Source organism: Mastigoproctus giganteus, chromosome 2 (genome assembly GCF_048544385.1).
Source record: "Mastigoproctus giganteus isolate SK-2022 chromosome 2, ASM4854438v1, whole genome shotgun sequence".
Classification (NCBI taxonomy): Eukaryota; Metazoa; Arthropoda; class Arachnida; order Uropygi; family Thelyphonidae; genus Mastigoproctus; species Mastigoproctus giganteus.
This window is the reverse complement of record NC_143576.1, coordinates 254,492,632-254,636,810: the sequence shown is the minus strand read 5'-3', so window position 1 is coordinate 254,636,810 and position 144,179 is coordinate 254,492,632. Positions and strand designations below refer to the sequence as shown.

The window sequence follows — 144,179 nt, the reverse complement described above, 5'->3', positions numbered from 1 at the left end:
TGTCAGGGGCCGATCAACAGCAACTGTATTGTTGCATGATCCTTCCCTGACTTTGGGGAATCATGAGCAACTGCAGTACTGCACCGTGGTAAATCCGGCCTCTGCGATTAAATGGTTCGGAGGTGAACATAATCAAAAATGTGAACATACAGTATCTCTTCTCACTTTTCTCCTGTATTAATAAATAATTAATCAATCCATTTCAAAGTTGGTAATCTGGGTTTTTTAATGTAATTTTTTTTATTATTATTTTATCTCGTGGTCTTTTATATCTGATATTACAGAGTCACTTCTCTCGCGAGGATATTGCGTGACATTTAAGTTGTGAGATATCGTATTAAAAATGGTAATCAAAGGCTGTACAGGTTCATTAAAACAAAAGCATGCTTCCAGGAGATGCTTGCTGACTATTAAAATATTGACTGGGTAAAGGCCGAAACAAGTGGTATAAATAATCGTGTCATTTGATCATAAGAAACCCATATGATCAAAATAATGTGGATTTTTATTTTGTTTTTTTACTGCTACATGATTATTAAAACTTAATGATTCTCCAGAAGATTGTTTTAGAAAATCCTGGAACTTCCACTGAACAAGACGTTATTTATGTACAGTATCCTGTGAGGTAACCGCCACAGTCTAATGATATTCATCAGCTAAAATGTTATTATTATATCAGGGCCATTCATAATTTCTTATATATACCCGTTTATATGATATGTTTGTAAATTGCGTGTGTTCCCTGGTCGATTTGCCTGTTTTGCTGGACGAAAAAACCCCAGTTTCTGGGGGAAACCTTGCTGTCTACTGAGACCGACTAACTCAGCCACAGAGTGAAAAAAGCCCATTAAAGTTCCTTGCCTCATCGAAGGGATTCGAACCCGGGCCTTTTCCACCGGTGTGGGGAGGACGATGACGATACCACTGTGCTATCCACGCAGACCATCCATCAATACAGTATCAGATAATAAGATTTTATACTGTATTAGCCTGAAAAGGATTAAGTCTTTAAGACATCAATACTACAGTGTCATGAGAAACACCAGCGAGGGTAGGCGACTGCTCTTCAGATTCTTAATATGCTCCATTCAGTTTGAATCTGCTACCCACTTTCTTACGCAGCATACAAAATTTCAATCTCTTCTACTAAACACAACTGGTAAGTGCAGTAAAGTAAATGTTACAACTTTTAATGTTTTTTTTTTTTTATTATTTTGTAGAACTTTCATAGAACTTTTTTATAACATTCTGACAACTTCGAACTATATGAGTTTTTTCTTTTTTTTAAAGTTTAATAGACAATTGAATTTAGTGAACAGGCCTTATCACATATTAGTATTAATAGTAGCATATGATGAAAGAAAGCAATCTTATACAGTATCAGCAAAAAAAAAAAACTATAAATCTCCTCTAACATTTCATAATCATTATTTAAGTTTATTCAAATAAATCGCCTCAACAACATCAAATGGAAATTTCTTCCAACAATCAACTACTCTTGGCTGAAAGCAAATTTTCATACGTCTATCCTGCAACCATCCTTTTTTCAATTTAAATCTGTCCCCTCGTGTGTATAGTCCGAGAAACAGTAAAGGATGCCATCAGCATTTAGTTTCCCCAATCCATTTAAAGCCTTAAAACCTTTAATCAGGTTTCTTGGCAGATGCCTAATTTCCAAGAGCTGCAATTTGCAGAACTTAAGCCTTTCTTGATAAGAACACCCCTTTGTTCAGCTCACCAATCTCGTTGCCCTTCTCTGTACTCGTTCCAGCATCTCCACATCTTTCCTAAAATGAGGCCTTCAGACCTGTATGCAGTACTCAAAATGTGGCTTGACCATTTTGGAGAATCATTAAGTTTTAATAATCATCTAGCAGTTAAAAAACAAAATAAAAATCCACATTATTTTGATCATATGGGTTTCTTATGATCAAATTGCTTTATACAATGGTATAATCACCTTTTTATCCGTGCTAGCCAAATTACTGTTCATCATTGACAAAATCCCATGTGCTGTCCTGGCAGCCTGTCTGCATTGCTCAGAGAACTTCATATCTGACTACACAATTACAGCCCAGATCTTTTTCGTTCTGAACTACCTGCAGTGTGGTATCACATAATAGTAAGTTATTCTACGATTACTGTCATCTTATATGCATGCCTTGCATTTGTCAATGTTAAAATTCGATAGCCAATTCTCAGCCCATTTGCCTAATACACTGGTGTGCAAAACTTAAGGACCAAAACTATTTCTAAAGGTTACAAACACAAAATCTTTACTTAAGGTACTCTTTACTGATGAGAGTAGATTCAGTCTCAGCAGCAATTCTGAACGTCAGATAATCTGGCGAGAAGTTGGCACACGGTATCACCCCGCAAACATCACTGAAAGGGATCGATATGGCGGTCGAGGTGTTCTCGTCTGGGGAGGCATTATCTTGGATGGACATACACAGCTCCAGATACTGGAAGGCGGTACTGTAACCGGTGCACGCTCCTGTACTGAGGTAATCCTTCCACGTGTGCGTCTGTTCCGAGGTGCCATTGGCCCTGAGTTCGTGTTTATGGATGATAACGCCACACCCCATCGCACTGCAGCTGTTGATATATGCTTTTAGAAAGTGAGGACATTGTTCGTATGGATTGGCCTGCCCGTTCCATTGATCTAAATCCTATCGAACACATATGGAATGCTCTGGAGAGATGCCTAGCGGCACGTCCACAGCCACCAAAAAATGTTCACCAGCTGAATATGGCGCTGACAGAGGGATGGACGATGTTACCGCAAGGCAAGAACTTATCAACAACGTTGCTCTAAGTATGGACAGGCGGTGCAAAGCCTGCATCAACATTAGGGAGTGGCCTTATCTCCCACTGAGGACCCCCCCCTCTGACTTTTGTTCCATCTTTGGCAATGATGCAATGATGCATCTGTATCGTGGCAGCCAGTGCTATGTTGCCATTTTTGAAAAAAGTCCCTCTGTGCCATTTTGTTTCCATTGTGTCGGTGTTGTTTCCTTCATCATTTCTGTACTTCACGAGGTTCCTTTGGTATGCTTTTCCCATATCCAGGTCACTCCCATGAGAAGCTACAGGTGAAAACCTGACTGGTCCTTAAATTTTTCACACCGGTATATTTCTAGATCTTGTTGTAGCATACCTTGGTTATTGTCATTAACCACCCTACCAACATTTGTACCATCTGAAAACCTAGTTATTAAGCTTGATATGCCTTCATCGATATCATTCATAAATTTTGAAAATAGTTAAGTGCTCAGCACTGAACTTCGAATGACTCCACTAATAAGATATAAAAAAAAACCAAAAAAACCTATCATATTAGGGGTACTCGACAACGACCTTGTCCACCAAAATGTATTATTTCCATAAATTGTGTATACACTCTGGTCCGGTTGCCTGTTTTGCTAAACGAAAAACTCGAGGCTAAATTTTACCGCCTGCGTGTTAATCACGCAGTCCCCCTAATTTTAACGGTCCTGAAAAGGAGGCTGTGCCATAGACTGGGCGACCTATCTGCTAATCCGAATTAGCAGATAGCATGGCTACACAAACAGACCTCACTGACTTGGAAATGGGGTACCATCGTTGGAGCTGCTTTGGCAAGGTCATCATTGAAAAAGATGGAAGAACTCACTAATAGCGGTTAACAATTTACACTCGGCAAAGGGAAGTCCGATGATTAGCCGGATTTCAAAGCGCAACAGACGAGCAACAGCGGCTCATCAAGTGTATGAATGTGCTGAATCCAATAATGGTGGTGGTGGTTGACCTATCTGCATGAAAACATTCAGAAGAAAACATGTGCTGTTATCTGGATGCCATAGTCAGATTACTGTGAACAAAGGGCTCGTGATACCGGCCAATGCCCTTCTGCATAGGTCATGGACAACCGAACAATGGGGAAATGCGATATGGTCTCAGGTGTCCTCTTTCACCCTTTTGTTGTTGCAGCCGAACGAATTGTACCTTCCATAGTGTTTTCATCCAACAGAATTAAAATTTCTACTTTTTATTAAACATTATTTAATCATAAAATATTGGAAAATTATATTCGTGATTACTACCAGTGCAATAATAAAATCTAATTTATTAAACAAAGTATTGTCATTGTAATAAATACGCCGGGTACAGGATTACAACCATTAGGTAAAATTATAAAAATTACAAAAAAAAAAGTTTCTAACTAGTCTCAAGCACCTGTTTCTCGATCATTTAAATTTATCATTAATTAAATTTCTTTAAAAGAAAATCCATGTTGATTATTTCTTGTTTGTTCTTTATCAAATATTAAATTAGCTATTCGTTAAAGATACACTAACAATCTTTGCGGACCCTTTTTTTAGTTAAAATTGAAAACGTGAATTCTCACATAGTAATACTGAAGTCAGTAGACCAACAATACGAAATTGGGCCTGCTGGAACGCTATTTATTTTTGATGTAATTTTCGTTTTTTCTTTTGCCCCACCCTCCCCTCCAAGCCTTGGTGCATCTACACCATAGGTATGTCAATAGTGCCGAGACGACACAGCGTGACACATTAAACCAACGTGTCACCTTCGTCTGTGGCTGCCCAACTTGAAATATTCTAGAGGCCCGATATCTCAAAGAATCATCTAAAGAACGATGACTTGCCATCCTGAGTACTGGAGATGTGGCTATCCCACAGAGCAAGCCAAAACACGGGAATGAAGTGATGTGGTCGCAACCCGTGATTTTATAGGATGAATAATTTGCGTAATGTGCAGCTCTGTAAGGCGATAGATGGATTTCTGTTGGATACTCGGAATCTGTATGCCAGGATGCATATTATATCAAATATTCGCTTTCGGCGACATTGTTCACAATAAAATATTCATGAAAACATTTTGTTCTGTTCATTTTGATGAGTAGTGTAAACCCCCACTTACTTCTAATATATTCCCTGCATACAAGTATGTGCATTTTGATATTCCATGTCAGAAACTTTCTAATTTCCGAAATCGAAAATCACTTTCGATTTTTTTTTGCTCAATAGCCTTCGATCTCCTTCTGCCAAATTCGTTTGTTGCCTTTATCTTTCGCTCATACCTACAAATGACTGGGAACTTTGACTTTCTCCAATAAAATATCTTGTGGGTAATACAGTGGTTATATTTGTCATCCTTCCCACACTGGGGAAGAAAGCCCAGGTTGAAATTTTGTTAATGATGTGTTTTTCTTCTTCAAATTTGGGGTTTTCATCCAGGAAACAGGCCACAGAACACACGAAATTTTCCACATAATGTATATGGATAGATGAGGTTGTCCTCGGGTAATCGTAATATGAGTTTTTTTTTTTTTTTCATCCAGTCAAAAATGCCAATTTTCTACAGTCCAACATTCTGAAATTATTGATAATAGGTTATCATCATGCAGGATAAAAATCCCACGATTCTCCAGGAAGAATGCCAAACTACAGTCTGAGACCAGCCAATAAACAGCTAAGGTATAAAAATAGCCCATAACGGGAAGCGAACTCGAACACCTTACACCGAACTCGAACACCAGGGTCCTGAGCTGGATTATTGCCATAATCCAGCTCAGGACCCTGGGGTTGCCTGACTCTGGCAAACCCAGGGTCCTGAGCTGGATATCATCATTCTTCTCTTTCTTGGTGATCCCTTTTTACTTCTGACTCTCTCTCTCTCTCTCGGGGTAACCCGGGAATTTTTTTTTGGCTGGTGCAGTATGAGCCTCAGGTTTCCTTGCATCATATGGCTAATAATAATAACCGCTGTGCTAATCGGGAAGGCATTTAAGATGAGCTCACATTGTTTTTTCATGTCGAATCCAGGCTTAGTTTTGAAGGATATAGGTGCGTCACCTAATGGTGACGGATATACATGTACATCCTTTCACGGATATACATCCATGCATGTGTTATCAGCCTCACTTCCTTGCAGATCATCCGACCTTATTATTTAGATATAGTTTTTAGTATTTAGCTAATTTAATCATTCCAATAATTAGTGGGGTTTAGTAGGTTGTAGTAGGGTTTTAGGAGCATCAGCGACTAAGGCCATATTGGTCCTTGTATACTGTCTGTAAATTGCATGTGTTCTGTGATCGATTTTCTGTTTGCTGGACGAATATATATTTTTTTCCGAGTTTCCAAGAGTGAAAAAAAACCATGTTACCCTTGCCTGAGACTGACCAACTCAGCCACGATGTGAAAAAGGCCCATAAAAATTCATGTCATCGACGGGATACGAACTCAAGTCTTTTTCTACAATTAGTGGAATGCTCACGAGAGCATTCCAATAATTGCGGAATTCTGCAATATGTATGTCACTCATCAACAGACAGAACATGTTTCTTCTTCAATATTTATACTCAGGTCTTAGTGCACAGCAACGTCTAAGCAATTGCAGAAAATAAAGTTGTTTTTTTCCGATTACAGGATTCCAACATTATTAAAGCAAATAGAATTTATTTTCTAATAGTGCTTACTTATTGATTAACAGCGAAGTTAAAAGTGGTATTATTTAGCCACTAGTAATAGTTTGGCATCTAATAAATTGATAATAATATTCTTTCTTTCATATTTGTTGCATCAAGTTGGTTAGTCTGCGCATGTAGCACAGTGGTATCGTCACTGTCCTCTCCACACAGGGTGTAAAAGGCTCGGGTTCGAATCCCATCGATGTCTCGAGGAACTTTAATGAGAATTTTTCACTCTGTCGCTAAATATTTGGATGGTCTAATATAATAGTTTGGTTGAATCAAGTTGTATCGACTAGAGAACACTCGCAATTTACAGATACTATACATGGGCAGTTGAACGTAACTTTCTAGGTGACCCTAATATAATAGTTTAGTAGTTTAGTTTAGAATCAAGTTGTATAGTCGGTCTCATGCGTAGACTGTAATGTTTTTATCTCCCGGAAATTCGGGTTTTCCGTCCAGAAAAGGAAGCAAATTGAAAACACGCAATTTATGTGGACATAATACATACGGGCTTGTTAGTTTGGACATTGGTGGCCCTAATAAGACAGACAGGCAGGCAGGCAGGCAAACAGACAGATTAAATCAAGATATACGAGGTGTGAAGTGCTATATTTTAAAATTACGACCAACCGTTTGGTAAGATGCTTTTTCGAAAGCACAAATATCTGTGTTGCAGTGAGGAAACAAGTACTCCACCCCCCTTCTCTACTTTATTCTGCCCTCGTTGATAGCACAGTTGGTAGAATCGCCCTCCTCCCCATACCTGGTGGAAAAGACATGAATTCGAGTCTTGTCGATGGCGTGAGGAATTTTTATGGGCTTTTTTCACAACGTGGCTGAGTAAGTTAGTCCCAGGCGAGGGTAGCATAGTTCCTTCTTCCGGAAATTCTGGTTTTTCATCCAGCAAAGAGAAAATAGACTCCAGAACACATGCAATTTACAGACAGTATAATCGAACAATATGGCCTTAGATCATTGTAATCATATGTCCAATATGATTACAATTCCTTTATTTCCTAATGTTTGCTTTATTTACTTTATTTTTAAAGATCGTTTTGTAGTTGTTAGAATTTTTTAGGTCCATCATGTAATTTATATGCATATAATATGTCTGTAAATTACATATGTTCTGTGGTCGATTTGCCTTTTTGTTGACGAAACACCCGAGTTTCCGGGAGAAAAAACCATGCTGCCCTCACCTGAGACCGACTAACTAAACAACGTTGTGAAAAAAAGCTTACAAAAATTCTTCGCATCATTGATGGAATTCGAACTCGGGCCTTTTCCACTCAGTGCGGGGAGGATAGTGATTATACCAACTGTGCTATCCAAGAGGGTTCCAAAGATGGACATGAAGCACAAATGAAGGGATTTAACGATATTAGCATTAGCATTAGTAGAGGCATACGATGCAAGAAAGCAAGCTTATGCAGCATCAGCCAAAAAAAAAAAAAAAAAAACTCCAATTCCCTCCATTCGTTCCAAATGCCAGTCCATCTCAGCTTTAAATTTATTTAGGCTATCATCTTGCACTACAAAATATTGAGATCTGTTCCACCAATCAGCTACCCGCTGGCTAAAGGCAAATTTCCGCACATCTATTCTACAATTGTCTTTCCTCAATTTGAATCTGTGTCCCCTCAGGTTTTTAATCTGAGCAAGAGGAAGAATCCCATCAGCATTCATTTTGCTCAACCCATTCAAGGCCTCAATCAGATCACCTCGCATGTGCCTACTCTCCAGGCGCTGCATTTTGTAGAATTTAAGCCTTTCTTGGTAAGAGCACCCCTTTTGTTCCCCTCACCAATCTTGTTGCCCTTCTTTGTACTTGTTCTAGCAACTCTACATCCTTCCTATATCTTGGATATTCAATGAAAATTGCATTTTTAAAGAAAAAAGAATCCAAACATGCTTCCCTCAATGACTAGCCTCGAGGTTTTAAGCCAAATGTTGCCCTGCCACATCACTTCACCTCACCTCCCTTTATTCTAGCTTCAAAATTTGTAAATGCTCATAAAATTTCGTTTTAGGTAGGTTTAATTAAAATTTGTCACATCCAGTACTTTGTTACCAAATGTTCTGCAGTGATTCAGAAAGAACCACTGATTTGCATTTTACATGACGAAATACACCAGTTAGTTTAACTATTATGAGTATCTGAATATAAATTCTTGTTTGTACTCCTACACGGCTACAAGTTCAGAGGAGTTATAATAAATCAGGAATACAATCGTTAATCGTATTTAGCTGTCACGCGCTTGAACCTCTGTCTACTGCGTCCTCGCTCCTGACCATCGGCTGAAGTTCAAGTTAAACGCCTTTTTGTATTTAAATACATTCTCGTTAATTTTGTGTAGCACCTGTAAGTGTTGCCCTTAAAAATAAATCATTAGATTTTACGAATTCTAAAAAAGAAAGGAATATGTTTTTAGACAAAACCTAAGCTATTCTAAAATGGCTTATAGTGCCAAGTTGTATTAAGGAACTCGTTGCTGTGATTAGATCCTTTCAAGGAAGAACTAGACAATTTCTTGGAGGAGATGGACAGAGGAGGTGTGTATTTTTATTATTATTATTTTTTTTTTTTGGCTGATTCTCTTTAAGCTTGCTTTCTTGCATCATTTGACACTACTAATTAGCATTAGTAAAGGCATATGATGCAAGAAAGCAAGCTTATATATCATTAGCCAAAAAAAAAAAAAATAAAATAAAATAAAAAATAACCCTTCTCATTTCACCCATCTACTCGCCTCAATTGTCTGTCTAGTTCTGCTTTGAATCCATTTAAGCTATCAACTTCTACAACGACAAATGGAAGTTTGTTCCAGCAATCGACCACCCGCTGGCTAAAGGCAAACTTCCGCACATCTATCCTACAACTGTCTTTCCTCAATTTGAATTTATGCTCTCTCAGGCGATTATTCTTAGCAAGAGGAAGAATCCCATCAGCATTGAGCATGCTCAAACCATTCAAGGCTTTATATACCTCGATCAGATCACCTCGTAGGTGCCTAGTCTCTAGACATAATCTGCAAAACTTAAGCCTTTCTTCGTAAGACCAACACTTTGTTCCATTCTCTAATCTTGTTGCCCTTCTCTGTACTCGTTCCAGCAGCTCTACATCCTTCTTAAAAGAGGCCTCCAGACCTGTATACAGTACTCAAAGTGTGGCCTGACCATTGCCTTATACAAGGAGATAATCGCCTCCTTATCCCTGCTAGAAAAATTCTTGTATATCATTGACAAGACACTCATGAGCTACTCTTGCAGATCGTCTGCACTGCTCAGAAAACTCCATATCTGCCTGCGCAATTACCCCCAAGTCCTTTTCATTCTCTACCACTTGCACTGTAGTACGACACAGTTGATACGTTATTCTGGGGTTACTTCTTCCCATATGCAGTACTTTACATTTGTCAATGTTAAACTTCACTTGCCACCTCTCAGCTCATCTGCTCAACTTTTCTAGACCCTGTTGCAGCAGCGTACTATCATTAGTGTTATTAACAACCCTGCCGACCTTCGTATCGTCTGCAAACTTGGACATTAAGCTTGATATACCATCATCAATATCATTAATGAATACAGAAAACAACAATGGACTCAACACTGAGCCCTGGGAGACTCCACTAATAACGTGCTACTCAATGGACGCTGCACGAAGAACAGCGTCCATTAATTAGCACTATCTGTCTTCTCCCACTCAACCATCCCTTTATCCATAGCAGCAATTTGCCTCCAACGCCACACTGTTCCAATTTGTGCAGCAGTCTTTCATGTGCAACAGTATCAAAAGCCTTTCTAAGATCCAAATATATGTGATATCAAAATTATTCTTTGCATCCAGTTCCTTTGTGACCATATCATAGTATCCAATCAAATTGGTCAGACAAGACAAAAGGGATCGCATTATTAAAAAATACAGTATATGTAATATATTTCCCTGTGATTTGTGAAAAAAAGTATTGTAATTTAGAGAAAGGGGATAGGAGCCATTCATAAGGAAAGATTAAAGAGGTACTTAGTGCCGGACCTGATGTAGGAAGAAACAAAAAATAACTCCTTTGCACTGTTCATTGTAAACTACAGAACATTTTCATTAACAATGAATCACATGAGACGAGGCTAGACAAACTTATAGAGAATGCGTTGGTGTCAAAGAGAATTTAGTTAGAGAAGAAATAAATAATTAATGTCAGTTATCGTAAATTAGTTTGAGATTAATTGACTACGTGTATGTTCAAACTTTAACTTTTAAATTTTAATATTGAGATGATTTGGTATTAGCAACAGCTGTCTAATACCTGGTAAATTTTAAGATAAATCCAGGATTACTTATAAGCTAAGGGAAGCGGTGTTAAAAGTGGTTCAGGTTGACTTTGGGGGACCAGATATGCAATTTACAGTGCAATGTAAACAGTCGTCTAGGAAGGCGCATAGTATTCAGATATGATATATAGAACCTTTGCAAGTAGCGAAGAGGGATATCATTGCCCTTTTATGTATGAACATGGTCCTTTCAGGTCTGGTTCACATCGCGTTCAGGTCTGGCGATCATACTTGAAGAAAGACATATAGCTTATAGAATGAGTTTTAAGAAGAGCATCCAAACTGGTGAAGGGGGTACTAAGAAGGGCATCCAGACTGGTGAAGGGGTAACTAAGAACGGCTTAGAAAGTGTAGAATGCAAAGTTTGGTAACGGCTAATTTAACCAAGTTGTCAGGCGCGAGGGTGCATAAATATACGCGTGCTTTGAGTAAGTGTGGTTCAAGTTCGCGTGACTACCAAATACGGTGCTGTTTCTTGTATTCTGTGTCTTGCGAATTCTGCCTTTACACTGCATTCAGGGTGCAAAACAAATTGTTGTCAATAGCGTCTAGAAGAAGTGCTTCTGCTTATTAATTAAAAAAAAACTATATATATATATACTAAATAGATTAGAGGAGATCATTCCTGGGAATGTTAGATAACATACATACATATTTATATCAGAAAGAAGGTACAAAGTTGACTAGCCACAAACAGAATAGGATCTTAAAAATTGGCGGATTGCCAACCATGATTAACTTAGTTCTGTTATAGGAGATGAATGCACGTAGATAGCATTGACAAGTACGAGTAACAGGAGTTAAGACAGTGCATTAAAAAACAAAGAAAAAAGAGCAAAAGTTGTCGAAACTTTATGACATTCCACTCGCAAGCTAGTACCTAAAATAAACTTTTATTTTATATATGTTATAATTTTATTTAATTTAAAATAGTAGTGTATAAAGATGTACAAAATTAAATGGCCATTTAATAATAGAAGTGCCATCACGAACCAGACATCATAGGGATACGATTGACGAAAGACCGGACAGAGATGAGTGTGAATTGAATAAATTTGTAAGACTAGCTCTGTGGAAATAATAACAGGAAAGGGCAGGTCGAAATAACGGAGGATAGATTGGGTTTATCAGTTTAGCAGCTTTATTAGGGCAAAGGGGTGTGTCAGGGAGGGTGCATAGAACAGTACATAACGAAATTACAATCGATGAAAGAAAAAGAATGATTGAGTCAAGATGAGACTCTAACAGTAACGGAATTTAAATTGGAAAATTGTTTCAGTAAAATACCAAAACAAGAACATGTGCAGACAGTAGGGAAACAGTTACAGAATTTTTCAAAATATTGACATTATTCAAATTGGCTATTGAATCAGAAAAAATTCAATGAAGACGCCTTTGATAAAATGTGACCATTTGCAAAGTGGTTAAGAAAGAGAGAAAGAGAAAGGAAGTGTTGAGGACAAAGCCACATTCTCTGAAGCTCCAAATAAGTTGAACAGAAAGAAATGGTATAGCAAAGAGGGGGCAAAAAGAGAATGATACACTGGCTTTAGCAGTAAAGGAGAAAGAGAAACGAATATAACACTACAGAAAAAGAAAATTATAAGATATACAAAGACTCAAAAAAACAGAGACCCTTGTTTTGTGTACGTCCGTATAATGTTCATGTAAGCTTTTGCAAATCTGTTGTAAAGTTTTATATAGGACCAGTGATAAAGGAACCAGAGTGTTCCAAAATGTTTCCAATTTATATAAACTGTTAAGGCAATTTTTATAAGTGATGCTATCACAACACAGTGTAGCACGGGTACTTTGCATAAGGCGTAGTTGTTGGATGTCACATCAGCAGTTGAATCTCGCAAAGTCAACAGTAGCCGATATAATGAAAAGATGGAAGAATAACTACGCAAACTGCAGCGGGGAGAGCGACTTTTGTTGCTGTGTTATTGAATTTGTCTTGCAAATGGTATTATTTCTTTTCTTTTCTTTGTTTTTTTTTTTTTTTTTTATGAAAACCCAAACACGAGAGGTATTAGAACCTATAGTACTTAGGACCGTGCATGGGTTGGAAGTTGAGAAGGCGAAAGAAGATATTTGTTGTCATTAGATTTGAACTCCTGTAACCTAATTTTCAGGAAATGCGTATGAAGGAAGGTTGTTCCAGAAAACGGCAGTTGAATGAATAAACGAGGAAGATGAAAAGTTGGTTCTGTGAGTTTGAAGTTGGACAGTAAATGGATGTTGGCTGGTGGCGGCTCGTGTTCGGACTGTTTTGAAAGAGAAAGCGGAATTATAGAAGCCAATCCAGAAGAAAGTGCCCATGGAAGTATCTGTAGAAGAGGCATGCAGCAGAAACAGAACGTCTATGAGAAAGCGAGTGGGGAGACTCTGTTAGAGATGAGTTATTAATTAACCTAACTGCTCTCTTCTGAATGGAATCTAGAAGCCTGAGAGAGGTTTTGGGGGCAAGGCCCCAGATGTGGGAACAATATTCCATGGTATGGTGGATTTGCGATTTGTACAGAGTAAACAGCTGCTTGGAAGAAAAGTAACTCCGAGAGTGAAAGAGACCAAGTTTTTTAGATGCAGAGGAAGCAATACTTGTAATGTGCTTGTGCCAAGAGAGATTAGAAGTCAGGGTAATCCCCAAAAGAGATATATCATCCTGCTTAGAAATTGAAGTGTCACTGAAGATAAGTATAGGAGCAGAAGAATAATTTTTGCGAGATATAAGACACAACTGAGTTTTAGAAGGATTGAAATCAACTACATTGTCTTTTCCCCACTGGAGAATTACCTGGTGATCGACATTTAAGGAATTGGTTGCAAATATTCGAAAAGTTGAAGCTCATTGAGCAGGGCGAAGTTTCTCAAACTGGAAAGTGGAATGGAATGTGCTATCATCAGCAAAACTATGGATACGATTTCCGGTCAATGGAAGACGGTCATTAATAAGCAACAGTAAAAGATTGGGGGAAAGAACAGAACCTTGGGAGACACCAACATTAGTGGAAAAGTTAGAAGACAGAGGGTGACCTATCATCACCCTCACTGAGGGTGATGGTAGATGGCTCTTTGACAGAAAACTGGATGAAACTGTTCAAACAGAAAACTGGATAACCAATTACAAAAAACACTTGGCAAACAATAAGATGGAAGTTTGTTTAGAAGACCTTTCTGCCAAACACGATCGAAAGCATTTGAGATGTCAAGAGCAACTGCTTGAGTTTCACCAAACTTTTCCATTGAATTTGTCCATAAATGGATTACATAAGCCAGAATATCACCAGTGGATCGACACTGCCGGAATTCATATTGGCGATCGTTGATCATAAGGAAGGTTTCTAGATAGTTTAAAAGTTGGCGGTTAATTGATTTCTCAATTACTTTAGAAAGAGTAGAAGTAATTGCAACGGGACGATAATTGGATGGGAGAGATTTGTCACCCTTTTTAAGATATGAGCAAATTTCAATGAGCAAAATTTCAAATTTCAATGAGCAAAATTTCAAATTTCAATGTGAGCAAACTGGCTGGATATGAACAAATTTCCAAGCAGAAGGAAAAACACCTTTGGAATAAAAAAGTGAAAAAAGGTGGCAAAGAACAGGAGTAAGTTTTGGGAGCACAGATTTTGAGAACAAGCAAAGGAATGCCATGAGGACCTGGAGCTTTCTTACCATCAAGATTCGTCCAAATCCTTACGACATCCTTTTGGTGGAAACCCACAGGAGGCATTGAATGGAGCGTGTTAGGTGGAAGGCGTTTTACCAAGATCATTAATACATGAGTTGGAAGAAAAATGGGATGCTAGCAGGTCAGCTTTATACTTGGTTGAAGTGACAAGAGAACCATCTGGTTTTGACATAGGTGGGAGCAGAGACGAGCAAAAGTTGGGGCCAATAGCTTTGGCAAGAGACCAGAATGCTCAGCTACCATTAGGGCAAGAAGCAAGTGTTCTACTCAGCCTGTTCAAAATCTAGTTTGGACTGATTAATAACTGCTTTACAATTGTTGCGAGCTTTGGTGTAGGCAGAAAATGAAACTGAAGAAATGGAAACAAGCCAATTACAATATTCAACGTTCTTCTCTTGAACAGCCTTAGCACATTTATTGACCAAGGTTTAGATAAAGGACGTGATTTTAAAGTGGACTGTGGAACAAAGGAGTCCATTCGTACAAAAATAATTTCACTGACACGATCTGCGCAAACATTGGCATCAGAAGTTCTGACACAGTAATCCGACCAGGAAAAGAAGAAAAGAAATCTCGCAGGTTATCCCATTTTGCATTCTTGTAATTCCAAACAACACGAAGTTGGGAATAACCATGAGATAAAGGCTCCATTGGAGAAGAGACAATCACCAAGTTGTGATCTGAGGTGCCTAAAGGCCCTCTCACTTCGACCGTGTACTTAGAAGGGTTGTTTGTGAGAAAAAGATCAAGATCAAGCGTGTTGGCTGTATTGTTAGGATTGTACGGTATTTTTGCAGGTAAATGAACAATCTGTTTAAGATCATTAGTAATTGCAAAAGCCTCGGCATCTCGACCAGCTGTGTCGGTGTGACTAGACAACGGAAACCAGCTTGAGTTGTGAACATTAAAGTCACCAAGGAAAATTACCTCACTGTTAGGAAAGTTGGACTGGAGAAAGTCATGTTACAAAGACAGGAAGTAAAAGAGCTCCAAGTGATTAGTGGAGTTGGGAGAACGGTACAGAAAACAGATGAATTTGACAGAATGAGGTAGAGATATTTTAAGCCAGAGAAGATTGAAAAATGAGATTACAAATTACCAAGTCTCTAACAGGGAATATCGGGACCGACGTATGCACAAGCACCACCTTTGAGGTGAAAGGAATCTTACAACGAATAATTTTGGCAACTGAGATGAGCAGTGGTTGAATCAACCGATAACTGGGATTCTGTCAGAAACAGTACATGGGGGTTGGCAGACTGCAAGTGGAAATGGACATCATTAAGATTAGAACTGACACAAAAATGAAATTTTTGGACATGGCGTACACGTGGTAAGAATATATCCAGATTCTTCACATAACATGCCCTCAGAAATGCCCCACGCATACACACTACTCGGACTCTCTCAAGTGTCACTATCTGGCAGCGTAGACGTAGCAAGACTGTACACGAGCTGATCCGGTCTCCAAAAGAGCTATCAATAGCATTAGCATTAATAGAGGCACATGACGCAAGGAAGCATGCTGATACAGCATCAGCAAAAAAAAAAAAAAAAAAAAAAAACCCTTCCCATTTTACTGATCCATTCATTCCAAATATTTGTCTAGTTCTACCTTGAATTTATTTAAGCTATCAACTTCCACAATAACAGATGGAATTTTGTTCCAGCAATCAACTACCCGCTGGCTAAAAGCAAACTTCCGCACTTCTACTCTACAACTGTCTTTCCTCTGTTGAATCTATGCTCCCTCAGGTTTGTAAGCTGAGCAAGAGGAAGAATCCAATCAGCATTGAGCCTGCTGAATCCATTCAAGGCCTTATACACCTCAATCACATCGCCTCGCAAGTTCCTAGTATCCAGAAGGTGCAATTTGCAGAACTGAAACCTTTCTTCATAAGAGCACCCCTTTGTTCCCTTCACCAGTCATGTTGCCATTCTCTGTACTCGTTCTAGCAACTCTACATCCTTCTTAAAATGAAGCTTCCACACCTGTACGCAGTACTCAAGTGTGGTCTGACCATTGCCTTATATAAGGGAATAATCACCCCTTTATCTCTGCTCGTAAAATACCTGTATATCATTGACAAGACCCCATGACCTACTCTGGCAACTTCTCTGCATTGCTCATAAAATTTCATATCTGACTGCACAATTACCCCCAGCTCTCATTCATTCTCCACTACCCTGAGTGTAATGCCACAAAGCTGGTACATTTTTCTGGGGTTACAGCTACCCACATGCAGTACTTTGCATTTGTCGATGTTAAACTTCAGTTGCCACTTCTCAGCCCATCTTCCCAACTTTTGCAGCAGCAGTAAACGGTCATTACTGTTATTAACAACCCTGCCAACCTTTGTATCATCTGCAAATTTTGAGATTAAGCTTGGTATACCTTCCTCAATATCATTTAAAAATATAGAAAACAACAATGGGCCTAACAAAGAACCCTGAGGGACACCACTAATAACATTAGTTCACGTAGAGCAGTACATATTGATTACCACGCTTCGTCTTCTCCCAGTCAACCATCCTCTTATCCATTTTAGTAACTTGCTCTTAATGCCATACTGCTCCAATTTGTACAGTAGTCTTCCATGTGCAGCAGTATCAAATGCTTTCCTGAAATTCAAGTATATGATATCAAAATTATTTTTTGCCTCCAGTTGCTTTGTGACCACATCATATTATCCAATTAAAGTGGTCAAACAAGACTTCTCCTTGACAAACCCATGCTGTGTCTCAGTTATTGCTGCAGTCTTGTCTAGATGATCCTGCAATGCTTCTTTAACTAGTCACTCCATTATTTTCCCTGGAACAGAAGTCAAACTAAGTGGTCTGTAATTACAGACCAGTGTCTTGTGAATTGGAGATACATTTGCACAGCTCCAGTCCGTGGGAACTTCCCCCGAGTCCATGGATGCTCTCATAATTATGGCTAAGGGTTTGCTTACTTCCTTTGCCAACTACTTTAATATAACTGGATAGATCCCTTTGCCCCAAGTGCCTTTCTTATGTTTAACTTCAATAATTTCTCCTCCACTTTGCTCTCAGGTATTACAAAATCATTTAACCCTCTTTTAGAGTTTGATAAACATCTGGCACTCTCCTCCTTGAATAACTCTTCATGTGTGAATGCAGATGTAAAATACACATTTGGTTCGGCAGCTATCTGAGAATGATCATCTACAGTCAAACCGTTGATATCAAGTGCACCAATCTGATTCCTCCCCTTCCTTTTAGAGTTTATATAAGTAAAAAGTCTTTGCTGTTTTCCTTTGCATACTTTTAAAATATTTTTCATAACTTTGATTAGAGACTAGCTTTTATCTACCATAGGCTTCTGTGTCGCTTGACAATTTATGTGCATCCCATGCATTTTTCTCCTCTGCCAAGAGTCTCATTAGTTCATCTGACATCCATTTGGGCCTAAACCTAGAACAGTATTTCTTAGTTGAAACAAAAAGCCTAGTAGCTGCCAAAATTACTTCGTTGAATGCGTCCCATTTAGAATTTGCTGTTGGTAACATCATCAGTTGGTCCCACTTTATAGAACCTAAAAATCTCTGAGACCACTGTAGTAGCCTTAACGAAAGCAAAAACCTTCCCCTTTACCTTTGATGGTAGTTACGTCTTTAATTAGCTCCCACATCAGTACACTGTGATCACTGCCACCTAGTGGTTCCTTTATCTGTAAATTCTTGATGCATGAATAATCATGAATTCGCTTTGGTAACGTCTATGTAACAGCTATTTTATTACTAACGGAAACTAAAAATAACAACATTTTTGGATGTTTTCTCTTGTGTCTCTAAACAAAAGTCTTTAAAATAGGTTCGGTCCCATGTACTAATAGCGGCCGGCCTGCGAACACCGTTTTAGAGCTGTACCTTCGAAATGTAAGGAAGTTTTTATCTCGCCATGGTGGTCATCATAACCTCAAAAGACATCAGTCATACTTCATGATGGAAGAGTTGACCGAAACTTAGCTCTGGAGACTAAACATGGGTTCCACCACTTCAAGCATCCAATAAGTAAAGTGGTGGCATTGCACCATTTTATGAGAGTCGTCTACCTCCTAGTATTGCTTGGTAACACAGAGGGGCGGCATTCCTCCGTGTGGTATGGGCGGCACACTTCAACCCTTGCTTACATTGGTTCACACCAGGGTGGTCATCCATAGTTTGCTTGCGCATAGGGGTTATACTCAGGATTACTAACAGTCCCACTATCGTGAAGGTTCAAGCAGAGGATTTGGCTGTCAGATACCGTCCGAACTTCCCCGAAATTGGGTCCTCTTGATTTGAGCGTAAAACCGAATATCAGTTCCATCAGCGTTTTAGACTCCCAGGTAGCAAGCACAGCTTGTCTGTGCTTGAGAGAATGTCTGCAACAACCTCAAGAACTATTTCTTGAGATGATTCGTAATTTTTGAGTGATATAATTTCAAGTGGTATAAAAATACATTTTTTTCCCGAATTATTATGTATTAAGATGACGAACCACATATCGACCTCCTTTCAGTTATGTAACATAGTTTTGATACAATGGTGACCTCAAACAGCCCAAATCTGACACCGCAGGAGGGCGAACAGTTGGTTTGGCATGGTTGTAAAGGGTAGATAAAAATTTTAGAAAATATACAAATTATTATTATTATTAGCTAAATGGTGCAAGGAAATCTGAGGCTTATGCTGTACCAGCAAAAAAAAAAAAAAAAAAAAAAAGAAGAAAGAAAAGAAGCATTTAATTAAGCAGAAATTACCGAAAATTCTGCTTGAAATGTGATTTTGATGATAGACGTGATCGAAAATGAAACAATAATTTGTTACAAAAAATCATAATTGCATTTTATTATTATTATTACTTTTCGATTCGTAGAGTTGTAATAAGAATTAGGAGGGAATGCTGTTTCAGGGTAGGGCCTGTGCCCGTGCTATCGCTCGAGATGGGTTGGGTGTAATTCCAGGGGCAATGAACGACATTGTATGACGTCACTTCACTTTTGCAACGTCTGTGTAACAGCTATTTTATTACTAACGCAATCTAAAATAACAACTTTTATGGATGTTTTCTCTTTTAATCTAAACAAAAGTCTTTAAATATTCTGTAAGTTCTTTCACGAAAAGTAACAAAATTCTTTCGATTTTTGTTATATTTTTTAAATCTTACGAACTTCAGACGAACTTCAGAGCAAAGGAACTTAAAATCAACTGGCTGTAAATTAGAAAATGCATTAACATCTGAGTACCAATGGTGAAAATTCCACAAAATACTCTGATAATGACCTTTTAAATCAAGAATTTTTGTTTTCATTTAGTTTTGTTAAGGGTATTACATTGAAAGTCATAAAAATTATTTTAAAAAAATGCAATTAATGGCTAACCATTAATTGCATTTTTGAATAAATAAATATTACTAAATAATTACGTAAATGAAAAATTAATATACAGATGCTACGAAGATGAGCGACAAATTCTGATAATTAAATACTCAAGTTCAGAAAATTGGGCACAACTTCTAGAAGAATAATTACCAGACACTTACACATATCAAATGAATAAGCTTAAGTTTACAGATAGTTTTATTTAATTTTTTTAATCATAACAATCAGAAAGAGATCGAGATAATGGGAATAGAAGAATATACTTAGACGTAGTTTATAGATGGGACCAAGGTCTCTGAGGCACCAGAACGGTGCAGTTATTATTGATTAGGTTAAATATGTGTATTAAGCGCCAAAGCAATTAAGTCAATAAGATTTCAGTATCTAATTGCTGTTTTTCTTCGGTCGGTTTGCTATACGTTTCCGGAAGGAAAAAAACCCTCGACTGATACCTACTAATTCACCAGGAGGTAGATAACTCTCACAACCAGTAAAATACCAGCTCTTTGTTTGTTTGTTTGTTAGAGGCTTGAAGTGGCAAAACCCATGTTTAGTCACCAGAGCATAGCTCCAGCACCCCCCCCCCCCAATTCCATAATGCACAGTGGTATCGTTACCGTCCCTCACACACACACCGGGTGGAAAAGGTCCTGGTTCGAATCCCATTAATGACGCAAGGAACTTTAATAGGCTTTTCACTCCGTGGCTGAGTTAGTCGGTCTCAGACGTAGATAGCAAGGCTTTTTCGTCCAGCAAAATAGGCAAATCGAACAGAGGAGACACGTGATTACAGACACAATATACATGGGTAGTTGAACTAACATTATGGGTGACCCCAATAGATAGGTTTTTTTTTTTTTTTATGCTGTATAAGCTTGCTTTCTTGCATCATATGCTTCTACTAATGCTAATGTCCAAAATTTTCATAAAACGCTACTGAATACAACTTGAACTTTTACTACTGAATACATCATGAACGGTCAAACTAACACAACAAACTTATTAGCATTAGCATTAGAAGAGGCATATGATGCAAGAAAAAAAAACTTCCCATTTCACCCGTCCATTCTCTCCAAAAGTTTATCCAGTTCTTCCTTAAATTTATTTAAACTATTAATTTCCACAAAAAACACATGGAAGTTTCCTCCAGCAATCAACCACCCGCTGGCTAAAGGGAAATTTCCGCACATCTGTTCTACAACTGTCTTTCCTCAGTTTCAGCTTATGTCCCTTTAGGTGCATAATATTTGTAAAGAAAAAGAATCACAAACAGCACTGAGCTTGCTCAAACCATTCAAGGCTTATACACCTCAACCACCTCACAGGTGCCTGGTCTCCAGGCGTTGCAACTTGCAAAACTTAAGTCTTTCTTGGAAAGAGCAACCATTTGTTCCCCATCACCAATCTCGTTGCTCCCCTCAGTACTCGTTCCAGCAGCTCTACATTCTTCCTAAAATGAGGCCTCCAGGCCTGTATCCAGTACTCAAGGTGTGGCCTGACCATTCCCTCATACATAGGGATAATCACGTCGCTATTCCTGCTAGCAAAATTCCTGTATGTCATTGATAAGAGACATTGGGCTGCTCTGGCAGCCTGTCTGCACTGGTTAGAAAACTTCATGTCTGACGGCACAATTACCCCAGGTCTTTTTCACTTTCCACTACCCTGAGTGTAGTACCGCACAGCTGGTACGTTACTATGGGGGTTACTACTACCATTTGCAGTACTTTACATTTGTCAATGTTAAATTTCAGTTTCCACCTCTCAGCCCATATGCCCAGCTTTTCAAAATCCTGTTGCAGCAGCATACTGTCGTTACTGTCATTAACAACCTTGCCAACCTTTGTATGATCTGCAAATTTGGACATTAAGCCTGTTACACATTGATCAATATCATATTTGCGAAAAGATCTAAATCTCCCAAACACTTCCTCGTTCATAGCACAAATATCTGGTTTCAGTTCCAATCTCAATGATTTTCATTACCCCTACAGTCCGGCAAGCCCCAATTACTTTTTCTTACAGAATCACAATTATCGATTATTTCAACAACCGCTAATCTCAGTTGTCCTAATTATTCGCTGTACGATTCTTTTTGCTTCAAAAGAGGTACTTGTGGATGTGTTTGCTCTGATATTCCCTGACAGAGACTTAGTAATTTGGAATCTCCGCTTTACGATCTTCTCTGGCTTAAAATTTTTCTCACCTATTTCATCAAATTCGTCTGTTACTCTATAGAACCCTCAATTGCACTAATCGCTTGAAACCCTTTGAAACTTGACTTTCCCCAGTTCAACTTTCTTAACAGTGAGATAATTATCATTCGCAGTAGTAATTATCATTCGCAGGCTTATGATGCAAGAAAGCAAATTTTTTTAGCATCACCCGAAAGAAAAAAAATCTTCCCATTTCACCCACAATTCATTGCAAATGTTTGTTCAGTTCTTCCATGAATTTATTTAAGTTGTCGACCTCCATTATGACAGATGAAGGAAAATTACCGCACATCTACTGTACAACGAATGTATCTTTCCTCAATTTCAATTTATACCCCCTCGGGTGAGTAATCTGAGCAAGAGGAAGAATCCCATCAGCTTTCCCTTCTCTCTAGTCGTTGCAGCAGCTCTACATCTTGCCTAAACTGACGCCTCCAGACCTGTATACAGTACTCAAGGTGTGGTCTGACCATTGCCATATACAAGGGGATAATAATAGTAGTAGTAGTAGTAGTAGTAGTAGTGGCATGTGATGCAAGAAAGCAAGTGTATGAGCTTATGTAGCATCAGCCAAAAAAAAAAAAAAAAAACATCAGACCATTCCATCCAAATGCCTCCAGTTCCTCCTTAAATTTATTTAACCTATCAACTTCCACAACAAAGGAAGTTTGTTCCAGCAATTAACCGCCCGCTGGCTAAAGGCAAATTTCCGCACATCTATTCTTCATCTGTCTTTTCTTAATTTGAATATATGCCCCCTTAGTTCGTAATCCGAACAAGTGGAAGGATCCTATCAGAATTCAGCGTGTTCAACCCACTCAAGGCCTTATACACCTCAATCAGATCACCGCGCAGGTGCCTAGTCTCCAACCACTGCAATTTTCAGAACTTAAGCCTCTCTTGGTAAAAGGATCCCTTCATTCCCTCACCAATCTTGTTGCCCTTCTCTGTACACGCTCAAACAAATCTACATCCTTCCTAAAATGAGGCCTCCAGACATTTAAGCAAGTCTCAAGGCGTGGCCTGACCATTGCCTTATACAGAGGAACAATCACCTCCTTTTCCCTGCTAGCAAAATTCCTATATATCATTGACAAAACCCCATGACCTGCCCTGTTACCCTGTCTGCATTGCTCAGAAAACTTCATATCTGACTGCACAATTACTCCCAGGTCTTGTTCGTTTTCTACCACCTTAAGTGTAGTACCACACAGTTGGTACGTTTCTCTGGGGTTACTTCTACCCATATGCAGTATTTTGCATTTATCAAGGTTAAACTTCAGTTGCCACTTCTTAGCCCATCTGCCCAAATTTTCTAGATCCTGTTGCAGTAGCACACTGCCATTAACAACCCTGCCAACCTTTGTATCATCTGTAAACTTCGACATCGAAGTTTATCGACACTAAGCCTGTCGATAAACTTCGAAGGTATATCAGGTTTAGTATATCGACACTAAGCCTGATATACCTTCATCAATATCATTGATAAATATACAAAACAACAGTGGACCCAACACCGAATTATGTGGGACTTCACTAATAACATTAGTCCAAAAGAACAGCACCCATTGATTACCACCCTCTGTCTTCTACCACTCAACCATCTTTTATACATTGTAGCAACTTACCCTTAATACCATTCTGCTCCAATTTGTACAGTAGTCTTCCATGTGCAACAGTATCAAAAGCTTTCCTGAAATCCAAATATATGATATCAAAATTATTTTTTTGCATCGAGTTTCTTTGTAACCACATCATAATATCCTATCAAATTTGTCAGACAAGACTTTCCCTTAACAAACCCATGCTGTGTCTGAATTATTGCTGCAGTCTTGTCTAGATGATCCTGCAATGCATCTTTAACCAGTGACTCCATTATTTTACCTGGAATAGAAGTTAAACTAACTGGTCTGTAATTACTCGTGCCACCCTCCTTAATTACCTCCTTATCCGTGGTAGCAAAATTCTGAATATCATTCTTCATATCTGATTGCACTACTACCACAAAGTCTTTCATTCTCGACTGCACTGAGTGCAGTACCACACAGTTGGGACGTTACTCTGGGATTACTACTATCCATATGTAGTACTTTACATTTGTCAATGTTAAATTTCAGTTGCCACCTCTCAGGCGATCAGCCTAACTTTTCTAGATCCTGTTGCAGTAGTGTACTGTGTCCTGTCAGTAACAACTATGTCAACTTTGTATTATCTTCAAATTTGGACATTAACCCTGATTTACCTTCGTTAATATCATTGATAAATATAGAAAACAACAATGGGCTCAACAGCGAACCATGGGGGACTCTACTAATAACATTAGTCCACACAGAGCAGTATCCATTGATTACCACTCTCTGTCTTCACCCACTCTCCCTTTATCCACAGCAGTAAATTGTCCTTAATGACATACTGCTCCAATATGAACAGTAGTCATCCATGTGCAACAGTGTCGAAAGCTTTCCTAATATCCAAGTATATGATATCAAAATTATCTTTTGCAGCCAGTTCCTTTGTCACCACATCATATCATCCAATCAAACTGGTCAAACAAAACATCCCCTTAGCAAACCTATGCTGGGTCTGAGCTATAATTGCAGTTTTGTCTAGATGATCCTGCATTGCTTCTTTGACCAGTGATTCCAATATTTTCTCCCAAACAGAAGTTAAGCGACCTGTTCCGTAATTACTCCTGTAACCCTTAGACCCCCCCCACCTTGTGAATTGGGGATATATTTGCACATCTCCAGTCCCTGGGGATTTCCCCTGAGTGCTTAGACACATAATTATGTCTAAGGGTTTGCTTGCTTACTTTGCTGCCTCCTTTAATATAACTGGACAGATCCCATCCACCCCAGGCGCCTTTCTAATGTTTAACTTCAACAATTTCTCCTCCACTTGCTCTCTGTTATTACACAATCATTAAGCACCCTTTTACAGTTTGATAAAATTCTCGCATTTTCCTCCCTTAGTAACTCCTCATGAATGTAGATGCAAATACTCATTTAGTTTTTCAGTAATTTGAGCAGGATCATCAACAGTCAAACCATTGATATCAAGTTGACCACTGATTCATCGCTTTCCTTCTAGAGTTTGCATAAGTAAAGACATCTTTGCTGTTCCGCTTTGCATCCAAAAACACTCAGGAAAGTGGAGAGTGAAAAAGACCTGGGGTAATTGTGCAGTCAAATATAAAGTTCGCTGAGCAGTGCAGACGGGTTGCCAATGCAGGTCAGGGAGTCTTGTCAATGATATATAGGAATTTTGTTAGCAGGGACAGAGAGGTGATTTCCCGTTATACAAGGCAATGGTCAGGCCACACCTAGAGTACTGTGTACAGGTCTGGAGGCCTCATTTTAGGAAGGATGTAGTGTTGCTAGAACGAGTACAAAGAAGGGAAACAAGATTGGTGAGGAGAATAAGGGGTTCTCTTATCAAGAAAGGCTTAAGTTCTGAAAATTGCAGCGCCTGGAGAGTAGGCACCTACGAGGTGATCTGATTGAGGTATATAAGGCCTTGAATGGGTTGAGCAAGCTGAATGCTGATGGGATTCTTCCTCTAATAAATTTAAGGCTGAGCTCGACAGGTATTTGGAAGAAAGGAGGGGTGAAATGGGAGGGTTTTTTATGGTTGATTCTGCATTAGCTTGCTTTCTTGCATCTTATGCCTCTACTAATGCTAATGCTAAAACTATTCCCTTTACCCCTGATGGCAGTTACATCTTTGAGTAAATCCCACATCAGCACATTGTGATCACTGCCGCCTAGTGGTTCCTTTATCTGCAAATTCTTAATGCACGAGTTTTTCTAGGAATTTTTCTAGGAGATAGTAATTTTCACGAATCAAGCTGACTTCAGTTTTATACTCATACGGACTCAGCTGTTCGAGATGCTGAGGCTGTTGCAATTATTAATAAACTCACATTCAAATCGATTACCGATTTACCTACCAGAATAGCAGACCATACAACCAACAATTCTACCTGTTGTTGTTGTCGAAAAAAAATATTTCTTACGGTCACCGGCAAAGCTATTTCATCTACTGTGTATTGCAAAATGGGATAACCTGTAAATTGCATGTGTTCTCTGGTCGATTTGCCTACTTTGCTGGACGAAAATTCCAGAGTTCGGGGGGAAAAAATCTTGCTGTCCTCAGATCGATTAACTCAGACACGGAGTGAAATAAACACATTAAAGTTCCTTGTGTCATCGACGGGATTCGAACCAGGGCCTTTACCACTCGTTGTGCGGAGGACGGTGATGATTCTACTCTGCTACCTGTGCAGACCTGTTGTTGTGGAAGAGATAGTCTGGATATCATCATTCTTCTCTTCTTGGTGATTCCCTTCTCTCTCTCTCCCTCTCTCTCTCGGGGTAATTCATAATTTTTTTTTTTTTTTTGACTGGTGTAGCATAAGCCTCAGACTTCCTTGCACCATATGGTTAATAATAATAATAATAATAATAATAAGAAGAAGAAGAAGAATAATAAATTCAAGGAAGAACTAGAAAAATTACTGGAATGGATGGACAGGTAACATGGGTAGTTTTTTTTGTCTCTGGCTGACGTTCAATAAGCTTGCTTTCTTGCATCATTTGTCCCTATTAACACTAATACTAATACTAATACTGTTGATCTTATTTCGTCTTTCAGCTCTTCCACTCACAGTTGAGGTGAGTGGTCCTCTAAGTACAGTGATCAGAACTCCGAAATGGTCTTTTGTATAATGGTATCTTTTTCTAGGAGCCATTTGCAGTTTTTCTCTGTTGTTTTGCCTTACAAGACTGCAAAATGGGATAACCTATGAGATTTCTAATCTTCTTTTCCTTGGTTTGGATAACTGTTTTAAATGTTCTGATTTCAATCTCAGATTGCGTCTGTGAATTTATCTTGGTCATCATTATTCGGGTCGATCTCGTAATCTCTTCCAGCTGAGTGTTAATCTAATCTGTGACCTGGAAAGTGTACGCTAGTACCGGAACTGTGTAAGTGTTCATGGCTCTCACCATGTTTCCACCATTCAGTTTTGATTTTAGCAGGCTCTTCAGTCTCCGATGTTATTTCTCCGGCAGGCTAGCTTTGATCTCCTTGTGTTCTAACTGTTGAGCCTGCGTCATTCAAAGATATTTGTAGGTCTCTCTCTCTCTCTCTCTCTCTCTCTCTCTCTCTCTCTCTCTCTCTCTCTCTCTCTCTCTCTGTCATGGCTTTAATCTCTTTACCAACCTTCAGCTGGTTGTTTCGGCCGAATGGATTTCCGTGATGCAATCCATGGATCTTCTACTTGCCTAGGACAAATTGCATCCTGATTCCAGTGCTGAACCTTCAGTGATCCCGAGTAGGTGTTGGAATTGATTTTCGGATGCGGCATAGGGTTTGACATTATCTATGTGCATCAGGTTCTTCCTCCTTTATTTTAGGGTATATCCATACTTGTTGTTATTGAGCATGGTGGACAGTGGGTTAAGCTAGACAGCACCATAGTGAGTTCAAGGTATCACACTGGAAGATTCCTCTTCCGATGCGGATAGATCTGGTCAGGATGTTCTCGACCTTGATGGTGGTCCTTTATTTTGCCATGGTTGCTTTGAGGAAGTGTGTCAGTTTTGGGTTGATCTTGTAGAACTTCAGCGTCTCTATCAGTCAGCTATGAGGCAAGAAGTCTAAGGCATTGCGGCTGTCGATGTAGGCGTGTACAGGTTGCGGCACTATCCAGGGGAAACGGCCGTTATGGTTACCTATGCTGCTCCACAAGTTACTCCAGAAATCCTCGAGTGCCTTCAGGTTGGGAGGGTGAGGGTATGTTGCTTTCCTTCTCCTCTTGTCCGATTTTCTTGTAGAAGGGCCCTCGTGGGTAGCACAGTTGGAGGGATCATCGTTCTCCCCCACACCAGGTGGAAAAGACCTTAGTTTCAATCACGTCGATGGCAGGTGGAAGTTTTATGGACTTTGTTCACAATGTGGCTGAGTTAATCGGTCTCAGGTCTCAGTATGCGGGTAGTATGATTTTTTCTCTCGGAAACTCTGGTTTTTCATCCAGTAAACAGAAAATCGACCTCAGAACACACGCAATTTACAGACAATATGCACGGAACATGGCCTTAGTCGCCGATGCTTCTAAAACCCAACAACAACAACCAACAGAAGGCGCTCTGGTTTTCATCAAATATCCTGTTGTCTGTTTTCTTCTGGGAAAGCCTCTTGTTGAGTGCCAGGAATTTCTGATTGAGGATATCAAGGTATTTTTCAATCCTCTGATTATAGGTGTCATGTTTTCTCTGGGTGTTGTCTTTCTTCAGGATGGCCTGCACTTTTCTGATCAGCTTCTTACTTCTGTTACCCCTTTGGTACTTGATCAGTTGGCCTATCTTTCCTCCTTCCTCTTCTATCTTATGCTGTTGCCTTCTTTCTAAGACTGGTGGTTCCTTGTCTTTGGGTTTTGTGTTATGTTGTTTTCTGGTTTCTCTTCCGGTCATCCTAGTGGATGCTACAGTGGCACACTAAATGGCTGTGTGGATGGTGTTTAGTGTTACTTCGTTGTTGTTAAGGTAATCCAGTATTATTTGATATGGTGTTGGTCTTTGTCGGGTCCATTCCCTTGAATTTTGCTACGTCTTTCTTCCACTTTCATCTATTGTGGATATCGCGATCTTGTCTGTTTCCACTTCGGCTGCTCCGGGTGTAATTCTTATACTTGCTGTTCCTCTTCCAGTTCTGGTTCCGTTGTGTCTGAATTCGTTGTTATTTTTAGTTTGTCGCTCACAACCTGCTTAAATTTTTCCAAGATTGCTGGAGCTACCAGGTTGTTCTCAACGATGGTCCGTCTCTGGTCTGCTATTTAGTGATGTGAACAGTCGGAAATTGCTTAAAACCTAAGGACTGACACTATTTTTTTTCTAAAGGTTACCACAATCTTTACTTCCATTTCTGCCTCTAGCTTCGTTATTTCTAGTACACTGGTGTGCAAAACTTAAGGACTAACACTATTTCTAAAGGTTACCGCAAAATCTTTACTTAAGGTACTCTTTACTGACGAGAGTAGATTCAGTCTCAGCAGCAATTCTGAACGTCAGATAATCTGGCGAGAAGTTGGCACACGGTATCACCCCGCAAACATCACTGAAAGGGATCGGTATGGCGGTCGAGGTGTTCTCGTCTGGGGAGGCGTTATCTTGGATCGACATACACAACTCCAGATACTAGAAGGCGGTACTGTAACCGGTGCACGCTCCAGTACTGAGGTAATCCTTCCACGTGTGCGTCTGTTCCGAGGTGCCATTGGCCCTGAGTTCGTGTTTATGGATGATAACGCCACACCCCATCGCACTGCAGTTGTTGATATATGCTTTTGAGGGGAAGTGAGAACATTATTCGCATGGACTGGCCTGCCCGTTCCATTGATCTAAATCCCATCGAACACATCACATATGAAACGCTCTGGGGAGACGCCTAGTGGCACGTCCACAGCCACCAGAAAATGTTCACCAGCTGAAGATGGCGCTGACAGAGGAATGGACGATGTTACCGCAAGAACTTATCAACAACATTGATGGACAGGCGGTGCAACGCATGCATCGACATTAGGGGTGGGCATATTTCCTACTAAGGACCACCTCTTCCCTTTGTTTCATCTTTGGCAGTGATGCATCTATATCATGGCAGCCCAGTGATATGTTGCCATTTTTGAATAAAGTCCCTCTGTACCGTTTTGTTTCTGTTGTTGTGTCGGTGTTGTTTCCTTCATCATTTCTGTACCTCACGAGATTCATTTGATATGCTTTTCCCATATCCAGGCCACTCATATGAGAAGTTACAGGTGCAAACTTGACTGGTCCTTAAATTTTGCATACCAGAGTATGTTCGCATGATGGATATATTCATTTAGATGCCACACTTCATGTGTTTGCTTCTTCCTTCCTGGGTGATCACTAGCGCAGTTGCACAGGAAGCACTTCCAGCTAGTTCAGCTGGGTGGTCTTACCCTTCAGTTGTGGTAGACTTACGGGAGACTGCGCCACTCACTCCAGTGTTGTCTGCAGGAGACTGTCTCTGACTTTTGGAACCGATCCCTCTGTGTAAGGCCTGAATGCAAGTGACTTTTATTCTGCACCACACTCGATGCAGTATGTTGAATATTTCTACGTCTCATCTTCATCTAGCTATGGAGGTGGATTTGTTTTTGCTTTGGCATTTGCATCCAGTGGTGGGTGGTTGTTTATGGCTCGCATCTGGTAAGTATGGGCTTGCACACCCAGAGTCCTGTGCTGGATATCATCATTCTTCTCTTTCTTGGTGGTTCCTTTCTACTTCTCTCTCTCTCTCTCTCTGACTTTTGGAACTGGTCCCTCTGTGTAAAGTCTGAACGCAAGTGACTTTAATCCTGTACCACACTCGATGCAGTAGGTAGGTTGAAATTTCTCTCTCTCTCTTTCAGGGTAACTCAGAATTTATTTTTGGCTGGTGCAGCATAAGCCTCAGGCTTCCTTGCGTGATATAGATAATAATAATAACTAAATAACTAATAACTAATATTCAAGTGGTATAAGAGTGGTCATTACTAAAAGTATAGTTCTATGGAAAATCCAAGTTTTTTTTTTTTTTTATCACAATGGAGAGTTAAAGTCATTTAACTCCTACCTGGGATCACCCCTGTCCGCGTTGACAGTAACGGAATTAAATCCAGTTTTTTTTTTTTTTTTTTTTTAAATCGTATTAATGTTGTGGTTATTTTACTTACCGGTATTTCATCTTTATTTTTTAATTTTTTTTTTTTTTGTTTTTAGTCGTTTACTTTTTATTTATGATTATAGTTGTAGTTATTTTACTTATCTTCTCTCACATTTAGGTATCGCTTCTATTTCTTGTTACAGTTTTTGTCACGCCAATGCTTTGTACCACTTCCTTGTTCCATTTTTTGCAGGTGGTTAACAAGCATGGCATTGGTTTTGCTTTTAACATCTTTTTTGTTTTAAAGCTCCATGATTTTTACAGGAGCACTGTTTTAATCCCCCCCCCCGCTTCAGAAACTGTTGGGAACCTTCGCTGCATAAAAATAAAGAAATCAGTCTACAAAACCATCATAAGAAATGATAATTAATTGTATATTTTTAAATTCATTTATATTAAATGAATACTGTATGTATATTACTGTATGTGAATATATAGCATGCACACATTTGTAAATCTTCTACAAGTTACTCATTCAATGAAGAAGCCCAGTAATTGAATAGTAAGAGTTGCAGTCCCAGGTAGGGGCTAAAGATCATTGGGAAGGCTGCTATAGCTGCCAGTGATCAAAATGATGTGGACGATTTTTATTACTACACAGAGCCGGAACTAGGCAATCTTACGCCTGGGGCAAAAGTGTTTTAAGTACGCCCTAGGCTGCTTTAATGCATGTGCACACCGGTGGACGCCAGGGGCCTCGGCCTACTTGGGGCCTCACTTGTTGATCTTAAATAATTTTTTAAAAGACCCTCTGTTCCATATGTTACGTTGCGGTCGAAAGCACCGCAAACACGGAACATAATGATATACGAATAATCTTTTTGGCTCTCTTTAAATAAACTCATATGCAACGGGAAAACACCTTCAATGTATTTCCAAATATTGAAATTGCAATGAGAATTTTTTTGAGCATGATGGTGACAAACGCGGCGCCTCCATAGCCAGGTGGGCAGAAGCAGCAATGCATAGCACAAGCTTCTTGATTAGACCGGGGTTCGAGCCCGTGTCCACCAAATACGGAGGTTGCGGAAAGGTCAGGGAATGTCCACCGCATATCCCCTGAGCAATATGGCCTTAGTTGCTAATGCTCCTAAAAACCAAATAACAACAAGTGACAAACGCAGGCGGTTAACGTTCATTTTCAAAGTTAAAGTTAATAAAGAATGAATATAGAAATAACATGAACCAGTCGCGTTTAAATCATTTAAGTTTAATGGCAATAGAGAATGAGCTTTTACAAAACATTGATATCATCATTCTTCTCTTCCTTGGTGATTCCCTTCTACCTCTCTCTCTCTCTCTTTCTTTCAGGGTAACCTAGACATTTTTTTTTTTGGCTGGTGCAGCATAAGCCTCAGGCTTCCTTGCACAATATAGCTAATAATAATAATAATAATTTGGAAATTCGCTGGGAGGCCCGAGAGTTCTTAAAACGGCCCTGAGTACGCCTCCATTATATGCAGGTAGTCAATCTTTCCGTAACGTAGCTAGGATAGTTGGCGCCTGGGAGGAAACATGTCTTCCTGGCGCCCCTGATTGTGATAGATGATTTCTTCAGTTTGCGCCCCTGAAGCTCGGCGCTCTGGGAAAATTCCTCTGCAATCGTTATGAATTTATAAAAATTACTATTGCAACGGTCTACGATTTACATTATATTGAAGGCCGCCGTAGCCTAGTGGTCCATCGCGTGGGTGCATAAGTACACGTGCCTTGAGTGACCGGGGTTTAAGCCTGTGACTGCTAAATACGGTGCTGTTTCTCGTATTCTGTCTATCTTGTGAACTCCTCTGACCGTTTGGTCGTCCCGGAGTATAAACAGATAATTTATTTTTATTTTATTTATTAATAAAATAATCTAATGTAATTTAAATAAAATAATATAAATAATAATATAATTTAAATAAAATAATATAATATAAAATTAAATAATAATATAATAATTTAAATAACAAAACAAAAATATCAAAGAAAAAGAAACTTACAAATATTCGTTTATATCTAGAGAGAATTTAATTCTATATAAACTGCAAAGAAAATACATATAACTACAAAGTGATTATAAATCCCGAATTTATAATATTTTTCACTCACAAAAATTTCTAAAATCATGTACAAAGATAATTCAGTATTTTTAATATTTTTTTTTAATTTTAAACAAAGAACACAAGTTGACCAATACCTATTATCCGTGTCGTGAATACGCCTTAATCTTTTGACTGACTATAGAAAACAGTTGACAGCATGACTTCTAGGTATAAAATAAAAAAAAAATTTCTGTTTATACTCCGGGGCGACCAAACGTGCAGAGGAGTTCATAAATATGACAGAACAGCCCCGTATTTAGCAGCCACAGACGTGAACTCGGGTCACTCAAGGCACGTGTACTTATGGCCAAGTAGCTTGACCACTCGGCTACAGAGACCTTATATATGTGGGATAGGTGGCTGCATACGTTTTACGTTCCACTTACATTGTGAAACCATAATCCCTGTGACCCTTAATTTGCGCTTTCTAATTGCCTAAAGGCCAAAGGCGAAACAAAGCATACAAAGTTGTGTCTGTAATCCTTCATAATTTTTCATAAACGTTATGGAAATTTTCTTCATTCTGCAGAAACTTTTAAATGTAATTACCAAAAGGAATTAAAAAAAATCGCTATAAAGAAGTTCGTTAAACACGGGTCCGACTGTAATTTAATCAAAAATGAAGCAATTTTAAAATACATAACTGGTCGAATACGCTCTTAAAATGCTGCACCTGGGTTTGACCTCCCTCTCGCCCCACCCTAGCCCGGTTCTGTTGTTACATGGTGATTAAAGCTTAATGATTTTCCGAACGCTGCTTTGCTCTCCCCTTAGAAAATCCACCAGTGAATAGCATGGTTTCCTCTGCAATGTAAAGAAATGGTCACAGAAATAACAAATATTCTACATTGTAATAAAGAATATTTTATTTTGTTTACTTATTTATTGTTTGATGAAATCATGTATGCAGTGTTTCCACGAATTCCAGTCCATTATCTTTTTTAATGAAATCTGTCTTCCGACGAAATGATATCGGAAGTCAATGTGCGATAACATCAGTTGTTTTTCGTTTTTTTTTTGCCATCCTTTGTGACATAAATTCATAGAAATTGCGGTTGGTTTCACCACAGAGTTACGACATATAGGATAACTTCGGTGTCTCAGGTGCGTTTAGTCGGAAGGGTTCTCGTACATTACGCGAAGACAGCGAGGCGAGTATACATTATTGTTTTTGGCATCCTCGCTTCCTACCACGTGCTGAATACCCGCTTGTGCGGGTGAGACGAATACTGCCATAGTTATGGAAAAGATTTCAGTAGTATATGTTTTTACTTTATTTTTGATTGTCCAGACTAGTCAAGAAGATGATAAAGTTAAGCATCAGCTACTAAATTTGGGAGTTGAAAGCGGACCGCACACTACTAAATGCGATGACTATGGTTATTTTAAGGTAATGGTCGAAGATCCCTGTGACGATCTTAATATTCAGGTAAGGTTCGTAGAAATACAGAGAGTTTCTGTTAATTGTGTACTTTATCGCGTGTTATACATGATTTTTTGTGGAGGGAAGAGTTTCTTTCTTTGTGCAAAAAGAATCGTGTGAAACTGAAGTACGGACGAAAGAACGTGATCTTCAGGATTCCATGATGCTGTAAGAGCGTTTGCCTTTGAAATACGCAGCTTCCGATAAACGATTAAGACGTTGCCTTTTAAGAGTTGGCTATGACTATACAGCAGTTTAATTTAAAGAAAAAATTGTGCGTCAAGGTCTCGACAACTCACCGCTCTTTTCAGTAAGTTTCTTTTCGCGCTTATCAATATCTGTAGTTTCGGTTTTTTGAAATTGTTTGTTCCTTATCGCAGCAGTTATTCATGTAGTAAGATTTACTACTCTGTGGATAAAGACTAACCAAATATTTTCATCCAATAGTGTTGCATTGTATTTAGCGTATAGATGCTTTATACGGTTTTCATATAGATGCCCATCTGTTTATCCACACCCTTTTGCTTAGCTTCAGTATTTCAACAGAACTGATATGCCGTATGCATATTATTATTTTTATTTTCAGTATTTCTATTTTATTTCATTACCGCCAATAAATGAATGATTGAGATATTTCTATATTATAAAGTTATATTTTTATAATTTCTGTAGTATCAAGTTATGTATTTCTGGCGTAGTTTACAACTTATAAAAGGTAATATTTGGATAAGTACTGTACACCGAAATTCGATATGTGGCTGTTTATATTTATGACAATGTAGATGATTTAATAATTAGTTTATAATAATTATTCTGCCTTGTGGACCCACCTTCCATGGTTGTATCTATGTAGGATTCAGATTGTAGTGTTCAGTCTGAAACATATGCACTTTATGGTATGGCTTAATGCATTGCTTTGAAAAGATGGCCGTGGTGTTTTCCATGTCTTATATAGTGTATATATATTTTTTTCTAATAGTGAATTTTAATTTTTTTAAAAACGAAATTATAAGAGCATGCTTTTCTTCCCATTATTGCCAAATGAAAAATCTATATAGTACACCTACTTTGTCCTAAATTCTTTTCATAGTGATGAATCAACTTTTTCCTCCCGTACTTTTTCTGATTAGATAAATTGGTTATTTATAGTTCTTTATCTGCAGTTTAGATGATGGTTGCTCCAGAGAACTTTTCAGACTTGATTTGCAGTTAGAATTATCATTGGTATGCCCAAACTTCAAGACATGTTTATAAAGTTTTAAAGGAGAGATGTTCCAGTGGAAAGATAACTGTATAAAAGAATTATTTATATTTTATGAATAGGAAGTGCTGTAAAGGCATGAGACACTTTTTCACAAATACTTATAAACAGTCAATTTTTTTTCTGTTAAAACAATTTTTTTTTATTGAAATAATGAAAAAAGTCTATTGAGAAAAGGATGTAAATATTAGTAGTATTAGGTATTAGTAGTGACAAATGATGCAAGGAATCAAGCTTATACAGCGTCACAAGCAGGGCTGCCACAAGCAAAATATTTTTTTGCCCATAGTGAGAGAGCAAAAAACAAACATAGTTGACTTGGGTAGGATGCAGTAATATCTTAGCTTGCACAGCATTTTGTTATTTTGACAGTGTAATTACATTTATAGTGGTAGTCACTTCGCAGTATTATACAAGTTAAGAAATGATTGCTTCATATCAAAGCTAAATCTAATTGTTATTTTTTGGTCTCATGATGTAAAAAAAAAAAAATGGCGCCCTTTTCAATTTGGCACCCCAGGCAACCCCTTCCTGTCTGTGCATAACGGCAGCCCTGATTGCAAGCCAAAAAAAAAAAAACTCAAAACAAAACTATCCACTTCCACAGCATCAGATGGCAGTTTGTGCCAACAATCAATTATTTGGTTGGCCGAAAGCAAGTTTTTGTTCAACTATTATGCCGAAAGCAAGTTTTTGTGCAACTATTATGCCAAAAGCAAATTTTTGTGCAACTATTCTGCAACCATACTTTTTCAATTTAAATTTATGTCCCTTTATGTGTATAGTCCAAACAAGATTAGCAATACCATCAGCATTTAGTGTACTCAATCCACTTAAAACCTTAAACACTTCAGTCATGGACCCCTAACCAGGTGCTGAGTTTTCAGATGTTGAAGTCTTTCTTGGTAAGGGCACCCTTTTGTGACATTGAATTATCTTGTTTCTCTTTGCACCCATCCAGCAGATCCATATCCCATCCTAAAACGAGGGTTCCAATCCTGTATGGGACATTATAACCTTTGATGTTTTTGCTCCATAAAAACCAAAAATCATCATCGTCATCAGACCTGTATGGAAATAGCCTAACAGTTGCCTTATTACAACAGGATAATTATTTCCTTGTCCCTGTTGGCAAAGTATCATTGACAAAACCCATGAGCTACCCTGGCAGCCTGTCTACACCACTCAGGGAACTTCATATCTGACTGCATAATTACCCCCAGGTCTTTTTCATTTTCCACTATGCTGAGTGTAGTACCACACAATTGAGATAATGTCATCCATATGCAGTGTTTTGCATTTGAAAATGTTAAACTTCAACTGCCATTTCTCAACCTGTTTGTCTAATTTTTCTAGATCTTGTTGCAGTAGTATACTCAGATTCCAGTCATTAACCACCCTGCATTCATATCATTTGCAAACTTAGACATTAAGCTTGATGTACATAATAAATGTTGAAAACAATAAGGAGCCTTGCCAATAACACCAGGAAGTGTAGTGCTCATTTTAACCACCTTCTGTCTTCTGCTACTTAATCATCTCTGTATTCACAGCAGTAAGTTTCCTCTGAAGCCACACTGCTCCAATTTGTACAGTAGGCAGAATAGTATCAACAGCTTTACTGAAATCTTGGAATTGGGTATCAAGATTTTGTTTTGTATCCAGTTCCTTTTGTAAGTGTATAATAGTAGCTAATTAGATTGGTCAGGCAAGATCTTTGCTTAACCAGTCAGTGCTGTGATTGCAGTGTAACTGCATTGCTGTTGAGATTATCCTGCATTATTTTTTTTAACCATTGACGCCATTACTTTCCTGGAACAGAAATAAAACTAAGATTAAAGAGGCCTCCAACTCCGGGGATCCATGTATAAAATACATTGCTCACCTCTGGAGGAGCAGAATTAAGAAAAAAAGAAAATTGCAAACAAGAATTCTTGTTTGCAATTTTCTTTTTTCTTAATTCCATTCCTCCAGAGGTGAGCAATATATTTTATACTTTATAGAGGTCAGACTTTTAGGTCTTTTATTACTCTAAATAAAAGACTTTCTTTTTTTTTTTCTCTTTGTCCCTCCTTTGTGAATAGAAAAGACATGCACATCTCCAATTTATAGGGACCTACCCTGAATCCAAGGATGCTCTCAATAATGAATATATATATATCTGCAGATAAAGGAACCAGTAGGTGGCAGCATCAGTGTATTTAAGTGGGATTTAGTCAAAGAGGTAACTACCATCAGGAGTAAAGGGAAGGGTTTTTGCTTTCGTAAAGGCGACTACGGTGGTCTGAGACAGTATTTAAATTCTATATGGTGGGACCACCTGATGATGTTACCAACAGCAAATTTAAAATGGGAAGCATTCAAAGAATTTATCTTGGAAGCTACTAGGCTTTACATACTAACTAAGAAATATTGCTCAATGGATGTCAGATGAACTAATGAGACATATGGCAGAGAAGAAAAATGCATGGGATACATATAAATTAATGGGTGACATGGAAGCCTATGATAGATATAAGCTGGTCTGTAACCAAGCCATAAAGGAGATTAGGCAGGCAAAAGCAGAATATGAGAAATCTTTGGCAAAGGATGCAAAGAAAAACAGCAGAGTTCTTTACCTATGTAAACTCTAGAAGAAAAGGGATGAATCAGATTGTTCCACTGGATATTGATGGTTCAACTGTTGATGATCCTGCTCAGGTGGCTAACAAACTAAATGAGTATTTTGCTTCTACATTCACATGAGGAGTTATTCAGGGAGGGGAATGCCAGAGGTGAATTAAATTCTGCAAGTGAGCTAGATGATTTTTTAATAACTGAGAGGAAAGTGGTTGAAGACATTGTTGAAGATAAACATAAAAAAGGCACCTGGGGTGGATGGGATATATCCAGTTATATTAAAGGAGGCAGCAAAGGAAGTAAGTAAACCCTTAGCCATATTGATGAGAGCTCCCTTGGACTCAGGGGAGGTACCCATGGACTGGAGATGTGCAAATGTGACCCCAATTCACAAAGGAGGATCAAAGGGCGACACAAGTAATTATAGACCTGTTAGTTTAACTTCTGTTCCAGGAAAATTAATGGAGGCACTGGTTAAAGAAGCACTGCAGGATCATCTAGACAAGACTTCAGTTATAGCTCGGACACAGCATGGTTTTGTTAAGGGAAAGTCTTGCCTGACCAATTTGATTGAATACTATGATGTGGACACAAAGGAACTGGATGCAGGGAACAACTTTGATATCATATATTTGGATCTTAGAAAGGCTTTTGATACTGTTGCACATGGCAGACTGCTGCACAAATTGGAGCAGTGTGGCATTGGAGGCAAATTGCTGCTGTGGATAAAGGGATGGTTGAGTTGGAGAAGAACAGAATCAATGGACACTTCTCATCTTGGACTAATGTTATTAGTGGAGTCCCTCAGGGTTCCGCGTTGGGTCCATTGTTGTTTTCTGTATTTATAAATGATATTGATGATGATGGTATATCAAGCTTAATGTCCAAGTATGCAGATGATACGAAGGTTGGCAGGGTTGTTAAGGACACTAATGACAGTACACTGCTGCAACAGCATTAGCATTAGCATTAGTAGAGGCATTTGATGCAAGAAAGCAAGCTTATGCAGCATCAGCCAAAAAAAAAAAAAAAAAAACCCACTTCCACTTCACCCCTCTGTTCGTTCAAAATACCTGTCCAGCTGAGCCTTAAACTTATTTAGGCTATCAACCTCCACCACAAGGGATGGGAGTCTGTTCCACCAACCAACCACCCGCTGGCTAGAGGCAAATTTCCTTAATTTCCAAGGTGTGGCCTTTCCTTAAAGGCAAATTTAAAAGGCAAACAGTATCTAGAAAAGTTGAGCAGATGGGCTGAGAGGTGCCAAATGAAGTTTAACATGACAAATGTAAAGTACTACATATGGGAAGCAGTAACCCCAGAGTAATGTATCAAGTCTGCGGTACTACACTGACAGTGGTAGAGAATGAAAAGGACTTGGGGGTAATTGTGTAGGCAGATATGAAGTTTTCTGAGCAGTGCAGACTGTCTGCAAGAGTAGCTCATGGTGTCTTGTCAATGATATACAGGAATTTTTCTAGCGGGAATATGGAGGTGATTATCCCCTTGTATAAGGCAATGGTCAGGCCACACCTTGAGTACTGCATAGAGGTCTGGAGGCCTCATTTTAAAAAGGATATAGAACTGTTGGAAAGAGTACAGAGAAGGGCAATAAGATCAGTGAATGGAACGAAGGGTTGCTCTTACGAAGAAAGGCTTAAGTTTTGCAGAGTACAGTGTCTGGAGACTAGGCACCTGCGAGGTGATCTGATTGAGGTGTATAAAACCTTGAATGGTTTGAGCATGCTCAATGCTGATGGGATTCTTGCTCTTGCTCAGAATAATCACTTGAGAGGGCATAAATTCAAATTGAGGAAGGAGGAAGTTGTAGGATAGATGTTTGGAAGTTTGCCTTTAGCCAGTGGATAGTTGGTTGGTGGAATAAAGTTCCATCTTTTGTTGTGGAAGTTAATAGCCTAAATAAATTTAAGGCCTGAGCTGGACAGGTATTTGGAACGAATGGAAGGGTAAAATGGGAGTGGTTTTTTATTATTAGCTATATGGTGCAAGGAAGCTTGTGTGCACCAGCCAAAAAAAAAAAATTCCCAGAGAGAGAGTGAGAGAGAGAATAGAATTTTTTTTTTTTTTTCTGATATTTATTGTAAAGCACAACACTTTATTATAATTTAATAAATATTACAACTAAATTTCAGAAAAGAAACTTAAATAAATAAATATAGTATAAACTCTCAAATTTGATAATTGTGGTAATTGGTCACTGTCAGAATGAGAGTGACTTATTGGCAGTTATGTTTTCTGTCAGTAGTGTTGTGTTATTTTTTTATCATTGCATAATATAATACAGTGCTGCACATTATTTTGTATATAAAATAAAGCATAATGAATTTAATAAATAAAGAATGCATTAGTAATATTGTAAAAAGATATGAAAAAAATTTTTGATATGCATTTTCTAATTATATGTATGTTATTGTTTTTGGTTTTTCACAAAAGCCACTAAGGTTGTGAGATATCAATGCATTGTGTCTGTCGCATATTCTGTGGTCTGCTTGTTGTTGGTATTTTGCTGGGTAAAAAACCTTACTTTGCCTGGGGTGGGAAAATCGTGCAACTTGCAACTAACCTCCTCATGTCTTGACAGGATTCAGATCTAGATCTTTTCCACCTGGTTTGAAAGGGCAGTAATTGCAACAACTGTGCAATTCACTGGGATTATAGGTAATTGAATCGAAAATTGCTTTCAATTTATGAACTTTTGATTTACAAATCACTTTGTAGGAATGCATGGTGTTTGTAAAGAAGTAGATTACTGTAATAGCTTAGGATATTGTTATTCAAATGTTTTGAAAGAGAACAGTGATGCAATCAGAAGTTCTTTCACGGATAATGGTTAGCAGATCAGATACTAGAAAAGTAGTCACTTTATGGTTGGACTTTTGCTAATACATTTTCCAGGAATTTGATCTACTATGGGGAATCTGTGGATAAATTGAAGTTTGCAATTATTGATTAAAAATTTCATTCACAGAATCGTAACTGTTTTGTCTTTTTGTGGTTTCTTAAAATTTTAGAAAGATTTAGTGACTGGATAAGGAAGAAAGAATTATAATAGTGGAGCTTTTCTAAGACTTGGTAGTGTGACTCTTATCCATAGAGAATGGCCAAAACATTTTCATTTGCTCAATAAAAAAAAAACAACAATTCACCAAACAATTAAGATTTGAGAGGACTGAATGTATTCCAGACCTCCTAGCAGTGATTAGCATTAGTTAAGGCATATGATGCAAGAAAGCAAGCATACACAGCATCAGCCAAAAAAAAAACCTTACCTTCCCATTTCACCCATCCGGTCACTCCAAATGTTTGTCTAGTTCAGCCTTAAATTTATTTAAGATATCAACTTCCACAAAAACAGAAGGAAGTCTGTTCCAGCAATCAACTACCTGCTGGCTAAAGGCAAACTTCTGCACATCTATTCTATAACTGTCTTTCCTCAGTTTGAACCTATGCCCCCTCAAGTTCTTAATCTGAGCAAGTGGAAGTATCCCGTCAGCATTGAGCCTACTCAAACCATTCAAGGCCTTATACATCTCAATTAGATCACCTCGCAGGTGCCTAGTCTCCAGATGCTGCAACTTGCAGAACTTAAGCCTTTCTTCGTAAGCACACCTCTTTGTTCCTCTCACCAATCTTGTTGCCCTTCTGTGTACTCGTTCTAGAAACTCTACATCCTTCCTAAATTAGACCTCCAGACCTTTATACAGTACTCAAGGTGTGGCCCAACCATTGCCTTATACAAAGGGATAATCACCTCCTTGTCTCTGCTAGCAAAATTCCTATATATCATTGACAAAACTCCATGACCTGCTCTGGCAGCCCATCTGCACTGCTCAGAGAACTTCATATCTGGCTGCACAATTACCCCAGGTCTTTTTAATTCTTCACCTTCCTGAGTGTAGTACCACACAGTTGGTGCATTACATTTCTCTTGGGTTACTACTACCCATATGGAGTACTTTGCATTTGTGAATGTTAAACTTCAGTTACCACTTCTCAGAAGTGGTAACTGAAGTTTTTCTATGCTTAAGGTGGTAGAAAATGGAAAAGACCTGGGAGTAATTGTGCAGTCAGATATGAAGTTTTCTGTGCAATGCAGACAGTCTGCCGGGGCAGGTCATGGGGTATTGTGAATGATATATAGGAATTTTGCTAGCAGGGAAAAGGAGGTGATTATCCCTCTGTATAAGGCAATGGTCAGGCCAAGCCCTGAATACTGCTTACAGGTCTGGAAGCCTCATTTTAGGAAGGATGTAGATTTACTTGAGCGTGTACAGAGAAGTGCAACAAGGTTGGTGAGGGGAATGAAGGGATCCTCTTACTAAGAGAGGCTTAATTTCTGCAAATTGCAGTGGCTGGAGACTAGGCACCTGCGCGGTGATCTGATTGACGTGTATAAGGCCTTGAATGGGTTGAGCACGCTGAATTCTGATGGGATCCTTCCACTTGTTCAGATTACGAACCTAAGGGGACATATTTTCAAATTAAGAAAAGACAGATGTAGAATAGATGTGTGGAAATTTGCCTTTAGCCAGCGGGTGGTTAATTGCTGGAACAAACTTCCATCTGTTGTTGTGGAAGTTGATAGGTTGAATAAATTTAAGGAGGAACTGGACAGGCATTTGGAGGGAATGGTGTGATTTTTTTTTTTTTTTTTTTTTTTGCTGATGCTTCATAAGCTCATACACTTGCTTTCTTGCATCACATGCCACTACTACTACTTTTCTAGATCTTGTTGCAGTAGCATACTGTCATTAACATCCCTGCCAACCTTTGTATCATCTGCAAACTTGGACATTAAACCTGATATACCTTCATCGATATCATTGATAAATACACTTAAGCAACAATGGATTTTTTTTTTTTTTTTTTTTTGATTTGGTAGTTGTTGGCGCATCGGCTTCTGTGGCCATATTGCACCTCCCAAGGTTTTTGCAGTACTTTGATCCAAGCCCGAGGCGGGAATCGAACCCGCGACCTTTGGGTTACCGGGCAGGTACTTTACCCACTCGGCTAGCCCGGTCGGCGCAACAATGGACTCAGCACTGAACCACGGGGGACTCTGCTAATAACATTAGTCCATGTAGAGCAGTGTCCATTTATTACCACTCTCTGCCGTCTCCCACTCAACCATCCCTTTATCATTGCAGTAACTTGCCCTTAATGTCATACTGCTCCAATTTGTACAGCAGTCTTCCATGTGCAACAGTATCAAAAGCTTTCCTGAAATCCAAATAATTTTTTGCATCCAGTTCCTTTGTGACAGCATCGTAGTATCCAGTCAAGTTGGTTAGATAATACTTCCCCTTTACAAATCCATGCTATGTCTTAACTATTACTGCTGTCTTGTCTAGGTGATCCTGTATCACCTCCTTAACCAGTGACGCCATTATTTTCCCCTGAACAAAAGTTAAACTAACAGGTCTATAATTATTTGTGTCACCCTTTGAACCCCCCTCTGTGAATTGGGGATACATTTGCACATCTCCAGTCCATCTGTTTGTCACCCCAGACTCAACATTGCACTTTCTTAGATTTTGTGTTTCTTAACTAACAGCATAACCCCCTCCTTTGATATCTTGATCAGCACTTCAAATTCATCAATTTTATTTACTTTACTTCTAGCAGTAGTGTACATGCAAGTATACATGCACTTGTTCTTACACTTAGTTATCCTAACACAGCCCTTGTATTTACTTGTTCCATGATGACTCCCAGTAGCTCTTGAAGTCCCCAGCAACTTGCTCTCTAGGCTGCTGCTCAATACAGTAGAAGCAGTGCAAGAATCACTTTCACCTCTGTCTGTGGCTACCGTTAATCTTTTAGTCGGTGTCCCCCCCAATCTAGCAGTTTTCTGACCCACCTAACACTGCCTCGATAGCATTAGCAAATATTCTTGCACCCTGTCTATTTAAATGCATCCCATCCCTGTAGAAGCAGTCTCTCCTGTTAGCAAGCACAGACCACGCTGAAAAAAATTCTACTCCGTGAGTCTTGCACATTCTCTCCAGGGCCGAATTGATTGACAAGGCTCTCATCATATACTTCCTCCTATCATGTCTGGGCAGAATTGCAAACACTTTCAAATTTCACCCTAACCTTTTATACCCTTAAAAGATGATATCTTCCTACAACGTCATAAACTTTTGACCCTGGTAGACATACCCTGGTCCTGTTCCACCTCTCTAATATGCAGTGTTCTCTAAGAACTACTTAGAAACACAGGGAAAGTTGAAAAGTATTGTAAAGAGAAAGAATATTTCTCAAAAGTCATCATGATGGCTATCATCTGAACTGAAATTGTTACAGGTTTCTGTTATTAGAATTTTAAAAGATTCAGGATAAAGTTAAAGGTATAAAGTTTATATATCAAAATTACATCAGGTCTGAAAGAAAAGAATGGAATTAGCAGAGACTTTTATCCAAAAGATTGATGGGAATGAAAATTTTCTCAACAAAACATTTGGACTGAGACAGTTTCAAGCTTAATAGCATTGTTATCACCATAATGCACTTGATAATCCATACATATAAATTTAAAGTCAGTTAATGCGCTTGGGATAGCAATTGTTGGGAGGTTGGAACCTGTTTGGACTGTTCACTTTTGAGGACCCTGTTACTTCAGAGTATTACAGGAATTAGCATTAGTAGAGGCATATGATGCAAGAAAGCAAGCTTATGCAGCATCAGCCAAAAAAAAAAACACTTCCACTTCACCCCTCCGTTCGTTCGAAATACCTGTCCAGCTGAGCCTTAAATTTATTTAGGCTATCAACCTCCACAACAAGGGATGGAAGTCTGCTCCACCAACCAACTACCCTACTGGAATATTTGGTTAGGTTGAATCTTGAATACACTGTACAGGTCTGGAGGCCTCACTTTAGAAAGGATGTAGATCTGCTGGAATGGACTGTTGTTTTGTTTGTTTTGTTGGTTTTTAGGAGCATTAGCAACTAAGGCCATATTGCTTCGGGATATGCGGTGGTCATTCCTTGACCTTTCCGCATCCTCCGTATTTGGTGGTGACGGGCTCGAACCCCGGTCTAATCAAGAAGCATGTGCTGCGCACTGCTGCTCCTTCCCACCTGGCTACGGAGGCGCCCGCTGGAATGGATGCAGAGAAGGGCAACAAGACCGGTGAAGGGAGCAAAACGGTGCTCTTACCTAGAAAGACTTCACTTCTGCAAATTGTAGTGTATTGAGACTAGGCACCTGCGGGGAGAGCTGATTGACGTGTTTAAAGCCTTGAATGAATTGAATAAGCTAAATGTTAACGGCATTCTTCCACTTGCTGAGACCACACACAAGGGGACATAAATTCAAGTTGAGAAAGGATGGTTGCAGGATAGGTATGTGGAAGTTTGCCTTCAGCCAGCAGGTGGTTGACGTTGGAACAGGCTTCCACCTGCTGTGGAAGTGGATGGGGTTGAATAAATTCAAGGAACTAGACAGATTCTTGGAGGGTATGGATGGGTAAACAATGTAGTTTTTTTTTTTTTTGGTCGATGTTATATATAAGCTTGCTTTCTTGAACTTTTTTTTTTTTTTTTTTTTATGTAAACCCCAAACACGAGAGGTGTTAGAAGCTATAGTACTGAGTACCGTGCTTGGGTTGGAGGTTGCGAAGACGAAAGAAGATATTTGTTGACATTGGATTTGAACTTCTGTAGACTGTAATTTTCAGGAAATACGTATGAAGGAAGGTTGTTCCAGAAAACGGCAGTTGAATGTATAAATGAGGAATCTGAAAAGTTGGTTCTGTGAGTTTGAAGTTGGACAGTAAATGGCTGGTGGCGGCACGTGTTCGGACTGTTTTGAAAGAGAGAGTGGGAATTATAGAAGCCAAATCAGAAGAACAGTGCCCATGGAAGTATCCGTAGAAGAGGCATGCAGCAGAAACAGTACGTCTATGAGACAGCGAGTGGAGAGATGCTGTTAGATGAGTCATTAATTAACCTAACTGCCCTCTTCTGAATGGAATAAAGAAGCCTGAGAGAGGTTTTGGTGGCACCACCCCAGATGTTGGAACAATATTCCATGGCAGTGCGGATTTGCAATTTATACAGAGTGAGCAGCTGTTTGGAAGAAAAGTAACGCTGAGAGCGAAAAAGAAAATCAAGTTTTTTAGATGCAGAAGAAGCAATATTTGTAATGTGCTTGTGCCAAGAGAGATTAGAAGTCAGGGTAATCCCCAAAAGAGATATATCATTTTGCTTAGAAATCGGAGTGTCACTAAAGATAAGCATAGGAGCAGAAGAATCCTTTTAGCGAGATATAAGACAAGGCTGAGTTTTAGAAGGGTTGAAATCAACTAAGTTGTCTTTGCCCCACTGGAGAATTACCTGAAGATCAGCATTTAAGGAATTGGTAGCAGATTTTCGAGAAGTTGAAACTGATTGAGCAGGACAAGGTTTCTCAAAATGGAAAGTGGAATGCAATGTGCTATCATCAGCAAAACTATGGATAGGATTTCCAGTCAGTGGAAGAAGGTCATTAATATAAAAGAGGAAAAGAGTGGGGGAAAGAACTGAACCTTGGGGGACACCGGAATTAGTGGAGAAGTTAGAAGACAGAGAACCATCTACCAGCACCCTCAGTGAGCGATCAGAGAGAAAACTGGATAACCACTTACTAAAAACAGTTGGCAAACCATAAGATGGAAGCTTGTTTAGAAGACCTTTATGCCAAACACGATCGAAAGCCTTTGAGATGTCAAGAGCAACTACTTGTGTTTCATCGAACCTTTCTATTGAATTAGTCCATAAATGGGTAACATAAGCTAGAATATCACCAGTGGATCGACACTGACGGAATCCATACTGGTGATTGTTGATCAGATGGAAGGTTTCTATGTAGTTTAAAATTTGGCGGTTAATTGATTTCTCCATTACTTTAGAAAGAGTAGAAGTAATTGCAATGGGACGATAATTGGATGGGAGGGATTTGTCACCCTTTTTAGGAACTGGCTGGATATGAGCAAATTTCCAAGCAGAAAAACACCTTTGGAATAAGAAAGTGAAAAAAGGCGGCAAAGAATAAGAGTAAGTTTAGGAGCACAGGTTTTGAGAACAAGTGGAGAAATACCATCGGGACCTGGAGCTTTCTTAGCATCAAGATTCTTCAAAATCCTTTTGACGGAAGACCACAGGAGGCATTGAATGGAGCGTGATGGGAATGGTGGGAGGTGTTTTACCAAGATTGTTAATGCACGAGTTGGAAGAAAAATGGGATGCTAGCAGGTCAGCTTTATCCTTTCCAGATCCTGTTGCAGTAGCATAGTGTCAGTAGTGTCCTTGACAACTCTGCCAACCTTCGTATCGTCTGCAAACTTGGACATTAAGCTTGATATACCATCATCAATATCATTTATAAATACAGAAAACAATAATGGACCCAATACTGAACTCTGAGGGACTCCACTAATAACATTAGTCCACGATGAGCAGTGTCCATTGATTACCACTCTCTGTCTGCTCCCCCTTAACCACCCCTTTATCCATAGTAGCAATTTGCCTCGAATGCCACACTGCTCCAATTTGTGCAGCAGTCTTCCATGTGCAACAGTATCAAAAGCCTTTCTAAGATCCAAGTATATAATATCAAAGTTATTCCCTGCATCCAGTTCTTTTGTGACTGCATCATAGTATCCAATCAAATTGGTCAGGCAAGACTTCCCTTTAACAAAACCATGCTGTGTCTGAGCTATAACTGAAGTCTTGTCTAGATGATCCTGCAGTGCTTCTTTAACCAGTGCCTCCATTAATTTTCCAGGAACAGAAGTTAAACTAACAGGTCTATAATTACTTGTGTCGCCCTTTGATCCTCCTTTGTGAATTGGGGTCACATTGGCACATCTCCAGTCGATGGGTACTTCCCCTGAGTCCAAGGAAGCTCTCATAATTATGGCTAAGGGTTTGCTTACTTCCTTTGCTGCCTCCTTTAATATAACTGGATAGATCCCATCCACCCCAGGTGCCTTTCTTGTATTTATCTTCAACAATTTCTCCTCCACTTTACTTTCAGTTATTACAAGATTCTCTAGCTTACTGCCAGAGTTGAATACACCTCTGGCATTCCCCTCGCTGAATTACTCCTCATGTGTGAATGTCGATGCAAATTATTCATTCAGTTTGTTAGCTACCTGAGCAGGACCATCAACAGTTGACCCATTGATATTAAGTGGACCAATCTGATTCATCCCCTTCTTTCTAGAGTTTACATAAGTAAAGAACTCTTTGCTGTTTTTCTTTGCATCCCTTGCCAAAGATTTCTCGTAATCTGCCTTCGCCTGCCTAACCTCCTTTGTAACTTGGTTACAGATCAACTTGTATCTATCATAGGCTTCTGTGTCACGTGTTAATTTGTATGTATTCCATGCATTTTTCTTCTCTGCCATATGTTTCATTAGTTCATCTGACATCCACTTAGGCCTAAACCTTGAACACTATTTCTTAGTTGGTATGTAAAGCCTAGTAGCTTCCAAGATAAGTTCTTTGAATGCTTCCCATTTTGAATTTGCTGTTGGTAACATCATCAGTTGGTCCCACTGTATAGAATTTAAATATTGTCTCAGTCCATCGTAGTTGCCTTTACGAAAGCAATAACCCTTCCCTTTACCCCTAATGGTAGTTACCTCTTTACTCAAAGAGGTAACTACCATTAGAAATCCCACTTCAGCACACTGTGATCACTGCCACCTAGTGGTTCATTTACCTGCAGATTCTTAATGCATGAAGAATCACTACTGATAATCAGATTAAGAGTATTACACCTTCTAGTTTCCTCCCGAACATGCTGATGTAGAAAACAATCATCCAATAAATCCACAAAAGCCTTGCTAGTGTGTGAGTGACCAGCCCCCAAATTCCAGTCAATCAATATCTGGGAAATTAAAATCCCCCATTATAAGACTCTCTGATTTACTGGCCCACTCTATATCCCTGTACAGTTTCTTATTATACTCATCAGAGTCATTAGGCCTATAGCACACTCCTACTCTCAATTTTGATTTCCCGATGCTTATGTCACACCAAACTGGCTCGGCACTGTACTGTCCAGCGATGTCGACTGGCTTCACTTCCTAGGATTTTATGTATTTCTTAACTAATAGCATAACTCCTCCTCCCTTCCTATCCTGTCTATCCTTTCTGTAGACATTGTACTCCCCAAATTCCAGTTCTGCATTCCTTATATCTGTGTGACACCACGTCTCTGATATCCCAACAATATCTGCCTTCGATGTTTTGAGCAATACCTCAAATTCATCAAATTTATTTACTAAACTCCTAGCATTGGTGTACACGCAAGTATACCTGCACCTGTTTCTATTCTTAGCTACCCTAACACAACCCATGTGTTTACTTGTACCGCAATGGCTCCCAGCAGTCTCTGAAGTACCATGCATCTTGTTTTTCAGGCTTCTGCTCATTCTAATAGAAGCAGTGCAAGAATCTCTTTCACCTCTGCCAGTGGCTACTGTCAATCTATTGGTCTTTGTCTCCCCCCAATCTAGCAGTTTTCCGACCCACCTAACACTGCCTCGATAGCATTAGCAAACATTCTTTCACCCTTTCTATTTAATTGTATCCCATCCCTGTAGAAGCAGTCTTTCCTGTTAACAAGTACAGACCAGGCTGAAAAAAATTCTACCCCTTGAGCCTTGCACAATCTTTCCAGGGCTGAATTCATCGACAGGGCTCTCATCATATACTCCCTCCTATCGTGTCTGGGCAGAATTGCAGACACTTTCAAATTCAACCCTAATTTTTTTCAACAGTGACCTGTACTTATTAAGTAATTCCGCCGGTCTCCTACTCTTAATATCATTAGTGCCAACGTGTACAACTATATCACCTTTTGTGCCCTTAAAAGATGATATCCGCTCTACAATGTCATCAACCTTTGCCCCTGGTCATTGATATTTAAACTAGTTTTCATCCTTTCTCTTAAAATGTTCAAATTAGTGTTGAGTGACTTAAATTTTTTTTTCTGTTTATACACCAGAATATGCCCACTTTGGGTCAGTGGAGTTTACAAGGTAGACTACAAGAATATTAGCATTTTTTGTGGTATTACTCGATATATGTTGGCTTGAAAGAGACCTTGATCTACCTAAATATTTTAATACTGTATTATTTATTTGAGCCTCGTGTTGAACACATCACTCCTAATATTAATCATGCTTTCCATTATTCTGTGTTCGTTAAATTAGTTCATTAATTCATTATATTAGAACTTCTCCAGATTCCTTCTGCACATAAATTTTCATGTTATACAAAGTATGACATTTTTATAGGTTACACAAATAAAAGGAGAGCCCAATCTGTATGTCAGCAAGGATCCATATGAATTCCCAACATTTCGAAGTCTGGCTTGGTCATCCTACAAATGGGGCTCTGAAAATCTAACCATATCAAGTTGGGATGTCAACTTCAGCCCCGGGCAGTTTTACATTGGTGTTCATGCCTATTGTGGGGAAGATGTACATACAGGCCAACAGGGTAAGTCTGAATTATTAAAAAAAAAAAACCAAAAAACTACCTTATTTTTAAATCTTTATTGTTGTTTAATTGTTGTTGGTTTTTATTGTTCTTAGTATTTTAATGTATCTCTCCATTTGAAGAACTTATCTAGATTTTGTTGCAGTATCATATTCTGATCTGTGATTAACCACCCTGCCAACTTTCATATCATCTGCAAACTTAGACGTTAAGCCTGATATGCCTTCATCAGTATCATTAATAAATGCAGAAAATAAAAATATGCCCAACACTGAACCTTGGGGGACTCTGCTAATAACATTTGTCCAAGAAGAGCAGTGCCCATTGATAACAATTCTATCTTCTCCCATTCAACCATCCCTTTTTCCATAGCATTAACTAACTGCTAATGCCACACTGCTCCAATTTTTATAGCAATCTTTTATGTGCAACAGTATTAAAAGCTTTTCTCAAATCTAAGTATACGATGCTTAGATTTTAGATGTGAAAATTATATTTTGCATCCAGTTCCTCTGTTACCATGTCGTAGTATCCAGTCAGAGATTGGTCAGACAAGATTACCCCTTAACAAATCCATCCCATGACTGCAGTATAACTTCATTCTTCTGTAACTAGTCCTGCATTATTTCTTTAACCAGTGACTCCATTATTTTTCCTGAACTCATTGATGGTTCTATGTAAAGGCAAGTACTAGCCACCTCAAGTAGTTGATAAAAAGTAGGTAATACAGTTAGTCTTAAAAGATATGTATGACTCTATAGTTAGTGTAATTGACTTATATGACTATAGTTAGTGTAATTGACTTATATGACTATAGTTAGTGTAATTGACAATTCCACAAGTTTTCCAAGGTACTTGTGGGTGGGTAAGGAGGGGATATGTGGCTGGCAACCAGCCTTTGCGGAATATTAACCATTAAGAAAATTTAGTGTATTTAAATTGGATGGCTCTATTGGAAATCACTGAGGATATAGGAATAGAGATGATTAGATTTCTCCTGGCATATGTACTGTTAGTGCTGCCAGATGAAAGAAATTGTAGATGAGTTTTTTATTTATTTATTCAGCTTGAGGTATGGCCTCAAGAGCAGAATGGAGAGCAGAATGTGCTAGAAGGATTTTAAAGTAAAAATTAAATATAGTTGCACTCCAGGAGGTAGAGGGCAAATAGAATAGATTAATAAAAGAAATTATGCAGTGTACTATAGTGGTAATGACAAGAAAATAGGAGTGAACAAAACTTGTTTTATGGTAGACAAGGAACAAAGGAAATGTGTACTGGTCTTTGAGTCAATTTATGAGAGAGTTTAAGATAAGAATGAAGGGAAAATTTTGTAATATGGCTATTATAAATGCATATGCATTAATAGGAGACACTGAAGGAGCTATTAAGAACTTCTATGAAAAACTCCAGACAGTCAGTTTATATAATCTTGTAAACATAGTTGGTAATTTTAATGCAAAGGTAAGTAAAGAAGATATGTATAAAAGAAAATAACAATAACTGACTGCATAATTATGCAAATAATTGATCATTGTGAGTATCTACTTTAAACATAAAAATATCTTGAACTTGACACAGTGTAAGGTGTAATATAAAACTAGATAGTGTAATACTTATCACTGCATTAGCATAGTATAGTATTGTATAGTATAGTCTATTAATCAATTAAATTTATTAACCTTATTAATTTTCATTGTTAATCATTTTTATTTTGGGATTTGTTTACTTTTGATTATAAAATTGGATGATTTATTGTAAGCATCTAATTGGTAAGTTTTTTTTTTTTTTTTTTCTTCTTGCAGATACAGAATATAAGATTAAAGTACAGCAAGTGACACATGTTCATCCACGTACCAAAGATATTTTTAATAAGACAGAGTCTGGGATTGTGCCAGCTGGAAACTATACATACCATCGTTTTTGTCTGCCTTCTTCTTGTTATAATGTGAGTATGTTATTGAATGCATAAAAATTTTATGCTGTTATGTGCTTGCACAGTAGTAGTATTAAACATTAGTATTAAATATTTTTCTCTCTTGCCTCAACTTATAAATTAAACTGGGAACGGATGGGAGGGAGCAAGGAATTGTTTTCACTTTTGTCAATTGTGTTCTGTGACATTAGTTTTTGTTATGGCTTTGTATGCCTTTTTCTTTTTTTTTTTTTAAATTGTTGTTAGGCCACTTTTACAGCATATATACTTATACAAATATATTAACAGTTGATGCAGTTTATTTATCAATCAGTTTGTGCCAAACAAGCCGTTTGATAAACAAACTTGCTTTTAGGTAGGTACATCTACCTAATAGCAAGTGTGTTCTCCTTTAACTCTCAAAATAGCCTGGATTTATGCTGGTATGGAGGTTGTTGTTTAAGAGTTTTAAGACACAAGGGCATCAAAGGCCAAGATGTGTCTTTCCATGTTTTATTTTAATGAAAATCAATTCTTTCAGATTTATTTGTCAAATTGGATTTGCCGAATAAAATTGAACAGTTCATCTAGATTTGCAGAGTTGTCTAATATCTGTTGAAGAGTAAATGGATTCCGATTATTGCATAGACTCTGGAAGCAAAAGGATCTGGAATTTCTGAAGTACAGTAATACCCCGACTTACGCTACCCCGACTTACGCGAACTCGGAGTTACGCGGTTCTTGATTTTTTCGTTTGGCAACGCTGCCGCCCACTATCTTCAAGGTCGTTTTTCATATGTTATCGATATACGGTGCGACGGCGGAGAATGAGAGCGAAAGATGAACAAAATTCAACTTTGCTGCTTTTATGTTTTTTATATCAGTGAAGGGGAAACACATTTCACCATAATAACGCAAAAACCAACACAATTCCAGCTATCAATATAATAGCAAATGCAATTAGATCGAGTTTACTACCAGTTTATAACAGATTTCACTAGCAGAAACGCAACTGGATTTTTATTGTTTTATGGTAGTAACCCCTAGAAATGTGAGGTGTTAATAGTGTATCTCTGCCTTTATGGTGTTGTTTATTCAGTTGCTACATGCGCGCAGCTTTGTTTATGCATATCAAGCGTGCCTCCTCGTTTTGTAATTGTGCTTTATTCCCTAAAAAGGAGTAAAATACTTAAAAGGTGTGAAAAGGAAGCGTCCTGGTGAAGACGCTGCAGATTCAGAGAGAAAAAGAAAAGCAATTATCGATAAACAGAGGCGGACTGGATCAAAAATTCTTACCCGGGGAAAATTTATAGTGGCCTCATACTATGGTTTATGGCCAAAATCACACCGGCCTCCTGCCCACCGGGGTTTCCCCGGCAAGGCTAATGGCCAGTCCGCCTCTGTCGATAGAGAAAAAATATGAAATTGTGAAACGCTTTGAGCGAAATGAAAGGCCATGCGATATTGCACGTGCTACAGGCCTAAATGAAACAACGGCGAAAAGCACATGACAATTGCAAACTTGACAGGTTGAAAATTGAAAAGGGCTCAATTGTAAAGGGCTTAAAAATTTTAGAAAACATAGACTCCAACGAAGAACGCGTTATAGCTACAAAGCAAGGAATAAAAAAATTATTAGCTTGCTACGAAGAAATTCTGCGTGAAAAAAAGAAGGCGCTGTGTCGTCAGACGAATTTGTTAGATTTTATGAAGCCATCGACATCGAAATAACTTTTTTACGTAAGTCATTTGTTTTTTAATACATATTTTGTATTAATATGTATAAAGAACTGCAATTTTATTAATATTTTTCTTCTAAACTAGTGTTTTTGTTAGTCCTTGGTCCCAATTAAGCAAAATTTATATGTATTTATATGCAAAGTTGTACCCCGACTTACGCGAATTCGACTTACGCGATTTTCGGCGGACCCACCTATCGCGTAACTTCGGGGTATTACTGTATAGGCAATCTAATAGGATGTTTCACTGTAAACTGAACTTGGCATTGAAAACAGAGAGGAGGATTTTCATTAGCTAATAGATGATGATGATGCGTGAGGTGAGTGTGGCCAATTTGTAGTCTGGCAAGCATTACTTTTTCTAATGCTTGATTTCCATATTTGTGGATTCGGTTTTATTTCCTGCAGTTTATTGGTTTGACTTCTCAATATCTGGGCCCATTCGTCTTCACTAGTTCTAATAATAATTAGTCTGAAATTAGTGTATGGTACTATCATTATTTTGTTTGGCCGTTCTGTAGCTGACTTTGCTGCATTATCTGCTTTTTCATTGCCTTCTATTCCAGAGTGTCCTGGAATCCAGCAAAGAGTTATTACAGAATGTTTTTTTTGACAGAGTTTTTAATTAGAAAACTAATTTCTTGTAGCATGGGATTACATGAATGATGGCCGACCAGGCTAGCCGGGTGGGTAAAGTGCCTGCCTGCCTGGCAACCCAAAGGTCGCGGGTTCGAATCCTGCCTCGGGCTTGGATCAAAGTACTGCAAAAACCTTAGGAGGTGCATTATGGCCACATAAGCCGATGCGCCAACAACTACCAAAAAAAAAAAAAACATGAATGATGTTTACCCTGTATGACTGAGATAGCACTGAGCGAATCAGAATATATATATATATATATATATATATATATTAGGACCAAAATTGATGATTGCTGACATATTTCACTTAATGCAAGCTGGATGGCATATAATTCTGCAGAAAGTATGCTGTACTCAAGTGGCAGAGACTTTGAAACTACATGTGAAAAGAAAACAGCTGCTGCACCAACATGTGAGTGCGATTTAGAGCCATCTGTATAGATTGCTCTAAATCGCACTCACAAGTATGATTGGCATGTAGCTGTTGGATGTTAAATGATGGAATAGTGTTTTTTGACCACTGAGTGGTGAAGTATAGATCAGTGTCTATATCAACTTTATCCCATGGAGATAAAAGCATATTTGCACTTTCTTTAATTTTATTAAGATCAATTTTCCACTTCTCTGTTATTTCTTGAAGACATATCCCAGCAGGCCTGGATTCATTTGGTTTGGATTCATAAAGTGTTGTCCAAAGAGGTTGGTTGAGGTATACCCAACAGGGGTGAATTGGAAGGCTTCTTGTTTTGGTAGCATATTGACAGAGTAGGCTTTGTCTTCTAAGATAAAGTAGAGGGTCGTGTGCTTCCACGTACAAGCTCTGAACTGGGGAGGTTTTGAAGGCAGCTGGTCCACAGTGACTTAGTTGCTTCCCCCAGTTGTTTCAAATTGAACGATTTATGATCTCTACTCTGAAGAACTTATTCCACCTCATTTCATAGGTGCTCAGTTGGATTGAGATCTGGTGAGGCTGAATTCACTCATGTTCCTGAAACCAGTTTTGTATGGTTCTGGCCTTGTGAAATGGCACACTTTCCTTTTGGAAGAATCCATTCACAGACAGATATGCTGCAGCCATTGAAGGGATACACCTGGTCAGAAACAGTTTCTAGATAACCTGTGGAAATTGGGCCCTTTCAACAACCAAACATTGAAAGAGCCCAATGTGCACCATAAAAACACTTCCCACTACCATTACACTGTCACCACCTGGATCCATGGACTTGTTGTTTTAAACCCTTTCCTGTCCTCCTATCAGTGTGAAACAGAAGGAACTGGGATTCATCATACAAGCAGTGTTTTTCAAATCTCCACTGTCACAAAATGGTGTTCCCACGCATGCTAGCCATCCTTTTTTTTTTTTTTTTTTTGCTCACAGGGTTTGGTTGTTGGCTGTAATGTCCTTGGGATGGATGATGGGATCTGATGAGTTGTGCCTTCCGAAATGCCTTATTGGTTAACCACTTGTACTGGGTTATTTGATGACTGACTAGCCTTTTTGTTAGCCTCTATTAAACTCTCACATGAACAAGCTGTTTCTGACCACGAGATTGCTGTTAGCTGCATGTTATTTGATTTTGGACCAATCTTGGTACATCATATAAGCATTTAACCCCAGGGGCTTACATCTGGTGAGTATGGGCTTGGCACACCCAGGGTCCTGAGCTGGATATCATCATTCTTCTCTTTCTTGGTGATTCCTTTCTAATTAATTCTGACTCTCTCTCTCTCTCTCTCTCTCTCTCTCTCTCTCTCTCTCTCTCTCTCTCTCTCTCTCTCTCTCTCTTGGGAATTTGGGACTTGGGTACTTGGGAATTTTTTTTGGCTGGTGCAGCATAAGCCTCAGGCTTTCTTGCACCATATGGCTAATAATAATAATAATAATAATTTCGGATACCCAAGACACAGTTGTACTTGAAAACCTCATCAGGATGCAGCTCCTGAAATACTAGCATGTCTTGAACAAACTATAATGCCACATTCAAAGTCACTGAAATCTTTTGTTTTATCCATTCTTGCACTGAATTGCTCACATAAAACATCCTATATATAATCTTTATTGTATAACACTTTTGTATACAATAAAGATTATATAATAGATGCTGAATATGTATAAAAATATAACAGTATACTGCGGGCCAGAAGGCCAATATAACTTATAAAAACTAAGATAGCCTATGTAGGTCTACAATGCCATACCCTGGAAATAAACATATAATTAGTAATTATAGGTTTATTTCTGTTATTATGTTAATTATATTATGTTAAATAGTAAAACGCAGTATACTGTTATGTTTATATACATATTCAGCATCTATATAGTACATATTATACTTTTACTATAACTAGATTACAGACTGATGTAATGTTCAATCTACTATTGATGATGGCATTAATCTGATCTGGCAAAACTCTTACATTTATCCCTATTTTGTGTGTGTGTGTACATTTAGGTTAGAATACCTAATAAAGTGTCCACTCAGCATATTGAATGCTAGATATTTCAAAAATTATCTTTCCCCATTTCATTGTTCAAATTATCAGTGATATAATATGTGAAATCTTTTTTTTAGGTGGATATTCATTTAAATAATTGCATAGATCCAAAAGAATGCCCCAAAACGTATGCATGGCCTGAATTAGTGGTGTCTCCTACAGAAGAATTTCCAACAGAACAGTCTATGGCATGGATGCTAGCTCAGATACAGCATAGGTAAGTGTTAATTGGTATATATGATATTGATTAGCAATATGATATTGCTAATTTTACATTAGCAGCATGCAATAAAAAAAAAAGAAAGAAAAAAAGCTAAATATAATCTTAAGTAAAGAAAGAAGAAATAATGGGTCTGTTCACTTTTAAAATACAATATTGTGCTTTAGATAGTCACAGAGAATAAAGATTGCATCACTGTGTATGGACATGCATACATAAAAATATAAAGCCATTGGAAAGGGGGAGGGACTAGTTTTAATGCATAGAATAATTTTTCTATAATACAGGATGTCTCAGATTTGTTCATCTGCATGTAAATATTTATTTCACGATATATGTATTACAAGATAGTAACACATAACAGGGAAATAAATGTTTAAGTATTTTTAATATTCAAACGTATCCACCTTGTTATAGCCAGTAAAGTAAAGTTGGGAGGTATCCAGATGTAGGATAGATGTACGGAAATTTGCCTTTAGCCAGCGGGTAGTTGGCTGGTGGAACAGACTTCCATCCTTTGTTGTGGAAGTTAATAGCATCCTAAATAAATTTAAGGCTCAGCTGGACAGGTATTTCGAATGAACGGAGGGGTGAAGTGGAAGTGTTGTTTTTTTTTTTTTTTTTTTGGCTGATGCTGCATAAGCTTGCTTTCTTGTATCATATGCTAATGCCAATATTGTGCCTATTTATTAGCATTAGTAGAGGCATACAACGCAACAAAGCAAGCTTATACAGCATCAGCCAAAAAAAAAAACTCATTTCACCCTTAAATTCATTCGAAATCGCCCTCTCAGGTTCTTAATCCAAGCAAGAGGAAGAATCCCATCAGCATTCAGCTTGCTCAACCAATTCAAGGCCTTATACACCTCAATCAGATCACCTCGCAGGTACTGCTGTTTGCAGAACTTAAGCGTTACTTGGTAAGAGCACCCCTTTGTTCCTCTGACCAATCTTGTTGCCCTTCTTTGTACTTCTTCTAGTAACTCTACATCCTTTCTAAAATGAGGCCTCCAGACCTGTACACAGTACTCTAGGTGTGGCCTGACCATTGCCTTGTACAACAGGATAATCATCTCCTTGTCCCTGCTAGAAAAATTCCTATATATCATTGAAAAGACTCAATGACCTGCTGTGGAAGCCCATCTGCACTGCTCAGCAAACTTCATATTTGACTGCACAATTACCCCCAGGTCCTTTTCACTTTCCACTTCCCTGTGTGTTGTACCACACAGTTGGTTATTGATCTTGGATTATTGCTAGCCATATGCAGTACTTTGCATTTATCAATGTTAAACTTCATTTGCCACTTCTCAGCCCATTTGCCCAACTTATCTAGATCCAGTTGGAGTAGTATACTGTCTTTACTGTCTTTAACAACTGTGCCAATCTTTGTATCATATGCAAACTTGGACATTAATCCTGATATACCTTCATCAATATCATTGATGAATACACAAAACAACAATGGGCCAGCACTGAACCCTGGGGAACTAGTAGTAGTAGTAGTAGTAGTGGCACATGATGCAAGAAAGCAAGTGTAGGAGCTTATGCAGCATCAGCCAAAAAAAAAAAAAAAAAAAAATCACACCATTCCCTCCAAATGCCTGTCCAGTTCCTCCTTAAATTTATTTAACCTATCAACTTCCACAACGACAGATGGAAGTTTGTTCCAGCAATTAACCACCCGCTGGCTAAAGGCAAATTTCCGCACATCTATTCTACATCTATCCTTTCTTAATTTGAACTTATGTCCCCGTAGGTTCGTAATCTGAACAAGTGGAAGGATCCCATCAGAATTCAGCGTGCTCAACCCATTCAAGGCCTTATAGACCTCAATCAGATCACCGCGCAGGTGCCTAGTCTCCAGCCACTGCAATTTGCAGAACTTAAGCCTCTCTTCGTAAGAGAATCCCTTCATTCCCCTCACCAATCGTGTTGCTCTTCTCTGTACACGCTCAAGCAAATCTACATCCTTCCTAAAATGAGGCCTCCAGACCTGTACGCAGTACTCAAGGCGTGTATAACCATTGCCTTATACAGAGGGACAATCACCTCCTTTTCCCTGCTAGCAAAATTCCTATATATCATTGACAAAACCCCATGACCTGCTCTAGCAGCCTGTCTGCATTGCTCAGAAAACTTCATATCTGACTGCACAATTACTCCCAGGTCTTTTTCATTTTCTACCACCTTAAGTGTGGTACCACACAGTTGGTACGTTTCTCTGGGGTTACTTCTACCCATATGCAGTACTTTGCATTTGTCAAGGTTGAACTTCAGTTGCCACTTCTTAGCCCATATGCCCAAATTATCTAGATCCAAATTATCTAACTCCACTAATAACATTTGTCCATGGAGAGCAGTGTCCATTGATTGCTACTCTCTGTCGTCTCCCACTCAGCCATCACCTTATCCATTGTAGCAACTTATTCTTAATGCCATACCTCTCCAATTTGTACAGCAGCCTTCCATGTGCAACAGTATCAAAAGCTTTCCTGAAATATAAGTATATGATATCAAAATTATTTTTGACATTCAGTTCCCTTGTGACCACATTTTAGTATCCAATCAAATTGGTCAGACAAGACAAACCCATGCTGTGTCTTAACTATTACTGCAGTCTTATCTAGATGATCCTGCAATGCTTCTTTAACCAGTGACTCCATTATTTTCCCTGGAACACAAATTAAACTAACAAGACTATAGTTACTTGTGTCACCCTTTGTGAATTAGGAATAAATTTGCACACCTCCAGTCCATGGGGACCTCAAGTGAGTCCAAAGTAGCTCTCATAATTATGGGAAGTCACCTCCTTTGTGACTTAATTACAGACTAGCTTATATCTGCCATAGGCTTCTGTGTTGCCTGATAATTTATATGCCTCCCATGCATTTTTCTCCTCTGCCGCAGGTCTCATTAATTTATCTGACATCCATTTAGGCCTAAACCTTGAACAGTATTTCTTAGTTGGTATGAAAAGCTTAGTATTCTCCAAGATTAAGTCCCTGAAGGCTTCCCATTTAGAATTCACCGTTGGTGGCATCATCAGTTAATCCCACTGTTTAGAATTTAAACTGTCTGAGAACACTGTAGGCACCTTTACGAAAGCAAAAACTCTTCCCTTTATCCTTGATGGTAGTTACATCTTTAAGTTAATCCCATATCAAATCACTGTGGTCACTGTCAACCAGTGTTTCCTTTATCTGCAAATTATTTTCCCAGTTAAAGCAAAATTTGACGTTTGTTTGTTGCTCCATTGCAAAATTGTGACATGGAATTTTAATGCTACTAATGAAACTTGTTGTTACTTGCAATCTCTCAGCGTACTGGACAGTCTGTGTACTAACATCTGTTAGGAAAAGTTTGAACCACAACATACCACTTCTGTTTGTTTTCAAACTCGTCGAACCTGACTGCAACAACAGCACCTGTTGTTGCAGTCAGTATTGCCAGTTAAGCTGTGTAATGATCTTTTCTGGTCAGATTTGAAGTATAATTACTTCTATTTGAAGTAATTAATATTACTTCAAATTGACCAGTAAACTATATTACATTCTACTACAAATACTTGTCTGTCATCTTATTGAATATATTTTTAAAACATATTCCTAACATAATATGTACATGAATATTAATAATTTCATTGTGCTACTTAGTTTTAAATTCAATGCTTGATTCAGAAGTAATCAGTAAGCTGATTCCTAAAACAGATTTTCATTCATATTGAGATTGATGTGCTGTCATTGACTTAGTCAATCTTGTGCAAGCCTGTTATTAGAAATTGGACAAGTTGCCAATGACAGGCTGTCTAAGCAGATTACCCCATTTCATTTTAATTATTATTAAGTGAGCCCACCCTTAATTAATTGGAAGGACCTACTGTAATGAGACTTTGAAGATCATGTATAAGCATTAACTGGTTCTGGTAGTAGCCAAAAATTAACAGCTGCTATTTTTTTTACTTTTTCAGGTATGTGAGACTTACTCAAGGTGATCCAATGGTAAAACCAGGTCATTACTATATTGCTGTATATGGTTGGTGTACACCAGATGATAAATGTCCTGATAAGGATTCATGTGGTCCTTGCACGTATGCAGCAAATACATCTTATAATGTGACTGTTATACCAAAGCTTATTTGTTCATCGACTGGCTGGAAAACTAATGCTGTAGCACCATCACTATTGTCAGGGGTATTACTTCTTATACTCTTAATGGACCAAGTTCTTTTGTAGTTGTATAGTTTGAAGATCTTCAAGATATTTATTTTTAGATTATTTTTATAGATAATAGCAGTTATTTGTTTATGCTTTTCTCACCTATTTCTTAATTAGGGTGGGATTATAAGTACAAGGAATGCAGATTAATATTTTTATCTGTTTTGTTAGATGTAAGGTTTTGAACTTTTTTTTTTTTTTTGACCTGAAGTGTAAAAATTTATTTTTATTGCAGATTACATATTCCAGTTAAATGGGATATTTAATCAGAAAAAAAATGAAAACAGTACACTGACTGAGTTAAGTAGAATAGAGCCTTAAATTAGATTCAAATAATCATAGGGTTAATTATTACAACCATAACCATCACAAATTTCATTTCCTTATATTTGTATATAGACTTTAAGGTAGCTATAAAAAAAAAAATACATATATGTGTGTGTACTATTAGAGGTTATCAGTATTGAGTAATCTTATTTAGTATGTAAAATTAATAAAGGAACAACTTAAGAAAAATATATTTTCATATCTTAGCATTTAGAAAATTTCACATTAACATATGAAAATTTTCATTTGTTAATCTCCCATACACACTCCAAAGATGAATCATAGAACTCATTAGTAGTTCTGCGTTGATTAAATTTATGTCTGTTATAATTTCACATGCTCAAAGAATTTCTAGTAATACAGCAGTGCCAGTGAAAGCTTAATTGAATATATGATTGATAATAACATTTCATTCTAGTCACTTATTTATACAGTATTTTGAAACATTTTAGTAGTTAATTTGTCTTTCTGCTGAAGGCATGTGAACATTCTGTTATTATTTGGGGTTTTTTTTTTTTTTTTTTTGGTTTTTTTTTTTATAATCCTTTATCTAGTAATAATATATAGACTAATTTCTGTTTAGACCTTGTAATATACTTTCAAATGTTCACCTTATCAGGTTTGAGTCATTCTTTGAAAGTACTTTTTGCTAATTGCATGTATACAATAGAACCTCACTAATTCAGACTAAAGGAAGAGGTGAAGGAGTAGTGTAAGTTGGTGAAAATCCTGAATTATAGAATATAATTGTATGTAAAAATTTTCAAATTGTAGTTCATAAAAGAGAAAATTTATTCACAGTCGAATATATTCACATTTAGCCATTTTCCATTACATGTTTATATTCAAAACAAAATTTTATCAAAATGTTCAAATCAAATGGAACATGAAGAGAATGATTTTTTAAAACAGAACTTTAATTAATGTGTTAAACTATAAATTTAATTAGCTGTAGATGCCTCTTTAATTGTTATTTTTATTTTTTTTTTCGAAGAAATTGGAAATTTTATGTTGAATTAAGGTCCTGTTATTTTTGCTTTCATAACATTATTCTTCATTTTGTTTAGACCATAAAAATATTTTTGAATTCCTCATCAAAACTAGCAAATTTAATAAGAGTATCAAGGCAGCTTCTGGCTTTCTGTAATTTAATTTAATCTTCTTTACTTTATTTTATTTTTTTGCTTCCCACTTCACCTATAGATTTTTCACCCTTGAAATACTATCGATATTTCATCTTCTTCTTGCATCACTCACATTATCTTTTTTGCCATTAGTGCAATATAATTTGACACTCTTTATATTTTTATTCCATTTAAATAAATACAAGTCATAATTTAATAGCGATTTCCATTACTTACTTTTGTACTCTGCTTTTGCTTCATCTTAACTATAAATAGCACATTCATTAATTAGCCCATTTTTAATTTTATAATTTCTAATATTGGCCGCTGTCTTTTCTCCTTATCAGAATCCAAAATTTTTCATTTATTTATTTCAATATAAATGTTTACAACTGAGTATGACTCTGCAATAGGTTGTATGAGGACTGTGGTGCTGGGAAGTAAGAAAAGGCACTCAATACTGTCATTATTGCTTTATAAAATTTCATTGAAGGATGTGCAGGAGCGTTACATAACAATAAAAATGTCTTAATGTTTTCATTTGCACTAAATTGTTCCTTATGAATGATTTTTCTTCTTTGGAAAAGTGATTATGAAACCATTCTATAAAAAGTTTGGATTTGTATCAATAAAATCTTTTCTAGAAAAAATTTCTACATATGTAAAATACATACATAAAAAAGAAGGTGGTCCAAATTATAGAGGGTCTGAATTAGTGAAGTCCAAATTAGTGAGGTTTTACTGTATAAGTATGTCATCTTCTTTTATCTGTAACAGTGATATATAACTTCTTGTTTTCAAAGAGCCGTATAATCAGTTAATTAGTGCATCTATTTTCTCACTGATTGCATTAAGAAAAGTTAAAATACATATATTAGGAACAAATAGTTAAATGGCCCTTTTAAAGCAAAAGGATCATTTAATACTATTCTTCTAGTATTGTTGAATGATTTTGCCAATTCGCAAAATATTTCAACAACACTAATACCTTCAACAACTAGAAATCTTCTAGCAATACTAGAAGAATAGTCAACAGTATGCTAGCAACATGCAGCAGCAACAGTCATTGAAAGAGCAATTTTTGGAATATGAAGGAGACAAATGTTGTTCAGGACATTTTCTAAGTCTTGCGAAGCCTCATATGAAGGTGCCAGATTTCCAACTCTCTTCAACTAGTGAAGAGCTGAAGTCTAAATTTAAGGAGGCTGAGTGGAATGTGTAGTTGCTGAACTTCTTTAAATGGCATTCCAAGAATTGTTACCATAATCTACAGCAGAAGGGAGTTGTGTTTTTTTTTTTTTTTTTAATCTGCTATGTAAAGTGTGAATAAAACAATGAAAATTTAATTTGGAAAACTACCAGAAAGTTTTGATTCAAGATGGCTTTTCCATACACTTTGAGATTTAATTTCATAAAACTTGCATATAAAAAGGAAAAATCGCATCTTCAACATTATTTCCTAATGGTTCTTTTTCATTAAGAAAAATTTTAATCTCTACAGTTAAATAAAAACATTTCCAAAACCTTGCTTTTGCTTAGTCAGAAAACTATAGTGGGACCATGGAACAGTTTTGCATATGATGTGCACTGGCTGACTTTATATGAACTACTTTGGTGCATTATTAGGCAAAGTATTTATTGTTTGAAAGATGCATTTTTATCTCTCCAATTAAATAAACATTTCCAAAACCTTGCTTTTGCTAAACCAGAAATCATTAGTGGAATGTGTATTGCTCAGTCTGTAAAATGTGATTTTTATCAATCAGTGTTTAATTGTATGTGTAGTCATGGAATAATATATGCAGACACTCGCATGTGCATCATGAGGTAATTATAGCACAATATAGCTTAAGTCAAAGCATGTAAAGAGACTCCAAATTTATGTAATTATACTTTTTTTTTTATCTTTACAAAAGGCAATGGTGAATCTCCTTGAATAGTGAAGTACTAAACCAATGATCTCCAACCTTTTGTGCCTACAGGCACATTTGAAAGTTTCAGAGAATGGCTGGCAACAACCAATTAACTTAATCCATTTTAGTATAATAAACCACAAAGTGCAAGAACACAATATGTTAGGCGCCTCCGTAGCCAGGTGGGAAGGAGCAGCAGTGCGTAGCACATGCTTCTTGATTAGACCGGGGTTCGAGCCCGTGACCACCAAATACGGAGGATGCGGAAAGGTCAGGGAATGACCACCGCATATCCCGGAGCAATATGGCCTTAGTTGCTAATGCTCAAAAAAACCCAAATAACAACAATATGCTAGTACAGCCCACTTTCCACACATTTGCACTGTGTTCTCACAAGCTTACTGGTAAGCTTGGAATGACATGTGTAGTGCATGTTGTGTGATGCTGGCATTCAGCTAGGAAGTCAACTATTATTGATAAAGAAATTCTGATATGCCTTTGCATGTGCATAGCATTAATATACCTTGCAAGTTGATAATTTTAATGTATGATGTTCCCTGCTCATATTATGGCTTTCATTATAATCTTTCTGCAAAATCACAGTACCCAAAAGAGTCTTTGTGGACACTATGGCACTCACAGCACTGCATTGGGGACCACTCACAATGGTCCATTGTTAACTGTTGTGGTAGTGATAGTTCATCTGTTCCAAAAAAAAAAACAATTACGACAAACTTGTGAACTCCTTTGTTCATAGTGGCCAAACCTAGTATAAATGGAAATTTATTTATTTAATCAATGTTGTAATATTCCATTTTTTATTTAAAATTTGTAACAATCTTTAAATATTCAAACCAACTTGGGCCATAGCATTTTTTTATGGGGTCATTTTGAGGCCTATGTTATGCATCAGTGGCCTATAACTATATCTTCAGTCACCAAAATAGTGAAAGTTATTAAAACATTGTAGCTTGTAATAACTGTATGAAATTTGCAACAAATTATGCTATTTATTTTGCTCCTCTCCCATCATGCAGTTTGTATGACAAGTTGTGTGTCATAAAAATGTTTTGCATACTTAGATCAAAGGCAAAAATAAACTCATGCTTGAGACGTGTGTGTGTTATCATGTGCTTCATTAAGTATTTAGCATGAGTTGCTTCTGGTATATTGCTTTTAATTCCTTATTTTTGAGTATGGAATTAAATAAAACTCTTTTTTTATCTTTCTTTTGTATGATACTATTCTGTTATCTGCAATTGGTAGCTCTTTTCCTCTGTTACTGCATGTAAATTGTGCTTCTTTCTCATATCTGATTTCTAGTTAATTTCACCTCATGATTTCTTTAACTTTTAAGTATTACACATCTATTATTAAATCCAGTAGATCCAACTTTTGGACCTACTGGATCTTTAATTTCTGTGATTTTCTCCATTGTTTTATATATATATATAACTTTTATTACTAATTTGGTTTATGTTATCAATTGTTGCTTAAAAATGGATTTCCTTTCATGCTTTTGATTTTTTTACTGTTATTATAACTTCATTCAATGGTATCAATTGTTTAAAAATGGGGTTCTTGAGAGCCTTTTGCTCTTGTTGTAGGTCACCATTGTCTCATTAGTAGAAATTTTCTCCCAACTTCAAGCAATGCATTTCATATTTCCATTGCATTTCAAAGCCTACCAAATTGTTTTTTCTTTATCTCTCAGTTGTATGGCATATTGTGTTCATACTTGCTGGCTTCCCTCAGATGCTATTAGTTTATACATTGTTTGTTTCATTACAAATTGTTTATGGTTACTTATTTTATAGATGTGCCATTATTAAATTTATGTTTAGTAATAGTAATAGCCATATAGTGCAAGGAAGCTACAGGTTTTTGCTGCATTGGCCAAAAAAAAAAAAAAAAGAGAAGAAAATACAAATTATTTGCTTCCCTCTTCACATAGGTAACTATCCAGTTGACCTTTGAATTTATTCAAATTGTCAGCTTCAACTGCTTGTGAAGGCAACCTGTTCCAGCAATCATGACTTACTAGCTAAAAGAAAACTTCCTGCAATCTAGCCTAAACCTCTTCCCCTATAACTTGAATATAAGTAAGCAAGCAAGCAGCAGCCATTATCAATCCACTGCAGGATGGAAGCCTCCTCAACAATTCATGTTGAAGGTAATGGACCACAATCTGCCACGCCAGTCCAGTGCTGATTGGCAGATTGACCATATTTAGCAGTCAGGGGCTTGAACCCCGACTTACTCAAAGAGCGTGTGGTATTGCACTCCCACTCCTGACCACTCGGCTACGGAGGCAATTTGAATGTATGCCCTCCTAATTCTGGAATTCTTTATAACGGTGAAAATTCCGCCTTCATTCATTTTACAAACTCTTTCAGAGCCTTATAAACCTCAATCAGGTCACCTCTGAAGTGCCTGGTTGCCACGCTCTGTAATCTACATAATTGGAGTCTTTCCTCGTATGGTTACTCTTTTGCTGATCTCACCATGCGAGTTGCCTGTCTTTGGACCCTTTCAAGAAGCTCAGTTTCTTTTTTTCAAATGAGATCTCCATAATTGAACACAATATTCCAGATGTGGCCTTACAATTGCCTTGTATGGTGGGACTATGACCTCCCTATCTCTACAGGATAATGTTCGATAAATCATCGATAGGCCACCATGGGCTTTCCTGGCTACCTGATTACACTGATCAAAAAACTTAATATTTGCCTGTATTATAACTCCTAGATCCCTTTCTTTCTCTACAGTTTTTAATTCGACCCCACCAAGTTACATACCAACTAAGAAATATTGTTCAAGGTTTAGGCCTAAATGGATGTCAGATGAACTAATGAGGCATATGGCAGAGAAGAAAAATGCATGGGATACTTACAAATTAACACGTGACACAGAAGCCTATAATAGATACAAGTTGATCTGTAACCAAGTTACAAAGGAGGTTAGGCAGGCGAAGGCAGATTACGAGAAATCCTTGGCAGAGGATGCGAAGAAAAACAGCAAAGAGTTCTTTACTTATGTAAACTCTAGAAGGAAGGGGATGAATCAGATTGGTCCACTTGATATCGATGGGTCAACTGTTTATGATCCTGTCAGGTAGCTAACAAACTAAATGAATATTTTGCATCGAAATTCACACATGAGGAGTTATTCAGCGAGGGGAATACCAGAGGTGTATTCAACTCTGGCAGTAAGCTAGAGAATCTTGTAATAACTGAGAGTAAAGTGGAGGAGAAATTGTTGAAGATAAACACAAGAAAGGCACCTGGGCTGGATGGAATCTATCCAGTTATATTAAAGGAGGCAGCAATGGAAGTAAGCAAACCCTTAGCCATAATTATGAGAGCTTCCTTGGACTCAGGGGAGGTACCCATGGACTGGAGATGTGCAAATGTGACCCCAATTCACAAAGGAGGATCAAAGGCTGACACAAGTAATTATAGACCTGTAAGTTTAACTTCTGTTCCCGAAAATTAATGGAGGCACTGGTTAAAGAAGCACTGCAGGATCATCTAGACAAGACTTCAGTTATAGCTCAGACACAGCATGGTTTTGTTAAGGGGAAGTCTTGCCTGACCAATTTGATTGGATACTATGATGCAGTCACAAAAGAACTGGATGCAGGGAATAACTTTGATATTATATACTTGGATCTTAGAAAGGCTTTTGATACTGTTGCACATGGAAGACTGCTGCACAAATTGGAGCAGTGTGGCATTGGAGGCAAATTGCTGCTATGGATAAAGGGGTGGTTGAGGGGGAGAAGACAGAGTGGTAATCAATGGACACTGCTCATCGTGGACTAATGTTATTAGTGGAGTCCCTCAGAGTTCAGTATTGGGTCCTTTATTGTTTTCTGTATTTATAAATGATATTGATGATGGTATATCATGCTTAATGTCCAAGTTTGCAGACGATACGAAGGTTGGCAGGGTTGTCAAGGACACTACTGACGCTATGCTGCTGCAACAGGATCTGGAAAAGTTGAGCAGATGGGCTGAGAGGTGGCAAATGAAGTTTAACGTTGACAAATGTAAAGTACTACATATGGGAAACAGCAACCCCAGAGCAACGTATCAACTCTGTGGTACTACACTGACAGTGGTAGAGAATGAAAGGGACCTGGGGATGGTTGTGCAGGCAGATATGAAGTTCTCTGAGCAGTGCAGACAGGCTGCAAGAGTAGCTCATGGTGTATTGTCAATGATATATAGGAATTTTGCTAGCAGGGATAAGGAGGTGATTATTTCCTTGTATAAGGCAATGGTCAGGCCACACCTAGAGTACTGTATACAGGCCTGGAGACCTCATTTCAAGAAGGATGTAGCGCTGCTGGAACGAGTACAGAGAAGGGCAACAAGATTAGTGAATGGAACAAAGGGGTACTCTTACGAAGAAAGGCTTAAGTTTTGCGAATTACAGTGTCTGGAGACTAGGCAGCAGCGAGGTGATCTGATAGAGGTGTACAAAGCCTTGAATGGTTTGAGCATGCTCAATGCTGATGGGATTTTTCCTCTTGCTCACCTGAGAGGGCATAAATTCAAATTGAGGACAGACAGATGTGAGGAAATTTGCCTTTAGCCAGCGGGTGGTTGGTAGGTGGAACAGACTTCCATCCCTTGTCGTGGAAGTTGATAGCCTAAATAAGTTTAAGGCTCGGCTGGACAGGTATTTCGAACGAACAGAGGGATGAAGTGGAAGTGGTTATTTTTTATTTATTTATTTTACTTTAATTTTTTTGGCTGATGCTGCATAAGCTTGCTTTCTTGCATCAAATGCCTCTACTAATGCTAATGCTAATAATTTATTGTGTGGTTCTATTTCCCAAGTGTAAGATCTTGCATTTTGCTGTATTAAAACATAGTGCCACTTTTCTAACCTTCTTTCAGCCTGTTCAGGTTATTCTGAAGGAGTACTGCTTGGTACTGATCATTAACTACTCTACCAATTGTTATATTGTGGGAGTCTTGAAGATTCCCTCGAGTCTCAAGTTAATCCAAAGGTTTTCAGCATGTAATCCCTCCTATTGTGTCTGGGCAGAATTGCAGATACATATACACTCTGATCTAACTCACAGCATTTTTTCAGCACGGTCCTATATTTATCCAACAAATAATCAGATTGTGTTCATTTAATATCGTTAATCCCCACATGAATAATAATGCTCTCTTTACCCCCCCCCCCCTAAAATCTGACAGTCTGTTGGTAACACATCAAATGTTGTTCCTGGCAAACATACCCTGGTTCTGGTCCACATATCTTTATTACAAAAAATATTAGCCATTTCCCTGACAATAGCATCTTCCAATAAAACTAGATCACCTTCAACCGGAGCAGTATGCACTTGACCATTCTTATCTGGGACCCGAATTAGGGGTGCATCACTTGACAGGTAACAAGATACTTGAGTCCTTGAGGATCTTCCACTTACGTTTGTTCCTAGATCAAGCACTCGCAATGCAGCAGAAATCATTTCTTCAGTGATTTCTGCTGCATTGTACCTTTTTCAACCCTATTCTGTCTTTATACTGGCTTACTTTTTTATTGTTCTAAATTCTAATGATCTCCAATTTCAGGTATCTTATTTTGTGAACGATTATATTTTTAAACAAAACTTTTGCTTTCGAACATTTTTCTCTAAATTTAAGCATAGGGCTACCATTCTACTATTGCTTATTCAAAATTCATATTAAATACTTAGCATTAGTTCAAATGTATATGAAATGCTACATCCTTGATACACTATTCTAGGTGTAGTCCCCTGATGGTGTTGTTTGTAATGACAGTCTATCCCTTTGAATTACTTATATTATTCATATGTATTTTTTTTTCTTAGGTGTAGCATCTTATGCATAGAACACATCATCTTACTCAGTGCACACCTGTTTTGAATGTTCATGTATTTTGCTGTACATTCTTCTTTAGCTGCCTTTGTGCTTGAAGAGTACACATATCCAATTTTTCTTTTTGTTATGTTTCTACTCTGACAGGCAACTCTATAAATCACAATTCATTCATACTAATAGTGTGTATCACTATGATATCATCAAAATTTCTCTTATTTAGTTAGATAAAAATGCATACAAGAAAGTAATATTTCAGATTATCCAGTTGATATATATTTTAAGGACCTCATGCACTAATTTTTAGCAAAATTCATTCAGTCAGAAGGGTATTGATGTGTTTATGTGACAACAAGTAGGTTATGTGACTCCAGTAAGTTCTTCCACACTGTTGTAGGATACACTTAAAACTTGACCTCAAATTAATCAGAGATGCCTAGTAAGAAGATATCAAACAATATATTTATAGCAGAGAGGTAAAAGAAAACTTTATAAAACAGAATCTAGTAATTAAATACTATTTCAGTTGGGCTAACTTATTTATTGGATGAATGTGAGATCTGCATAAAAAAGTGAAATTTCTTTAGAAAAGGGGCTTTGGGCATCATCTGCATATCACTATAATTTCGTTTAATGACTAACAAACTGATTAAATTGGACTTTATTAAAATAAAATACAATATAAAATATATACATAAAAGCACTAAAACAGGTATAAAATAAAAGCATTAAAATACAATAAATGCGATAAAATAAATAGAATAGTAAAAACATTAAAATACAATAAAGAATAAAATAGTAGCTTTCAGGGCAGGGTGTCGCTTCATCAACTAGTTAGTGTATGGTGTACTGAGTATATATGAACTGGGAATATAACGGAAGATGGATACCTCCTGGAAGAAGGAGAAGAGGAAGACCTAGGAGGACATGGATGGATGGAGTACAGGAGCGCATGACAGCCTGAGGTTTAACTGACCAAGATACCTTGAACTGCACTTTACGGCAGGAAAAAATTCCTACCAAAAAATAACTTGTAGGCTGAGGAAACCCATTGTAAATGGAAACACTCTTCTTGAAGAAGAATGTAACAGAGATGACTGGGCATGATCATAAAATCACAACTCCAGTGCCGGTGATGCAGTATTACGCATGCATAGTGCATGGCAGCGCTCGTTGCACTGTAGAATGGTAGACTCCATAATGGGGTGTATGCAAACTCCCCTATTGCGATTCACAGCATGACTGCTACTATATGGAGTGCCTCAAGGCATGAGCACTGGTGGTAATCACGTGAGTAGTTGACGGTTTGAATATCACACCAGGGATATTTTATGTGTTTCAGGGTTATGTTGCTTGACCCAATAATGCTCAGCAACAGCAGAGTGTTCAAGATTGGTGGTACAGAGAACCCACATCATGCTCTGAAACACTTTTTTTTTTTTTTTTTTTTTGTTTTAGTGCTTTATTTATATATATAGTATTTTTATTTTATATTGTATTTTATTTTAATAAAGTCTAATTTAACCAGTTTGTTGGTCGTTACAAGAAATTTTAGTGAAGTGAAATTTCTATTAAATTTTAAAGTTATCTTTTTATATTCTTCTTATGGTTCCTGGACAGAGTAATTTACAGCTTGATTATTATTGCAGCTAAGTTGAAAAGTGCTCATTTAATGAAGTACTATGCATTTTTACAGCTTGATTATTATTGCAGCTAAGTTGAAAAGTGCTCATTTAATGAAGTACTATGCATTTTTTTTTTTTTTTTTTTTTTTTTGCACTAGCATATGGATTGGATCACAGTAACCTAACCTAGGAAATTGGTCTGTGTTGAAAACCCAAGTACTGTATTTGTTATGTTAACAAACCTTTTGTTATATTTAAGTCTCTTTTACTGAGTTTCACCTTGTATTAGGGTAGTAATGGCAACTTTTTTTTTAGTTTACTTGATTTTTTAAAGTATATATTATTAGAATTTTATGTTATTTATTCTTGTGCTGTAGGACTTCAGCATTTCCTTAACCTTTATCTTACATACTGCCATGGAATATGCAAGACAGTTTGTGCCAGTTGACTCCAGAATAATTTTCATCAACTTTTCTCGTTACAAAGCTTCTTACTAAACTGAAACTTATATATATTCTAAGGAGGATGTATACAAGTTTTAAGAAGCTAGAAATACCAATGTTTTACTAAACTGATACATGGAGTCATGCTGGAATCCAGACTAAAAGTTACAATGTGAAAGATGTTTGCCAAAGATAATGTTATGAGCTGTTTAAATAAAATATAAATTCATGGAATATAATATATGCATATGGCTTGAAGAATATGAAGTAATAATTTTTGAGAGGTGTCAGAATTTATTTGTTGAATCTGCTCTTTTAATGGCTTAATATCACTCCTAGTTGGGATATTTGATTTTCAAGAAATAAAAAAGTTTGTTTTTTAAGTTGCTTCTTTTTTTAAATTACTTGTCTGGAAATCACTACTATAGATCATATTTTTGGATATTTGAACCATTTATTCATAGTATTTTGTGTTAAGTTATAATTTTTAGTCTGTTTTCTATTTTCATATAAAATTCTCTGGTATCAGTTTGTTTATATGAACAAAGGTAGTACTGATACCTGAGGGGGATGGGGCATGAATATTCTAAGGAGTATGAATGGTTCCAACTACCAAGCTAGAAATACCATTGCAACTAATATTTAGGTCACACCAGTCTCTGAATTGTTTGTGTGCATGTATAGAATACTGGGAAAGTCTCTTCTATCTGTGGCTGTGAGATCCTTTTCTTTTATCAGCATGCAGGTAAATGCTGAGGATAAATGGTGCCTATTATTAACCTTTGTGGGGAGGATTAATCTACCTGTGTTGAAAGAGGAAGTATCCAGCTGTGAGCTAATGCAGGCAGAGTTTGTAATGTAACGTTCATGGAAAAAGGTAAATCCTCTGTAGCCATAGAGAATATTAGGTGGAAGATGATTTTCATCATGATACCACCACCATATTAGTTATTGGAGTTCTGAAGAGGTAGCCTTACGTATATTTGAACTCAGAATAGTGTTCCATTTTCTGATATTTCTCATTCCTTTTACCACTTGGTATGAAGGCATCAAAGTGAGATCAACAGCCCTTTGGAGGAGGTTAGAATGCTCCAACTGACATTCTTTCAGATGTATAATCTTTAGTTTCTCTTTTATAAAATTGATAAATAGCTAGTAATTAATAAGAAAATAGGCTACTGTGTTACAGAAATCTGTAATGCTCCCGAGGTAACTTAAAGCTGACTTTCTGTTTTAATCTTTTTAAGAGATTTATGAAAATTATATATTTTCTGGAATCTTGAATCATCAAATTTCATGCGTTGAACAAAGTTTATCTGTTATAAGGGCAGGCATATAGTTAAACCTACTTTAAATGATACAAAATAACAAGGTAGCCAATATTTATGGATTTTATTTTAGAATCTTTCTTATATGTGTACTGTTATGCATAAATCAAACAAATTAAAAACATATTTAAACTTGAACAAATGTACACTAGGGCAACATATTTTTATAAGTGCACAATTTCTAAAACTTAACTCTGAATTAAAAAATAATTAAAAATTGTATTTTAACATTTTTGTTTAATAAATTGAGCAGTCATGGTCAAAGCAGGAGTGTATGCAGTTTGTGTGTGTGTGATAATAAAGTAATGGGATTGTTTTTTTTTTTTTAAATAAATGTACATGAATTAGTTTATTGTTCTTTAAAGATGGATTTTTAAAATGACTAAAAAGTAATTTTTTCCTAGCTTTCTGTGAAATATCAGAACAATTTAAATCTTCACTGTTTCTGTTCATCACCCAAATGCTTAGCATAATATTTGCAGAAACTTTCCTCATGTTCAAGTTTTCCTTCAGAACAGGTGTTTTGTTACCTATATTTAACTCTTCAGTCATCATTTTCACAGTTAACAAAAATCAGAATTAACTAGGTCTGACATTTTTATCATCTTTACCAGTCTTATGAGTGACTGACAATTATTTTCTGCTTTATGATATCTTGCCTGTCTTCTTTAGTGCTAAAGTAAGCAAGGAATGCATCACATGCCACTATTCCTTAGTGGTGGCAAATCAAGGTTGATTGAGGTGTATAAGGCCTTGAATGGTTTGAGCAGGCTCAGTGCTGATGGCATTTGTCCTTTTGCTCAGATTCTGCACCAGAGGAGGCATAAATTGAAATTGAGGAAAGACAGTTGTAGAATAGATGCGGAAATTTGCCTTTAGCCAGTGGGTGGTTGATTGCTGGAATAAACTGCTATCTGCCATTGTGGAAACTGACAGCATAAATAAATTAAAGGCTGAACTAGACGACAAACTTTTGGAGTGAATGGATGGGTGAAATGGGGAGGGTTTTTTGTGGCTGATGTTGTATAAGCCTGCTTCCTTGCTCATATGCCAATGATAATGTTATCCAGAGGAATCTTACATAGTAGATTAAAACAGTGAAAAGCTAATTTAAAAAAATATAAATCTGTGTGAAATTTGTAAAACATAAGACCATTAACAAATGACATTGCATTCCAATTTGAGAAACCCTGCCCTGCACAAACAGCTTCAACTTCTCAAATATCCACTATCAATTCCATAAATGCTGATCTCCGGGTAATTCTCCAGTGTAGCAAAGATAACTTAGTTGACTTTAATCCTTCTAAAACTCAGTCCTGTTTTACGTCTCACAAAAAGGATTCTTCTGCTTCTGTGCTTATCTTCGATGACACTGATTTCTGGGCAAGATCATATATCTCTCTTGGGGATTACCCTGACTTCTAATCTCTCTTGACATTAGCATTAGTAGAGGCATATGATGCAAGAAAGCAAGCTTATGCAGCATCAGCCAAAAAAAAAAAAAAAACCCACTTCCACTTCACCCCTCCGTTCGTTCGAAATACCTGTCCAGCTGAGCCTTAAATTTATTTAGGCTATCAACTTCCACGACAAGGGATGGAAGTCTGTTCCACCAACCAACTACCCGCTGGCTAAAGGCAAATTTCCGCACTTCTATCCTACATCTGTCTTTCCTCAATTTGAATTTATGCCATCTCAGGTGATTATTCTGAGCAAGAGGAAGAATCCCATCAGCACTGAGCATGCTCAAACCATTCAAGGCTTTATACACCTCTATCAGATCACCTCACGGGTGCCTAGTCTCTAGACACTGTAATTTGCAAAACTTAAGCCTTTCTTCGTAAGAGCACCCCTTTGTTCCATTCACTAATCTTGTTGCCCTTCTCTGTACTCGTTCCAGCAGCTCTACATCCTTCTTGAAATGAGGCCTCCAGACCTGTATACAGTACTCAAGGTGTGGCCTGACCATTGTCTTATACAAGGGAATAATCACCTCCTTATCCCTGCTAGAAAAATTCCTGTATATCATTGACAAAACACCATGAGCTACTCTTGCAGCCCGTCTGCACTGCTCAGAGAACTTCATATCTGCCTGCACAATTACCCCCAGATCCTTTTCATTCTCTACCAGACATAAGCACATTACAAATATTGCTCCCTTTGCATCTGAAAAACTGGGTTTTCTCTTTCACTCTGTTCACTCTGTACAAATCGCAAATCCACCCTACCATGGAATATTGTTCCCACATCTGAAGATGTGGGAACTTAATGACTCTTCTGTAACAGTCTCTCTCTTCACAGCAGAAACAGAACATCATAGATGTTCTGTTTCTGCTGCATGCCTTTTTGTAAAGATACTTCCATGGGCACTGTTCTTCTGAATTGGCTTCTATTATTCTTTCTCTCTCTTCCAAAGCAGTCCAAACACATGCAGCAACCAGTCAACATCCTTTTACTGTCCAACTTCAAACTCACAGAACCAAATTTTCTTCTTCCTCATTTATTCATTCAACTTCTGTTTTCTGGAACAAGCCTCCCTTGACACATTTCCTGAAAATTAAAATCTACAGAAATTCAAGTCTAATGTGAACAAGTATCTTCTTTCATCTTCTCAACCTTCAACCCATGCACAGTACTAAGTACTATAGATTCTAATACCTCTTGTTTTTAGGGTTCTCATTAAAAAAAAAAGTCATTTCACTTTTTCAGATTTCCATTTTGATCTGAATGAACTTACTCATTCTAATCTTTGAAAGATAGATTAAACTTGAATCTAAGATTACTTTTGGGAATTTGACAGTTTCTGTGGGCTTTATAGCATGATTGTTAATGCATGGCATTAGGATGTTTGAGTGCTCATGTGGCATCATTTAAGTGCTCATGTGGATGAGCACTCAAATGATGCAAATTGTCTATTAGGGCTTATGAGTTCTCCCCCCTTCTATATATTTGTAAACCCTGAGGTAATAAAGGATTCAAAAACAATGTTCCCCACCTTGTTAATTTGCACTGTTTAATATAGGCTGAGTTGCACTTAGTCCCACATAGTATGTTGTACTTGGATTCCAACACATTCCCCCAAGGAATCTTATGTACAATTTGTGGGACTCTGTTGTTTGATGTTGGAAACATTGCAAAGCTCAACATTAAGATAATTAGTTATGTGTGATTGACATTTGACCTTAGAAAGCCTGTTGTTACTAAGAATCCATTGTTAATTGACTGAGAGTACATTTCTGACTGTCCATAGACTGACCAAATAATTAATCATTTGTTTAAGGTATGCTAAGTCCACTTTGAATAGTAAAAATATATTAAAAATCCTGGTTAATTTTTTTTTATTGCTCACTCCTGTGGAAGGGTGTTACATGTCTGTATATGGTTTATCAAGCTGTTGTTAGATGCTAACTGTATGTAATGATAAGTAGCATATGAGATTTGTTAATAGTATTCCTTAGTTCTCTAATAATACATATCTGTTTTTATAGTTCAAACTCTCCACCTTTATTGAACTTAAGCCATTAAAAAGCATTATTTTCTGAACTTTAGTAATTATTTTAGATTATGCTGCTTTATAAGTTTGGACAAGGTTATGCTTGCTTCTGTTGGTGATCAACTAGAGCTAGTTGATCTGTCTTACTGCACATTGTGTAATCTTTTCTTCATTTGGCTTACTTTGTCTATAATTGTGTTAAACCACAGAATTTGTGTATACTGCTGTTGAGAAGTGTGAATGAACTGTTGTTCTGTAATAAAATACTTGATATTTACTGTTATGAGAATGTAGTCTTCAAGCTTATTTGTGAAACTTCACATCACTTTACATTATGGGTTGATGATTAACTATTTTAAAAGCAATTTTTTTGGTGAACTAAACTTATGGTGTGCGTGTGTGTGCTTACACACACACACGCACACACACACACACATTCATTTGGTCTAAATGTATTTGATGTCTTCACAGGCAATTTCTGCTAACAGGAGATAAAATTTGGATAGAAGTACTATCCCGCCCTCAGTATCCTTAGTAGCTGAGAGTGTTGAAATAAATAGTGGAAGGAAAATGAAAAGTATGGGAACAAAGATTATAAAATTTGTACTTGGGTTAGTGATAGCCCTGCATTTGCAGTGATAGTGCTGGATACATTTGAGGAGAATTTGCAGTGATAGCCCTGGAATAAATTTGCAGCTTGACTACTGGGTGAAAGGAGTTTACAACTAATCATTTTGACAATGAATACAATTGCCAACCATATTTAGCAGTCATGTGAGCTTGATCCATGGTCCACTCAAGCTTGCATGCTACTGCATTCTCATGCTTGACCACTTGGCTACATTGGATAGTTATTTTTATTGGACATTTTTAAATTTTTGGTTACTGATAAAATTAATTTAACCTAAATTTTTTTTTTATTTTCATTTTTTTCCTCTTCCTGAAAAAATGAAGGAAAAGATTCTGAAAGTGAAGATATACTAAACACAAATTGAAAATTAATAGATATTTAGAAGCCATGTAATTGTAAAAAAAAAAAAAAAAAAATTACCTATTGCAGTACTATTATTACTAAGGCCAGACAATGCAAGGAAGCAGATTTTTTCTGTATCAGCCATAAAAGAAAAAGAAAACAATAATATAAAATAAAACAACACAGAATATTCATACTATTCCCATAAGGTGACCATCCAGTTCTGCTTTTTTGAATTTAGGCAGACTCACTGCCTCTATTGGGTGGCTACTTATTCCAGTGTTCAACAACCTGCTACCTATAGGTGAATTTCATGAGATTCCAGCCTTCTGATATTCCCTAAGATTTTATATTTCTACCATGTGTGTGTGCATGCACGCATGTGCACTTTGACTGTGTTACACCTGCATTAATTGTCTGCTTACAATCATGATATATGTTTAATGCAGCAAGGGTTTGTTTGTTATTTGGTTTTTAGGAGTATTAGCAACTATGGCCATATTGCTCCGGGAATATGCGGTGGTCATTCCCTGACCTTTCCGCATCCTCCGTATTTGGTGGGCACGGGCTCGAACCCCGGTCTATCAAGAAAGGTGTGCTACGCACTGCTGCTTCTGCCCACCTGGCTACGGAGGTGCCTGCAGCAAGGGTTTGTTTGTTATTTGGTTTTTAGGAGTATTAGCAACTATGGCCATATTGCTCCGGGAATATGCGGTGGTCATTCCCTGACCTTTCCGCATCCTCCGTATTTGGTGGGCACGGGCTCGAACCCCGGTCTATCAAGAAAGGTGTGCTACGCACTGCTGCTCCTGCCCACCTGGCTACGGAGGTGCCTGCAGCAAGGGGAAAGCAATTTTTGTTTTTGTATGTGAACCTCAGTACTTATGACATTTTCAACTTTGGCAACCTCCTTTTTAACTTCAAATATCCGATAACTCTATATATGATGTATGTTTTCCTTTTCTCTTCTGTTACTCCATTAGGGGGGAAGGTACTCATCTGCAAGCATCAGAAAAGTCATGGAAATTACCTTGTTTTTACAAAATTTCCTCTCCTCCTCCTCCACCACCCTAAAAAAAAAAAAGAAAGAAATGAAATCATATGGTTTCTCATGTTTTTGCTGAGTTTAACAAAATACCCTCCCGTAAAAACAAAACAAAACAAAAAAACAACAAATTAATGAAGAAAAATAAGCATGTTCTCTTAAAATTATGTATCTTTTTTTTTTTTTTTTTTTTTTAATGAAAACCCCAAACACGAAAGGTATCAAAACCTATAGTACTTAGTACCATGCATGGGTTGAAGGAGAAGTATGGGGGGAGGGGATGCCGGAAACTTTGCTCTAGAGACTAAACATGGGTTTAACCACTTCAAGCCTCCAATAAGCAAAGTGGTGGTATTTCACCGGTTGATGAAAGTCATCTACCACCTTGATCTAAAAAGATACTGTTGTAGAAAAAAGAAAACTAATTAGACCATGAAAATTAAAGCATCAAATTAAGGTTGTACCTGTCAAGGTGAGATTCTGCTACTTTAGTTTAAAAACAACCCAACAATCGAATAAAAATAAACTAAAGTGACACACTCACCTCAAACAGTACAAATTGCACAATCCTACACAAGATGTACCCTCACACCCACAATAAATGAAATGGTATGCTAATGACCACCTCCTCATTTTCTTCATTGTTTTAACTTATTCTGTTATTTAGTTTACTTTAATGAACTTTAATTTTTTGATTGATTGATTGATTTATGTTAATTCTATTTATTATAATTTGGTTTTCAAGGCTTACTTGCATTTTTGCATTCGGTTTATTAGACCTGCTAATTGGAGCAGCCGTGTAAATTTGCTTTACACATGTTATTTTTGAATTTAGCTTTTACTTTCTAGTCTATTTAGATTGTATATTGACATTTTACTCTATAGCAGTAAATGATGGAGATGCTATCCTTTTGGAATTCTCAGCTGCTGACGTTCTCTGAAGAAGAGATGCTTGTGGGTACCCTGTCTTTATTTCCCTTATTTGGGATGTGGCACTCTTTTTTTTTTTTTTTTTTTTTTCCCAGGTTGTTGTTGTGATGAAATTTAATAACATATATGCTGCTAGGGCCAGATTGTGTCTTTCTAATGGTTAATAGGTAATACCTGTTATATTTTATGGTATATTCCTATGTTATTTTGGAAGGAAAACAGTTCTGTTTTATTAGGGTCATCTCCAAGATATGCATTAATATTAGTGAAGACTGTGCACATGATTTAAAGCTTTTGAGAGGATATTGGAAGGCAAGGACAGTCCACTAATAAATGACGAATAGTCAGTTGCACATTAAATGACATGATGTGCGTTGAGGAGCTCTGTCATTCATTAATAGATAGAGGTGCCTGAGGTGAGTATGCCCAATTCTTAGCCTTCCTAGAATTACTTCTTCTCGTCTGCTTTTCTGAAAGCTGGAGAGCCACAGCTTTGGATATGGTTTTATTTGGTAAAGTTTGTTCCCTGGATAACCTCTCCAGATTATTTACCAGCTATTGTAACATGCTTTACTGATGATTGGTTTGAAATTGGTATATGGAACTTAGTCTTTAAAATAGAAGTATCTGGTTGTTTGGTGGCAAGATCTGCCTTTTCAATTCTTGCTATCCCAGAATGACCTGGGATCCAGCAGAATGTCACAATTTGGTTTGACTGATTACATGCAAATAATTTAAAATGCATTTTTTTTTTTTGTTATAGGATGAGAGGAGTCGATATTACTGTTTATGGCGGAGACAGCACTCAGCGAGTCAGTGTATATTAAAGCAGATGGAATTAGAAGTTCAATAATGTGATTTTTGAAAACAGTTCGGTTGGCAGTAGTTGGGAATTTGCGAAATTGGTTCCAAGCACAGTTTTTTTTCTCTTTGGGGCAATCTTCATTTCACCACTGGTTTTGGTGTACCCATTTGCGCTGGTCGGATTTTGGAATGGAATTTTCAGCTGCCGATAGTATGTGGCAGGTAATGTGATCGGTTACATCATCAATATGTCCTTACTGTACATACTAGTTGTTGAGTATGACATGACCTGCATTTGAATTGAACTTATGATAGGAAAATGGTTACTGTGGAATGGATCGTTCAGCACTAACCATTCCATGCTTGGAAAAGGTGATGCTGAACAGATGGATATGGTAGATGTTGTACCTGTAGGTAGTTGAACATGAGTTGGAGAGCCAGAGTTTAATACAGTCAGATAATGGTTATCCAGGAATGATTCAATTAACTGGCCTCTGATATCCATGGTGGAAGATCCCCACAATGGACGGTATCCATTTAAATCACCAAGTATACATATAGGAGGTGGTAGTTGTGTGATAAGATTGTCAAGTTCAGTCCGGGAGCAAGGATAATTCAGTTGGATATAAATGGACAGCTGCAACAGGATCTAGAAAAGTTGAGCAGATGGGCTGAGAGGCAACTGAAGTTTAACATTGACAAATGTAAATTACTGCATATGGGAAGCACTAACCCTAGAGTAACGTATCAACTGTGTGGTACTACACTGACAGTGGTAGAGAATGAAAAGGACCTTGGGGTAATTGTGCAGGCAGATATGAGGTTTTCTGAGCAATGCAGACAGTCTGCAAGAGTAGCTCATTGTGTCTTGATAATGATATACAGGAATTTTTCTAGCATGGATAAGGAGGTCTGGCCACACTTTGAGTACAAGTCTGTATACAAGTCTGGTGGCCTCATTTTAGGAAGGATGTAGAGCTGCTAGAGTGAGTACAGAGAAGGACAAGATTAATGAATGGAACAAAGGGTTGCTCTTACGAAGAAAGGCTTAAGTTTTGCAAATTACAGTGTCTGGAGACTAGGCACCTGCAAGTGATCTGATTGAGGTGTATAAAGCCTTGAATGGTTTGAGCATGCTCAGTGCTGATGGGACTCTTCCTCTTGCTCAGAATAATCACCTGAGAGGGCAGAAATTCAAATTAAGGAGACAGTTGTAGGATAGATGTGCAGAAGTTTGCCTTTAGCCAGCAGGTGGTTGATTGCTGGAACAAACTTCCATCTGTCATTGTAGAAGTTGATAGCTTAAATAGATTCAAGGCAGTACTAGACAAACATTTGGAGCGAGTGGATGGGTTAAATTAGAAGATTTGTGTTTTTTTTTTTTTTTTTGACTGAAGCTATATAAGCTTGTTTCTTACATCATGTACTAATGATATTGCCATCTGAACTGCTACATCTTCTAAGGAGGTTTGTAGTTGGAGATGTCTTGAAGGTATAGTATGCTATTTTTGACAAGAATAGATACCTTCCATGAGCAGGTGTGCCAACATCCCTGTCTCGCCTAAACATAGTATAGTTTTTGAATTTGAGAGAAACTTTTGGTGATAAAAATGTTTCCTGTAAGCATACACCTACTGCATTAGTTTGTATGAGTAAATCATTCAGGTCATCTACATTACTGTGTAATCGTCTGCAATTCCATTGTAGGAATTTGTTCGTTGATTGGGCTTGTTAGGAAGATTGATCTGACTGACTTTTGACTGACTTTTTTCTGAGGTTTCTGTCTGCTTACTTTTGATTTTTCATTTCTGGGAAACATTGAGCATCCTGTATCCATGATATCATTAGCATGTAACTTTAGTTCTGTGTCATCATCCTCTGACTGAACCTCCATTTCCATGTTGCTAATGCATGGTTTCACTTTCTGGTTTTGAAAAGTAGCTGATTTTGTTGTTTTGGGCAAGGTTGAGATTGCATCAATTGGGATACTGATCAGTGTGTTGCTGGCTTCATTGACTGTTGGTTTCTTATTGCATATTAGCACAGTTTTGGCCCAAGTGGCAAAGGAAATTTTCGGGTCTATGAAGACTGAGTTGCAGCTGAGTGGATGTTTCTGGTGACCGATGCGTATGATTAGCTAGGCATGGTTAGCTGTATTTGCTTTCTTGCTTCAGGGTATATGACTTTATGCTCCACTTTATATTTCTTTACTTTTTTTGTTTTTCAAAGGTCACACACTTTAGAAATGAAGGATGGCTTCCTTTACAGTTTGGGCAAGTAGGAGTAGAAGTTGCACAGTCTCCTTGTAGCCACAAATAGGACCAGCATTGCCTTGGCACACCATCTGAGAATGCCTGTACTTTTGGCACTTAAAGCAGCAAATGGCATTCGGGATGTAAGGCTGAATCTTGCGGTTTAAGTAACCTGCTTTAACAGAAGATGCAAGTGTCGGAGTACTGAACGTTAAAATGATGGACTTGTTGGTAGTAGGTTGCCATCTTTCTTAGTCATTATTCTTTTGCATGTGTTACCTTTTGTTTGCTTAGCTCTTGTACTAGTTCTTATTCAGAGACAGTAAGTCCCATTTGTTGATAACTCCTCTAGAGATGTTCAGAGTGTTAATGACCATAACTGACACTGGAATATTGTTAAATGTCATTAATTTTAACAATTTTTCTGAATGTGATGTTTTGATGTTTCAATTAGAAGGTCTCCAGACTGGAGACGCTTCACCATTTTAGGGGGATCCAAAAACCGATTCTAAACATTTTTTTATTAGAAAAGGCAATAGCTTGCTGACATTGTGTGGACAGTGAGTGCATTATAAGAAATGCTGGCATATCTGAATCCTGTTTATCCATCTCCATAGTCTCTTCAGACGATTCGACTCGTGTTCTGAGAGAGAAAGTTACTAACTTTGGCTCCAGTGATGAATATTCATTGCAATCCATCATTGCTCCTCTTAGCCCTGGAAGAGGGAATTCCTTCTCCCAGGTTACCGTCCCCGCCACTTGGAGACAGGAGCAGTCAGCAGAAGAGGAGAGTAGTGCGTTGCAAGCGGGGTTAGCGGTAACGTTGCTAGCTGTGAAGCAGTGATATTGCTCAGCAAGGGAAGCAGTAATGTTGCAAGCAGTAGAGGGTTTATGAAAGCACTTGTACTCATTCTAGGAATAACCCTAGAAAATCGCACTAGAAAGATCACTTGGCACTCGAAGCCTTTTTCACAGGCGTGAAGGTGTCTCTCTGGGTGGAGGGCCATGTGGTTGCATTGCTAAAGGCAAGTGACACTCTAAAATAAAATCATTTTCATGATTTTAATTTGATTATCACGGTATCTTAATGCTCAGGTAGCAGAATTCCACCTTGCCAAGTACAAATATAATTGTTATTAGTCTGCTGCTTTAATTTTTGTGCTATAAATAGTATTTTTTTTTTTTTTTTTTTATCTACAAGTTGTCTTGGACACATAACTGCATTTGTCTTCATAATAAAAAAAAAGCTGGATAGTTAATGTGGTACCAATCACTAAGCGAATGAACATTCCAGATAATGCATCCCTGATAGACAAATATTGCAAACAGACAGATATAAATATTCAGAGGATTCTAGTTTAAATATCCATGTTTTTTGAGCGGAATAAAGCCAATTTCAGATAATGTGTGTTGCAAAATATACTACTTTTCTTAATATATAATTAATACAATTAATAATATTTTATTATAATTTCTATATACTATAGAAATAATAAAAGGCTAATGGACAATGATAACACAACACTTTAGTGTTAGAAACTGATTCATAAAAATGTGTCTGTATATGTTATAAAAAAAAAATATATATATACACACTGACTGAATGGAATTCAGTGCAACTAATTACACTCTTTTTTTTTTTATTACAGATCTGATAATTGTATCTGGATGTGGAGATTCATAATATCAGCCTTAATCCAATCTGGTACATTGCTATACCAGATTAATTTTGAATATACTCAACTAATGATCATATGAAATTAATGTATTTACCACAAATATCACTGAGCTGATGAGATAATCAGCCTACGGTGCCAAATAAACAAATTTTAAGCATTTTAAACAATGTGTTTCTAATGATAAAGTTAGAGGGTTGGGCATCTTATGTCATTAAATTCCTACCTAGTGAGAAAATACAAAAACAAGTTTGTTTTTTTTTTTAAATATTTTTACTATACTGCATTAAGACAAACTGGGATGTCTTGCACTGAATAATAACTTAAATCGAGTCACATGATTAGGTACTGCAATGTTTGGGCCCCCCAAACACTAGGGAAGGTTACAAAATTAGATAAATTTTGTTGCACCATAAATTGGTGTTTGCACTGCATGCAAGAAATAGTTTTCTTGGGACAGTTTTTTTTTAGTATTTCTATTTATAACTAAAAAAATGTAAAATGTAACAAATAAAACTCACATTCTATTTGAATACGAAAAATTAAGCTGCTGTGTTGCCTTACAAATAACATCTCATCTAATAATTTCCTAATTCTTCCTTAAATTTACTCAAAAAAAAAAAAACAAAACACTAGATGGTAGTTCGTTCCAACAATCAATTAGCCTGGCTGAAAGCAAATTTTCATTCATCTGCCTTACAATTGTCTCTTTTAATTTAAATTTAAGCCCTTTTATGTATTTATTTATTATTATTTTTTTTATGTAAACCCCAAACACGAGAGGTATTAGAACCTATAGTACTTAGTACCGTACTTGGGTTGGAGATTGAGAAGACGAAAGAAGATACTGTATTTGTTGACATTGAACTTCTGTAGACTGTAGTTTTCAGGAAATACGTATGAAGGAAAGTTGTTCCAGAAAAGGGCAGTTGAATGAATAAACGAAGAAGATGAAAAGTTGGTTCTGCGAGTTTGAAGTTGGACAGTAAATGGATGGTGGCTGCACGTGTTCGGACTGTTTTCAAAGAGAGAGCGGGAAATATAGAAGCCAATTCAGAAGAACAGTGCCCATGGAAGTATCTGTAGAAGAGGCATGCAGCAGAAACAGTACGTCTATGAGAAAGTGAGTGGAGAGACTGTTAGAGATTAATCATTAATTAACCTAACTGCCCTCTTCTGAATGGAATCAAGAAGCCTGAGAGAGGTTTTGGGGGCACCACCCCAGATGTGGGAACAATGTTCCATGGCAGGGCGGATTTGCGATTTATACAGAGTGAGCAGCTGTTTGGAAGAAAAGTAACGCCGAGAGCGAAAGAGAAAACCAAGTTTTTTAGATGCAGAGGAAGCAATATTTGTAATGTACTTGTGCCAAGAGAGATTAGAAGTCAGGGTAATCCCCAAAAGAGATATATCATTTTGCTTAGAAATCGGAGTGTCACTAAAGATAAGCATAGGAGCAGAAGAATCCTTTTAGCGAGATATAAGACAAGACTGAGTTTTAGAAGGGTTGAAATCAACTAAGTTGTCTTTGCCCCACTGGAGAATTACCTGAAGGTCGGCATTTAAGGAATTGGTAGCAGATTTTCGAGGAGAAGAAGCTGACTGAGCAGGACAAGGTTTCTCAAAATGGAAAGTGGAATGCAATGTGTTATCATCGGCAAAACTATGGATAGGATTTCCAGTCAATGGAAGAAGGTCATTAATATACAAGAGGAAAAGAGTGGGGGAAAGAACTGAACCTTGGTGGGGACACCGGCATTAGTGGAGAAGTTAGAAGACAGAGAACCATCTACCATCGCCCTCAGTGAGCGATCAGAGAGTAAACTGGATAACCACTTACTAAAAACAGTTGGAAAACCGTAAGATGGAAGCTTGTTTAGAAGACCTTTATGCCAAACACGATCGAAAGCCTTTGAGATGCCAAGAGCAACTACTTGTGTTTCACCGAACCTTTCCATTGAATTAGTCCATAAATGGGTAACATAAGCCAGAATATCACCAGTGGATCGACACTGACGGAATCCATACTGGCGATCGTTGATCAGACCGAAGGTTTCTAGGTAGTTTAAGAGTTGGCAGTTAATTGATTTCTCCATTACTTTAGAAAGAATAGAAGTAATTGCAATGGGACGATAATTGGATGGAAGGGATTTGTCACCCTTTTTAGGAACTGGCTGGATTTGAGCAAAGTTCCAAGCAGAAGGAAAAACACCTTTGGAATAAGAAAGTGAAAAAAAGGCGGCAAAGAATAGGAGTAAGTTCAGGGGCACAGGTTTTGAGAACAAGTGGAGAAATACCATCGGACCTGGAGCTTTCTTAGCATCGAGATTCCTGCATAATTTCCTGTTATTATCCAATCCATCATTCCAATTCTACTTCCCACACATCTACCCCTCAATCCCTTTCCTCTACATGCTTTCTCTTCTCAATACCTGTTCTATAAAGTTATTTTGTTTCCTTCTTAATTTTTCTCTCTTCTATTTTCCTCAAAATCTCATTACTCACCCTGTTCACCCTCTCTGTTCTCTTCCACACTGACATCTCCTCTTTTCCAGTGTCCAAGTCTTGGAGCCATATAGTACAACAGTCCATATTAATGTTGTCACCATTTGCCTTATTAACTCTTTGAAATTTCTTCTCAATAGTTCTTTTCTCTTACTAAATACCCATTGCAATTCTTGATTTTATATTTTCCAGGCTTTTTCCATTTCCTGTAATTATGCTTCCCAAGTATCTGTATGTGTCGACCTGTTCCAATATCATTCCACCTAATGTTATATTGATTCTTCTTCCTGGCCACTTTGAAATTAATATTGCCTTGGTTTTATTGCTGTTAATCTTTATATTGTACTCCTTTATTGTGCTGTTCATGATATCCAAGGAGCTCTGTAATTCTTCATTATTAGCAATCAATTATCTAGTCATCTGCAAATCATATTGTCTTTATCTTCTCTCCTCCTACTTTTTACACCTCCTTTCTGCTCTTCTTTGAACTCTTTCATCAGTGCTTCTGCATATGAATCAAATAGCATGGGAAACATGGAATGTCATTGCCGTACATTACGAATGGGAAATCACGGAATGTTTTAAAGAAAATAAAGCAGAGGAAGCATTCCAAAAAATTCTTGATTCGGCTAATAATATGGCTACTATCATTGGCATTGACGCTTGGTTTCCAGAAGCAAGCACTGTAAGAAAAAGATTGAAAATATGTCATTTCGATTATGAAAGTAGAGAGGAAACTATTCAGGATCCGAAACAAAATTTCAAAATTAATTTTTCCTTTCAAATTATGGACACCAATTTTCTAGTTAACTGAAAGGTTTAGAAATATTTTAAATATTTTATATTTCTGAATTAAAAAAACGGTCATAAGACGATTTATTAAACCATTGAAAAGATTATTAAATTAAGTGACATTGATCGTAATGAATCTGTTATTGATGGTTTAGCATAATTTGAAGAATGCTTCAAATTTATGTTAAAAACAATATTACTCCTTTTAAGCGTTACAATATATTTTTAAAAACGATTTTACAGATACTTTTCCAAATGTAGCATTAAGAATTTATGCAAATGAGGGGGAACAAATGGGTGCTCTTACCAAGAAACGATTGAGGTGTTTAAATCTTTAAATGGTTTGAGCAAGCTGAATGGTTATGGGAATTCTTTCTCTTGCTCACATTACACAGTTGAGGGGGCATAAATTCAAATCGAGGAAAGACAGTTGTAGAATAGATGTGCGGAAATTTTCATTTAGCCAGCGAGTGATTGAATGCTGGAACAAACTTCCATCTGTAGTTGTGGAAGTTGATGGCTTAAATAAATTCAAGGAGGAACTGGACAAACCTTTGAAGCGGATGGAGAGGTGAATGGGAAATGGGTTTTTCCTCACCTTTTTTTTTTTTTTTGCTGATGCTGTATGTATAAGCTTGCTATCTTGCATCATATGCCACCACTAATGCTAATGCCAGTTTTTTTAATTTTACCAGTTTCAGTTGCCTCAGTTGAACACAGTTTGTCAAAATTAAAATTAATCAAAAATTATTTACGACAGGTCTCAACAAAGCCTCTCAAATTTGGCAATAATTTCAATAGAAAATGATCATTTGAAACAAATAAACATAAATGAAATAATTAATAAATTCGCGTCTCTTAAATCAAGGAAACAAATTTGTGTAACATTATAATTTTCATTTTATTTTATTGTAATGGAGTAAGATTACTGTTATGCTACCTCAGTATCACAGATCGGGCCAATTATGAAAGTGTTATACATCCTCAAAGTTATGGAGAAGTACCTTCTTCCCATCTTAACCAACCAGGTTCTCCCATGCAATTCACAATTTATTCATTATGCACTAACGCAGGTCCACCATCACCAACATGCTGGCAACTACTAACACCATTCTGGAGGTTCTACAAGACAGGGAGGAGATGGCAATTGTGTATCTAGATATCCAGTCTGCCGTCGACTGCATTGACATCCAGCCCCCTCCTTCAGTTATGTGAAGAGGGATACCAGATTAAAGGAAATATCCTTGAATTCTTAAAGTTGCTTCTTATAACCAAGGATCTTCACCTGACGACGAATAAAATATCCTTTACTAGGAAAGTCAGTGTAGGTGTTCCCCAGGGCAGAGTTCTGTCTGGGCTCCTCTTTACTGCTGCCATCCCCCCTATTCCTGTGCTAGGAAATGGATTTTCTCAGCTATGCAGATGATTTGAAGCTCCTCTATTGGATCCATGGACACACCAACCTGAGACTGCTTCTGACATCATCAACAACAGCCTAAATTGTTACGTAGTTAGCACAGTTCTCTCTCTCTCTCCAGATTAACCCAAATAAATCTGTACAAATGGTGTCCTCACTCAAACCACACCCAACTAAACTTGAAAATCCATGGAACCTCCATCCCTCCAGTAACCAAGCACAGAGATCTCGGGGTCTTCTTTGACCCTAAGCTCAGCTTTAACCACCATGTGGCAGATATTCACGACAAGGTCTACCGATCCAGATGGCTTGCCAAACAACACCTCCTTCACAGAGTCTCAGTATACCATTCAATATATTTACCGGTTTCTTCAGCCAGTCATTACGGATCTTCTGAAATCTAGGCGTTGGCAGCAAAAACCATGCTAAAAGCCATCTCATCTGATGAGTACTGGCTTCTTCGGTGGGTGCTCTTCAAACACAAGCTTCCACCCCTCACACATACTTCAGAAATGACCAAACTTCTGAACTATAGAAATGTCTCAGGTGGATCTTCACCCTCTGCTTACTCGTCACCATTAAAATGATAGTGAGTGAAATCAACATGCCAAGTTTTTGGCAGATTTATAATTGGAGAACCCCCCCTAGACCCTTAAGGGCCCTCCCTTCTTTACAGCCCGTGGCGTGGAGGCTCAGAAAGGGCGACAGATTCCTGCCAATGGAGATGCTTCAAAACATCCAAGATATGGATGCTGACTACAAGAAATTCATTGAGGACAAAGCCTACAGAAGACGTATCATCAGGGAGCAGCTCTCATCTTCAACCAAGTGACTGTCACTGTTTTTCCTTGATCGGTTTGTTGATATTGTGGCAAAAAAAAAAAATCTGTTTTCACGTGTTTACAACTTAATTTTTTTGGTTGTTAGAGTTTTAGTTCGTTTCTATGTTAAACCCAGTGGTGAGCTATAGTGGCTCGCGAGATCCCATTGTTGAGACGATCATTTATTTTACAAATGAAATCCTGAATGTAGTTATTGAGCATCCAGAGCCGAAACTACGGTGGGGTGAGCGGGGACCCCATTCCCAGCATTTTCATGGCGCAATCGATCGATTATGTATTTTAAAATTGTTTCATTTTTGATTTAATTACAGTCGGACCTGTGTTTAACGAACTTCTTTAACGTTTTTTAAATGTTTTTAACGAACATTTAAAATAGTTTCCGTTGAACGAAGAAAATTTCCATGTAACGAACGGATTAGGAGAGACAACTTTGTATGCATTGTTCTCACCTCTGGCCTTTAGGCAATTTAGGTAATTAGAAAGTGCGGATTAAGGGTGAAAGGGATTACCGTTTCACAATGTTAGTGGTGTCCGTAAAACCTATACAGTCACATACCGAGAAGTCGCGATAGTCAATATGCTTTCCATAGCCAGTCAGAGGATTAAGAGGATTATCGACACGGATTATAGCCTCTGGTCAACCTGTGTTGTGGTTCCCCCTTTCCACACCTTCCAGTAAATTTTTCCATCTATGCTTTCTCCGCTTTGTGCAAACATTTTGAATCAGAAGTTAAATATTCCGGATTATTAAATCGACTTTTAAATTTGGAATTTCTTAACAATTTAGCACTAATGATCGACATCCTGCAGGAGCTCTCTTACCTTTCTGAAACTTTACAGAGTCACTATGGGAAAAGCAGATAAATTAATTATTCGAACTATCGATGCTATTGCTAATTGAAAAATTTTGAAGGAAATTATGAAGTTAAAATTGAGAGCATGTTGGAGTGGAAAGAATTTGAAGGAATCAAAATCGAAAGTAAAAAAATTAACTCGTGACAAGTTATTAAATGCATTGTTTTATCCTTAAAGGATAAGTTATTAATGAAGAAGTAAATTGGCAATTTTAGAATAAATTTTTCTTGAATATTTGTGAAATAATTTTTTTTTCGTGTAATCTGTGATTTTTGTGTACTTTTTCTAGAGTGGTTGTTTTTATATTGGGGAATATTTTGTGATAGTTTTTATGTTATTTGTGATTTGGGAAATAATTCATGTTATTTTTTATTCGCAATATTCAAATTTTATCATGAAAAAATGTATTCATTATATTTCCCTAGTTGTTAAAAAAAAGACAAATAAAAAAATTGCGAGTGTGCCGAGCACGCGCAGTAGATGGTTTATGCCAAACATCCTTCGCCTTTATTTATTTTGATTTGTATATATCGATTACGAAATAAAAGAGCTTTTTTATTGATCATTTTATTGATCATTCACAGACATAATACTTGCGAGAGTGCAACGTATCTAAATATCTCTGTAAAATAGCATCCATCTTGTAGTTGAAGCGACATACGCGGCTGTTAGGGGAGCCTAACAATGGAATGTAACGAAAATGCGAGACGAAAAAAGAATTGTTGACAAATATTTGTATTGTTGCAATCATACTTACTGCAGTAGTAACTTCGGGAAGCATGATTGCGACGTCATACTATTCAAAAATTCTAAAAAGTTAGAACTCCAGACACTATCGTATCCAATTATCATCTTAAGGCGAGGCATGACGACCAGGTTTTTAAGTTGTTTGTTTTTTTTAGATAGACCTAGGAACGTTTTACACATTCACTTATACGCATGGTTAAGTGGGTAATAAGCCATATCTGTCCACCCCTCTAAATCCGCCCTGACTCGAGATATACCTATCAAGAAAACTGCGTCAGTACTAGTAAATTAATAATAATTATTTATGCCTAAATTTATTTTTTAATCAAATATTTTTGGTCGACAAATTTGATTTCGCTTTTGGGCGGCATATAGGATCGCAGCGGCACTGAATATAGGAGCGATACCAGGAACTGGGGAAAGAATGTTCAATGAAGATGGGATTGAAAAAGATCAGCAGTGAAAAGACAGATTTTTTTTTTCTACGTGTTGGAGCATTATGTACTATATTCCGTCGGGGCCTGCAGCACTGTTTTTTGAGGTAGGTATGACTTCTTGAAGTTCAAGCATTGTAAGTGGTTGATTATAGGGTAAAGGACATGTACTCGTAGGTTTGAAGTTCAGTTTGAACTTTTCGGCTAATACTTTGATCTTCTGGAATGATAGATCATATGCTGTTGAGGTACATAACTGTGAAAAAACAGTCCCTAAGGCATTCGCTATATCTGTAGGAGAAGGAAGCTCCTGCCCATTCCAGTTGAGAAGTGGGGAGGATAATGGTGGAAATTTGCCATTTAGTTGTCTTATTTTTCTCCATATTATTCTTGAATCATTATTTTTATTAATAGAGCTCGCAAATCGAATCCATGATTCTCTTTTAGCTTTCTTCCTAATGTGATCGGTCTTGGCTCTGAGCCACTTGTAGTTTATAAGATTGGAGGTGGTCGGAAGTTTTCGAAACAGATTCCGTGCTCGGTTTTTTTTTCTTTTTTTGTACCTTTGCACTCCTCGTTCCCCATATAATTTATGGTTCTACGGATTGTTGACTGTGATTGTGGAATCGCAGTGCATGCAGCAGTCAATATTTGTCTCGTATTGTGATCGGTAACTGTATCGATAGGACAGGTTTCGATGATCTGTTCATCAAAGGACACTCGGGAAATGAATTTTGCCCAATCTGCTTTGGAAAATTTCCATTTTACGTAGTTTTCGGACATTATAGAATGTGCTGTTTGAATCTGACATATTAACGGAAAGTGATCACTATTGAGTGGGTTGTCGATGGCCGTCCACTCAATACTAGGAAAGAGGGACGGAAAGCAGACGGAGAGATCTATTGCAGAAGTTCTACCCGTAGAGAGATGGATGTAAGTTGGCAGGCCGGTGTTTATTATAGTCAGATTTTGTCTGTCAACAAGCTGTTCGATAAGTTGTCCTCGTCCATCTTGCATTGGGAGCACGCAATGGATGGTGCCTATTGAAGTCGCCCAATAAAGAGATAGGGGTTGGCAACTGCAAAATAAGATCTTCCAGTTCATGTATGGTATAGGAGTGATTGGGAGATAGGTAGAAAGAGACAAGTGTCAAAGTAATACCAATCACTATATGTGTTGTAATAGCTTTCGATGGAGGTTTGTAAAGGAATGAGTCTGCAAGGTACTGGTGAGTCTATGGGTATGGCTACCCCTCCGTGAGCATTATTTTTAGTTCTGTCTTTCCTAAAAAGTGCATAATTATTAACTGAGAGAGACACACATGCCGTGTAAAATTTCTCTCTTGTAGGCAGATGCCTACGGGATGGTAACGATCAATTAACTAATGGATATCATTAATGTTACTGCGAATTCCTCTACAGTTCCACTGTATGATTTGGTGCATTATTTGGTTTTGTTACATGAGGATGATTCTGATTCTTTTTTATTCACGGGCTGTTTGTGGCCATCGAGTTTCATTTTCTCTCTTCTTGGAAAGATTGGACGTCCAGTATCCATGTCATCTTCTTCGTGAAGGTCTAGGATAGGTTCATTTGGGTCAGCATTATTATCGGTGTCCATAATTAATGAAGTGATGTTGTTTGTCTTCCTACTTGGAACTGAGTCGGCTTTCGATTTTGAAATATCTGATGGTTTATGTGTGGTAGTTGGTGGGACTGTGACTGGAGTGTTGTTGGCTCTATCTGCTACCTTTTGCTCCATTGGAGTCTGTTTCATCGATGATGACAGTATATATCGGACCCAATCTGCAATCGATATGGTTGGGGGAACTGATACTTCAGTTTGTTTCACCGTTGATGGGTGCGTTGAACATAATTTGCTTTTTTGCCTCTTGGTCAGTGTGTAAAGTGTTGGCATGTGAATTTTTTTCTACCCTGTACTTCTGGATTTTTTTCCTGCTTTCCAGAGGTCGCATGATTTGGAGTAGGCTGGATGTGCGCCTTTGCAATTCGGACAGTGCGGTGGTTTGGCATCACAGTCTGTTTGCAAATGTTCTTTTAACCCACAGTTTGGACAGACTGGATCTGCTCGACAAACCATTTGCGCATGCCCAAATTTTTGGCACTTGTAGCATCAAAGGGTCGTACTCAGCAGTTGAGATAGCCAGCTTTTACACTGGATGGTAAGATAGGTGTTCCGAATGTCAGGATGATGTTGCAGATGGGAATAAGATCTCCATCTTTCCTGATCATGATGGGTTTGGCTTGTACCACTTTTTGATGTTTGAGTTCCTGGGCCCGTTCATTCATTTTTTTACATTTATCAGACACCACTCTGCAATTACTCCCTTGGAAGTATTTAATGTTGCCTGTGGGGTGACTTGAATGGATAGTCCTCCAAATATCGTTAGTTTCAGCAGTCTCTCAGAATGTGCATGACTCACTGTTTCTACAAAGAGGTCTCCAGATCTAAGTCTTCTCACCATTTTGGGAGAGCCCGCCACATTTTCCAAACATTTCTGTATAAGAAATGGTGAGAGAGTGCTCGTAGATTTGTCTGACAGACAATGTAAGATAAGGAATGATGGGCATTCCTGTTGGTCTGTGTCTATGCAGTTGTTTAGACTTTGTTGCGTCATGGTTAATTTCATGGTCAGCATTGCTGACAGTACTGGATGAGCGCCTAGGCTTCTCAAGCTCTGGGTAATCGTCATAGTCCATGGTTAGATCCTTTCTACCCTGGGGGTTGACTTTCCCCTCTCAGGTTTCCGGCCCCACCACGGGGAGGCAGGATCAGTGCACAAAGAGGCCAAGCGGTTAGATAAGTTAGTTGGTTAGTAAATAAAGAAAGTAATACATGTAATGAAAAAGAAAAGTGAATCTGATTTCTGTTTTTACTTGTGACTTCCCAAGTGCAGAACTGTATTATAAATGAATGAATAGAGAACGATTTAACTTAAAATGAACTTTTATCGGTGAGAAAAATCGCTATATAATCGTACTTTGAACACTTGACCTCGAATTCGCTTGGCACCCGGGGCCAAACTTTGGTTTGGTGGAACATACATTGTTATTACTGTTATGAGGATCTAGTGGTTATGCGTACTGCAACCCCTTCAAGGGTTGTTGTTGTTGATGATGATGGGGTTTTAAGTGCAGTGGCTACTTAGGCCATATTGCACTTATGAAAGTGATGCATACTGCCTGCGTTTGTTGATTTAGAAGCAGTTAAAAGGGACTATACAATCCTATCCGTTTTAAGAAGGAGAAGAATTCTGCGATATTTGATTTTTCGTCTATGATATAGTAAGCGACAAATGTTCCTTTACAGAGAACTGAATGACACCAGTCGAGCATTATCATATAGAGTATATTCCAGAACTATGTGTTTGACTGTGAGTGGTGTATGACAATGATTACACTGAGGAGGGGTCATTCCCTGACAAAAGGAACAAATGGGTTAAATGAGTATGGCTGATTCTGGCTCTGGCTAGAATTACTTCTTGTCTGTTTGCAATGGGGCTAGAAGCCCATAATTTTGGTAAAGGTTTTATTTGGAGTAGTTTATTATGAAATTGCGCTTGCCACTGAAGAGTCCATTGATCTTTACATATATTTGTATATTTATTTTATAATCTGTGAACAGTACTAGGGAATTCGTTGGAGCTGAGCTGGATGGATTTTTGGCAGCATCATATGCAATTTCATTTCCTGGTATTCTGGTATGGCCTGGGATCCAGCAGAAGATAGCCTTTTGCTGATGCTTTACTAACGAGTGAGTAGGTGGCGAATTGTTTTGCAATGCTAATATGGAACCTTGCTGTGTATTTTATGCTCTTTTGAATTGACGTATGGACAATATTTTCTAATGCAAGCTTCATGGCATATAATTCAGTCGTGTAGCTACTACACTCTGTTGGAAGAGATATAGATGTGATAGTATCAGGGAGTACCACTGCTGCACCCGATCCACCCTCAGACTTCGATCCATCTGTATATATTTTAGCGAAGTCGGGATAATGTTGAGTATGCGCAATGTGTAGCTGTTGGATGTTACAGTCTGATAGAGAGTGTTTTCCCCACTGGTGGAAATAATTGTCACAAGATGGCATGATGACAAACCATGGAGGGTCGGGATCTGTAGGATCTTGCAAGATTTTATTGAAGTGTATATCCCAATCTTCTGCAAGATGTTTTTGCTTAATACCAGCAGGATGAACTGTCTGTGGTTTGTTCCTATAGAGGGTCCTATACAGCGGATCATAAAGTATTGACCAATTCGGATGGGCCACCTGGCTTTGGATCTTGGTTGCATAGTTCAACAGCGTCATCTTTCTCCAGATATTTAGAGGAGGTTCATGGGCTTCAACATAAAAACTTTGCACTGGAGATGTTCTGAACGCACCTAGTGCTGTTCTAAGAGCTGAATAGGGTTGAGGCGAGATAAAACACTCTCCCTAGCATAATCGAAAACAGGCGCGCCATAGTCCAGGCGTTATTTCCTTCATCACAAGGTACGGACAGAATCTGGTGGTTTTCCATTCTGACCACGTACTCAAATCAGGAGCAAGCGGATATGCACTTTACGGTTTGGCGGACGGAAATGCTCTAGAGGCTCGTTTGTATCACGAAAGGTTCCCAGAACGATGTCCAGACAAGAAAACGTTTGAAGGTATCCATCGCCGCCTTTGTGAACATGAGACCTTTACATCTCGTGCTGCCGACAGAGGACGACCAAGATCTATGACTCCTGAAGCAGAGATTTTGGATGTTGTGCATGCCACTCCTGGAATTAGCACACGCAGACTAGCAATGCAACTGGCTGTTTAATTAGCATTAGCATTAGCATTAGTAGAGGCATTTGATGCAAGAAAGCAAGCTTATGCAGCATCAGCCAAAAAAAAAAAAAAAAAAAACCACTTCCACTTCACTCCTCTGTTCGTTCAAAATACCTGTCCAGCTGAGCCTTAAACTTATTTAGGCTATCAACCTCCACCACAAGGGATGGCAGTCTGTTCCACCAACCAACCAACCACCCGCTGGCTAAAGGCAAATTTCCGCACGTCTATCCTACATCTGTCTTTCCTCAATTTGAATTTATGCCCTCTCAGGTGATTTTTCTGAGCTAGAGGAAGAATCCCATCAGCATTGAGCATGCTTAAACCATTCAAGGCTTTATACACCTCTATCAGATCACCTCGCTGGTGCCTAGTCTCCAGACACTGTAATTTGCAAAACTTAAGCCTTTCTTTGTAAGAGCAACCCTTTGTTCCATTCACTAATCTTGTTGCCCTTCTCTGTACTCGTTCCAGCAGCTCTACATCCTTCTTGAAATGAGGCCTTCAGACCTGTATACAGTACTCTAGGTGTGGCCTGACCATTGCCTTATACAATGGAATAATCACCTCCTTATCCCTGCTGGAATGTTCGACTATTTGGAGAATGTTGCGAGAACACCAACTGTATCCTTACCATCTGCAACGGGTACAGGCCTTGTCACCAGCAGATTACCCTGCACGAGTAATGTTTTGCCAGTGGTTCTTGCAGCAGTGTGGTACAACTACTCACTTTCCTGCCTTAGTGATATTCACAGATAAAGCACAGTTCATACAAGACGGAATCCAAAACTTTCACAATCAGCACGTATGGGCTAAGGAAAACCAACATGCAATTCTTCCATCACATCACCAACAGTGGTTCAGCCTCAACATCTGGATGGGTGTTTTTGGTGATAAGTTATTTGGGCCCCATGTACTTCCAAACAAACTCACAGGGCAGGCGTACAGAAACTTTCTGGAAAACAACATGCCTGATTTCTTGGATGACACCACTGATCATTCGTCAACAAGCACACTTTATGCACGATGGCGCTCCCGCACATTTCGGCCACCTAGCCCGCAATTACCTGAATCAAAGGTTTCCTGGTCGGTGGATAGGGAGAGGTGGACCAACTGCCTGGCCTCCACGCTCGATTTAAACCCACTAGATTTCTTTTTGTGGGCCATTTAAAGTCATTGGTGTATTTGACTCCGGTAGCTGATGTGAAAACTCTCCTCAATCGAATTGTGGCAGGTTGTGAGACAATACGAAACATGCCACGAATTTGGCATCGTCTTCGCGAGTCCATGAGACGTCGAGGTGAGGCCTGTATTCAGGAAGAAGGTGGATATTTTGAACAATTACTATAAAGTGATGTGAACAATTAAGTGTCATAGACAGACCTTTGAAACTCGGAAACCAAGCATTTCCGGAACTATGTTGATATAAAATGTTTGTCTACACATGAGGAACTCATTCCTGAAGTTATGCCATGTATTTTTGAGACACCCTGTATATACAATATAGAATTAACTTTAAACTCTAGATATATGTAACATACTTTCACTTTAGGAATTGCTTTATAATCACAGAGAAATCACTTGATCACTAGAACGCTTGGCACTCGGGACTGATGCTTGTTGTTTTGCTCAACGTAACAATGGATGCAACATGTGAGGAACAGTATGCTGCTCTCAAATTTTGTTTCTTTCTCAAGAAAACATCAGCTGAAGCATATGAAATGTTAAAAGAAGCTTATGGTGAGTCATTGCTTCCATATTATAGATGGGTTAGAATATTTAAAGATGGATGTGATTCAATCAAAAAAAGTAATCCTGGAGTTCAAACCACTGCTTACCTCAGAAACGATAAACATTGCTTCTGTTAATTGTTTGAGAAGAGTGTAGTATAACAGTAAGGCAACTGGCAGAAATGTTAAGAATATCAATAGGAAGCAAGCATGGTGTTCTACATGACTATTTTCACTTGACATGTGTTTCTGCATGCTGGGTTCAATACTACTTATACCTGAGCAATGGCAAGTTTGCATGGAGGTTTTTCAGGAGCTTGATTTTGATTTAATTTTGATTTTATTGGCACAAAAACGACTAAGGTTATACTGCGCCAAGAAAAGATTAAAATACCAACAAAGATAAATTCTGGTAACCTTTAAAAAGGTTACCTCGTCAAATTGTTATATATATATATATATATATATATATATATATATATATATATATATATATATATATATAAGGCAGTATAAGTTTAAAGGTAAATTATCCAATTTATATATGTGTATATATATATATCTTGTAAAAACTTAAAAACTGCTGACACGTGGTCGTTGTCTGATAAAATCTGACAACGACCACGGCTCAGTCGGATGAGTAAAAGCGGTAAAATATATATTGCGAACATGGGTAAAATTAACGCAATCTATTAAAATATGCTTTAATGATAAAATGGTGTCGCAAGACTCGCACATAGGAGGGTCATCTGCCCTCAGCAGAAACGAATGTGTCAGATGACTGTGTCCTATGCGGAGTCGAGCAAGAGCAACTTCCTCACTCCGATTCCTGCGCAGACTGGACTGCCTTGTTTCTATTACAGGCATTATCTGGAATAATTTATTTGTTCTCTCTCTGTGCCATAGTTCTTGCCATTGGGAATATATCTTGTTGAGTATTATTTGCCTGTAGTCTGTATAGGGGACTGACAACGATTATTAGTGGGAGCTGCTGATTTGGCTGCAGTGTCAGCCAAATAATTTCCCCTTATCCCAATGTAGCTAGGAATCCAGCAGAAGCGGATATCAAACTTGTATTCATGAAGAGAATGTATCTTCTGCTGAACCCGAGAGAGAACTGGATGAGAGTTGTATCTCAAAGATAATAAAGCCTGTAATACACTCAAAGAGTCAGAATATATTATTGACCTTTGGCATTGACAAGTTCGAATGTGATCCAAGGCTAGCTCTATAGCATACAGCTCTGCAGTGTATATGCTGGATTCAGGAAGAATCTGCTGAGATATTATAGTGTCCGGAAAGAACAGCAGATCCTACGCACGATTCAGACTTCGAGCCGTCTGTATAAACGGGCAGGAAATCGGAGTGCTCAGCTCGGTGTGCAGAATAGAGCTGCTGGTAGACAGATGATGGAGTCTGACTTTACCCATTTCTTAAGGGAAAAGTCGCACGATGAGGTATGAGCATGCCAGGTTGGAAGAGTTTCTTTTGGTGTTTGTGCAACCTTGTCTACCATGATGTTAAATTCTCTGAGTAGCTCTTGGACACGAATACCAAGGTCAGTTGGCAGTCTGACAGATATTGTACAAGTTTTCCCAACGTGGCTCAAAAACGGATGTCCACGTAGGATGGTCTGGCAGGGATGTCAACTTTAAAGCATAGTTTAAAGAAGACAACTGCTTACGTCGAAGGGATAACGGTGGTTCGTTTGCTTCGACGTATAAGCTCTCGACAGGAGATGTTCGAAATGCTCCAGTAGCGATATGGATAGCGTGATGATGGACAGGGTCCAGCCATCGAAGGACACTGTCTCTGGCTGAGGAGTATACCTGGGTCCCGTAGTCTAATTTGGATCGTACAAGTGCACGATAAATATGTAGTAGGGTGCACCTGTCTGCTCCCGAACGCGTAGAGGAGAGACAGAGAAGAATATTTAGTCCCCTCGTGCACTTTGTACGAAGTTGACGAATATGTTCTAGAAAGGTCAACTTTTTATCAACCACAAGTCCCAAGAATTTTGTGTCTGACACTACTGGAATAGCGTTTTGTCCGAGCCTTAATTCAGGTTCAGGATGAAGATTACGCTTACGACAAAAGTGTATGCAAACGGTCCTCTCCGGCGAGAACCTGAAGCCATTAGCAAGTGCCCAGGAATTAAGGCGATTGATGGCTTGTTGCAGTTATCTTTCAATAACCCTCATGTTGCATGACTGACAAAATATGCTAAAGTCATCAACATAGAGGGCACTGTTTACAGTTGGAGGAAGTTTGCCTTTAGCCAGTGGGTGGGTGGTTGGTGGAACAGACTTCCATCCCTTGTCGTGGAGGTTGATAGCCTAAATAAGTTTAAGGCTCAGCTGGACAGGTATTTTGAACGAACAGAGGGGTGAAGTGGAAGTGGTTTTTTTTTTTTTCTTTTTTTTGGCTGATGCTGCATAAGCTTGCTTTCTTGCATTAAATGCCCCTACTAATGCTAATGCTAAAGTTGTCCTGTGATGGAATTTACTTTGATGGCGAAAAGCGTGACACTTAAACCTGATCCTTGAGGTACTCCCTCCTTTTTGCTAAAGGAACGAGAGAGTGAGGATCCCACAAGAACTTGGAAAGATCGATTGGCTAAAAAGCTTTCAATAAAAATGGAGAGATGCCCTCTAAGACCAAGGCTATGCAAATCTTTTAAGATGCCAAATCTCCAAGTTGTGTCATACGCATTCTCCATGTCAAAGAACACTAACACCAAATGTTCACGTTTTAGGAAAGCATCCCGAATGGATGTTTCCAGTCTAATTAAGTGATCAAGAGTTGATCTGTTTTTTCGGAAGCCGCACTGGTTGCTGCAGAGAAGATCATTCGATTCTAAATACCACATTAACCGAAAATTAACCATTCTCTCCAAGATTTTGCACAGACAGCTAGTCAAAGCTATAGGACGGTAATTAGTAGGGAGTTTAGGATCCTTTCCTGGCTTCGCAAAGGCAAGCACAAGTGCCATCTGCCAGGAATCCGAAAATTGCTCTTTTATATAGATTCCGTTATACAGAACAAGCAGGCGATCCATAGATGTGGGTGAAAGATGTTTAAGCATTTCATAATGGATGCCATCTGGTCCAACAGCACTTGCCTTGGAACGGTAGAGAGCTCTTTTTAGTTCCTTAAGAGTGAAAGGCACGTTGTAGGGGGAAAAAGGCCTTTCGATGTGAAATTTAGTGCCTCTTTTTCTCTTTTATGTTTCAGGACCAGGAACTCTGGGGAATAGGATGATATCCCAGAGATGTTTGAAAATGTTTCCCCAAGAGCATTGGCTGTTGCAGTGGGCTCTGCAATAGTGCACCCATTATAGTCTAAGATCGATGAAGGGTGGGATGTATATTTTGCCTTCATTTTTCGGATTTTATCCCAGACTACCTTAGAGTTGGTAGACTGGTTAATAGATGATGTAAAACGGATCCATGATTGCTTTTGACTCTCACGGCGAATGTAGCGTGCTTTGGCTCGTGCACGCTTGAAGGCTATTAGATTAACAGTCGTAGGATATCGGCGGAATATCCTCCACACTTTGTTTTGAGCCTATATTGCTGCTGTACATTGTGAATTCCACCATGGTTTGGGAAATGGTGGAAACCGGGCAGATGTTTTTGGGATGGCATTCGCAGCTGCTTGGACGATATTTTCTGTGATGTATGTTACTGCATCATTGATAGGCTCCTGACTGACGGTACTGAGGTCAAAATTTGCCTCATGTTGTAAGGCAATCCAGTCAGCCTGATCAATTTTCCACCGTCGTAACCTGAAAGGAAGACAGTCTCATACTGTGTAACGAGGTTATCACAGGAAAGTGATCACTTCCGTATGGGTTCTCCTCCACTTCCCAAGTGAGTGAAGGGAGTAGAGAAGGGGAGCAGATAGAGAGATCAATGGCAGAAAACGTACGGGTAGGCATGTGGAAGGTGTTTGTTCCAGCATTTAGAAGGGAAAGGTCATTGTCATTTAGCATACGCTCTATGATTCATCCCCTTCCATTGATGTTAGCACTACCCAACAGGGAGTTATGTCCATTAAAATCCCCAAGAAGTAAGAAAGGGGGGAGGCAACTGCGTTACAAGATCATCAAGGTCTTCCTGGGAGATCTGTCCCAGGTGGCAAATAAATAGAGCACATGGTTAATAAAAACCCACTGTAAGGCGAATTGCAACAGCCTCTATGCTGGTTGTAACTAGCAAGGGCTGAACTGGGGTCTGGTTGCTCACAAGGATAGCTACTCCTCCATGAGCAGGACCATCCGCAATTCTGTCTTTACGAATTGTGATGTTATGCATGGTGGGATCATCATTTGCCTTTAGATGTCTCCTGCAAGCAAAAGCATACTGGCTCGTGCTTTTGCAGGAGGGCCTTGATGTCATCAGTATTTCGCCAGAATCCACGACAATTCCATTGTAAGAATTTAGCCATTATTTTGGCTTGGTGGGTCGATCAGGTGGCTTCCGAGGTGCTGAGGGCTTACTTTTGTCAGTCTTGGATTTATATTTTTTGGGAAAGAATAGACGCTGTCCCGTGTCCATTTCTTCCTCCACAAAGAGTTCCAAGACTGATTCGTCCGGTACCTCCTTATTCTCTACATCCATTGTTTCTGGTATTACGGATGACTCTTCTGAACTTTTTGGCTTTTCTTTACCACTTGGTTTTGGTAGTGGTGGAGCACTAGGAGGTACGGATATAGGAGTGGCAGCTGATTGTGTTTTTTTTGGTGGGCTTTTGTAAACTCAATATATAGCGTGCAATCGGAGTGAATAACTCTTGGTGGTATAGTCATCTCAGTTTGGGTACCGATAGTGCACTTAGCAGAAACCTTCTGGGCATATAAAGGTTTCCCGCTATTTATTGGTTGGATACGTTTTCTGGCCTCTGGGTAGGAGATATTCAACTCTCTTTTCAGTTTTTGGATTTTTTCATCCTTCCACCGCTGACATGCTCTCCTTGGCAATTGACACAGATCGGTTTTGGAGCTGAACATTCCTTGCTCTCGTGGTCTTTTTAACACCACATCGAGCACAGGCAGGGTTACCACGACAAGATGTGAGTGGCCGTATTTTTGGCATCTAACACACCGCAGTGGGTTTGGGATATAAATCCTCACTGGGCAGTTTAGATTGCCTGCCTTGATGGAACTTGGAGGCCGTGGGGTGTTGAACATGAGGATAAGAACTCGGGTAGGGATGAAATTCCCATCCTTTTGTATCGATATTCTCTTGACAGCTGTCACTCCTTGGCCTTTCAATTCAGAGCAGATTTCTTCGGAGACATGAAGATCCCACTCTGATATAACACCTCGTGAATAATTCAGTTTTGTGGGGTGGGGTTACGGTGATAGGTACTCCCCTTATGGATGTAGACGTTTATGATTTTTTACGCTTTTTTGTGGTAGAAGCTTCGACCAAAAGGTCGCCAGAACGCAGTCTTTTTACAGATTTAGGTGACCCTGCCAACCCTTCTAATCCTTTCTGGATAAAGAAGGGTGACATTTTTTCAATTGACTGCTCTCCAGTGGAATGTGTGTGTGGTATGGGTGTTTAATGGCGCACAAGCTGCTGTGGCTATATTGCGCCTATTCATAGGAATGTTCAAAAAATACAAATAAATAAAAATTTAATGTGAAGACAGTTCAATCTCATTTCATGTCAGAAACTAATCATAGTCGTTCATACATTCCTATTTGTTTCAAATAACAGAAAAGTTCATTAATATTTGCATTTTCACCAATAATATCATTTAATGTTATCCGCTCTCGGAGATTTGCCAGAGAATGCAATGTTGAAGTTCGATGTTGTTCATAATGTGGACAATCAATCAAAATATGTTTGACGGTTAGGTGTTCAGAGCACTGTGAACACTGAGGGGGATCATCGCCTGTTAGTAGATGGAGGTGTGTTAGATGGGTATGTCCTATTCTAATCCGTGCGAGTACCACATCTTCTTGCTGTAATGTCTGAATGCATGAGTGGCAAAATTTTGGGTCCTGTTTCAACTGGAAAAGTTTGTTATTTGTTTGTTTATGCCATAGCTCTGTCCATTGTGCATGGTATGCTGTTTGAATTATAATCATAAACTGGAATAAAGACAGAGGTTAAGTCTAATGTTGACGGATTTTTAGCAGAAATATCAGCCAGCTCGTTCCTTTTGATGCCTGAATGTGCTGGAATCCAGCAAAAGTTCACTCGATCTTTAATTTTTAACAGCAAATTCTTGATTTGATTTAATACAGGGTGATTCTTATGAGAGAGTCGGTGTAAACTAAATATTTTGCAGAGGGGTGAAGAGTCAAATTTTCAAGAGCTAATTGTATTGCATATAATTCCGCTGAAAAGCTGCTGTACTCAGGTGGAAGAGAGGCTGATATGATAGCAAAGGGAAACACTGCTGCTGCTCCAACAGTTGAATGAGATTTGGAACCATCAGTATATATCGGCAAGAAGTCAAAATAGTTTTGAATATGGCTAGCATGTAGTTGTTGCACATTCAGAGTCGGTAAGCAATTCTTTCCCCATTGGAGAAAATAATTATCGTAGGCTGGTTGAGGAAATGGAATCCATGGTGGGTGAGAATAATTCTTTGTGCTGCCTACTCTGGAGAGGAACATTCCAATTTTGTGCTATTTCAAGGAGCCGTAGGCCTGCTGGTCGTATTTTATTCGGTTTATTTCTATAGAGATTATGAAATGGTGGATTAAAGAGATATGGTTGGATGGAGTGCGGAGAACAGTTTCGTATTCTGACTGCATATTTAAGTAGTAACATTTTTCTGCGGAGGTACAGAGGGGGCTCATGGGCTTCAATATATAGACTATAGGTTGGTGAAGTCCTATAAGCACCAAGAGCAATCCTCAGTGCATTGTGTTGTACAGGATCGAGCCAGCGCAATACACTCTTTCGGGCAGAATCATGAACCGTAATCCAACCGAGACCTAATCGGTGCTCTGTATAAGAGCAGCAAAGTTGTACAATCTGCTCCCCAAGACTGGGCAGATAGAGCTCTTAGCATGTTCAGCTTTTTCAGACAGGTAGTACATATTACTTTAATGTGCTCAAAGAAATTTAACTTGCTGTCTAATATTAATCCCAAGAATCTAATATTGTTGGCAATTGGGATGGTGGAATTTGATATCCGAAGTTCAGGGTCTATATGTAATTTGCGTTGATTGGAAAAGTGGATTGCAACTGTTTTCTGATGGGAAAGCCGATATCCATTGAAATCAGCCCATTTTTGAATTTTATTGAGCGACATTTGCAATTGCCGTTCAATAGATCTCATGCTCTGAGAATGGCAAGAAATGGATAGACAGTCAGCATAAAGATAGGCTTCTACAGTATTTGGAAGTTCTTTTGAAATGGAATCAATTCTAAGGGCAAATAGGGTTGCACTCAAAACCGACCCCTGTGGTACTCCTTCCTGCAAGAATGTAGAAGAAAGGGAGTTTTGGTATCGAACCTAGAAAGAACGGCTCTGGAGGAAGTTCCTAATAAATATAGGCAGGTTGCCTCGTAGACCAAGATTATGTAGGTCACTGAGAATGCCATACTGCCAGGTAGTATCGAATGCCTTTTTTACATCAATAGAGACCATGACAAGGTGTTCATTTTTCACAAAGGCATTGCGAATTTCAGATTCGGCCTTGATCATCAGATCTAGAGATGACCTATTTTTGCGAAAGCCATGTTGACAATTACTCAGTAGTTGTTCAGTTTCAATGATCCAGCTGAGTCGACTGTGGATCATTTTTTCAAGAATTTTACCAAGGCAACTTGACAGAGAGATTGGCCTGTAACTATTAGGATTGGAAGGATCTTTTCCAGGTTTCAAAAAGGGCAAAACTGTAGCATGGTGCCAAGAGGTTGGATAAATATTTTCCAGGAAGATCCGGTTAAAGAAGACTAGCAGCATTTGTAAGTTTTGCTCATCGAGATGCTGCAGCATGACACAATATATGCCATCTGGCCCAGCTGCACTGTTTTGTGTTGTTCTGATGGCTTGTATAAGTTCACAATATTCAAGAGGCTGATTATACGGAAGTGATAGTGAGGTTCTAAAGTTGATGGGCCTCTGTTCGGTGGAGGTCTTAATTTTTTGGAATTTCAAAGTGTAATTTGATGCAGCAGAGACTTCGGCAAAGGTTTTACCCAAGGCATTCGCTATATCTAGACGACCAGAGAGTTCTTGCCCATTGTATGAGAGAATTGGGGAAGGGATGTTTGGAAACTTCCCAGAAAGCTGTCTAATTTTCTTCCATATTAATTTGGAGTCTGTATTTCTGTTGATAGTACATGCAAACCGAGTCCAAGAATCTTTCTTGGCTTGCCTGTGAATGAACCGCGCTTTTGCCCTTAGCTTCTTGTAGCTAATTAAATTAACTGTCGTTGGAAATCGACGGAATAAATTGAATGCTTTATTTTTTTCCTTCTTTGCTTTCGTGCACTCTTCGTTCCACCAGTAGTTGAAGTGCAGTCGGGTTTGGGGGCTTGATAATGGAATTGAGTATTTTGCTGCAACTAAAAGACGGGATGTGATATAATCAGTTACTTTATCTATAGGTTGTAGCTGAATAGTTTCTTTGTCCAGAATTATTGCTGATTGAAATTTGGCCCATTTGGCTTTAGAAAATTTCCATTTTCTGCAGGGTTGGTCTAATGGTGATTGTGTAGTGAGCAGGTTACAGACAATTGGAAAATGGTCACTTCCCATTGGATCATCCATAGCGGACCACTGAATGACTGGAAACAGTATCGGAGAACAAATCGAGAGGTCGATTGCAGAAGTCTGTCCAGTAGATAATTGTATGTGGGTGTGTGTACCACTATTAAGAATGGTAAGGTTCTGTTTATCTAGTAGAGTTTCAATCAGTCGGCCCTGTCTATCTAATTTTGAGGATCCCCATAAAGGGTGGTGGCCATTGAAATCCCCTAGCAAACAGATTGGGGAGGGTAGCTGTATTAGAAGTTCTTCGATATCTTTATAAGAGTAGGTATTGCTTGGTGGGAGATAAATTGAGACTAGCCTAAACGCAATCTGAGTAATCAGACGCACAGCAACGGCTTCAAATTGGGTTTGAATAATGATTTGGCTAGAAGGGATCTTTGAGTTAATCAAAATAGCTACACCACCACGAGCAGAATCGGATGTATTCCGAACTCTTCGATACATTGTGTAGTTTTTTATAGAAACAAAAATTTGAGCAGTTAAATAGGTTTCCTGCAGACAGAAACCCACTGGAGAGTAGCGTCTAATTAAGTACTGAATGTCGTCGATCTTGCCTCGAAAGCCTCTACAATTCCACTGTAAAATAAAAGCATTATTTGAGTTTAGAAGCTGTACCTGACGCGGCTGTCTTGTGGCGTTCTGGATTTGGTTTATTTCTTTTTGGAAAGGTGGGGCGACCTGTGTCCATATCTTCTTCTGCAAATATTTCAAGAATCAGATCTTCCTGTTTGGATGAGTACTCTTGATCCATCGGTGCGTCCTGAATAATCTGTTTTGAAGTTGAACTAGCATTATTTGGAGTAGTAGCAACCATTGGCAAATGAGATTTTGCTGGAATCGTAAGAGGCGTGTTACTTGCTTGGTCTGAGTGCTTCAGAATATTGGACTGCTGCTGAGAAAGGACAGCTCGAGCACAGTCGGAGATTGATATGTTGGATGGAACAGTAACATCAGTTTGCGTGGCTATTGTTTGATATTTTTTTGCAATACTGGTATATGTACGGTTAGGGTATACTGGGTGCAATTAATTTTCTTGCTTCCTGATAACTTTGTTTTCGACTTTATATTTTACAATTTTTTTCTCCATTTTCCACTTCTCACATGTTTTAGAGTAAGCAGGATGGTTACCCTTGCAATTAGGACAAGTCATTTCTTTTGCTGAACAGTCATTTTGATTGTGATCAGAAGATCCACAGTTGGGACAAGCTGGGTTCCCTCTGCATGCCGTCTGAAAATGGCCATACTTTTGGCATTTATAGCATCTCAACGGATTAGGAATATAAGGATGAATACGACAATTTAGATATCCTGCTTTTACTGATGAGGGTAGAATTGGACTGCTAAAGGTGAGAATGATATTTCTTGTGGGTGTGAGTATATTGTCCCTTTTAGTCAATTATTTTGACAGCAATTACATTTTGTTAATTTAGCTCTTCTTTAATTTCTTCTTCTGTCACATTCAAAAGGTCCCAACTAGATATAACACCCTTAGATGTATTTAGGGTTGCAATGGGAGTTACCTTTACTGGAATTTTAGCAAAGTTTGTCATTTTCAAGATTTTTCAGAGTGTCTGCAGTTGACAGTTTCTATTAGTAAGTCCCCTGATTGCAATCTCTTAACCGTCTTGGGAGACCCTGCAATACTTTCCAAGTGTTTTTGGATTAGAAAGGGGGATAGCTTACTAAGAGGCTGTTCTGATAATGAATGCATTATTAAAAATGCAGGAAACTCTGTTGCAGAGGAAATGGTTTTTAACCTCTTTGCTTGTGAAGAGTCATGTTCGTGTTCTGTGTCTAGCCGACTGCTTGTCGGTTCTAAAGAAGGAAACATATTTTGTTCCATCTTGGCTCCTTTTAGCCCCTGGCAATGAACTTTTCTGCCAAGGTTACCAGCCCCACCACAGGGAGGCAGGAGCAGTGCCTGGAGTGACCAAGCGAAATTAGGAGTTAGTCTATTAGATATGAAAAATAAAGAAGTTACTTTCCTTCCTTGCTCTCTACCAGTACTTTTGATATAAGAGCTACTAAATCAAAGGATTTCTCAACGAGAGGAATGTAAAAGAGAACGCAGAATTCACCTATCAAAAAGTCACATTGAAAGCACAAAGAGAAATCGCTCAGCACCCGGGGCCACCAGTGGAATGAGGAAAAGCGGTGTCACTGATGGTGGTGGTGTATCCTCAGTCCTGGCTCTTGTTGCAGAATTGTTTTCTGCATCATCTCAATTAGGTAGGGTCCTTGTTGGGCCCCAGAAGAAATAGGAATTAAATTACTCATGAGTAAGATAAAAATTTCAGATGCCCTAAGTACCTCACCACCACGGAGCCCTATGAGGGGACACCCACTCGTGAATTAGCAAGTACTGCGTACACAAATGGGACACCAAGTTAGCTTAGGAGCACCATACCCACATTTCCAATAAGCCTTGATCCCGTCCCAGGACCAAAGGGAGGGAGATTTATTGGAACGCAGTTGACCCTAGCAGTAAGAACCACCCGCCAATTTATCGGTCGGGACCACCCGTCTTGTCGAGGCAGGGGCCAAAGTGGTGTATTAAGCCTGGGCCCCTCAACCACCAGGATCCACCTTTCTGAATTCCACGGGTCAAGGCTGCACACGCCGGATTCCAATGATGTAACCCTGGAACCAAGGTATGGGCGTTAGATCTGTGACACTAATCTGGAAAAACCAGCAGCATCACTGGGAGGTCCCTTCACCACGTACAGGCGCCCACGTCGGGGGGGGGGGTGTCAGGAGCTGCAATGGATGGTTACCAAAGTTGAGTTCCTACACAAGATGATAATGGCTGATGAGACATCATTTTAATCCAGAGAGTAAGCAACAAATCCATTTGGAAGTCTACTTCATCACCACTGCTGAAAAAAGCAAAAGTTGTGTTCTGTAGGAAAGGTTATGGTCATTTTTTTTTGACATTCAAGGAATGGTTCACAAGCATATTGTCCTGCATCATATTATGGGATTTTACGACAGAACTGTACTGTGTACTTTGTGGAATCAGATTTGTTGCAAACGACAACTACGCATGCAGGTTGGTGGGTGGGTGCTGCATAATAACAATGCAAAACCTCACATTGTTCATACTGCCATTGAGTACTTAGCCAGCATTAATGTCAAATGTGTTCCTCTGCCATACAGCCATTTGTATCCTGTGATTTTTTTTTTTTTTTATTTCCAAAGTCAAAGGAGGTGTGAGGGAAAAGTTTCCAATTGTCAAACGTTAGCGTTAGAGGTGGTAGATGACTTTCATCAACCGGTGAAATACCACCACTTTGCTTATTGGAGGCTTAAAGTGGTGAAACCCATGTTTAGTCTCTAGAGCAAAGTTTCCGCCATCCCCCCCTCCCCCATACTTCTCCTTCAACCCATGCACGGTACTAAAGTACTATAGGTTTTGATACCTTTCGAGTTTGGGATTTTCATAAAAAAAAAAAAAAGTAGAGGCATTTGATGCAAGAAAGAAAGCTTATGCAGCATCAGCCAAAAAAAAAAAAAAAATAAATAAATAAATAAATAAATAAAATAAAAAATAACCACTTCCACTTCACCCCTCTGTTCGTTCAAAATACCTGTCCAGCTGAGCCTTAAACTTATTTAGGCTATCAACCTCCACTACAAGGGATGGAGGTGATTTTTTAATGTACGTCAAGAAATGGTTTCCATCATGTTTTTAAAGAATGGTGGAAATGTTGGAATAAGTGCACTTCATCAAATGGGGACTACTTTGAAAAGACCATCAAAATATGGATGATTAATAAAAGTATGCAGTGAAAAAAATTTTTGATCATTCTTTATTGAATAGCTCATCCCATCACATTATTTATCACTATCATCACTGTAAAATTCCACTGTTAAGAAAGGAGGTGGTTGCCTTTAGAAGCTTTGGTGTTGTTTTATTACTTTTAACTTCGCAATTTTATCACATTATCAGCAAGTTCTATTTTTTATTTATTTATTAAATATATGAGTAGTTTTATCCTGTATCTAGTTTTCCATTTTTATTAAATATTTTATATGTATGAGTTCAGTAGTGGTCCCAGGTAAAGGGCCTGTAGCCTCCCCTCATGATCAACATAATGTAATTATTTTTACTGCTACATGATGAGTAAAGCTTAATTTTCTGAATAGCTTCCCTCTATAAAATCCTGGGCCTATCACTGTATGGGATTAACGTATTTATTGCAGCTATTATGAATGATCTTGCATCACTTATTATTATTATTATTATTAGCCATATGGTACAAGGAAGCCTGAGGCTTATGCTGCACCAGCCAAAAAAAAAAAAAAAAAAAAAAAATTCCCTGAGTTGCCCCCTGTGTGTGAGAGAGAGAGAGAGAGAGAGAGAGAGAGAGAGATAGAAAGGCATCACCAAGAAAGAGAAGAATGATGATATCTAGCTCAGGACCCTGGGTTTGCCAAGCCCATACTCACCAGATGTGAGCCCCCGGGGTTAAATACAGAGAAAGATATATGAAATTTGGGCATAATACACACAGGCAAAATAAATATTTAAAAAAAAAAAAAAGTCCTCCAACAGCCAAATAATTTAAACCTAAATTAATATTATGGTCCACAAATTATAATTATCCTTGACATCACAAAAACTGGAGTATAGACGAAGAAATGAGCAGGATACAAGCGTGGGAATTTCTATAGGAATGATCTGGAAAGGGAATATACCACTGAAGTGTAAGAAAACTATATATGAGACCTATAACGTTCCAATTGTGATGTATACATCTGCAACTTGAACTATGAGGTAAAAGAATGAAAGCAGAATGCAGGGTGCAGAAATGAGATTTGTGAGGAGTATAGATGGAAAGAAAAGACTTGACAAAATCAGGAATTATGCAATTAGGGAGAAAATTGGTGAAAAACTCCAGAATAGGCTAGAAAGGTCCCGTTTTAAATGGTTCGAACATGTCAAGAGGATGAAAGAGAGTCATTTGCCAAGAAGAATGTTTGATTTACAATTAAAGGCCAAAAGACTGGGGGGGGGAGCAAAGAATAAAGTGGCAGGGCATGATAAAGGCTGGTGTCACTAAGAGAGGAGGAAACTGGAGTGAAATCAATAATGAAGAGAAGTACACAAACAGGGCATGGTGTCGAGGCTTCTTACGTCAACCAGTGGAACGATGACAGATGATGATATACAAATAATTATTAAATTTTGAAAATTATAGGATATGTGGAACATTATAAACAAGAAATATAGGGCGGACATGTTTAAAATATATGAGAAATGGAGGGGGGTGGCAAATGGAAAACTTTAACAATGTATTGTGTTTGTGTTTATTAAAACTAAGTGAAAAAAATTTCATAGGGGAGGGGAGAAGCGAGAGCAACCTAAAACATACGTTCAGTTAGGAACACGGCTAACAAACTATAAATGGATTTTTAAGAAAACAAAATAAAATTTACTCCTGGTTTCATACGGCTTAAAGCTGCGTGCAGTTTCCGTAAATAGTCTCTCGTTATTTGTTTTGGAATGGCATCTACTATCTTACTGAAAACTGTTTCACTTTCAGTAACTGTGGACGATGACATGTTTCAGAACCTCACAAATGATAAGAAAATTGAAAATCTGTTTGATGCTCAAGACAATAAACAAATATATACAGTTATTTCATTTGACATCCATTACAATCATTTATGCTGAATTTGTGAAACAGAGGAAGACTTAAAAAAAACACAAAAATAAGATAACACGTGTGATAAGCAAAACATCACTTTAATCACCAACTTTTGTTACTGACCAGAAAATTATAATCCAACTAACACCTTCAAACTGAAACAATGACAGGTAAGATATGGAAATCAAAACCAAACAAATTAATATTAGATATCTATGTCCCTCTAGAAAGAATTTTTCTGACCTGTGATGTTCATTTTTATTACAAACTTGGTATTCTCAACAAATGCTTAAACCTATTATTATATGCATTGGTGGTTGTATGCAGAATACCTAAGACTCAGATATGATTTTTTTTTTTTTTACATAGTTCTCAAATTCCAGTGAAATCAGGAATGCTGAGTCAAAACTATACTAAGGAATATTAAGGTTCACATTGCATCACTAATGGCAATTTAAATTTTAAAATTTTTCTTTATTTAGCATTTTGTTTACACCAATGCAGGGTTAAGAACCAATTTACTAATTGAACTGTAGATTTTATGGATGATAATACTTACTTTCGTGTATCAGATTTCTTTTTGGTTGGCATTTTTTTTTCCCATAATTTTCTGTCCCTCCCCCACCCATAAGAACAACTGTTAACATGTAGATTAAATGTTCTGTGCTTTTGCAATACCTAATTCTGTTTCTAGTAATTTTAATCTAATTAATCTAAGCCTATCTAATTACTTTAATTTTTTTGAAAATTTTAATTTAAACTAACTGGCAGAAATCAAAACATATTAATGTGTTGAGAGGACAGTTACATGGTTGTTCACAATGAGTTAATGCAAAATATGAATAACATAATTAAGCTATGTACTGTAAATTGTTTTTCCAAGTGAATTTTACTATGTACAAAGTTATTACAATAAGTTAATAGAATTACTTAAGTGTCGATGTTTCTTTACAAACAGGGTGGACCACCCTGGTTTCAAATCTTTCTTGATCAGCCCCGATGACATGCTTCAAACATGGATTCCGGAAATGCTACCAATCACACTGAACAATAATGAAAATTTTTTCAATTGAAATAGGGTGTACTTAGTGTATTTTTTTTTTTTTTTAGTGGTGATTTCAAATGTGAAGTCCATTTTTTTTCTTAGCATCTTCACTTTAAGATATTTCATATTTCTTCCCTATTTTATTAGAGCTGTTCACATCAAAATCATACAATGATTTTGGTTTATCCGTTCATATCAGTTGCTAATTGAGGTCTTGAGTCAGTTTTCTCAATTCTAGTGGAGTAGTCTGTTTCTGGCAATTTCTAGAGTATTCTATTGCCACCTGCATGTCAGATGGATCTATAACTCACGTCAGAACATCATTTCATTAGGTTTTTTTTTTTTTTTTTTTTGTACAGTGATTGCACAATTAGCTTTCAGAGGCAGTTTATAATGTCTCTATTTATCTCCAGGGGCTCACATCTGGTGAGTATGGGCTTGGCAAACGCAGGGTACTGAGCTGGATATCATCATTATTCTCTTTCTTGGTGATTCCCTTTTACTTCTGACTCAGGGTAACACGGAATTTTTTTTTTTTTTTTTGACTGGTGCAGCATAAGCTTCAGGCTTCCTTGCACCATATGGCTAATAATAATAATAATTAAAGAAAGCATAATTTATTTTGGCTGCAAATTTGGTGATTGGGACAAGAAGTGGACTCCTCATGCATGCTACACTTAACTGTATTTCACATCTTAATGCTAGTTAAAAAATAAACATAAAACAATGCTATAATTTGCTGTTCCCATGGTGTGATGGGGGCAAAGATAAAATAAAATAAATAAAATGATTTAGTACCCAAGTCCACCATTCAACCAGTTAGCAACAGCATTATCTATCAGTTCCCCCCCCCCCCACAGAAACTTCCTTATTAGAAGAGGAAAACACAGATGACCCAATGGAAACAATCCACATAAGCTATGCATCAGAATATGAATGCGCACACACAAATAAGCTTCATCTTATAGCTCAAAATGAATTAAATGATCTTGTGCATGATTTAAAACCTAAGGTACAAACAGAGCTTTTGGGATCTAGGCAAAAGGAATGAAACTCACAGCAAAAATGGCTTTCTTCATATTTTCCTATGAAAGATTCACTTTGCTACTGTAATAATAATAATAATCCTTTATTTGCAAATATGATTAGTTACACCAGGCACTCCATCAACATCATTGTCACTGCAATAATGATGTTGATGGACAGCTTGATGCCCTTGGAAGAGAATATAAACCAGAAGAATATATCCATCTACACTAACTGGTCATGCTGCCCATGCAAGGTTATCATCAGTGGTGGATTTCCGCACAGGCATATGAGGCACGCACCTGGGGCCTCAAAAAAATAAAATTGTTTCACTTTAAATTTTTTAAACTCATCTTTATTACCGTTACTGAATGAAACTATAATTTAATATGAGAAGTTTTTTCCTAGTGGAGGTAATTCCACGAGTGAAGAACCCTGTGACGATATTGCTCAAGAAACAATATTAGATTTGTTCGCGGAGGCAGTTCAAAACTATTCGCAATTAATTGGGAACCAATAAGCAAGCGCAGTAGTCTTTTAAAGCCTCTGAAATCACTACTGCGCTGGCTCACATGTAACGGAGCAACGTCTTTTTTAATAGCTTTCGGAACTAACATTTCACTCACAAATCTGTTACAAATTACTAGAGTTTGGTGTTTTAGTGTAGGAGTATTTTTGTTTTGTTATCAAGTAAATATCTGTAATATCTTATGTATTGTTTATGTACTTATCAAAACTGAATTGTTTGACGAGGCGCGACATTTATAGCAAGTTATAATTGGGAATTAATTTTTTTTCTCGTGTTATTTGAAAACCATTTTATCAGCCAAGTTTCAAAAATGAGTCAAATTTCCACTAGATCCTGTTCTTTGTTTAGAGATTGCATGATATTTTTATTTTTAATAATGTTTTTACTGTTGTCTATGACAGTGCTTCCCAAACTGGTGGCCGTCAACCTTGTTGACGGCCACCAATATATTTATATCTACTGTATAAGGAATAGAAAGTTGATAATGTGCCATGCCAAATAATGTGTATGTAGAACGCTTAACAACGGACTAGGAAATTTAAGGAAATTAATTTCTGTGGGTACACCAGATGACTATATTTAAGTAGTCGATCTGCCAGTTCCCCAGTAGTAATAATTATAATATAAATTTCTTTTAATTATGCACATGAACATTGGTTTGGAGATTTGTTTCATTTAAATATTAGTTAAAATATGTATGAAAGAATTTCGCAACCAAAATGATAAAAATCGCAACACCAAATCTAGAGCGCGTGCTATAGTAAAAACATGCACGTAGAATGCACACTGTAGTGGTACTGAAAATATTTAGAGGGGGGGGACCTCAAAATTGAATTGCATCTGGGGCCTCTCAAGTGCTAAATCCGCCACTGGCTATCACGATCCTTTTAGGTCTGCAAATCTGGCTATATGGTAGATGACTTTCATCAACCGGTAAAATACCACCACTTTGCTTATTGGAGGCTTGAAGTGGTGAAACCCATGTTTTGTCTCTAGAGCAAAGTTTCCGGCATCCCCCACCCCCCATACTTCTCCTTCAACCCATGCACGGTACTAAGTACTATAGGTTTTGATACCTTTCGTGTTTGGGGTTTTCATAAAAAAAAATAAATAAATAAAATAAAATATTGTTGCTTTTTGTGCAAGTGGGACGGCAGATCCGAAACCATTCATTATGAAACTAAGATTTGTACCTCCTCTTTCCATTCCTAGGTAGGAAACCTGTAGCTGGAAAGAAAAATCATCCTATAAGTCATTAGTTGATTGAAGAAATATTTTTACCACTGCAAAAGTAAAAGTTTTATAACTTTTACAAGTATAAAAATAAGAAAAAAGTAAACATTGTAAAAGCTAGGGACAGAAATGGGGAAGCTAAAATTAAATGTGTATTCATTGGATTGCAGATGAGAGTTACCAAAGATGAACATTTTGAAACTGTAAATCCTTCAAGTAAGTTTGTAAATAGTTTTTGGACAATAACAGGGAAGACAACAATAAAATCTTGATTGAGAATCTATTACAAGCCTGCCAAAATCTCAGTTGCAATATCTCTAAAAATATACTTCCTCCATTCCCATTTTTCCAAATAACCTTGGACATATCGATGAATACAGTTAACATTTCATGAAGATATTGCCATCAAAGAGAAATATATTTTCAAGGAAGGTGGATGGACTTATGCATCACTTATCTGATCCTTCACTTTGCCTCTCTAATCATTATTCTTAGCATTAAGTATTGGAGTTTATTATGTTGGTATATGGTGCAATTTTAAAAGATCATATAAGAAACCTTTCACATGCCTTATTTATACTGTGCCTTGTTCTATTCTAGTCTTTCAAGTTGAATACACTCCAGTTAAACATTTCTAGAGGGTTCAACTGATAAAATTCATTATTAATTTGTTTGGTAAGGATCATTTTATTAGTGTTTAAAATTTTGCTTACTGGTTTATTCCTGTAGCTACAGTTATAGAGGTTTCTCATCTTCATTCCTGAGGTTTCTCTTCAGGTTTAAAAAAACTGAAACTTTCTTCATTAATGTTTTTCTACATTTGCTGCTGATATTACTTTGGACATGTGGTAATTTTCTTCTGATTATTTTAAGTGGAGCAAAATGCTGCTGCTTCATTGTGATGGCAAAAAGGGGTAATTAATTTTTTTTTTTTTTTTAAACACTGCTACGAATAATTGAAGAACCTATGTTTTATACATCTACCCTCCTATGGCACGAACGTAGTGTTATTTTATGATAAAGATATCATATAAAATATGTATAAAAAAAATCAGCATAAAATAAATGCATGTTATATATACACTGAGTGATCACTGAATTATGACTACCTACCTAATACTTCGCAGGTCCTCCCTTTTGCCCTCAGTATAGCAGCTATCCGACGTGGCATTGATTCAACAAAATGTCTGAAGCGTTTGGGAGGTATGGCCAACCAAGCTGTGTGTAATGGAGTCAGCAATGTAGGTATGGAGGTGACTGGTTATCCAGACACCTGATATACCTTTCCATATGTTTGAAGTCAGAACTATGTTCCTCAAATCATTCTTGCACAAGTGCCTGATGGCTTGGAGTATTTTCGTCTTGGAAGACACCACTGCCATTCGGAAAAAAGTGTAACATAGTAGGGTGTACACAGTCAGCAAGCAGTTGACGATAGCGGAGACCACTGATACATTCTTCTACATGCACCAGAGGTCCAAGTTCCTGCCAGTGAAACATGCCCCACACCATACAACCGCCTTCACTGGCCTGCACTTTTGATACCATAAATAATGGATCAAGAGCCTCATGTTGTTGATGCCAAATCCATATGACCATCCATGGTGTGGAGTAAATAACGTGACTTATCTAACCAGCACACCTCCTTCCAGTCTTCTAACGTCCAACTTGCATGCTCTTTGCACCAGGCGAGTCTTTTATGCCGGTGAACCTTGGTTAGGAGAGTATGCCGTAGGATTGTCTGCTGGTATAGCCCATACGTGTGATACATGGTTGTGCCAGATATTGTTCTGAGTTGGCCCATGTTGTATTGGGTAGTCAACTCTTCAACAGTGCTGTGTCTGTTCAAGTCGTCGGACCGGGCGCTCACCTCTAACATCAACCTTTCGCTGCCCTTTGTAGTTTTGATGTTGAGTCGTTGTTTGACCATTTTGACGACAGTCCTGGCACACTTTAACTACGGTGGCTCTTGAACACCCCACCAGTTCAGCCGTTTGGGAAATTCAGGCATCAGCTCATCAAGCACCCACAATCTGTCCTCTATCAAAGTCCAATAAATCCTTCCTTTTACCATCACGCTCGGAATTTTACTACCTATTGAACCACTGACACCTTATCTATGCTACATAGGTCGACTAACTCCGCACTCTTGTACCTCACGTGGTCAACGGGTCACATTCAGTTTTCATAGGAGTGGTCTTAATTCAGTGATCACTCAGTGGATATGATACATTACATTAAATAAGGTAAATCCATTCTATCAATAATGAATATTAATATGTGCTAAATGTGTTAATAATTGTCTTCCTCTTTCTCCACCTATTCTTAAGATTACTTTCAGATATATTCTCAAAGTTTTTTCTGAGGCAAACATCTTTTAACAGTAGCGAATGAATTATAAAGTTATTTCAAAATTACATAAACATGCTTATAAGCCTTATAAGCATGTTTATGTAATTATGCAGTAAGTTTCAGCGACAAGTTTAACATTTAAAATTTTTTATTCTTTTTCTGTCTGGTTGGTAACAAGCTTCTTGATGCATGAACTGCAATGGTCATAATGCACAAGTTCTTATGGCAGTAGTAGTTGTGCTATGCATATAATGTCAGTACAACAGTATTCATTAGTCAATCTGCACATTCTGTTTCTTGAGAAAACAGTGATTGAAGCAGTATATAAGAATTTCTCAGTAAATAACAGATTTGAAGAGACCCATCCAAACGTGAAAAGTGAAAAAACAACTATACTGCCATGGAGGACTGCTGTGTAGGTTTAAGTTCTAATTTTTTTTTTTTTCATAAATGAATACAAAAACAGGATGCAAATGATATTTCCATTAGAAAAATGAAATCAGAATTTACACTATGGCATCTGTATTTTTCTGATTCTTCTTTCTTCCAATTTCAGTAAACATTAAAATCATTTCTGAAACATGGAGAAAAATAAAGGAATTTACACTAAATTGTGAAAAATATAAATTCAATCTTGTTTTGTTTAGTTTTGTGGGAAGGACTGAAAGTATCAGAGTCACTTCTGCCTTATGATATCAATATTTTAACAGGCATGTTTTAAAAGCTTTTTTTACGCCCAAGGAGATAAGAATAATACTGGTATGTAAGTACCAGACCCATGACAATAAGTTGACACTAGTCACAACTATTATTCAGATATTTATAATGAAAATCATTTGTACGAACTTTTATGAAGAAATTGATAAAGAATATTTACTTTATACATTTATGTAAATTTTTAATTACTAAAAACACATAAGTATGTTTTCTGTAGCGGGCAAAAAATGCAACTGGCATAGAAGCAACAAAAGCATAAAACATTGGCCAGTGATTGTTAACAGATGTCAAGCACTTATTTACATAATGAAATTTTCATGAGCTAATGTAGAGGAAAATAAAAAAAAAAAAACCAGAGAAAAATCTAAAAAGTAACACATAGCTGATCTAAGTTCTAAATTATTTAAATGGAGATTTTATTTAACGCATACAAATAAAAAGACTTCTTGACAATGCGGTACAAGTTTTTTACATCTCCAATCTGAATTAATTTAGACATTTTTATGAATCAAACTTAACTGAGACTGGCTCATTTTTTTTTTTATTATTTATTTATTTTTTTTTTGAGAGAGAAAGTTATAGTAGTTGTGTTACTTTCACAATTATATGCAATTTTTTTGGAATAACCTTATTAACTTACACACAAATTAAAACTGAATTTCATCTTAAAAAGATCTATCCATCCACTTTTTTTCAACCTCCCTCCCACACACTATCCATAATAAGATTAAAACACATTATTTCAATTCTTTTTTTAAGGCCTACTGGGCAGGTATCATTAAGGCACAGTAGGGGATAAGTTGACTAGTGTTACCTTTGTCACCTTTATTTGTCTGAGCAAATATGATCTTTTGGCTATTAATATTCAGCATATATGCAGATTACCTACCCCAAAATAGTTACACAGAATAATCTCAAACTTTCAAAAATAGAAAAATGTCTGTCTTGAAAAAACTTGCACAGGATAAATATTAGGGATGTAATTATTACATACAACTTATGTACATGCTCATAAGCAGATTTAATGAACTCCAACAACTTTAGATCATCTCTTTATTTTTATTATTAGTTTTTATTTTTTTTTATTTATTTATTTTTTTTTTAACTTCCTGCATTAACATTCATGAAAAATACAGTGCCTTATCTTTCATCCAGCACTCTTGGCAAGTGTTGCCACTAAATAAGCATCTGCAACCACAGTTGCTGAGATCTTCAGCAATTAAAATCCACAAAGTTTTTTTTTTTTCCCCCAACCTTGAAAATCTGAAACAATTAAAAAATTATTGTATAAGAAACAAAATTTTTGCAACTTTCTGGTCGAACTCAAAAGTAAAGAATATACACCAATTGCATGACAACAAAGTGACACAAGTTATCACTACTCCTGTAGTTGCCGGGAAGAAGGCGCTAATAAAATGGCCATACAGAAATGACGTTACTGTACAAGCTGGTTAGCCATACAAACAGAGTGGAGACTGTACATGGGCAGTCCAGTTGCTTTCTGGAGGTTTTGGAAACAGTTGCTTTTTTTCTTTTTAGAACTCGCCACAGTTTCTAGCAATGTTCACGTTGCCCAACATTTATGTTCATACACAACGGTTCTGATGGCTGCAGGCAACAGTCACTGGATTGTTGTGGCAAGTTTCTTATGCAGGCACTGAGAACAAACACCACAACCTGCAATTTCCTTGGCCAAAAACAGATAGCTCAGGCAAAACCAAAGCCTTCAGAGCACTCGTGGATGGCCTTCAGTAGCATGGAACGGAGCTTGTCATAAGTTTCATAAGCTGGCAAATCCAACTGGTTAAAGCTGAAAGAAATAGAAAAAGTGCAGTGAGCTAAACTAGCAATCAATATAATTTATAATACACAGAATGGCTATAAATTTCTGTAAAATTTAATATCTGAAACTACTAATCAGTATGTCAGTTTAACAAAGGGATTTCAGAAATAGCAGTAACATAGCAGATTGCTTGCAATAAAAAAAAAAAAAAAAAAAATTGTACAGTGAGATTGCAGCACTTATTGATGTTAATAACTTTGTTTTTGTTATAACTGTCGAATATGGAATTTAGCACTTTCTGTATTAACTTCACAAGCATTATGAGTTGATTCCTGTACTCTTTCAAGTATCCTAAAAGTCGGATGCCATTAGGCAATGGATTTGGAGGTTTGGGAGATTAGGTAAAGCTCAATTTATAACTGAGAAGGAAGGTATTTTGAGGGTGGTTCAATAATCGCCCTCCCCTACCTTCACATATTTGCAGAGTCATATTTTGTGTGTAGCATCATACATATCTCTGTACTAAAGGTGTAAATTTTCAGCCCTGTGTCTTAATGAAGTTGAAGTCAGAGCTGTAATCCGGTATCTGTTCTTGAAGGGGAAATCTTCTAAAGAAATCCACGAGGAGATGACTGCTGCATATAAGAATGAAGCCCCATCCTATGGCATTGTGAAGCACTGACATAGACGGTTTAGGTGTGGTTGGACATTGGTATAATCTGAGCCCATTCCAGGTCGTCCGCATTTAGCCATCGATGACAGAATGATCAGAAAAGTGGAGTCGTTAATCATGGAAGATTGCCGGATATCTGTGCGTGAATTGTCCCAGGAGGTGAAGATTAGTGTGGACCCTGTTGAAACAGTCTGTGACCAACTCCATTTATGGAAATTGAGTGCAAGATGGATTCCCTAATAACTGATTGGTTTTCAGAAGGCTGATTGACAAACAGAAATCACAAGAGTTGTTAGCCCTGTGCCAAAAAAAAAACAAGGAAGACTTATTCTCTCGTCTAATCACTCAGGGTGAAAGTTGGATACACCATTTCGACCCTGAAAGTAAAAAGCAGTCCACAGAATGGCAACATCATGGTCCCCCCCTCCCCAAAGAAGGCAAGGGTCCAAGTGTCAGCAGGAAAGGTCTTGCTGACAGCGTTTTGGGATGAGAAAGGTGAAATAATGACTGATTACCTGCCAAAAGGTGGAACAATTACAGGAAAATCAAAATATGCAGGCGTCGCATGCTGTCCAAAGGTGTAAGAATGCTTCAAGAATTACATTATTATTATTAGCCTTATAGTGCAAGGAAGCGATATGAATGTTACACATGCATGGAGACTTATGGCATTACTCAAAAACGATCATATAATTTTATCTGTTTCATAAAGTGAAAGAATTCAAGCAGATTAGTCGTTATCTATGATGTGGCAGAGTATCAACCGGCGAAATTACTTAACAAATACAGGTCACTGATGAAAAGAAAGCTGTGAATTAGGGTTGAATTTGAAAGGTGTCTGCAATTCTGCCCAGACACGATAGGAGGGAGTATATGATGAGAGCCCTGTCGATCAATTCGGCCGTGGAAAGATTGTGCAGGGCTCAAGGGGTAGAATTTTTTTCAGCCTGGTCTGTACTTGTTAATAGGAGAGACTGCTTCTACAGGGATGGGATACACTTAAATAGAAAGGGTGCAAGAATGTTTGCTGATGCTATCGAGGCAGTGTTAGGAGGGTCAGAAAACTGCTAGATTAGGGGGATACAAGGACTAATAGATTAACAGTAGCCACTGGCAGAGGAGAAAGTGATTCTTGCACTGCTTCTATTGGAATGAGCAGCAGCCTGGAAAATAAGATGCAGGATATTTCAGAGACTGCTGGGAATCATTGGGGTACAAGTAAACACATGGGTTGTGTTAGGGTGGCTAAGAGGAAGAGTAGGTGCATGTATACTTGCATGTACACCAATGCTAGGAGTCTAGTAAATAAATTTGATGAATTTGAGGTATTGTTCAAAACATCAAAGGCAGATATTGTTGGGATTTCAGAGACGTGGTGTCACACAGATATAAGGAATGCAGAACTGGAATTTTGAGAGTACAATGTCTACAGAAAGGATAGACAGGATAGGAAGGGAGGAGGGGTTATGCTATTAGTTAAGAAACACATAAAATCCAAGGAAGTGAAGCCAGTCGACATAGCTGGACAGTGCAGTGTCGAGTCAGTTTGGTGTGACATAAGCATTGGGAGATCAAAATTGAGAGTAGCAGTGTGCTATAGGCCTAATGACTCTGATGAGTATAATAAGAAACTGTACAGAGAAATAGAGTGGGCCAGTAAATCAGAGAGTCTTATTATGGGGGATTTTAATTTTCCAGATATTGATTGACTGGAATTTGGGGGCTGGTCACTCACACACTAGCAAGGCTTTTGTGGATTTATTGGATGATTGTTTTCTACATCAGCATGTTCGGGAGGCAACTAGAGGGGAGTAATACTCTTGATTTGATTATCAGTAGCGATTCTTCATGCATTAAGAATCTGCAGATAAATGAACCACTAGGTGGCAGTGATCACAGTGTTCTGAAGTGGGATTTATTCAAAGAGGTAACTACCATTAGGGGCAAAGGGAAGGGGTATTGCTTTCGTAAAGGCAACAACGGTGGACTGAGACAGTATTTAAATTCTATACAGTGGGATCAACTGATGATGTTACCAACAGCAAATTCAAAATGGGAAGCATCCAAAGAACTTATCTTGGAAGCTACTAGGCTTTACATACCAACTAAGAAATATTGTTCAAGGTTTAGGCCTAAATGGATGTCAGATGAACTAATGAAACATATGGCAGAGAAGAAAAATGCATGGGATACATACAAATTAACACGTGACACAGAAGCCTATGATAGATACAAGTTGATCAGTAACCAAGTTACAAAGGAGGTTAGGCAGGCGAAGGCAGATTACGAGAAATCCTTGGCAAAGAATGCGAAGAAAAATAGCAAAGAGTTCTTTACTTATGTAAACTCTAGAAGGAAGGGGATGAATCAGATTGGTCCACTTGATATCGATGGGTCAACTGTTGATGATCCTGCTCAGGTAGCTAACAAACTAAATGAATATTTTGCATCGACATTCACACATGAGGAGTTATTCAGCGAGGGGAATGCCAGAGGTGTATTCAACTCTGGCAGTAAGCTAGAGAATCTTGTAATAACTGAGAGTAAAATGGAGGAGAAATTGTTGAAGATAAACACAAGGCACCTGGGGTGGATGGAATCTATCCAGTTATATTAAAGGAGGCAGCAATGGAAGTAAGCAAACCCTTAGCCATAATTATGAGAGCTTCCTTGGACTCAGGGGAGGTACCCATGGACTGGAGATGTGCAAATGTGACCCCAATTCACAAAGGAGGATCAAAGGCTGACACAAGTAATTATAGACCTGAGTTTAACTTCTGTTCCCGGAAAATTAATGGAGAAACTGGTTAAAGAAGCACTGCAGGATCATCTAGACAAGACTTCAGTTATAGCTCAGACACAGCATGGTTTTGTTAAGGGGAAGTCTTGCCTGACCAACTTGATTGGATACTATGATACAGTCACAAAAGAACTGGATGCAGGGAATAACTTTGATATTATATACTTGGATCTTAGAAAGGCTTTTGATACTGTTGCACATGGAAGACTGCTGCACAAATTAGAGCAGTGTGGCATTGGAGGCAAATTGCTGCTATGGATAAAGGGGTGGTTGAGGGGCAGAAGACAGAGAGTGGTAATCAATGGATACTGCTCATCGTGGACTAATGTTATTAGTGGAGTCCCTCAGGGTTCAGTATTGGGTCCTTTATTGTTTTCTGTATTTATAAATGACATTGATGATGGTATATCAAGCTTAATGTCCAAGTTTGCAGACGATACGAAGGTTGGCAGGGTTGTCAAGGACACTACTGACACTATGCTGCTGCAACAGGATCTGGAAAGGTTGAGCAGATGGGCTGAGAGGTGGCAAATGAAGTTTAACATTACATTTGTCAAAGTACTACATATGGGAAGCAGCAACCTCAGAGCAACGTATAAACTCTGTGGTACTACGATGACAGTGGTAAAGAATGAAAGGGACCTGGGGGTGGTTGTGCAGGCAGATATGAAGTTCTCTGAGCAGTGCAGACGGGCTGCAAGAGTAGCTCATGGTGTATTGTCAATGATATATAGGAATTTTTCTAGCAGGGATAAGGAGGTGATTATTTCCTTGTATAAGGCAATGGTCAGGCCACACCTAGAGTACTGTATACAGGCCTGGAGACCTCATTTCAAGAAGGATGTAGAGCTGCTGGAACGAGTACAGAGAAGGGCAACAAGATTAGTGAATGGAACAAAGGGTGCTCTTACGAAGAAAGGCTTAAGTTATGCAAATTACAGTGTCTGGAGACTAGGCACCAGCGAGGTGATCTGATAGAGGTGTACAAAGCCTTGAATGGTTTGAGCATGCTCAATGCTGATGGGATTCTTCCTCTTGCTCAGAATAATCACCTGAGAGGGCATAAATTCAAATCGAGGAAAGACAGATTTGGATAGATGTGCGGAAATTTGCCTTTAGCCAGCGGGTGGTTGGTAGGTGGAACAGTCTGTTCCACCTACCAACCCTTGTCGTGGAAGTTGATAGCCTAAATAAGTTTAAGGCTCGGCTGGACAGGTATTTCGAACGAACAGAGGGGTGAAGTGGAAGCGGTTATTTTTTATTTATTTATTTTACTTTAATTTTTTTGGCTGATGCTGCATAAGCTTGCTTTCTTGCATCAAATGCCTCTACTAATGCTAATCAAGGGGGTAAGATGACTATGGACAATTTGCAGTTCCCTTCTGTTTATACGGAAACTGGAGGTCCATAATCGTGGGTCAGGTTTTATTTGGCAGAGCTTGTGTGTTTGGGCTTGCCAATGAATTCTCCATTGTTCTCTACATATTCTTCATATGTTACTTTTGTAGTCAAGATATGGAACATAACACTGTGACAATTCTCTGTTGGATGGATGCTTAGTGGCATAGTTTGCACATTTTTTTCCTGGTATCCCAGCATGGCCTGGAATCCAGCAGAAAATGACCACTCGCTGGAGTTCTTGGAAATGCATCAGTTTGGATTTTATGAACTTTATTAAAGGATGTGTTTGAGAAGAAGTATTCTGTAAAGCTATATGGGCACTCTGGGAGTCTGTGTATATCATGCTTTTTTTTTTGGATAGACAGATGGAGAATATTTTCTATTGTAAGTTTGATGGCACACAATCCAGATGTATAGCTGCTGCATTCTTTGGGAAGTGATATGGAGGTTTTATGAGAGAAAATGGCTGCTGCACCAACTCCACTCTCAGATTTTGACCCATCAGGTAAAATGCATGTAATCTTGTGTGTGGGCAATATGGAGTAGTTGTATATTGACATTTGCAAGAGAGTGCTTTCCCCAGTGTAGAAAATAACTGTCACAGGGTGGTTTAATAGAGGACCATGGAGGATCCGTACTATTTGAATCTTGAACTGTCAGGATGTATATTCCAAGTTTTCCTGGGCTCTGAGACCAGAAGGCTGAACTGCCCTGGGTTTATTTCTATAGAACATTGTGAACTGAGAGTCATTAAGTATCGGCCTAATGGGATGGACAGGTAGACCATGGATTTTAGTAACATCTTTGTTACTAAAATCCATGTTTTGGATGATGGTGTTACTTCTCAAAAAGATGATGAGGAAGATGTTACTTCTCAAACATTGTTACTGTTTGAGAAGTAACATCTTTCTCTTGAGGCTTAGACGAAGTTCATGAGCTTCAATGTAAAGACTTTGAACTGGCGAAGTTCTACAAGCGCCTATAAAAGCTTGAAGGGCAGAGTGTTGAATTGGTGCAAATTGTGCTAGCACTCTCTCTCTCTCTCTAGCAGAATGATACACCGTGGGCACCGTAATCAAGGCGAGATCTGATTAGGGCTCTATACAAACGAAGTGATGTGTACCGATCTGCACCCCATGATGTTGAAGAAATTACTCTGAATATGTTAATTTTTTTCTGGCAAGACATCCATAGATGTTTAACGTGTTTCATGAAGTACAATTTACTATCGAAAGTCAGACCAAGGAGACAAATGCTGTTCACAACTGAGATAGGCTGGTTTGTTAAGTGTACCTCTGGATCGGGATGAATCTTCTGTTTGTTACAAAAGTGAATTACTTTAGATTTTGAACAAGAGAGTCAATACCCATTCTGTGCCATCCATAGCTGAATATCATTAATTGAAATTTGGAGCTGCCACTCAATGAAGGTCATGTTTTGCGAACTGCAAGAAACAGTGAGATCATCGGCATAGAGATATGAATTCAAGGTGTTGGGAATATTTTTAATCATGATTTATTCTTATTGCGATTAAGGTGGCACTGAGCACAGAGCCTTATGGGACCCCTTCTTGTATGGGAGAGGACTTGTCTGTATTGGATTTGAAAGGATCTGTGCTAAAGGAAGTTCTAAGTGGGAAGCATTCAAGGAATTAATTGTGGAAGCTACTAAAAGTTTCATACCTATTAAGAAATATTGTTCAAGGTTTAGGCCTAAATGGTTATCAAATGAACTAATGAGACTCGTGACAGAGAAGAAAAATGCATGGGATGCATATAAATTATCAGGTGAAGGCAGATTACGAGAAATCTTTGGCAAAGGACGCTAAGAAAAATATAAAGGATTTATTTACTAATATAAACTCTAAAAGGAAGGGGATCAATTGATTGGTCCACTTGATATCGATGGTTCGACTGTTGACGATCCTGCTCAGATAGCAAACAAACTGAATGAGTATTTTGCATCTACATTCATACATGAGGAGTTATTAAGGTTTGAAAATGCAGAAGGTTATTAAATTGTAGCAGGGTGCTTAATGATTTTGTAATAACTGAGAGCAAAGTGGAGGAGAAATTGAAGTTAAACATAAGAAAGGCATCTGGGGTGGATGGGATCTATCCAGTTATATTAAAGGAGACGGCAAAGGAAGTAAGCAAAACCTTAGCCATAATTATGAGAACATCTTTGGACTCAGGGGAGGTCCCCACGAACTGGAGATGCGCAAATGTATCCCAATTCACAAAGGGGGAATCGAAGGGTGACAAGTAATTACAGACCAGTTAGTTTAACTTCTGTTCCAGGTAAAATTATGGAGTCACTGGTTAAAGATGAATTGCAGGATCATTTACACAAGACTGCAGCAATAATTCAGACACAGCATGGGTTTGTTAAGGGAAAGTCTTGTCTGACAACCCTGATTGGTTATTATGATGTGGTTACAAAGGAACTGCATGCAAAAAATAATTTTGATATCATATACTTGGATTTCAGGAAAGCTTTTGACACTGTTGTGCATGGAAGACTACTGTATAAATTGGAACAGAATGGTATTAAGTTTAAATTGCTACAATGGATAAAAGGATGGTTAAGTGGGAGAAGACAGAGCGTGGTAATCAATGGGTGCTGCTCTTTGGGGACTGATGTTATTAGTGGAGTCCCACAGGGTTTGGTGTTGGGTCCACTGTTGTTTTGTATATTTATCAATGATATTGATGAAGGTATATCAGGCTTAGTGTCGAAGTTAGCAGATGATACAAAGGTTGGCAGGTTTGTTAATGACAGTAATGGCAGTGTGCTACTGCAACAGGATCTAGAAAATTTGGGGACATGGGCTGAGAAGTGGCAACTGAAGTTTAACCTTGACAAATGCAAAGTACTGCATACGGGTAGAAGTCACCCCAGAGAAACGTACCAACTCTATGTACTACACTTAAGGTGGTAGAAAATGAAAAAGCCCTGGGAGTAATTGTGCAGTCAGATATGAAGTTCTCTGGGCAATGCAGACAGGCTGCCAGGGCAGGTCATGGGGTTTTGTCAATGATACCTAGGAATTTTTCTAGCAGGGAAAAGGAGGTGATTGTCCCTCTGTATAAGGCAATGGTCAGGCCGCACCTTGAGTACTGCATACAGGTCTGGAGGCCTCATTTTAGGAAGGATGTAGATGTTCTTGAGCACGCTGAATTCTGTTGGGATTCTTCCACTTGTTCAGATTACGAACCTAAGGGGGCATAAATTCAAATTAAGGAAAGACGGATGTAGAATAGATGTGCAGAAATTTGTCTTTAGGCAGCGGGTTGTTAATTAGCATTAATAGAGGTATTTGATGCAAGAAAGCAACCTTATGCAGCATCAGCCGAAAAAAAAAAAAATAATAAAATAAAATAAATAAATAAAAAATAACCACTTCCACTTCACCCCTCTGTTCGTTCGAAATACTTGTCCAGCTGAGCCTTAAGGCTATCAACTTCCACGACAAGGGATGTCGACTGGCTTCACTTCCTTGGATTTTATGTATTTCTTAACTAATAGCATAACCCCTCCTCCCTTCCTATCCTGTCTATCCTTTCTGTAGACATTGTACTCCCCAAATTCCAGTTCTGCATTCCTTATATCTGTGACACCACGTCTCTGAAATCCCCACAATATCTGCCTTTGACGTTTTGAGCAATACCTCAAATTCATCAAATTTATTTACTAAACTCCTAGCACTGGTGTACACGCAAGTATACATGCACCTGTTCTTTTTCTTAGCTACCCTAACACAACCCATGTGTTTACTTGTACCCCAATGATTCCCAGCAGTCTCTGAAATATCCTGCATCTTATTTTCCAGGCTGCTGCTCATTCCAATAGAAGCAGTGCAAGAATCTCTTTCAACTCTGCCAGTGGCTACTGTTAATCTATTAGTCTTTGTCTCCCCCCAGCTAGCAGTTTTTCGACCCACTTAACACTGCCTCGATAGCATCAGCAAATATTCCAGGCTGAAAAAAATTCTACCCCTTGAGCCTTGCACAATCTTTCCAGGGTCGAATTGATCGACAAGGCTCTCATCATATCCTCCCTCCTATCGTGTCAGGGCAGTCACTTTCAAATTCAACCCTAATTCACAAACCTTAATTGGTGGAACAAACTTCCATCTGTCGTTGGTGAAGTTGATAGGTTAAATAAATTTAAGGAGGAACTGGACAAACATTTAGAGAGAATTGTTTTGTAAATTTTTTTCTTTTTTGGCTGATGCTGCATAACTCATACACTTACTTTCTTGCATCATATGCCACTACTACTATTACTACTACTACATCAAGGCATACCACGACGAAATGGTCATTTTGAATGAATGCATTTCTGATGTTTGTTTCCGATTTGACCATGAGATCCAGGACTGATCTATTCTTTCTGAAACCAAACTGATTGTCAAAAATTATATTTTTAGAGTTAAAAAACCCAAGTAAGTCGAAGGTGAATTAATTTTTCCAGGGTTTTACTTAAGCAGCTGGTGAGAGAAATGGGTTATATAGTTTTCAGGAATGGAATGAGCTTTTCCTGGTTTGGGAATTGCTATTATATAGGAGTGATGCCAGAGACTGAGGAAAGAATGTTCAAGGAAGATGTGATTGAAAAAGGTTAGCAGTGAAGAGACGGATTTTTTTTCCTACATGTTGGAGCATTATGTAATATATGTCCAGTTCCTCCTTAAATTTATTCAACCTATCAACTTCCACGACAGATGGAAGTTTGTTCCAGCAATTAACCACCCGCTGGCTAAAGGCAAATTTCCACACATCTATTCTACAACTGTCTATTCTTAATTTGAAAATATGTCCCCTTAGGTTCGTAATCTGAACAAGTGGAAGGATCCCATCAGAATTCAGCGTGCTGAACCCATTCAAGGCCTTATACACCTCAATCAGATCACCGCGCAGGTGCCTAGTCTCCAGCCACTGCAATTTGCAGAACTTAAGCCTCTCTTGGTAAGAGGATCCCTTCATTCCCCTCACCAATCTTATTGCCCTTCTCTGTACACTCTCAAGTAAATCTACATCCTTCCTAAAATGAGGCCTCCAGACCTGTACGCAGTACTCAAGGCGTGGCCTGACCATTGCCTTATACAGAGGGATAATCACCTCCTTTTCCCTGCTAGCAAAATTCCAAGCCTCTCTTGATAAGAGGATCCCTTCAGTCCCCTCACCAATCTTGTTGCCCTTCTCTGTACACACTTAAGTAAATCTACATCCTTCCTAAAATGAGGCCTCCAGACCTGTACGCAGTACTCAAGGTGTGGTCTGACCATTGCCTTATACAGAGGGATAATCACCTCCTTTTCCCTGCTAGCAAAATTCCTATATATCATTGACAAAACCCCATGACCTGCCCTGGCAGCCTGTCTGCATTGCTCAGAAAACTTCATATCTGACTGCACAATTACCCCCAGGTCTTTTTCATTTTCTACCACCTTAAGTGTAGTACAACACAGTTGGTACATTTCTCTGGGGTTACTTCTACCCATATGCAGTACTTTGCATTTGTCAAGGTTAAACTTCAGTTGCCACTTCTTAGCTCATCTGCCCAAATTATCTAGATCCTGTTGCAGTAGCACACTGCCATTACTGTCATTAACAACCCTGCCAACCTTTGTATCATCTGCAAACTTCGACATTAAGCCTTCATCAATATCATTGATAAATATACAAAACAGTGGACCCAAACACCAAACTCTGTGGGACTCCACTAATAACATCAGTCCACGAAGAGCAGCACCCATTGATTACCACCCTCTGTCTTCTCCCACTTAACCATCCTTTTATCCATTGTAGCAACTTACCCTTAATACCATTCTGCTCCAATTTGTACAATAGTCTTTCATGTGCAACAGTGTCAAAAGCTTTCCTGAAATCCAAATATATGATATCAAAATTATTGTTTTCATCCAGTTCCTTTGTAACCACATCATAATATCCTATCAAATTTGTCAGACAAGACTTTCCATTAACAAACCCATGCTGTGTCTGAATCATTGCTGCAGTCTTGTCTAGGTGATCCTGCAATGCATCTTTAACCAGTGACTCCATTATTTTACCCGGAACAGAATTTAAACTAACTGGGCTGTAATCACTCGTGTCACCCTTTGATCCCTCTTTGCGAATTGGGGATACATTTGCACATCTCCAGTCCGTGGGAACCTCCCCTGAGTCCAAGGATGCTTTCATAATTATGGCTAAAGGTTTGCTTAGTTGTTTTGCTGCCTCCTTTAATATAACTGGATAGATCCCATCCACCCCAGGTGCTTTCCTAAGGGCAGAATGTTGAATAGGGGCAAGCTGTGCTAGTACACACTTCCTAACAGAATCATACGCCAGGGTACCGTAATAAAGGTGAGATATGATTAGGATTCTATACAAATGAAGTAAGGTGTAACAATCTGCACTCCATGATTTAGAAGAAATAACTCTGGGCATGTTAATTTTTTTTTTTTTTTTTTTGGTTTATGGCCACAGAAGCCGATGTTGGCACATCGGCTTCTGTGGCCATAATGCACCTTCCAAAGTTTTTGCGCTACTCTGATCCAAACCCGAGGTGGGATTCGAACCCACGACCTTTGGGTTGCCAGGCAGGTACTTTACCCACCCGGCTAGTCCGGTCGGCTCATTTTTTTCTGTCAAGTTATCCGTAAATGTTTGATGTATTCTGAGAAGTTCAATTTACTACTGAAAATCAGACTAAGGAGGCAAATGTTGTTTACAACTGTGAAAGGATGATTTGTTAAGTGTAGCTCTGTAGCTGGACGCATCTTTTGTTTGAAAGATGCATCCAGATCCAGAAAAGTGAACGTCTTGATTTTTGATAAGATAGTCAATACTTATTCTATGCTATCTATAGCTGAATACTATTGATTGAGATTTGGAGCTGCTGCTCAATATTCTGTGAACTGCAAGAAACAGTCAGATCATCAGCACAGAGGTATGAATTCAGTGTTGGGAATATTTTTGGTCATGTGATTTGCTCTTACTGCTAAAAATGTGGTGCTGAGAACAGAGACCTGTGGAACTCCTCGTTCTTGTGTGTTTATATATATATATATGTATGTTTGCGAGAGGACTTGTCGATACAGAACTTGAAATGATCAATGCTGAAAGATTTTCTGCATGAAGTAAGGTGGGTGACGTATTGGGTCAAGTTTGGTTTTTCAATGGAGATTTCTTAGGATACCAAAATGCCATGCGATATGTTGTTGTTGTGGGGGTTTAATGGCGCATAAGCTGCTTTGGCTATAATGCGCCTATTCATTTATTATATAAATGAAATCAGATATTCTCGTACGGTCAGAAAAATCTGTGATCAAAAAAAAGATTAAAAGCTCTAGTTTTCTTGAGGAAATTAAAAAATTTGGAAAGATTTGCTTTGTCTCCAATCAGATTCTCTAGAGTTAATTGTTTGTGAAGATTAACCAGTGATAGCAGGTTGTGTTTTGTTTTGTTTATGGTAGGTAGGGGCAGTCAATGAGAAGTCGTCACTTCCAAATCTGTATTGTGATGTTTGGCCTTTGGCCAAAACACAACATCGCAATACAGAAAACACAAACAGTTTTTCTTTCCTATCACTTTCTCCTGTGCGGGATGAAAAACTTATTTTCCCCCCTCTCTCTTTTGCCTTCCTTTTCATCTATCTTCATCCAGCATGGGATATTTCTATGTGGAATGAATTTTTTTTTTTTTTTTTCCACAATACACACTGGCCTTACCTTGACAGAGTCTGTAAAAACTGAACAGAGCAACAAAGTGGAGATGAACTTTTGTTCTAGGAGCCACCCATACAAAAACACAAAAAAATAAAAATAAAATAAAAAAATTTGGAGCAAGTGAATGGGTGAAATGAGAAGGGAGTGTTTTTTTTTTTTTTGGCTGATGCTATATAAGCTTGCTTTCTTGCATCATGTGCCTTGCTAATGCTAACTCCTCATGTGTGAATGTAGATGCAAAATACTCATTTAATTTGGCAGCTATCTGAGAATGATTATCCAAGTCAAACCACTGATATCAATTGGACCAATCTGATTCATCTCCTTCCTTTTAGAGTTTATATAAGTGAAGTCTTTGCTGTTTTTCTTTGCCGAAGATCTCATAATCTCCTTTGTGACTTGCTTACAGACTACCTTATATCTATCATAGGTTTGGGTCACCTGATAATTTATATGCAACCCATGCATTTTTCTTCTCTGCCCTGATTATCCGTCTTTGGGGCCTTTCAAGAAGCTGTCTTTTTTTTTTATGTGTAGTCTCCATACTTGAACACAGTATTCCAAGTGTAGTATAACAATTGTTGTATGGGATTACGACATCCTTATCTCTACTAACAAATGTTCAATAAATCATCGATAGGACACCACGGGCCTTTCTTGCAACCAGTCTTCAATGCTCGAAGAACTTCATGTCTGACAGTATCATAACTCCCAAGTCACTTTCTCCCACTATAGACTTTAGTTCAACTCCACCTAGTGTATAAGTTATTTTGGGGTTACTATTCCCCAGTTGTAAGACCTTGCATTTTGCTGAATTAAAGCACAGCTGCCACTTCTGACCATCTCTGAAATCTATCTAGGTCACTCTGAAGAAGCTCTCCTTGGCAGTGATCATTAACTAATCTACTGATCTTTACAGCATCTGCAAATTTAGACATGACACCATCTATCTTTTCATCAACGTCATTTAAGAAAATCAAAAAATAACAGTGGAGTTCATGAATGATATAATAATAATAATAATAAAATTCTTTATTCATAGAAACTTACAAGGACATGATTCCCACCACAGGCAACCAGAAGAAATATAGGGGGTGACTGGGCAGTAGGTAGATAGAGACAAGTGTCAAAGTAATACCAATTACTATATGTGTATCAACAGCTTTGATGGAGGTTTTTAAAGGAATGCGTCTGAAAGGGTACTTGTGAATTTAGGAGGACAGCTACCCCTCTGTGACCATTATTTGTAAGTTCTTTGTTTGTTTGTATTATTTGTAAGTTCTATCATGCCTAAAAAGGTTATAACTTTTAACTAAGAGAGATACACGTGATGTTAAATTTGCCTGTAGTAAGCAGATGCCTACAGGATGATGATGACTGATTAGCTCATAGATATCATTGTTACTGCGAAGTCCTCTACAGTTCCATTGCATAATTCTGATTCTTTTTTATTCTCAGACTGTTTATGGCAATCAAGCCTTCATTAACTCTTCTTGATCTCTTGAACTCTTCTTCATCTCTCTTCTTGGAAAAACTGGACATTCAGTGTCCACATCTTCTGTGTGAGGATCTAGGATAGATTCATCTGAATCAGCATCGTTATCGATATCCATGTTAAGTAATGTGATCTTGTTTGTCTTCTTAGTTGGAAATAAATCACTTTTCAGTTTTGTAACATCTGATGGTTTATGTGGTACAGTTGGTGGAACTATAACTGGAGTGTTAGCTTTGTCTACTGTCTTCAACATTCATCGAAAGCACAAATGTATCATTTTTAATTTTTTAAAGAGATTTCCATCTACAGGAATATTTTTTGCATGCATCATCATTATCCATTCCAGTACTTTTTCAAGATCTGGATACTTCACCTTTCATGCTCTGATCGTACTAGTGCAGTAGATCCTTTAAGCTTCCAATCTTTTTTAGTAATGACAAGCTATTTAGTGATGTTCGTCTTCAAATGTATGCTATCATCTATAGCCATACAGTCTACACGTACTGTATGATGAAATAAACTAGCCAAATTTAATTTCATTACCCTAATGAGTATAAGAAATGTCAATGATTGTAGGAAATCTCCAACAATTTCTCATCTCAGGATGGAAATCTCCTGCAAGCTCATTATTAGTAACAATAAATTAACATTCTTGCTTTAACTGGGGTGTATCAATGGACCTTTCATCATTGTTGTGACTATCAAGCTTGTGTGAGAAGTCGCTATTATTATTAGACATATGATGCAAGGAAGCCTGAGGCTTATGCTGCACCAGCCAAAAAAAAAAAATTTGAGTTACTTAAAGAGAGAGAGAGAGAGAGAGAGAGAGAGAGAGAGAGAGAAAAGCAGAAGGGAATCACCAAGAAAGAGAAGAATGATGATATCTAGCTCAGGACCCTGGGTGTGCCAAGCCCATACTCACCAGATGGGAGCTCCTGGGGTAGCCAGTCACTGCAGAATACACTGGATTCAACTGCATGCACACAGAAATGCACATGACGAGTGAATCAATATTGTTATTTTAAGTAGTGTGCAATAAACTAGTTAAACTTTTGATATATAGAAAAAGAGAGTTGAATATTATAACAGTATCATCATTTTATATTCTTTTCCAATTTTAATTCAAGGGCAAAATTGGGGGAAAGAGGATCCCCATATGCTGTTGTATTAAAATCAGACATCGATTCACAGTGCAGTCATAAAAACAATGATTCACATTTGCTGACTACAGAATTAAGAATCACAAAGGATAAAATTCAACCTACCATGTATGTGCTGAAGGAAGGCGATCAGTTGAGCGGTCGTCCCTGTGAATTTGGAATTTTTGGATACCATTCATTCCTTCAAGGGCAGCAAAACCTTGTAAAGGTACTTTAGAGGTCCCAGTAACAAACTGAAGGAAATTGGCACGATCTGCTTGGTCAAATGACCGTAGCGCTCTCCAGAACCATTGAATCTTAAACGAGAATTACATCATAAATTGAAATGTGATTGCTGATATAAAGTTCTAAACAAAAAGAGGTGAGGTTTGTTGTTCCCACTCCATCTTGAGTGGGGTATTTAATTTCAAACATTTATTTTAACTTGGTAATATACCAGGGTACTATATCATTCTAAGAACTGAAAAGTCAGTTAGGTAGCCATTCTCATCATCTTTCCCCAAAATTGTATATACAAATATATAGTGACTATTTTTTTCCCATCAAACATGATATGAAAAAACCAATTTTAGGAACTTTAAAATTTTATTGTTCTTAAAGTTGTTCATTAACATGCAAAGATATGGCATACTTGTCATTCTAATATAAGTAACTGGTATTTTGAAAAAAAAAAAAAAAAAACAGGCAATTTGACAATATTCGTTCTGTAATTAAAATACAGTTTTTAGTTATTTTATAATTTAATTTGGTTTATATGATTCATATAAGTAATTACAGGTAAATGACAATTAATAATCAGACATTTGTATCTCTGTACAGCTCTCTAAAAACATTTAATTCTATATTTTTCTTTTCTATTTAACTAAAGGATAGATAGGAAAGAAAAATACAGAACCCATGAAAGTCCAGGTGAACCTCGCTGAGTGCGTATTCACACTTACGTGGTAGAAGTCGGTGTGACATGGATCATGCCATACGGGGCCCAAGGTTCGCAGTAGTGTATTTCACTCAGTTGTGCTACCTTATTACAATAATATGTACAGTGAAACTTCTCCTAACGGACACCTCTTTACAACGGACATTTTCAAATTCCCCAACTCACCTCCATTGGTTTTAACGTGTTTGCAGCTTCTGTCTAGCGGACATTCTCTGTAACGGACGCGGACAGGCAATCTGCACTGTTTCATTTAGATTAGCACTTAATTTGATCTCCCCATAATGGACAGCGGGCGAGCTCACGGCCCTTTTTCTAGGAACGTTTCTTCCACGTATTGCCTCAATCGTGTGTTTATTTTCTATTTCCGATTCTCTAAATTTTATCAAGGTTTACGTCGCGGTTCTAAACCCCTTTTCAAGAATTTTAAGGCACGTGTAAAACTTCTGATGAATTCGGTGTGTGAAGGAAGGGGGGATTTTAATCGGCCTTTCGTCTTTTCAGTTTCAGTTTTGTTCAGTGTCGTGTGAAGTGCACAATGTCTTCTCGTAAACATTTAACTTTAAAAGATAAAGTCGAACTCATTAATGCGTATGATCGGCAAAAAAATAGTGTTCACAATCTCGCTGCAAAATTCAAAATCGGGAAGACGCAGGTAAGCGACATCCTAAAGAAAAAAAAATGAACTGCTCAAACAATTTTGGCAACACGGAAATGATCAGGTTCAAAAATCATTCCTGAAAACTGTTGGACTTCAAATTAACGATTTTTCTTCCTTTCTTTTTTTTTTTTTTTTTTCCTCCCTCAGACTTCTTGTTAGCAGACACTTCTCTCTAACTTCTTTTCTCTAAGAAGTGGCAACTGAAGTTTAACCTTGACAAATGCAAAGTACTGCACATGGGTAGAAGTAACCCCAGAGAAACGTACCAACTGTGTGGTACTACACTTAAGGTGGTAGAAAATGAAAAAGACCTGGGAGTAATTGTGCAGGCAGATATGAAGTTTTCTGAGCAATGCAGACAGGCTGCCACGGCAGGTCATGGGGTTGTCAATGATATACAGTGAAACATCCCTTTAACGGACAGCCATGGGGAACGAAAATGTGTCCGTCAGAGAGAAGTGTCCGCTAACAAGAAGTCTGAGGGAGAAAAAAAAAAAAAGAAAGAAAAATCGTTAAACGTTTAATGTAAAATTAAATTAAAATATATACAGATTTTGAACAATATTTTTGTAAATAATATACATACGCTATGCATATTATGACTTTATCTTAAGAAAAATACATACAGTAATCACTTATTTTCTTCTGCACCTTCTTCCGGCTGATAATTTTGTTTTGAACATTTGTTTGGAGTGAAGAAACCATCGAAAGTCCTTCAGCATCTTCTTCAGCGGCAAAAAACATTTTTAAACGATTGATTTGTATGAGTGCTTCTATTTTCATCAGTGGTTCGTCGTTAATATGTTCTTCGACAGAATGACCTCCTTCCATTTCTTCATCCTCATGAGGAACTTCTTGAAAAATATCGATGATAATGTCGTTGATATCTAGAGCACCATCTTCTGTAGTGAGGATCGAGTCTATATCTTTGTAGCCAGGGTCACTTGTAGCGGAAGTATCGTACATTATCAATAGATGTTGAAGTTCTTGTTCTTCTTGGTACGTACTCCACATTGCTGTTCACAACTTCAATTTTTGCGTTTTGAGAAGCGAGACTTTACAAAACAGTTCACGACAGTTTGTTTTCTAACTGCGTTTACTGAAGAGGAAATCCACTGAATCGCATCTAGGATGCTGATTTTCTTTGCAAGGTCACTCGCACATGTTACATCGTTCATGTTTGCAATGAGATGTCTTAACCATATCCCCGTCCGTTGGGGTACGTACCAGCCCCAACTGGGTTCAGCAAGTTAATTCTATAATTTTTACTCTAATTACAGAGCTGAAACTCGCTATAGTTGGAGCCAGAACTGTTTTCTTGAATTTTCCCACTTAAATTTTCAAAATCTTCTATTGAATTTCACGCAAATGACAAAAATGTGACATCAAGTATGCAATTTTTTAGGCCTATTCAATTAATTTTTTTACCCCCGCCCTAACCAGCCTAGAGCTTATGAAACCTGACACTTGATTCGTTTCTTGGTGTAAAGCGCGCAAATTTCTTTTTACGGAGAGGAGCAGTTCTGATAAACAACTCCGCGTGAATACGAGCGAAGCGTGGGAGGTATATATCACGTTACCAGTACAAATACATTGAGACGGTAAGGGAGAAGTGTAAATAAACAAAAGACGAACAGGAGCTACTGTTTTTGACATAAGAAGCAATAAAGCCATACAGTACCAATAACAGTTTATGGAAGGTGAACAGATCGTATATCCTATCTTCAACGTGTATTGCTCCTACGAACAGAAGATCAAGGAAATTCATCTGTTGGAAACGGGAAAAACTGGTGTAAAACTGATATTTCACTGCATTATACTGATATATCACAGATAACACTGCAATGCACATTTGATAAAAAAAAAAAGTTCGCTTTATTGTAATTGTTTTTAGTAAACAATATCAGAACAGCAGTTTCCATCTTCTAACCAAATTTCGAGAAAATATTTCCACCCATAGCTGCGTTATAAACTTCTAAACTTCGAAACTGGTGCATCAAAAGAAAGAAAAACAAAATCATCCGCTATGAATTTCTTTCTTTCTTGAAATGTGTATTGTTCATATTTGTGAACTGCAATATTTGTAACAATACAAAGCTAACAGATTACAACTAATGGCTGCTCAAAAAAGTATCGTTAGAAGATATTTGCTTGTTACGCTTTGATGTCATAATGTTAGAAAGTAAAAATGCGAAATATTGTTCTCTAAAACAATTGCAGTTTCGGCATCCTAGGATGAAGCTGACTTAGAGCTGAAATGCTGTTTTTTATTATTATTATTTATTTTCTTTATTTATTTTTTGTTTTTGTATGGGCGGCTCCTAGAACAAAAGTTCATCTCGGCCTCGTTGCTCTGTTCAGTTTTTACGCATTGTCAGGGTAAGGCCAGTGTGTGTCGTGAAAAAAAAAAAATCATCCCGCTTAAGAATATCCCATGTTGGATGAAGACAGATGAAAAGGAAGGCAAGAGAGAGAGAAAAAAATTTTTCATCCCGCACTGGAGAAAGTGACAGGAAAGAAAAACTGTTTGTGAGCTTATATGTGTGTTCTGTATTGTGATGTTGTATTTGGGCATTTTGGCTACCTGGAAGCAGCGATCACCTGGACGACTGCCTCCAGGTACTCGTCCCTAGCAGGAGGGCAAGATCTCCCCTACTAACTGCACGCCCTCCTCCCTGGGGAACTACTAGTAGTAGTAGTAGTGGCATGTGATGCAAGAAAGCAAGTGTATGAGCTTATGCAGCATCAGCCAAAAAAAAAAAGTTCCCAGGGAGGAAAGAAAAACTTGTATAAGATAAAGAGAGGGAAGGAGAAAAGAGGAGAAGCACTATCCCGGCCCAGGGAAGCCCCAATCCAGGATGGATTGCTAGAATAACACAAGAAAAAAAAAAAATAAATAATAATATAATAAAATAAAATAAATAAATAATAATAAATAAAATAAATGAAAGTTAGCGCTCTAGATCTTTGACAATCTCTTGGCCTTCTGCCCACCAAAAGGGTATTTTTTATTTTTCTCTCTCTCTCTCTCTCTCTTTCTCTCCAGGGTCGGACTAGAAAGGGTGGACTCCCTCCCCTAAGGAGTTTTTTCCCCTCAAGTGAAAGAAGGGAATTGGAAATTTCATGAAAATGAACCCTGTTTTTCTTCATTCGGTGAACGGCTACTCTGTCAGCGCAAGAGAAGTGAAATTACATTTGCAGCTCAGAATGGAATTCAAACATTGTGTGATAATGAAAATTCAATTTTACTCTGGAAATTTTTTGATGATATCAAATGAATATCAAGGAAATATTGAAGTATTCAATAACAATTACTTACAATTTCCCAATCCCTCACTATGAGTAACGGATTGTTCTCACAATCTGTTACTAGCTGCGCATTTTTTTTTTCCTCGTTTGTACACCAGTGAGATGCACGTGAAGTTCCTTCGATATCAGTTTTCGAAGTTTATAACGCAGCTACGAATAGAAATACTTTCTTGAAATTTCTTAAGAAGATCAAATATACATCCATAAAACTGCTGTTCCGATTTAGTCCTCTAGAAACAATTACAATAAAGCGAACTTTTTTTTTTTTTTTATGAAATGCGCATTGTAGTGATCAGTTTTACGACAGTTTTTTTCTTTCTGCTTCCAGTAGATGAATTTCCTTGATTTTTTTTTTTTAGTAGATAATACATATTGAAGAAAGGAAATGCAATATTTTAGTTTTTCAAAACCAATTCGTTGCAATTCTTTCGTACAACAATTACGAAAAGCAATAAAGCTACTGTTGTGAGTGAGCCATGCAAATTAGTGTTCGCAAGTAATGATGCTCAACTGTTTGTTTTCCACGAAAGTTGTTTACAGTTTCATTTTCTCCTTGGATCACCTTGGTAACGCTAATAACGTAAGCTTGACCAGTCAATTATCTCTCTGCGTGCGTTGATTCGTTTTAGCCAGAGGCGCCGAGCTGACGCGCGAATTTTGAACTAATGAAGTAATGCGTTTTATTTTCAAAGCTTGGATCTTGTTTCGCCGACATCAAAATTTAATAAATTGAAATGTGATCGTACATTTTAGCTGTTTTAGAGTGAATTAATAGATTTTGCTGAGCGCTAAAGGTAGGAAATCAAAGAATATACTTCTGTTTATGTATATTGAGAGTTTCAATTTGGAAAATTGAGTAGAAATTATGAAAATTATTAGTTTTCTTCGGGGGGGGAGCAACTTTCGAGTTAGGGTTAAAAATTAGACAAAAACAGAGCGGACCAGGCTCGGGTTAAAACACGTTTTTTGTAGTGAAGTTTAAAATTTTTTATTATCCCTTGATCC

At 37.9% G+C, this 144,179-nt stretch overlaps 2 protein-coding genes across 7 annotated transcripts in view; one reads left to right on the top strand and one right to left on the bottom strand.

Annotated features, from left to right (window-relative positions):
• Positions 1 to 34,019: 34,019 nt before the first annotated feature.
• LOC150090392 (uncharacterized) lies at positions 34,020 to 85,882 on the top strand. Its single transcript, XM_090369098.1, has 6 exons — positions 34,020 to 34,349; positions 50,537 to 50,741; positions 52,547 to 52,689; positions 57,610 to 57,749; positions 61,723 to 61,945; positions 85,737 to 85,882. Exons 1-6 carry the CDS (start codon positions 34,161 to 34,163, stop codon positions 85,740 to 85,742), a joined length of 906 nt encoding a protein of 301 aa, XP_090225224.1. The 5' UTR covers positions 34,020 to 34,160; the 3' UTR covers positions 85,743 to 85,882.
• A 36,012-nt stretch (positions 85,883 to 121,894) lies between these two features.
• HUWE1 (HECT, UBA and WWE domain containing E3 ubiquitin protein ligase 1) overlaps positions 121,895 to 144,179 on the bottom strand; it is a 1,105,343-nt gene continuing 1,083,058 nt past the window's right edge. For all 6 annotated transcript variants that reach the window (XM_090389849.1, XM_090389845.1, XM_090389850.1 and 3 more), the window contains 2 exons: positions 138,376 to 138,566; positions 121,895 to 123,033 (listed from right to left, as the gene is read on the bottom strand). In XM_090389849.1, coding sequence (XP_090245975.1) covers positions 122,931 to 123,033; positions 138,376 to 138,566 — 294 coding nt within the window. In that variant the 3' untranslated portion in view covers positions 121,895 to 122,930. The remainder of the gene's footprint in view (positions 123,034 to 138,375; positions 138,567 to 144,179) is intronic.

Bases quoted from the DNA above. Each gene is read 5' to 3' on its own strand.
- LOC150090392 (XM_090369098.1), top strand. From the start codon at position 34,161: ATGGAAAAGATTTCAGTAGTATATGTTTTTACTTTATTTTTGATTGTC. The intron at 34,350-50,536 runs GTAAGGTTCGTA...ACATTTTTATAG, and splicing joins GTGACGATCTTAATATTCAG to GTTACACAAATAAAAGGAGA. The intron at 52,690-57,609 runs GTGAGTATGTTA...TCTTTTTTTTAG, and splicing joins TGCCTTCTTCTTGTTATAAT to GTGGATATTCATTTAAATAA.